This window comes from Ixodes scapularis, unplaced genomic scaffold, assembly GCF_016920785.2.
Source record: "Ixodes scapularis isolate PalLabHiFi unplaced genomic scaffold, ASM1692078v2 PGA_scaffold3__209_contigs__length_174095766, whole genome shotgun sequence".
Lineage (NCBI taxonomy): Eukaryota > Metazoa > Arthropoda > Arachnida > Ixodida > Ixodidae > Ixodes > Ixodes scapularis.
In genome coordinates, this window is record NW_024609868.1 from 56,353,607 (window position 1) to 56,497,785 (window position 144,179).

Genomic DNA, 144,179 nt, shown 5'->3' on the forward strand with positions numbered 1-144,179 from the left:
GTTTTCACGGTGCTATTTTCCACAGTCGTCATTTTCTCATCGAAGCATTCACGTCATCATAACTTTTTAATACAACTTACAGAAGATATACAACACATACACAAAAAAATTTGAAATATCAATAAAATAATTTTTATGTAAACAAAATTATCAAACATGGCATAAAAACGCGTTTTAGAGGCATATTCAAAATTGCTTTGTGCAACTAAACCGTCTTTTATAATACTTCACAAAACATATCAAAAAGCGCGCCTTTAAATATTATTTACGAATATATTAAGTTAATATGGCCAGCCTCAATTTTCTTTTTGTTGTTAACGCGGAAATGCAGCTAATTTCTCAAGATATGGCAAAATTGGGCATCGATACTTGAAAAAAAAAAAACTTTTATTTTTTTTAAACTACCCTTGGCACTTTGCACTGACTTGGAGCGCTGCAGATGTAGATGCGCTTAAGGTCGTCTTCAGTAGATGTCTTCCTTGGGGCATTTGTTATTGCCGTTAAAAGCAACTGAAAATTGACTGAACAAGTGCACGCGGACACCTCGTGCTTGGGACTCTTTTTTACCCGTTTTGGTTGTAGGGAACAAAATTTGGAGATGCCTAGTTCTCGATAGAGATGGTCCTTTCTAAACAGCTAGCTTCCTTAATAGACAGGGTCATAAACCTTTTCACGACTTTGGTCTTATCGTTGATTATGGCTTTGACGACGTCCTTTTTGGTGGGACTTTGAACAGAGCATAAGAGGTCGTCGCGTGCGTTGTACTCAAGTGCAACCCTCACGTCTCCGGCATTCGCCTCTTTCCCGTACCCTTTTTCCCCATGTGGGGTTCAGGGGTTGCCCATGCACTTCCTTTACGCTTCAGTTTTCTTGTTTGATCAATTCTGTTGGCAGTCGCTTCCGGCACCAGACGCGATATTTCTTTCTTCGAGATGCTCGGTAACAGAAGCGTGTACAATCGCTTGCGTTCCTAGCGAAAACTGCATCCCTTCAGCGCTTCGCGGAACGCGTCAAACCACTCCATGCAGTGCTCACAACTGTCTCCGCCGGTTTTCACGTCATAAACGCTTGACAGCTTTCTTCTAATCGAAGAACTCACTTGAGCTTGTTTTTTCTTCAAATACGCTTCGCGCCTTTTTTTTTTATGGTTCTTCGTGGTTTCAAAAGGTGGTTTCAGCACACAAGTCTTGACTCATTTCAGCCAGAATTTCATCAGAGTCCCAAAAAGAAGAGTTTGATGTACTCACGTTGTGAAAAGAAGCCATCTCATTCTTTAGGTATTTTTAGCAATGTAGGCATAAAAGGTAAGATCCGTTCATTCTTCGTGGAGCCAGTAGCTTTTCCTACCGCACTTCGTTGAGTGTGGTTGGAAAAACATGGCCACTATCGCAACTGAGAGTTTTAAGCTTATGTATGCATAGATTGCGAATTTGGAGAGTGGTGCCGTTTCGTTTTCGTGAATTGTAAGGTAATTAATGGTATTCCAGCTCAAAGTCCCTTTTTTCTGTCATTTATACTTACCCCTCTTGAAAAAAAGAATTTGAAAAATATAATATACATGCCGTAACTAACACTTAAAATTTTTGGTGCTGTGCGGCAAAGCCGCTGTGACGAAGACGTCCGCTCGCTCCGAGTGAAGGTTTGTCGTAGCTTTTCCAGTTCGGAGGTCATATGTTACTCAATGTTTTACCATCACAGGTTAGTTCAAATCACTGCAAAGTGCCAAGTGAAGCTTAAAAAATTAAATAAAAGATGGAGTTTTTCTAAATATCCACGCCCAATCTTGTCACATTTGGAAAAATCAACTGCATTTCCGCGTTAATAACAAAAAGACAATTAAGGGTGGCCACATAATTTTTACATATGCGTAAAGAATATTTAAGGATGCGCATTTTGATATGTTTTGTGAAGTCTTATAAAAGATGGTTTATTTGCAAAAAAAATATTGTGAATATGTCTCTTTTATGTCATGTTTGATTTTTTGTTTATATAAAAACTTTTATTGATATTTTAAATTTTTTGTGTATGTATTGTGTGTCTTGTAAAATGTATTAAAAAGTTATAGTGACGTGAAATCTGCGATGAAAAAATGATGACCGTGCAAAGTAGCATCGTGAAATCTTCTCAATTTCCACGCCTCGAGCTTCTGTATTTTTTATCTTAGCGATAAAAAAAAAATGTTACGGCGTTCATATACAGCTGAATGTTTCTCCCAAGAACATGGATTTCATATATATTTTTAACAAAATGATTTAAATTATGACCCGGACCATCATTGCATGAAATGACGTGGAATCACCCTCTAGAGCTTTGTTTACACAGGACGATGACGCACCAGAGGTACCGACATTTACAAAGACATTATTGAACGCATTTGCCATGTTCACCTCTGTTACTTTAACGGTGTTTATGCTTATTTCATGGAGCACGTTTTGAAGTGGCTTATTATTCAGCACTGATCGTATACCCTCTTCCACATAACGTCAGGTTTCTTCGATCGAAACGATTATGTAGTAGTCACGCTTAGCATTTCTTAATATACTTCTCAGTTTGTTGCGGTACTATTATTTAAAGGTTTCAAGCTTGCTAATCATTTTTGTTCCTAGAATTTTTTTATATAAATTATTCTTAACCCGTATCACTAAGAGTAGCTTTGGCGTGAAGGGCCCCCCACGTCTGGGGGGCGGGGGGGGGGGGGGGTCCGGTTTTCCTGCCCCCCTCCCCCGCTCACACTCAAAAGCAAGTTGATACGCTACTGAGTTGAAGTTGCTTAAGCGCTTGTCAACTTTTTTTAATTTTATCAGTGCCCGATTCGGGTGTTTTTCTGCAAAGTAAGAGAGAAAATAACAAGGTACAGACCTTTCAGGTGATGTTTTGCTGCAGCTTTGTGCATATTAAGATGGCGCCAGCCGTTTGAGCTTATCGGGACCGCTAAGTGGTACTGCCGATGTCCGCGTCTATGCCCCGCCTTTCCGAAGCGGCCAAATGTATGGGATCTTTCGTTCTAGACCATTATATTAACTCTATAATATAAACAGAAAACCTTCGTACCCCAACTAAGGATTTGTGGACTGCCCTTCGTGTAAGGTGAGAAAACTCTTAGCGAATGACTAGGAAAATAAAATATTCTGAAATATGGTTATACAAATATGGCTCAATGATGCTACTGCACTACTCCTGGCGCACTAAGACGCCGAATGCTTCCAACATTGCGCCGAGGCGCTGATAGCAAAAGACAATGTTGGCTTCGATTTCGAGTCTAACCGGGAGTGACGTCGATTTGCAAGAAGTCTATGGACTAAACGTAACTTATTAATCTTGTTGTTAATGTCTGTTTTTTTTATGCACTTAAAACGAAGTTTAATAAGTAACTTTTAGACTCCCTATCAAGCTCTCGAAAGAGCGCAAGCACCACGTGACCACAGCGAACCGTCACGTGACGATAGCGGCCACTTTTCCGAGGGCACCCGCGAGCGCCAACTTGAAATTCGTTTCGCGCCTAACAATGGCTTTAAAGATTTTTCGTTGTAAATTTATTTTGCGACATTCTCTTTCACAAGGCTGTTAAAAAAATGGTTCTTGTTTCCTTTGTTTATGTTTTTTAAACCGACTACAGTTCAGCTTTGGCGTGCCTCTTGACAACTTGACAACGAACACACACGCACACACACACACGCACACACACGCGCGCGCGCGCACACACATATGCCCACGCGCGCGAGCACACACAAACGCACCCACACACACACACACACACGCACGCACGCACAAGAAGGTCTGGAGAGTGTTTTTTTTTCATGTAATCGAACGGTTCAATGGTTTAAAAGTCTAAGACCTTTATTGAAGACAACCGAGCACAGAATCAGTCTTTTTTTTTTTTTCCGCATTTGTTGGAACGTTGTTATGCCGACTCATAAGGTGTCGTACCCTGTACATGTTCGATACTTCAACTACGTGCTGACTTGTGATGGAATAAAGTATAGTACCACATTTTAAAATTTGATATAGAAAGTTGTAGCAATTTTTAAATAGAAGAGAACCATTCGTTCATTTTTTTCCTCGCTCATGCATTTTTAAACCCTTATCAGCATGGACGAGTGCGAGCTGGCTTGCGATCGAATCGGCATTATGGTGGACGGCCAGCTGCAGTGTCTGGGAACGCTACAACACCTCAAAGAGAAGTTTGGCAGAGGCTACACGCTCATGATCTCCCTCAAGGACGGCCAAGGAACGGACCCGGCCGCCGTCAAGTCTGCCGTCGAAGAAGCCTTCCCTGGCATACGACTGAGGGACCAACGCGAGGTGAGCAGATTGCATGACTACCGATGACTTCGGAACTCCAAAACGAGAGCGCCTCTCAGTATCGCCGCATTGTCAATTGACAGTTCATGAGGCTACGGCCAACTACAGTCGCTGACAAGATGATAACGGCAGGGCGTGTCTTTCGAACGCCCGGCCTTCAGCAATCGCTCCATGCCTTCCGCTCTGCTTGGGCTGCACACTCGCGTTCGAGGTGCACGAAACGCCGAAGCATTGTCGAAGGTAGGACCAAAGTTGATAAGACGCTCAGGCTGGAGGTGGGACAACTGAAGCTGTCGTTCTCACTTTGGAAGTGATTACACAAAATTACACTCCATCTGCAAGTGCTTAAACGTTTCTATTCAAAAAAGTCTCCATACTAGTTTCTCACTCTCTCAAACAAAATACCTTGAATATGCCGTTGGGTATCTTCCATACATATCTTTGCCACCGTTGCCGCAAGCAGGACGTTTATACAATGCGAATTTCCACTGAAATAATTTTAGAAGGCTGTTACGCTCAAATGGGTGCCAGCACCCTTTTTGCTTTCCACTTTTCGTTCGCAGGGTACCCTCAACTTCCACATGACGGACAAGCTCGCGTGGAGCGAACTTTTCACCAGAATCGAGGCATTTGAACAAAGATTTAAGTTTGCGCATGCCTTCGTGTCAGATAGCACATTGGAGCAGATCTTCGTTGATTTTGCCCAGAAGGCGGATAGGAAGTCAAACATTCCTGTTGCGGGCCAACGGACCTCCCAGCCGCGAAAGTAGCCGAAGGCGCCTCATGGAGGGCATTCCATCATTATTCAAAGCACAAGTCATAAAACAAAATCTTCCTCTATATATGCAAAACTTTCAACCTAACCGTTTTAGCCTAAATAAAGCTCTGCTGAGCGCAAGTTCGTCTCCTTCTTTGAAGGGGTTGTGATGACATCAGAAAGCCGAGCTCTTTTTGGCTGATTGAAAAAAAAAAAAATGATGGCTGGACCCCAAGGTGTTTAGCATTGAGGTCTACCCTCTATCCTTTCAATCAAAGCCAATCAGAGCTCGGCGTCGTTCTGACGTCACCGAAACTAGTGTACTAAGCAGACGACTTTCTCTCCGCATAGCAAATAACCTGCCCAAACAACAATGAACTCTATCACGGCCTGTGCGGATTAAACCGATCTCACTAAGCGTTCGGCGCATGCGTGACGCCGCCAACTTTAGTTCACAAAAGGCAGACGGCAGTGCACGAGAGGACTTGTGCCATGTCGTGCTCTACACGCGCAGAGCTCCAGCGAGGTTGTCGCACGTGCAGGAAGACTAAAGTTCCCTAGATATATTGTGGCAGCGGTGGTATAGTCAAACTGGCTGGTGAGATTGGTCTATTGTGCACGGTGCTCAACGAAACAAAACAGAGCAGCGGAGCGCGTGACCTTGCCCAATAGTACTACATAGAAGACAAGGCCTGCGCATGACGTCATCTCCAGTGGATCCCGACCCGCCAAAAGTGGCAATCAGGCTAAAGCTCATCGGGAGTCGCCGCAAAGTGGCAGACGCGTCCGTCTTGGCGACGCCATGTGCTAGCGTCGCGCTTGTTGTGAGGCGCTGCGAGTCGCGTTGGTTGCGATGCTGACGCCAGGTAGGCAGCGCCCGATGGATCCACTAGTGATGGCGTCCACCGGGGGAGGGGGGGGGGGGGGTGCACAGAATTTTCTTTTTTTATACTCGTTTTCACCTGAAAAATTGTAATAATAAGAGTCCCGCTCCTCACGAGTCATTACCAATTTCCCTCTTCATAAAGATAATTCAGATACGTGTAGGTGCATTTTAGATTACATATAGGTTATGCTATCCAGACGAACACGTTTCAAACGGGAAAATTGTTTTTTTTTTGTCGACAACCAAATATTTTAAGGAGTTCTTCGCGCGGCGTATGAACAATGCACAAAACTTCCTTTTTTCTTGAGGTGAAAAAAGGTATAGGTCGTAGTGTCATGCTAGAGTAACTGCATACGCCCTGTGCTATGCTCTCTGATGGGTCAATTCTTATTACCGTATATTGAGCACAGGCATAAGTTTGCTCTCAATAATTATTGATACTTCGTCCAACCTTATTCCCAAATGGATCGTTGTGACATCGGCATGAATAGGGTGCGCACATATTAAAGGGGCGGTGCAACGATATTCAATTGGAACGTTTTTCACTTTACACGAGCTGACTGGCACTAATGGGACTCAAGGATAGTCGAACGCAACGCCACTGGCCCAGAAACTGTTTTGTTGCTGTGTAACTTCAAAGACAAAAGCTAGCGTTTTCTTTCAATCTCTCATGCGCAAAACTTGATGACGTAGCTGGGGGATCGCAGCTGGGGGATCGTGACAATATTTGAATGCGGCTCATAGATTGAACCCGAGCATTTGCCTGAGCACTTGATTAGGGTTCGGTATAATCAATAGCTCGAGAAGCATTTGCGTAGTGGCACGTGTCCAATCGCTGCAATGACGACAATAGCCGAACCATAACAATGTCTGGAACTCAGCGCGTGTCCTGTGCCTTGCCAACCCCAGCGCGTGGCTATGATCCAAATTGGCGGCATATAATCGGCTCCAGATCACGTGGCCACTTGTTCTTCCTGCGAGTTGAGGGGGTGAACGCTGCTCGTTTTTCTTTGATTTTTTTCTGGGACTTCGATTGCGTGTGGTGAAAAGCGAACGACTCTCTCACATGTCATTAACGTCAGGGATCCGTTCGAAGCGGTATTTGTGCAAAGTACAAAAAACGTTGCTTGGCCCCTTTAAGCCACCCTAGACTGAGGATTTGGAACGTGATACCAATAAGGAGACACAGACACCCACGAAAATATTTTAATTTTTTGCCCGGCGATTTAAATGGAGTCGGAAGAATAGCCAGTCTATATTTTGCTACAGCGTAACGCATATTTATAATAAAGTAAAAAAAAAACGCAACTGCTCGAAACCGTAACTGGACTTGGCAGGAAGAAGAAATATAGAGCAGGCGAGCGTTACCGGAAATCACGTGACAGTGCAACCTTTTTTTTTCAATTAACGTATTTATATTTTTTTATGAAGTCCCTACAAATAGGTACTATAGTTCATTTTCCATTTTTAAAATATAGTTGTGCCTTCGATGACTTACGACTCTGATTATATTTGGTGGTGGTGTTTACGCCACAGAATACGGCACGTGACCACGGAGAAGAGAATGCGCGAGACTCAAACCGGTCAGTTCTCAATCGGCGGTTTTCGGGAAGAAAGAAAACAAATTTCGCGCCGCAAACTGTGTTCTGGGTTGTTGGGGTCTCATTCGTCATGCACAGATAAAAACCTTTGCGAGCATAAATTTCCTTTCAGTGTCCCTTTAAAGGCTCGTGTTAAGCCTCACGCTTCGTGCTTTTTATGAGTACAAATAATCAGTGTTGTGCAAACGCGCGAGCCGTGCCATGAACAAGTTTTGAAGGAAAAAACACGGCAAATTGATCGACGTTTTCAAAGATTCACACCCATTTCTTCCAAAATATGAACGATAATTTCGTTGTAAAAAAAGATGTTTTTTAAATACTAATTTTTTTCTCGTTCTGTTTATGAGTGGAATGAGTTGCCTCAAAATGTGTTGGCGATTGCTTCTACCGCTTTATTTGCAAGTGCAGTTGATGAACCTTTTTTTGTCACCAATGACTAACCTACTTGTTAATTGTTGTTGTTGTGTTTATTCGACTCATTGATTGTTTGTGATGTTGTCTTATTATGCCTTGGCCCTCAAAAGTTGGCCGGCAGTATTCTCAAGTAAATATATACGCGCCTCGTTCAGTGGTGCATTTTTTAGATGTATAAGATAAAAAAAAAACATCCAGAGGTTTTAAGTAATACCAAATGTTACAGAACAAGGTGGACGTGCAATTATAGAGGTCATGATTGAAACTCCAGTCCGTGAAAGTATTCATCGACTTACGCAGTGTTCCGACTGCGAACTCAAAAATCATATTTGTCCCATTCTTCATGATGCTATAATGCAAAGGTGCAGGCAAGCTGGACAAGAATGATGACAATAATTCGCGGAGAAGTAGAACAAGGCGGGACAAAGGACAGACACAAATCTCCGAAATCAGCTAGGTGACTGTTGCGCGACCGAAAAAATTCCTCCGGTCCAGGTATCGAACCGGGGACCTCCCCATTTCCAGTGGAGCGCTCTGTCAGACGCCATAGAGCAAACGGGGTTTATCAGCTTCCACCAGTCTAACACCAAGAAGGGTGAACAATCTGCATTTTAAGGTCACGATGATAATGAAATCAATGCAAGGTGCAAGCGAGCTGGACACGAATGGATGTCAGGGAAGGGAACGCGGTCAGTCCTTGATGGAACGTTTTTTTTCTTTGAGGCCATTGAAGACTCCTCGTCGTCCGAAACCACTACCTTCAAGGCAAAGTGTCAAGCGTATACGGGAAAATAATTTCGGGATTAAAAACTTCCACTTCAAACTTCAAGTTTCATCTCAGTTGGGGTCTTGAACAAATTTGAAAAATGTGTCGCAGTATCAGTATCTCTGTATTTATATTTCTGTCCTCCCTATAATGTATTCCTGTATTTGTATTTCCAGACACTTTTTGCCTCTATTTAAATTGTATTTCCGATACGCATCGCGATAACTTTCTACGGATATTGCTTAGTATCAGTATTTTACCTACTATTTTAATGTATCCCAGTATTTGTATTCTTAAATACATTTTTGAGTATTCCTTCCTAACCCTGCATTGCTCCCACCTTGTCGCGCATTGGCTAATACGTATCGGTCGAATTGTTAAACATTTCGACAAAAACCCCGAGACTGGGACAAAAAGGGACGGACAAACACAAAGTCTCAAACACAGCTGAATTTTATTTGACAAGGAAGGGTGCTTATATAGGCGTCAAATCCTACACAAATCAAAAGAGACGAAGGAAAGAGAGGGAGAAACCTTCACAAACAAAAGAGACGAAAAAAAAAAAGGAAGAAAAAAGAAAACCCGTGCCACAAGCAGTACAACAAAAAACAAGCATTACAATAGATCTGAAAAGTTTATACAAAAACAAAAGCTAAGTAGAAGGACTAAAGTGCATTAGTCCCCAAGAGACCCCAACACTACAACAGGTCGTTTATACAGAAACAAAAGCAAAGTAGAAGGACCAAAGTGCATTAGTCCTCAAAAAACCCCAACACTATAACAGGAAGGACGCAACGAACCAACGACCAGGAAACAACAAAGCGAAAAGACTTAAAATCGGACAAAGGCCTCAACACATCGATTGACAGGACGTGCAGACATCAAATTTGTAAAAACTTTCTTTGTTCTCTATCTATTGTGAGGGATGGCTTATTTACCGCATTCCCATGATTCATGATTGTTATAGATTCTTTTATCAAACGCTTCCGATCATCCTTTTCTGATAAGATGACTGTTGTTGAGTCCCAGTTAGGTAGACAATTATTGCATTCCACTACATGTTTTGATACTTCCGAATAAGGATCTTTGTTTTTGACACAACGTGTCTTATATATTATTCTTATATTATTTGACACAACGTGTCTTATATATTAGACTTATATTATTCGCTAGAACCTAAGATGTTACTTGAACGCGTAGGTCAGTTTCTTGAAAACAATCTTGTTAGATTCCAGTCACATTCTGGGATAGGGGTAGCCGACTTCCTTAGGATTCTAGAACTATATTTAAAAGCAACTGTTGTTCAACACAATAATCGAGATTTCATTCAGAAACGTGGAATATGCATAGGTTCGGCAGTTGCTCCAATTTTGTCAGAGATATATTTAAGTTATCTAGACCTAAAGCTCCATGACATCGTCCGGAACCGTTCTCCCAGCGACGTTCTTGTAAGGCGGTACGTCGACGACCTTTTGATATGCAGTACCGATCCTAATTTAGCGGCATCAATTGAAAAGGCTGCCCTTAACAGTTCTCCAGAATTAAAGTTTTCTGTAGATAGACCAGAGGGGGGTACCTTACAATTTTTAGATCTACAGCTGAAACATCCATCCAATTTGTGCTGGGAATACGGCAAGCCAAATGCAAAACCTCTCCTTCCATTTCACAGTTGTCACTCAAAACATGTAAAGGCTGGCTTAGTACGCAATTTGATCAACAGTGCTCTGAAAAAATCATGTTCCCACTTTATTGAGTCTGCTCTCAAGCGCCTGTTTGACCGTTTTAAAGCCGCTGGGTACCCTCAAGATTACGTGTTCAATCAGTTGTTGTTTCTCATCTCCCTCAAGAAAAAGTGCCAAAGTGTTCTTCAACCCACAAAGCGTGTAGTTCTTCCGTTTTTTCACCAGATTTCACATAATCTTAAATCTATTGGTAATAAGTATGGTATTAGCACGGTATTCAGCAATGATTACAAACTGAATCGTTTGACTCCGTTTGCTTCCGCCAGAGCAGGGTGCACTAAAAAACACAAGGAAAAAGAGGTCAGTTGTGTGTCAGGAGTAGTATACAGGATCCCGTTTGATTGCGGATTATGCTACATAGGACAAACCAAGCGCTGTATAAACGATCGTCTCACCGAACACAAACGTTGTGTCAAAAACAAAGATCCTTATTCGGAAGTATCAAAACATGTAGTGGAATGCAATAATTGTCTACCTAACTGGGACTCAACAACAGTCATCTTATCAGAAAAGGATGATCGGAAGCGTTTGATAAAAGAATCTATAACAATCATGAATCATGGGAATGCGGTAAATAAGCCATCCCTCACAATAGATAGAGAACAAAGAAAGTTTTTACAAATTTGATGTCTGCACGTCCTGTCAATCGATGTGCTGAGGCCTTTGTCCGATTTTAAGTCTTTTCGCTTTGTTGTTTCCTGGTCGTTGGTTCGTTGCGTCCTTCCTGTTATAGTGTTGGGGTTTTTTGAGGACTAATGCACTTTGGTCCTTCTACTTTGCTTTTGTTTCTGTATAAACGACCTGTTGTAGTGTTGGGGTCTCTTGGGGACTAATGCACTTTAGTCCTTCTACTTAGCTTTTGTTTTTGTATAAACTTTTCAGATCTATTGTAATGCTTGTTTTTTGTTGTACTGCTTGTGGCACGGGTTTTCTTTTTTCTTCCTTTTTTTTTTTCGTCTCTTTTGTTTGTGAAGGTTTCTCCCTCTCTTTCCTTCGTCTCTTTTGATTTGTGTAGGATTTGACGCCTATATAAGCACCCTTCCTTGTCAAATAAAATTCAGCTGTGTTTGAGACTTTGTGTTTGTCCGTCCCTTTTTGTCCCAGTCTCGGGGTTTTTGTCGAAATGTTTAACCACCACCAGCTCGTTTGCGCCCTTACCTTTTGTTCACGAATTGTTAACAGGCGTGAAATTTTGACGACCTTTTAACGCGCCTTGGCTCATGAGGGTTGCGGCAATTGCACACGTTTCGATTTTTCTGCTCTTAGTCTGCGCGAAATTGTTGCGCACGTTGCAGTTACGTTTGCCTGTGCTACGGAAGACCGGCGCGTTGCGTGCGATTGTAAACACAGCACTATAAAGTGCAACCGGGCCACCTTTGTGACTTTGTCTCACTAAAGATAAAACAGTGTGTGCCATTATTTCTCGAAATTTAATAGGAATCATTGCGTTTGTTGTATTTTTGTTAAAATCAAGAAACTAAACCTTCAATTCTAATGTGACGCGTCGCCACAATATGCATGCAAGCCTAAGCTTACCCTTGTCACGGGTGGTGACCAAAAAATGAAAACCGTTTACAACTCCCTGTAACACCGAATTAGAGCGCAGCTCTTGTGGAGGAGGAGGGAAGGGTACTGAAGGGGGGGGGGTCACGTGATCTCGGGGGGTCACGTGACCTTGACGATGACGATCCGATGACGTCATCAGACGTCACTGTTGACGTCATCAGTGATGATGACGATGACGATGCGGATGTCAATGACGTCATCAGTGATGAGGACAACGAGGTAGAGGGGCTTAGAGTGATAAACCGGAAGTTCGGAAGTGGCACCCCCCCGGTTGCCGCCATATTTTACGCAAATGTGACCACTCGTCACGTGACCTCCCAAGAGCCGTGACGTCACAGGTAAGATGGCAGCGCCCAGAGCTGGCGGATGCGAGTTAGTTCGGTGCGCGGTAGCCGTGATGTGCAGCTGCTTTCCGACGACTTCGGGCTTCTTCGTGCTCGCTGACGCAGGTATAATGTGAAAATATGAAGGAATGAGACTTTATACCGTTTTTGCGCAAGATCGCTCTGGATCATCTGGATATTAACGCCTGTGAGACAGCATCAGCTCTGTATCGCCGTACCGGTGCTTGGATTCCGGGATGTGTCCGAGGATCGATAGAACTTTGAGTGCTTTTAACATGAAATTTTCGCATTCTCTTAGCTTTGTTTGAACGTTGAAATATCTGAGAATCTACGCGAAATGTATACGTCGCGTTAGGGCCTAAGGGAAGTTGTTTCAGCCCTCCGTCACCTAACAACCATAGCAACTTTTAGCGAGGAAGCGCCTGCGATTTTAACCTTTTGTGCTAATCCACGATTCTACATTCGATCGCTTTTCTTCCTTTTTTTGTGTGTGTGTGTGTGTGAGTGCGAAGTGCACCCTTATTTTCAGCTACGTGGTTGGCGTTTTATTGAGTATGGGGAAGAATAAATCGTTGCAGGCACCTGCTTCAAAGCTATTCGACTTGCTATAAGAACAACTATTTTGGTGCATGCATAGGTTAACTGCGCATTTTTTCTGTTTTGTAGGATTTATTGCAGCTATACTCTTTTCCATCAAGAGTGCGTTGTATTAGTCGGTCAATTATTTAATTGTTCTAATTACCTGGATAAGATGATTCATATTTGTGTTCATCCCTTGCCGGGAGAGCAGTCTTGTTGAAAAATGTTGACTACCATTCGTTTCGGTCTCTTCAAAAGACTCTTTTTAAAAGTGTGGGCTGTCTATACTTCGCATCACCGTAACTTGGAAAAGGCCAACCGCCACAGCCCCCTCGAGCCAATCAGAGAGACGGAGCGAAGGCCAAACGCCACAGCCCCCTCGAGCCAATCAGAGACGGAGCGAAGGTGTGTGACAAATTTGTGCAGACGAGCACTCTGGTGATATGCTGTCATGTGCCTCTCTCCAATGTGTGTATTGACTCACCGAGACCGTAGCCTTTAAGCCGTCTGCCAAATTCTGATGAAACAAATTACAGTAGCTACTTCTGTAATTACCCCAGGCTTTCATACTTTGGGTATTTGTTCGACAAGGATGTTATGTCCGCCATCCCTGTGAATTCGGCTCAGCACCTATTGGACTCGAATGCTGCATTGGCGTTCGACGTAACCTGGGGCCCATTCGTGTGCTTAGCGCCGAAAAAAATGGTGACGGCTGTGTTGCTTGATAAGGTTCTGCAAAGGGTCTATTGTGTCATACATATAGGAAGTGTCATGCTATATAACAATGCATCAACACATACTATTAAACTATATGCTCAGATGTGTGTTTGTTTTTCCAATTAACAAGTTACAGCAGTGTGCTTTAATGCTATTATCATGTGTGTAGCTTTAAGTGTCCTCTCTGCAATGCTTACGAAGGCCCCTGGAAAGAATAAATTAATAAATAACATTTTCACATCACTGGAGTTGGTTTTTGGATGCACCACATGTTCAGGAAAGGTTGAACGAGTGCAGCCCCTTGCAAGAAGTCTGCCAGTCTGGTATGACCCCTTAATTAATATTGAAGGGTCAGAGAAGCGATGTCCTCGTAAGGTCCAGAGCGTGCAATGGACACAATTCTCGGTGTGTAGACTCTCAAGGCATGAAGGCAAGCGGAAATATGTTTATCTGGTTAGTGCATCAAATATGTTTATTTCCACTTGATTACATAATTATTGATTCTTAGTAAATAGTTCCATAACGAGTTCTTTCTGCGACAGTCTCCTGTCAGGCGTTCAGTCGTAGTACCTGTGGACCTTGTTGTCGGATGACGCTCCTGGCACGTCTGTGTTCAGTTTGGTCGAGCGGCAACTTTGAGCGACTGATGCTGTCTTGTAATCATATGTCATGTGCACTGAAGCTGCAGGGCTTGCTTCTAATCCAAAAATTTTCCTGGTAGTTTTCGGCATCAATGTAGCAAGCTCGGGCATGTATTGCTTACGTGACTGTGCCTTTTGCTGCACCGTTGACTTGAAAGCTGGCAACAATTTTTGTTTGCTATCCAAGTCTGGTGATTCTTGCAGTTCACTTTTGAGAGCAACCAACCATTCTATTCCTTCAAGTCACTCAGGGGCATTCTCCCTCAAAGTTGGAAATTGTGTGCTTCGTGGAGTGGACACAGAAAATTGGTGTCAGCAAATTTTTAGGTATAGTCCTTGGACTACAACCGACACCAAATCCACTGTCACTGCATCGCCGCTCACCTGCTTTGTCGTGCTTACCTCTTGTTGATGTGATGGACATGAGGAGCTTTGGGGTAATCAGGGATTCAGAATCTTCGATTCAGCACCTTCGGCATCAGGGACAAAGGTCGCCGAAGGTAATCCTTAATCTCCCGTGGTCGCTCCTCGAGACGTAACCGAAGGTCGTTTGGCACGAACCCTTGCCGACCAATTCATTGGTACGGGCTGCTTTGGTAGATATGGTCGGCTTCATGCAGTGGTAGCAAAGTGGTTTTCGGTCGCACATTCGCATCACCTACGTTTTCCTCGGTGTACTTTGTTGAGCGCAGTCCTACACACGATGTCGGGAATGCTTCGGCGTTAGAGTGTCTCATTGAATTGGCATTGAATACTAAGGGGCAGCCGGTGGCGGTCATCGTGCCATTGTGGCGTAAGTTGCCCTTGGTTTGTCAGATGCCGCTTCGCTCGCAGAAGTCTTGGTTGAAATACCTGTCAAACTTGTTCCGAAACAATCTCGGCAATCAAAATAAAAGCCGGGCAACTGATGGCAGGAAGTAGCTTCCTGATCTCCTCCCAGACAACGTCGTGGGTGATGTCGTGGATGCCTGGGAGGCTGGCGTCGAAGTAGTAGCTGGACAACTCGAGTGTCGAGACGCCGGGAAGTTGTTCATAGTGGCAGGCTCGGGCATGCAGTGCACATTCCATGTTGGAAGCCTCAGTGATATGAACACTTCGACTGTTGCTGGGGGGTTGCGGACAAAACTGCCGAAGGTGTTGTCCCTCACGTGAGGCGCATGGGATTCTTAGGTTCTTGTCTTCTGTAGCATCAAGGTCGGCGTGGGCGTGGGCGTGGGCGCTCGATCAAGCGCAAAACATCCTCCACGAGTTCGGTGGCGCTCTCATTGGGGCAGTGTCCTGGGCAGAATCAAGAATGCGGCTCTCTTTCGTTGATGTTGGCTGACGGATGCGCGCTTCCGCTTGATCTTCCAAACTTCCCATGGAGGATCCATGGTTCTCAAACCAGCGCCGGCAGTTGCTTCCATGAGAAGTATAGGTTCTGCAGGAGCTGGTTGTCTGTCCACCCAATGTGGCGGGCGACACTGTCATATTGTTCAATCCAGTCCTTGACGTCTTCATACAGCTTGCGTGAAAAAGCGTCGGAGTGTGATTTGCGACGGGCATGCAAACAATGGTGGGAGGGGACACGGTTTGCTGCTACAGGTTTGTCATTGTTGGCTTAGTCAGGTTCGGATTTTCTGACAGGAGACCGAATTCCGGTGGTTTTTCCTGGTAGCAGCCAACTGGCTCGGATTTCAGGTGCTTCGTGGTGTAGTTCCGAGGTTACTCCTTGTGGTACTCGGTCGTCTTGCGGTTGTTCTGCCAGGCTCGGGTCAGGACTTTGCCTACGGCTCGACAGGGGTATAAGACGCAGAATAGTCCGCCAGCCGTGTCCCATTATCGGGTAACTCGGCTGAAGAGCCGCCGGGTTCACACAGAGTGAAGGGCTACGGGTAAAGTGCCCAGCACCTCCACCTGAACATACGATTACAGCTGAGCATGACCTGCAGTGTCCCAGAATAGTGAATATTGATAGAAGATAGGACTGGAACAAGGATCCGTGACAGTATAGCAAAACTAGCAGAAGAGAATCTATCCTGACCACTGAAGAAGCTGTATTGCTTTAGTGGCATTCTGTCCGAATAAATCCTCTCCTTCGGGGTTTAGCGACTGTCGTGGACGAACTGAACTGAAATGGATGTGGGACCACTTTTCTGGTAATGAGCCACTGCAGACTGTTGCTACAAAGCGGCGTGAGCTGGGTACGTAACACGCTTGGTGAAATGTCCGGACAGCTTGCAATTCGCGTAACGAGTGTGGATGAAACGTTTGTGTTGACGAAACGTGCGACTGACCAGCGGGATCAATACCAACTGCAACACCTGTACTCCGTGAAAGTGCACATCTACGCCGGAACAATTTCGGAAGCAGCACAGCATCACCTAAAGCATGGCACAGGAACTACCAGCTTGAAGGCAGCTCTTCGGTGCGCCGCACACCTGTGCTCTGTGAAAGTGCACTTCTACGCCGGAACAATTTGTAAGCAGCACAGCATCATTCAGCACGGCACGGGAACTACCAGCTTCAAGGCAGCCTTCCGGTGCGCCGCACAACCGAAGTGAGCCCTCGGTCATTTGATCGAATCTGCACCGCGATTGCACACCGCCAGGCACGACTCACGCAATTTCCGTCGCTAAACTGTGTATCCAAATATATTGCACACACTTCACTGCAAAACCTCGAAGATTCCGATGGTCAACGAGAGCAGAGCAATGTCGCCTTAAATTTTATCCTAGCGGTATCCGAATCAATCCGAGGTCCGAGCAACGTAGGTCAGATTGTCTCTTCCGTGGCAATATCCCGGTCGGTCACCAGCGAAATGCACACCGTTTCTCCGTATTTTCACGTTATACCTACGTCAAACACCACGCTGAACTCTGAACTCGCTTTCGACCGGCCTCATATGACGGCTTCCGCGTCTGAAATCAACTCGCCGAGACGAACGACAACCAACAAAGCATCCGACAAGCTCCGGCCCAGCTGGGGCCAGCCGCTGCATGGGCGCTGCCATCTTTGCTGTGACGTCACGTATTTGGTTTGGTCATGTGACGTGTGGTCAAATTTGCGTACAATGGCAGCCTCCTTATGGGGGTCACTTTCGAGTGGAGACCGGAACCCCGGTTTATCGCTCTAAGCCCCTCTACCTCGTTGGATGAGGACGATGACGATACGGGTGCCGATGACGTCATCAGTGATGTCACTGATGACGTCATCAGTAATGATGACGATGCGGATGCCGATGATGTCATCAGGCATGCAATCAAGGTTGCATGCAACCTTGATTGCATGCAACAGGCTGCATACAACTCGTATGCCAGTTGCATGCAACAGGTTTCATGCTACAGGTTTCACACCAGCTGCATGCAACAAGTTACATAGAATAGGTTGCATGCAACCTGATGCATGTAACTTCCGAAGGAACCCGAGGTACCCCCGAGGTCCTCCCGAGGTCCTCCCGAAGAAATCCGAGGTCCTCCCGAGGTCCTCCCGAAGGGACCCGAGGTCATCCCGAAGGACCTCGGGTTCCTTCGGGACGACCTCGGGTTCCCTTGGGAGGACCTCGGGTCCCTTCGGAAAAATTTACCCATAATGCACCGCGCGATTACGCCGACGGCGACGACGACGCCGCTCAAGCCGGAAACGGGCGCCTAAAGGCACGACCACATTGGCGTCGCGGAGGCCTGCGGCTCGGCGGTCGGCGCTGCCGTTTGCCGACCCAAACCAGTTTTCGGCTTCAACGGCGCGACGTACGGCGCCGCAGAGTCAACCGCTCCGTGCGCGGTTCAAAGCCGGGCGCCGCACGCCGCAGAAGAGAGGAGCCAATGGGAAGTGGCGTAGATAGTGACGTCGCGATGCCATGGCAACGCTCAAGCCGGTCCTCGGCGCGTCTTTCACGTTCCGAAGGACGTGTTTCGGGTCGTCTGCTCTTCCTATTTTCCCCCGATGCCTTCCCCAACGGAGCGGTTCCTTGAAACTGTGCGACTGTTTCCCTTTTTATATGACAAGACGCAGCCAGACTACCTAGATAAGGACGCTAAGAACAACCGCTGGGAAATTATAGGAGAGGAATTCGGAATTACAAGTGAGTTTCTCCGTGGCACTTGTTGCATGTCGTCTGTGTTGTGACGGATGTCGTGTTGATTTGGTGACACTTTCGAAAGTAGCCTTCATCTCTGGCGCGCCGCCGGGGCAGCAAAGCCACGGCGGCGCGCCAGACCTGTCCTGTCCCGCGGTGTTTCGGTAGAACCAACTCGGCCGGACCCAAAACCTGCGCCTCCTTCCCTTCAGAGCGCGGCGACGTCGCAAGATCAACGAACAGGCTAGGATAATCACATTCACGCTGATCACCAGGTCATTATGGATCCCTACCATGTGTGGCAGCGAGTGCGGAACGGAAGAATGTAACGAAGAGCAGACGACGAAAGAGCGGGAAATCCGACGGGAGGCGCGATCGCGGGAACCAGTGCTGTCACGTGACACCTGCAAAACGGAGGCCAATGTGGACTTCTCGCGTTGGGACGCCGGACGGCGGTGCCGCCGGGCGGCGCCGCCCGGTGGCGCCGTTCACGCTAGTGTGGTCGGGCCTTAAGAGCTGCGCTCTAAAAACAGGAAATAAACAGGAAGAAATAAACGTTTAATGGTGGCGAACTTGTGCCAAAAATAAAATGGTACACAAGATAATAACAGAGCGTCGCGGGCGTCGAAGTCGGCGTAGCAGCACAGTCGAACGCCGGGGCGAAAACTGACCCCGCTCGCCTTGCGGAATCCCTTATGGATCGTTCGGCGTAGAAGGTTCGGCGCATAGAACATTCTAACCTTGAATCAGAAAGACGGTTCTCGAATTCACCAGCATCTCACATTACAGTGTCAACAAAAATATGTAGCCGCGGCCAGGAATCGAACCCTGGCCTTCTGCGTGACAGGCAAGCGCGATAACCGTTAGGCCACGCCGCCACGGGCGAGCTGTCTTTTCGGTCAGCCGCGCTTGCGGCACCCTTTCCCACAAATGCGCTTCTGCAAGCTGATATCCGGTGCGTTCGGTTCGGGCCTTTTTGGATCCCGCCGCTGGATTGCTTTTGTTGTAGGTTTAATTGGTTGCTGAGTTTGGTATGCAACGATTTCTTTATTTACTCTTCCACGCTCATCAACTGAGTTCATCACACACTTGATTGCTGCTATTATAAACGGTTACTACTTTATAGACGATTGCATTGTTTCATACAAGTAAATACCGACCTACGATGAAAACAGTCCAGCGGCGCAAACTTGCCACTTCGTCAAGCGGACAAAACACAAACCGGAAACACCATTGTGACATCTCTGAGGATCTTTAAATAGAAACACGTAAGATTAACTGACGTTGCCCAAAGACAAATCACCGCAGCACCCCTTAAAAGGTCCCTCAAAATAATTTTTTTTTAAAGTTTGGTTGGGACACGCGTGTCAAAAAAATTAATTTTACGCAAAAAAAAAAAAAAATAAATAAATAGAGCAATATGACGGCGCGAGGCGCGATTTAGTTGGTAGTCGCCTCCTTTCCACTTGTTTCTCTCTCGGCATTTCGGGCGTGTGGAGGAGAGGTTGGGCGAATGACCATTCTGTGACGTCATGGACTTTGCGCACAGAATTTCAAATTAATCTGTCGCCGTCAATATTGCTCTAGAAAGATTTTTTTTTTGCGTAAAATTTATTTCTTGATGCGCGGGTCTTAACCAAACTGTTTAAAAAAACGTTTTTTTCTTATTTATGTGCCCTTTAAAGGGGTACTGAACCAAGGAATTTAGTGTCCATAATAAGTGACGAACGTTCTTCCCACGAGCCAGCAGTCACCGGTGTGCGCGAGCACACGCAACAAAAATGACGTCAAAGACCTCCATTCGCGGTTAAGATGTCAGTGAAATGTATGGGCTTCGGGCCAAAGGAGAAGAAAGGCAAGTTTTTCATCTTCACCGTGGTGTCTGGTGTAAAAGGTAAGCGATTGATTGGTCTAACAAGCACGTAGCTTTCATTTGTAGAGATGAAAAGCCTATCTTTATACTCCTTTGGCCCAAAGCCCACGTATTTCACTGTCCTCTTAAGCGGGAATGGAGGTCTGTGACGTCATTTTTGTTGCGTGTGCTCGCGCACACCGGCGGCTGCTGGCTCGTGGAAAATCGTGCGTCACTTATTATGGACACTAAATTTTTTGGTTCAGTAACCCCTTAACAAAATTGCTGTCTTCATCCCGTAAGTGAACGTGGAATCAAACCTGATTACATCGGTTCCAGATTTGAAATAATAATAAAAAACACTTTGTTGAGAGCGACCACAATCTCTGTGTGAAGGCGCGTGCTAACATTTTTCTGCTCTCAGAATGATGCGCCATTCCTTTCAATTCAATTATATGTCTCTTTTTACACACCGGCAACACGTTTTATTTAATGTTGGTTTATATTTTTCCCACAAATTGATTATGTATTTTTTGTTCTTACTTTTTACCATTCTAATGAGTATTCTTATGGAATTTCGGAGTTCGTAAGCTGGTATGAATGTGTTGTTTTCTAGTAGCATCAAATAAATGCAGGATTTTTCAAGTCTCGCTTCGTGTTTGCAGGGCTCATTCGACTACCACATCGAGAAGAAAATGCCGTGGAGTGTGCTGTTTGAAAAAGTGAATGAGTTGGAGTCAAAGTTTCGCTTCGAGCACATCTTGGTGTCTGACAGCTCCTTGGAGCAGATTTTCCTCGAATTCGCCAGGAACATACCGTCAAAAGACATAAAAATTGCCCAAGAAGCCAGAGAAACCCAAACATCCCACATTGCCTCAGTTGAACAAAGTTCATCCTCTACAAACAAATATTCAACTACCAGCGGGAATTTCTCTTCTTCAAAAATACCGTCCGACAAAGATTCTTCGGAGCATTCAGCAACGGAGAACTCGTCTATGGCGGTGTCAGCCTAAACTCCAGTGGAGCGTTGACAAATCTAATTGAAAATAGTAATTCAGCTGTACTGCTGACGACAGAATATGTGCTTTCTGCTGGTTCACTTTTATTTGATCTTATAATGCTGACAACACTTGCTGTGTGAAGAGCCTTGTTTAACATATAAGAATAACTCACTGGAAACCACCAAACTTTGATCGAGATCACTAGTGGCGTTGAGACTATAAGAAAGAGCCCCTGTGAATAAAAAAAAGGGCAATTAATTTATTCATAAAAAAATTGCTGCACGTCTGTTTCTTGATTTGAAAAATGTCCAACACCTGTTGGACATTTTCCCACTTGCTTCACAAAAATGTGATGCCCTCTGTTCCTTGACCTGCAAAAATGGCATATATTAGGATTACACGTGCAGCTTTAAGTTCAGTGCCCAGCGAGTTAATCACAATACATGTTACAATAGTGATTAGGATGCTAAAAGAAGAACTAAATTCAATTTCCGCCCTTGCCCGTTTCGATCTGGATGAGCATCGTACCGGCGTGCGCGCGTGTATCACAAGTGCGGGGAGCACATTAAGGACACCAGGCTAGCGGTTGTACTACACTGGCTAAATTGCTCACCTACAGCTGAGAGGCAGTCGCCCGTTAAGGCAGACTTTTCAAACTGTATAAACACACACTTAAACAACACAGGAAAATAAAAACACTTAAAAATTTATTTTCTCGCACCACATTTATCGTGCATCTTGGGGTGTTTTTCGTGAATATTTGTTTGTTGCTTAATATCGTAGCTAAATAAAAAAAATAAACGAGCAAATACCCATTTGTCTAGTTGTATTCAATATAGAGCTCACTACCTATAAGGAAGGTGGTTCAGTTAAACGCTTTTAGGGGAAAGGAAAAGTATTCTATATATTGATAATAAGGTAAAGAATAAGATCGATCAGTCTCGTGCTCAAGCTGTTAGACCTACACTATATACTCCGTTCATTATACTCCGTTCGCTCTTGAGCTGATACTAGAAGCTCCGCCTTCAGTGCTAGCCCGCCGGCTTCCGCAGTGCTTTGGTTGCGCGTGCCTGCGCGTTCACGTTTCTGTTAGCAAGGACAGAAAGCTCGCGCTGAAGGCGGAGCTTCTATGCTTTGTTTCAGCTTCGGTCCGAGCGCGGCCGATGTTATTAGCCGAAGGGCCAATCAAGCAGCGGAAAAAGCGCAGCGTCATGGCGTGTTCTCTGCGCTTGATACGACTAGCCTGCGGAGGAGCGCGCACAGAGAGGCAACGAATACCTGCTGGTCCTATCAACTGCAGAGAGCACGCCATGACGTCGTGCCTCTTTCGCTGTTTGATTGGCCCTTCGGCTCATAACATCGGCCGCGCTCGGACCGAAGCTGAAACGAAGTATAGTCTCAGCTTCTAGACCTGTTCACACATGCAGCGGAACGCTACAAGCATAGCGCTGACTGCGCGCTGAGCACGCGTTGACGTCAGCATCCACCAGTTTTGTATCGCACCGCCAAAATTGTTTTTAATGACAGACGATAAGTAGCTGAAGAGACGTGAGCAGCGCTACATCATCACTTCGCTGCATGTGAGAACCAGCCTGGAGTTCAGCTCGCTTGTGACGGCACGCGCTCACAAAGAAAATGCTAATAAATAGCCAGAAACAGGATGCCGCCATAGCGCAATCAACGCTATAGACGCTTTACAGCAGCTGTGCAAGGGCGCCGCCATAACCCATCTTCAGTTTTTGTTTCCTCTTATATTTTTCACTTCGCTCCATCATTACCACAGGAGGACAGGTTACTGACATTTTAGATATGACGGTGTCTTTTTCCCCAGAATTCGCCTTTGTGGAGGCTCGCCAAATCCCGCTTCAGTGGTTTGATATCTCGGTAAGACAATAGAAGGTCGGCGAAGGCGTCTGTAATCTGGCGCGTGTGTAAAACGTCTATAGGAAGTATTCATTGGCGTCCATAGCTGTGAGCGCGAATTCTGAGCGCGTGCAGATGGCGAGCTTCCACAGTTCTTTTGCAACGTGCATTCCGCACCATCAAAAGTGCCGGTCTTAGCACCCTATAGACGCTTTGCAGCAGCTGTGCATGGACGCCGCCTTAAGTGACCTTCAGTTTTTGTTTCCTCTTATTCCGTTTATTTCACTTCATCATTACCATAGCAGGCCAGGTTATTGGCGTATTAGATTCAACTGTGTTCTTTTCTAAAGCATCGGTCTTTGTAGAGGATCGTCAACTACCGTTTCAGTTGCTCGGCATTTTGGTAAGACAAGAGAAGGTCAGCAATGGCGGCTGTAATTTGGCGCGTGTGTAAAGCGTCTATTGATGTAAGCTCGTTCTGAGCGTGCGCTTTAAACAGCACCCACAAATATGGCGTCCAGTGAATACTTCCTACAGTTTGTTGCACCTTATGTTGTACAGCAGCGAAAGCTAGAAGCGCGAGCTTATAGCGTTTTCAGCTGCTCTTAATTCACGAGAGCTTGTGCCGCCTAGATGTGTCCCCGAGCAAGGAGCTCGCGCTTGTAGCCTTTCCTGCGGTACATCATAATGTGAAACAGTATATAAGAACTCAAGACGCGAGACGCGCTTCCACGTGCTTTTGAGCGAAGGAAGCAAAGAAAAGAAGTGACTTGATGTAACCATCCAAAGAAAAGCGCAGATGAAGGCACCCCATAGTTCGATTACATTTGACTACGTTATCGTAGCCGCAATGAAAGAAATACCCTAAACTTTGAGACAATTGTTTCTGGCGATGAAGCGGCCCAACCTATGGGTATCCATCAGCTCACGCTCCTTGAGCACCGATCAAAACTGCGCACACGTGGTCTTCATTTCTAATATTACAGAAAAAGAGAAAAAAAAATTAAACCTGAGATGTTTAACATCTTGAACGTGCATCACGCAGTAGTGTTATAAGACCATGCCCCGGTACCACGCTTATCAAAATTGAAACGGGCGGAGGTGGTGGTAGTTACAATAAAATGAAAATGACCTTCAGCGTCCTTCGAGTAAGGAAAGAAAAAGAAGCCCTCGCCGGTCAGTGACCATCCTGCGAGCTCGGGGAGGCGCGAGTGGTGCAGAAGTGGTTCTGGAACTACGCCATGCTGGTCGTGATCTTGGTCAGGGTGGCCGCCCTGGTGGGAATGCTCCTCATGTGCCACTACCTCGGCGTCATCCTGCCAAGCAACAGACGGATCGCCCACTCCCCCGACGCCACTCCCGCGAACGACACCGCAATCCAACCAGGTACGTAGAAACGACGGAAATCTAAAAAGGGTGATTGCTATAGTGCACACCATGTTCTGTAAGCGCTGCCAATCTATGAACCTCGCTCTGGTATAAATTCGTACTACGAGCCAGTACAGAATACCCGGGCCGGTTTACTGGTGCACGCTGGTATCTCTGCCATCAGTTTAACTATCCTTGTGTGCGTTTTTGAAGTCACGAAGCCGCTTTCGTGGGAAAAAGTTTCTGGTGTTCCAGATGTAATCCATGCCTGTCGTTTTCTTTTATTTTTGTTAACACGATTTTTTACGGAAACAACTCACATAACGCTCCTGAAGTACACGAGTGCGATTTATTTCACTTGCATTTCAAGCCTGTTCGCCCTCTTGCTGCGCGCAAAATTGAACTTCAATAATCAAAGAGAGGACGAACGCTAGATACCTTTATAGCGTATTCGTCAGGTCGTTTTCGAGCGCTCCATTCCTTTGAATCGCATATGAGAGATTCGCGAGTGCCTCCAAATCCAAGCTGGAGTAGTCTTCTACACATTAAAAAAAAAAGAATAAAAAATTAAGCATTACAATTTCGATTACTCTTGGTAAATAACTATTCAGTTAGATTACTTGATTACCTGAGAAGAAAAGTAACTGGACATTACTGAAAAAAGGATCCGTTATTTTTTTTTTAGAATTTCGAGATTTTCAAGGCGGCATATGTTTCCGCCAGTGTCAAAAAACGTATCTTTCGTAATGTACAGTATTATAATCACCGAAATAAAAGCTGCTCATCTTCTATATACGCCAATTTATGTCGTTCAAACCCCTTGTCGAAGACTTGGTTTGAGCATTCCTTGGTAGCAAGGTTATGGAAACAAAGGGCGCCACTAGGAAGGGGAACAGGAAAAAATAGTAATGGCCACGAGTAATTTTATTACATTCAAAAGCAATCAGATAACTCTGATGATTACCCCCTAGCAAGGGTAAACGGGTGATTGCAAAAAAAGTTATTTCTGAAAGTAGTCGATTACAAAGTAATTTAATTACTTGTGATGGCGTGACCTTGTCAACATTTCCGAGCGGCCCGAGCTCCGACACGGAACCAGATACCGAGGGCAGGCTCCACAACCGCTCCGCTGCCGCAGGTAACCGCCCGATAAGAAGAGTTTAGCCAATACTATTCATTCAACCAGAGCCCTCGCCGTGTGTCCACATGCCCGCACGAAAAACGGGAGCCTTCGGTGCGGACGTGTGCTCTCGCCGCGGTCCCCCGTCAAGCCCCTCCTGTACCCACCCCCAAAGAACAGCGGAATCGGTGCAGTATCCAAACGCGGCGGCGCCCGGCGCTAGGGAGCTTAAGGCCACGGTCCCACTGAATGTGGCAGTTTAGGTACTTTTTGGCAGGTCATTACTCATCTCCTTTTAAATACTGTTTTGTGGGACTGATGTCATTCGAAAGGCAATTGCAATCCTCTTTCATTTGATATTATGTGTGTGTTGGTTTTTCCTGTTCATGTGCATTTATAGCGATGCGAATATGATGGCGCGGACCCTCACTTGCTCCGCTAGTTCATGTTTCATGAACCATCCATTAAAGATAACACGGTTCCAATATAGCAGTTTTGTTAAGCTGATGTCGGAGCAGAATTTAACGATACACTTTTTTGGTATCTGCACTACTTTGTTTTTTTTCATCCATCCAAATATTGCCCTAAAATTGACATTTTTCAGCACAAATATTCCTTTACTGACAAGCGCTAGGACAATGAAATTAGCTACAGATGTAGTGCTTATAATTGGTAATATGCAGAAAAAAAAATTAATGTTGTGTAAAATATTTTTGTTTAGATATTTTATATCAAACGTAGCACTTTTTTGTGCTTCGAGTCATGGTACTTCAAATGCCGCTGAGGAAATAATTAAACTATGATAAAATCTTCTATAACATTTAGAGCTACAATGGTTGCCCAAGAGGTGGACGATGGCTTTTTTTCATTTTCAAAGTCATAACGCTCCAGGAGCCCTTCAAACTTACCTGTTTTTGACGCATGTCTTTTTTGGACATCAAACAGATTTATTGGCATCTAATAACATTTATTGTTTGGAATAGATATACATTGCGATGTATTAAATCTTCACAGTTATCTTGCTTTGGTTTTTGAATAGGTGTGGAGCTTAGCTAAATTTAAAAACAATTAAAAACTGTTTGGGCGTTTTATTGCGCTACCTGGCGGATGGCAGACAAACTGCTGATTTCTAATGTTCAAAAAATTTCCGAGGGCGGCGTTGGCGTCTGTATCATCATCAATCTCCGTGTCTTTTTACCTTCACATTTAAAAAATATATTGGAAGATTTACTATCGATAAATGAACGGTTTAAGTACTGGGTCAGGTTAATAAATCTAAGACAAATAATTACACAAGCGTAGCGTGATATAATGTGTTCATTATTCGATATGATTGAAATCAATAAACAATGAAGACGAAGAGGAAAAGAATACACCCGAGTTCACTTCGTGCCTAGAGTCACTAAATGAGCTTTAAAGTATCGGCACTCCGTCCCCCGAAATTGTTTTGGGTGCCGCCATTTTGGGTCTTGTTCAGAGCAAACGCAACTGCCGATCATCATGATCCAAAAGTACGACTTCCTCAGCATTAGATGCGGTGCTAAGAAGCTGATGCAATATTGCAGTGCTCTGTCGCGGGTTGTTTAAACATTTCTGGAAGACGGAAAAGCGTTTCCTGTGATTTTAGATAAAGCTTCAGGTAACTGGCAACCATGATTTTAAGCCACAATATGGCCAACTGTCGTTACTCTGAACCGTAGCTAATTTACTGGCACAAGCGGGAACAATGAGGAAGAGGCAGGTACGTGTCAGAAGGTAGTGGCTTGTGGAATCCACGGGGCTTACGTCATGGCCCCTCCAGGTATTACAAGCCTCTTGAACAACAGCATGAATAGTGCCATTAAATAAGCTACGCTTCAGAGTAGCGACACTTGGCCATATTGTGGCTTAAAATCATGGTTGCCAGTTATTTGAAGCTTTATCTGAAATCACAAGAAACGCTTTTCCGTCCTCCACTTTTAACAGTGTGCGACAAAGCAAAGCAACCATACATGAGCTTCCTAACACCGAATCTAATGCTGAGGATGTCGCACTTTTGAATCATGACGATCGGCAGTTGCGCCTGCTCTGTACAAGCACCAAAATGGCGGCGTTCAGAACACTGTCGGGGAAGAGAGTGCCGATACTCTAAGCGCAGCTCATTTATTGGCTCTAGTTCCCGCGAAACTCCTTTTCCCTAACTGAAACTGAAAGTAAATATGAATAATACACCATTATTATAACTTATTTAGTTATGACCAACTACACATAATGAGAGGAGGAAGCGGCCGGGTAGGAGAAACGCGGGTTTTATGTGCGACCGTTCTAACCGTCTCAAAAGAGAGAACGCGCGAGCTTTCGCTGGTTTAAAAAAGGCATCCAAAGAAAAGAGGCGGCACGCTGTGTCCCTTGTTATTATGCGTCTAATTGCAAATTGTTGTGTGTATGTTTATAGAGCCGGAAGCTAGTCAGTGGGCGTCTGCTGCCTCAGCTGTAGATGAGAAATTTAGCCAGTGCGGTACAACCGCAAACCTGGGGTTTTAACGTGCACCACACAGTAGGGATACGCGACCGCACGCCGGTACGATGCTCTTCCAGTTCGAAACGGGCAGGGGCGGGGTGGGTTCTGCAGCGCGAGCTTTCGCTCGAAGTGCTCCAAGCTGGTGTGCGCTAGACCATGCACTCGGCCACGGACCCCCCCCCCCCCCCCCCCCTTTGTGCGTCTAATTTACATACAGGTATAAGTATTTGAAGATCAACGATGGGCGTTGATTGTCTCGAGGTAATGTAACGTAATAACATTATATAAATAACAAATTTGTTGAAGGACTGAACGACTCAATTTTTTCAATTCTTGGATTGTAATATGGCGGTAGCCTATTGTACTTACTGTTGATGAAGAGCAATATGAGGTGATGAGATAATGATTAAATGATGAGGCTTTATAAGGATGACGATATTAGTGGGTGTCGAACCACAACGTACCGTGCCAGACTTGTTTCAAGTATCGTGTACCCAAAGACTTTCTTCACCCGCAACAGAATATGGTAGAATCAATGAGGATGCTGCTTTACAACTGTACGTGGAACAGGAAAACTGCACTGTGCAGAAGTGCGGCTCATTTGTTAATATGAGGGACGGATTTCTAGCAGAATTTTCTGATTGACTACTTGGAACAAAGGGCCTCGTTGACGTAAAGTGTCCCCGTTCCAAAAGATTTTTGAAGCATACTTAAACCGCAAAGGAGTATGAGGCGAAAAATAAGAAAAAGAAGTTTGGTGTGAAAGGTCCAAATCACCACCATAGCTTCTATCAAATACAAGGGCAGTTACACAATACACAAAGAGAGTTTTGTGATTTAGTTATATCTACACTCAAAGGCGTTCGTATTCAGAGGGATGACACCTTCTGGTCAACCAACATAGAGCTTATTCTACTCAAGTTTTACATGGAAGACCGGTTTCCGCTGAAATTCCTCACGTAGAAGAGTTGTCCGACTGAATAAACTGCCATTACTCCCGATCTGGGAATCTCTCGATCTTCGTTCGTAGGCCATAGTATCATGAGATCGAGGGGTGTGGCTCTTCGTCCGCCGAATATTGCTTCGGCGGGTGCTTTTACCGTCTAATATGAGACAGTCGCGTGCTGCTGGAACAAGAACCTGGCAATTCTTCACTGAACTGCTTCTTCCGTAAGCTTCAATAGGGCATATTTTTGTTTCGCACACCATTTGTTCTGCTTGCCCGTTAGTTGCAGGATGGTATGGTGCACTAATGTGATGCCTGATGCCGGTTCTTTTTTTCTTCAAAAACTTGTTTATTTTATTTTAAGCAAGATTTGGCGCGTTATCAGAGAAAAGTATTTTCGGTAGGGCAAAAGTAGGTAAAAGAGACCGTAGAACGTTAATGACGTGTTCGGACGTTGTGGCAGGCATCGTGTAAACTTTCAGCCACTTAGAGTACGCATCGATCATGACTCCGCAGAGGCGGATACGTTTCGCCACCCACCGACTGAATAGTGTATCGTTTTCAGTTACTGTTCATGATGGCGTTGGACTCAAGGAAAACTTTGAGCCTTTCCAGAAAGTTTCTGGGAACCCCCCCTATAATGTAACAACCTTTACAACATCTTCCGGACCCCGTGAAACACAATATTTCGTGACGTTATTTTAGTCGTAATTAAAATGGTGAGGTAAGTACCGTAAATCGCGAAGCAGTTTACTTGACGTCCGCTTCCATTGGTGTCTTGGAAGATTGAGTCTACCGAGCGTGCATTCCTGCAGAAGAAATTTTCATCGATAGATTATTAACACGTCAATCAACATTTGATTCCTTCTTGGTAAGATTTATTGCGAAAGCCCGTTACAACCGCCGAACCGCATCTCCCTATATCAGAGAACAATTTATATCCAGCCTGACATTTTCGCATACATCCGTTTGCTGGGCCACGCTACTTGAGCTAGCTGAGCACAGCTGGCAGCGGCGCGAGCAAGGCCACGAGGGGAACGTGATGGTGCTCGAGCCATCCCACCGTGAACCAATGTTTCGGCCACCCCACGGGTGCGTGTCGCCATCTGTTGGTTGAACTAACGCCTTGTTCAAGATGGCTGCCGTGGGACTGCGGCCTTAAAGACCGACGACCAGTTCGCGCTTTCCACCTTTCGCCCTCTTGCTCCTCTCCCTCCTACCCTTTCCACCCACGCCCGCCCCTCTTGGTTCCTTCTTTCCATCCTTCGCTTCCCTCGCCCGAAGGCGTGGAGAGGAGGGTTTTCTGCCTTGCAGAATCTCGAGTCTGGTCGTCGGCCTTTAAGTACATCGTTTTCAAAGGCACGCTACCTGTACGGGCGCGCACTTTAGAGCGTGCATCGAACTGGCAGCGCAAGGTCCCGCTACAAATAGCGTTGCCTGAACACACGGTCTACTACTAAACCTCCCTGCTAAGCCTCTCGGCTCATCGACCTCTTCCTTTTTCAACTCAACAGTGGAAGTGTCTGGACCCGTCCTCTGACACGCGCTCCCGCCTGCTCCGAACTTCGAGGTCGGGCTAAAGTGCCTCGATAAAATTCACGCTTTCAAGTACCACCAAGCATTGTTCTGGAAGCGCACAAAACACGTGCCACGAGCGGGTGCTCCCGGCCATTCGCTTCCAAGGGCCGCTCATTTCAGTGCTGCGCCGCCTTTTGCTTCTAAGTGCCGCTCGAAACACGATTCGTCAACTATTTTTATTCATGACGAGATATTTCTAATGGACCTGCTACGATTCTATTGCACTCATACCGAAGGCGAGGACACACAGCATTCTCCAGACGAACAGTGTAGTATGCCGGGCACAGGCTATGCTGGGACAGACACTCATAGCTATAGAGGCTGTATAGATACAACTCAGCCCGCTTAACCAGTGCCGTCTATGGATTTGCATACGTGCACGCAGAACTTTTTTTTCTATTTTTATATTATATTAGAGCGCAGCGGACGCGACAAGCTAATAGTGCCTATCAAGCAGTGACAAAAGCGCAGCATGACGGTGTTCGCCATCTTTCTGGGCGGGCTATCAACGGCTTAACTAACAAGCTGCAGTGAATTCAACGCGACAAAGCACTTTTAGTGTGTGTTTTATGTATTTTCATGTATTCTAGCCTTGACTACGCTCTTACATATGGTCAAACAAAGTATAGTAGGACCAAAACATGGCGTAGTTTATAGCAGCATCCTTGGCAGTCTAACTTCGCCGCCAGTATTGCCACACCTGTTCTCATCTCTTGGCCGTAGGTGAGGCGGCAGATTTCATGAACAGCCACGTCAGTACTGTTCTGGCCATGATGGACCTGGATCGGTTCAGGACGGCTGCCGATGCTCTACGGGATGCAGCGAACGCTCTCATACCTGTCGAACCCTTGGAAGACAAGCTTTCCCCTGCGGCACTCCTGATTATTTTCCCGGTGGTACTGGCCGTTATATTTACGAGGTACGTTCTCATTGTATTAATTTTAAAGCTAAGAATGACTTTGTTTTGCACTTGAAAAATAGCTAATGCTGCGACGCCGACATTATCCAGATAAACAATTTAAGTATGTTGTAGACTTTATCTCCATAACCAGGCTTTGGTGACATCGACATTCTCAAAACGCATGCAAACAGCTAAGTTTTTTTTTTTTTTTTGTCTTGCATAAGAAAAGAGATAGAAATGAAATGGGGAAACTACCAACTCATATAAATATTACCGGTATTTTCAAAAAACACTTGAAGCCGTGCTTTATATCCGCTCGACAAATTTTATAAATAAATACAAGGTGATAACGGATTCTCAGTTTTGAACATGCAGACATTATTCAACAGAAGCTACATTACTTCAGACGGAAGAGATTGTCCTAAATATTTTGAAAAAAATGCTGTAGTGGAAATTTCTAGATTTCACTAAAGCGTTTGATTACCTTAATTATGAAATTTTACTTAAAAAGTCTTACGCCTATGACATTCAAGGACAGACATTACAAGTTTGTAGGTCATATATCTAGCATCGAGCGCCATGCGTTTACTTAAATGGGAATTATTCCTCTGTAAAACCTAAACATTGTGATGTTCCTCAGGGGAGCATATTAGGGCTTCTTCTTTTAGCCTATATGTAAATGACGTCATCAACATTAACCCAAATGTAAAATTTGTAAACTACGCCGACGATACAACTTTGCTTTTATCGGCAGAGGACTATGACGTGCCAGTGAACACGGCAAATTTGACGTCCAGATTAAAAACTTGGAGTCAAGCAAGCTCATTAGAAATTACGGTAAACAAAACGAAAGCAGTACTTTTCCGTACGAAACATAAACCGGCCTGAATAAGAAGATATATTACTCTTAATTCAACTCTAATTGAGATCATTTCAAAATTTTGGGAGTATTTTTATTTGTCCTGAAACGATCACGAAATTATATAATCACCTAATTATCTCGAATTCCCGGATACAGCCAATGGTCAATTTTGCGAATGAATGTAAACTTGCCCATTTATAATTGTGTTATTCATACTTAAATGATTGCCATCTCGTATGGCTCAACTACGTCATGAACGTGGAGAAAATATTTTATTACGAACAAGGATGTTGTGGTCTATCGGCGGCGTCAGGAAACTACCAAATCAGGCGATTTAAATCTATTAAATCAGGCGATTTAAATCTATTAAATCAGGCGATTTAATATGGCGTCAGGAAACTACCAAATCAATATGTTGCTACGAAGTCACGCATATTTTTAATAAAGCCAAAAAGTCCAACTGCTCGAAACCGAAGCAGAGACATGAGAGCAGAAGCTCATGGCCGCGACATGTGGACGATGTGTACCGAGGAGGAGGGAGAAATGTAGAGGAGGAGAATTGCCGGAAATCACGTCGCAAAACCCGCCCGAACTTTTTTTTTTTTTTTTTTTTTTTTACGTGTGAAACAGACGACGACGACGACGATTACGATGAAGTTGCGTGCACCGTTTCTCGTGCGAATGTTTCGCACTTTTATCCCATCCGCTCGATGTTCTACGCTTGAAGATCGATTGGCCGGTGCCACGAAGGACAGTTCCGAAGTATCGTCCCCACGTCCGTCGCAACTTTGGTCCATCGTGCGCCGCCATCGCGTCGTCCAGCCCGCGGTACGTCGCCATATTGGGAACGGCGTAGTACATATAAAGGGTGTCTCCCCAAATCATTTACAAGTAAGGGAGGAAGTGGCCGAGTGGGCTAACGCGTCTCAGCTCGGAGCGTGGAGCGAAAGCTTGCGCTGGGAACCTCCTGGGTTCGATCCCCGCCGCCCCCGCCCGTTTCGATCTGGATGAGTTTCGTACCGGCACGCGTTCGTGTGATCACTACTGCGTGATGCACGTTAAAAATCCCAGGTTAGCGGTTGTACCGCACTGGCTAAATTTCTCATCTACAGCTAAGAGACCGATTACCCGTTGAGGCGCATCTCCATCAAGGCTGCATAAACATAAAGAGCAAGCCAATTTTTTTTTTTCATTTACAAGTTTCTTTTTCTTTTTTACCGCAAAAACAAGTTACTTATTGCCGAACGCTTATTATTCGTCCAAAGTTAGGGCTAGTCAGAACCAGATACCAAAGTTTCAGCCCGAACCGATATCTGATTCAAAAGCTATACGTGATTTTCTCAAAATAAAATATCAATAGGAAAATGGGGCCCATTTTCGCCCGTTTTCGGTTTCTGGCGCCTTAGAGCTCCATCTATTCGACAGCTCCGTTGGCCGCCATTTTTCGATTAAAATTTTCAGAAAATAATTTATAACTTTTGAATAAGATATTAGTTCAGGCTGAAACTTTGGTGTCTGGTTCGGACCTCTAGCGCTACCTTTGGGCGGAAAATGAGCGTTCGGCAATGCCTGGTTTATTTTAGCAGTAAAAAGAGAAGAGGGGGGGGGGGGGGGGGCGAGGGAACCGCGTACGTCCTGTGATCTGCGCAATAATTTACTTTTCCACCAACATATAGACAGTTTCTTGGAGGCCATAAACATGAGGTATTCTTTTCTATTTTCAATGTTGAATGTCTGCCTTAGATGACCAGGGCTTGAATATATTTGTTACGCTATAGTTCCAAAGCGACGTGACCATTAAAAGCAAGTGGTTCCGACTCAAGCCGGTCAGTTTTCGACCGGATGCTTTCGAGTTGAAAGAAAAAAAAATTCGAGCCGCAAATTGTATTCTGGTTATAGCTGAACTCTTATAGGTCATGTACTATCGGGGAAAAATGAAATGCGAACAGAGGAGCGCGTGGCTCGCGGTACAGGCTGCGCCGCCTGGAAGTGAGCCTAGGAGCGAGGGTGCGTGGCCTACTTCGATGTGTTCACGCCTCTCGATTGGCGCTCCCCCAGCTTCGGCAGTGCGCCTCTCAGTGCGCTGAAAGCTGTCACCGCTATCTTTGCCTCCTCGGCGAGTGCGTCGAGCTTCTTTGCACTGCACGCGGCTGAGCCAGCAAAGATAGCGGTGATAGCTTTCAGCGCACTAAGAGGCGCACTGCTGAAGCTTGGGGAGCGCGGAGGGGGGGGGGGGGCGTAAACACATCAAAGTAGGCCACGCACCCTCGCCCCTAGGTTCACTTCCAGGCGGCGCAGCCTGTACCGCGAGCCACGCGCTCCTCTGTTCGCATTTCATTTTTCCCCGATAGTACAAAGAGAAACCTCGGCGAGCCTAAATATTCTTTCAGTGTCCCTTGAAGGATTTCCCATTCATTTAAACGCATAATTTGAACTATATAGTTATAAGAGAAAACAATAGGAATGCATGCTTCCTTCTAAATCTTGCACGTCTTTTTCTGAATGAACCAATTTACCCCACTCGTTATGCGGAACGCTGGGATATGGTAGCTCGGAAAACAAATTACGGCTCTCAAGTTATTAAATATACGCTGCCTAAATGACTTAACGATCAGATAATAATGATTAAGATTCAATTAAAATATCAAAACACAACTCAACGAATATTCCACAAATGTTGAAGGATAAAGTAGGAGTGCTTTTTGTCCTTCACTTTTTTTTTACTTCTTTTATTTATTTGTTCTTGTTTGCTTGGTATATGCAATCAACTCCTCCGGGTTTCTATGTCTACTGTTCTAATGCATTTGCTGTTAAGCCTATGTAGGGGTTGATAGTCTCGTCAAGTTGTATATTTACATATTTTGTTCTCGACCTTTACCATCAATGTTGATGGAAATGAACGAATTACTATAACGAACGTCCTACACCCAAAAATTTGTCGGTGCTTGCCTCTCCTGCTCTTGGTGGTGAGGTCCTCGTCTGCACGCTCCTTAGACCCCCCCCCCCCCCCTTTCCCTTAATCCAGCGATGACTACGGGTCACCAGAGCCAATTCATAGCTCGGAGCCTGTCACGTGACCTGCCGGTTGTGCGGAGCGATGCGGGGAGAGCGAAGTCACACGTCACGCGTGGAAAGTTTGATTTACTAAGATTTCTTTTCATGGCGTCCATTGCGATAGATCGAACGGTAAAGGTATGGTAGCTGAGAGGTGGTTGTGTAGAGCAGCGGGAGGCCCACTGCACCGTAAGAGAAATTTCACCAGGGGGCGCTTTAAATCCCTTGCAAAGATTTGGCTAGATAACGTAAGTCGCCGTCCGATTCAATGGGAACAGCCGCTGTGCATGCATCCATTCATTCATCCATCCATGCTGGCTGATATCTCCGTCGTCTGCGTTGGGCGTGGAACGGGCTGTGTGTACATGGTTTCTCGGTGCATTTTCGATTGCTTTCTTATACAGAATTAGCTAGCCCAGCGTATTGATAGTCTGACGTGCTGAGACGCGCTTCTGTGCACTTCTGCAGCTGGATCACCCCCTTTGTGGTGTATTCGTGCTCTTTCGGCCTTTCGATCTGCTCCTGATGAATGTGGAGAACTCTTTCGAATTATTCACCGAAGAAGTGTAACGCAAGGTTAACTCTCATCTTTTCAAAGCAATTTGGGAAAAGGTTTAAGTGAGTGATGTCTGGCGTTTTCTTTGGGGTCAGAGAGCTGGAATCGCATTCCCAGGCTTCAACAGTGGGCTTTTTTTTAGCCTGTAGACAGAATGAATTTCAGTCTCAAAATGCAATGATCGAATGAGAAAAACTCAACTGCTCAAAAACCTACTGTTAAAAGATAACTGCCTCACTAATCATTTATTTTCTATTTCAATGAAAGCAAAATCTACTGCCAACTTAAGACAATTGCGGTCTCGGGTGAAGTCGTTACGGCACCACACTTTAAAGTGTTTGGGCTCGAACAGGGCTTTGACAAGTTGCCTAACTGTCTCTCCTTCCTTGTTTGTTTCGATTTTAACAGGCGCTATCCTAGCATGCTTTCATGAATTACTACTGTGTGGCTCACGTTGAAGACCCTAGTTTAGTAGTCACGCGTTGCTGAATCTCAGACACAACTGTCTAGACTCCACATACACTCTGAGTTTTGTTTGCTTTGCAGACATAATAATTAGTGTAGCTATGTACATAATTTCAAAACTACGATACCCGAGCAATGTTTGATGTGTTCTTAACTTTTTGCTTTCAAAATGCAACTGCACCATTTTGTTGCTCTTCAGACAGAATATGAGCGTAGTATTTTCTATGACTAAATTAATTGGCTAACTTTTCAGATAATTTAAAAAAATATTAAGTTTTAAATATTAGTTATTAAGCACTAGTCCTTACATGGCCACGTGGTTTGCGGCATTCAGTCCTGGTGAACATGTTGCGACGTAGGCACGAGATGCCGAAAATCAGAACTAGATTGAAGTTATCTTCCTGGGCAAGCTGGGCGTTGTGTCTTGCAGGCGGTCTTTTTTCATAGACGCCTGAATATTTCAACATATTAAAAACAAGGCAATTTAAGTGAACGAACACTTGGTTTGACATAGGACACATTTAGTAATACTCTGATGCCAAATGGCATCTCCACTTTTCTGCTTCACGAAATTGTATCACAGCAGACGTAGTCGAGGAATGTTAAGGCCTCATCAGCAGGAAGTATAGTATCCACAATTATTTTGGAGGAGAGATCGGCTTGATGTTTCCGTGAAGTGCAAATACACCTGCGACATTTTAATTTTTTAGACATTACTAAGGTTTCAAAACATGTATGTGTCGGTTCCTATCAAGATGCTTTTGTCACGAGCCCGACATGTGTGTCCATTCGCCACAGAATGGCTGGAAGAGAAAAACCCGGTGTCTGCCAGCACTCCTTTGTGCTCTTCAGATGTGAAATGTCCCAGATCAATAAAGTCATCGGTTTTCGCAGACGCCCGGGCAGGAATATTCTTGGACAGTTTCATCGCGTCTAGCGACGGCCCCCTATGGTGTTGCGGTTCGTTAACGTCATTCGTTTTTCTTTCAATGCAATGAATGTTGCCGGATTAAATACAAATCCACTCTTTTACCGCTTCAGACACATTTTTAGTGTTATCCGTCCAGAAAAAGCAAGAACGCTGTGGTGCCGAAGGTACATCCGTGTATTCTTTTCGTTTCTGACAGTAAATTCCAAGCCAAAAAACTGAACTATAGAATAAAAACTAATTAAGCTTTGTAGCATGTGATGACACAAGCTGAGCAATACTTAAAAATTAAATCGCACTATTTAATGTCAGAACTTTAAAGAACAGGGTAGTACTGTGTTGGAATACATACTATGTTCACCCCTGGGCTGACAGTGCACTCAATTCCTTTCAACCGCCTACCCTTGATCACCTGACCCGATCTCAGTGCGCGGGTATAGACGTAAGTGTAATCGCGTAACAAAAAGAAAACAAAAAAAGAATATATATATATATATATATATATATATATATGCATGACTATAGTCCAACGAGCACGTAGCGTCCGCCGCCCTGTCAACTCAAGGGTTAATGGAGTATAGGAACAGACCTCTCTACTAGTTAAAAATTAAAAGCAAAATGGTCCAGCACAATTTTTGGCAATAAGCATTATTAAGTTTGGGTTGCAAAATGATGGCGATGCATTGTCCTTCCTTCGGTGTCAAGTGCTTTCCGGTATTTGCTTAAATTTCAATTCTGGCATTTCCCTTGTCGACCCTATAGTCCTTTTTACCTCCATGCACATATGTTTCCTTTGTTCTAATATATCCCAGTGGTCTTTCCTTTAATGCAGTTTGTAAAGGTTTTATCTCACTGAATAGGCAGTCTTGCTCTATTTATGGCCCTATTTAGTCAATTTTAGGGCGTGGAGGGTTTCTATACAAATACCTCATAATGAAGAACTCAAATATTCAATCCTGTTCACAGGCCATCCCTTTCAATGATTTTCTTCTTTTTTTGCGGCTTCGAGGCAGTGTATCAAACATAGCGGCTGTTTTGGTGGCAGACTCTTGATCTGTAATATATGTATAAAAAAACTTAAAAACCTTGTTTGTAACTATTCATGATTGTAGCTGCCATTGACTTCATATTAAACAGCACAATTCCTTTTCTTACAGCACTGAAGGTTCAATGGTGGCGGTTTGTTCTTTGAGTTGCTGCACACTCCATTAAGGGTTAGACCTTGTTTGCTCTTCCGTTCAATTGTTTCCGGATGCTCCTGACGTATAGGCGGACAGGTTTCATGGGGTGCATTGTCTTTCATCGCTTTGAACAGTCTAGCTTTTTCGGTCTTGCACTCTAAACAAAAAGTACCCAAAGGAAGAAAACAGTTGGATATTTTCGGTTTTTATTGTTCACCAAGTCTTTAGCAAACAGTTGAAACCCAAACATAATACGAGATAAACTCCGACGTACACTTCGTGCTTTCTACTTTTGACCACCTCCTTCTTTCCTGCGTCTCTTCTACTTTTTACTTTGCCCCAACTTTGCCCCCTCGCAGCCAAGAAGAGGGGAGCGCTATGAAGATTATCTTTTCTGCAGAAAACAAAGGTTGTACGTCGGCCTTTAAGCCCCAAGATTCACCATACAAACCAACAAACATCGCGAAACTAGTAAGCCAAATATTAAGTAAAAAATACATTTTCGATTGATTACGAGCAGTTTTATGAATGAATGTTTTGGGAAGCTTGCTCTAGCACCTGTGCAGCCGCACGAAACAAATGCTCGTTCTAGAGTCCTTGCTTTACTTGCAAGCTTTCCTGCCACTGATGTAACGCACTGAAAAGCACAAGCATATTTGGACTTCACGATAGTAAATCCAATTCCGGAAAGTGTAAAGAAGGCATTAAAAAAATTAAACACAAGTAGCGAAATAAAAAAAAAATGGTTGCTGACGATTTGCTTTTTAGCCGCTCGTATCAGTGATGTGAATTGCTGATACCAGTTCGAATCAAACCCAAGAACTCACTTTCAAAAACTCGGGTGGTTGCAACCAAGAGAATATGTGAAGCTGTTTCATCTCCTTATTAGTTAGTATGATTCGTACTTGTGAGTTTATGGCTTTAGAATAATTAGTTTTCCATCTCAACCTAAAACTATAAAGTAATGCTGTTACTCAATATTTTTGTTTAATTGTGCAAAAGAACTACATTTAAAGAATTATTACAAATCAGCAATATTTGTTGTTTTGTATGAATTCAGAAGACCATAATTACCACTATTGCAACTTCCAAGCTTCTAGGAAAAATTGTTCCGTCCGAGGTTAACCTTGCATACCACCAATTTTGTTTTGTGAATGTCATTGATTTTTTTTTTTTTTACATGCGTATCTGTCAGATAACTTACTGTCGAACTTTTTTAAGCTTAGTTAATAGCTAGCATTTCGATAGAAAATTGAATGCAGATTACAATTTGTTTTCATTGTCAGTGCAAACATAAGGTCTATGACACGTTTTATTTTTTTCTGTAGCTTTATTGAAAGGATGTTGCACACTGGCAAAGGAAGGAATTCTTCACACTTTCCTGCATCCACGCAAAATTCTAGCAGGTGTGGATCCTCCAGAAAATGCTGGAGCCCAGTGGTACTTGCCAGCTCCTCTTCTTTAAACAGGTTGCCATTCAACAGCAGCGTGTAGGTTATATTTCCTAAAGGCGTGTGGTGCTGTTAAAGAGAAACATCTCCGCGAATGTTGCTTCAATTTTGATAGTCAGTGATTTTATTGGCACTAATTTACATTAAAATTGGTACTTTACATTAGTACATAGTTCTGAACTAGTAATCGAAGTTACCCTACAAATTTTTTGTGTAAGTGATTAAATTTTAAGTTAGGTATGAGAGGCTTATAGGCTCTTGTAGTAACACTGTAAACGTGGTGTCAAATGTTCTAATATGGAGGCCGTATAGCTTGTTCCCGACGAGTTACACGAAGTTTGATCAAGGGAAAATAAAGTGAGGGAAGCTCACCCCAGCCAACCGAAAAAAGCTAGCAAAATACTGTTTTTTTTTTAGATTGCCTGCTCGACTCGCAAGTTATACAATGTATCACGTCTGCCCAGTGGAGAGCGCTGGTTGCTTTGGCTTTTTTTTTTAGATAGCTATTTTGAATTTAAAGATATAAATAGCATTCCGAGAAGAGTAGGATCTGGGTATTCTGAAAATGTGGTTAGTTTGCGTCGCTAACGAGAAACCACTGGAGCTTCCCTTCAAAAGAAATAAAAATAAATCGGTTGACCCAAACCTCAAGTTTTAAATGGGACTGTTTGTCACGTAGTCTCGCAATATTTCCGGATGTCGTCGCTCTCACAAATTTAACGAAGGGGTCGTGTGGTTCTTGTCGGTCGGTACTGGAACATCTGACAGCGATGTCAGTCACTCTTCTCCCACCGGAAGAAAGTCGTGTGGCTCGAGTGCACTTTGTGATTGGCTCCACAAAGTGACAGGTGATAACTCAGTGGTGTTATCTAAAGTAAGCTGTGGCAGGACACCTCTCATGGAACTTTGGAAAGCTTGCTTGAATTCCAAACCTTCGCATCATCGAGTATAAATGCGTTGCGCCCTCGACTATCCAATTTGTGTGTGTGTGTTTGTGTGTGAGTGAATATCGCAGTGCTTTTATTTTTTTTATTTTTGAGAGAGGGAGGAGGAGAGGAGAGGCGTGATATCCTGGGCAGCTTCACACTGACAAAGGTACCTGGCTGAAAGTCTGGCATGCGAGCGCCCAGCTTCTCGTCCACGTACTCTCGGGAGGGGCGCTATCGCTTCTTAAATTGTTATCTCAGCTCGCTTTTTGCGGCTCTTCGATCTGTGAAGAAGCTCTCTGATGTCCCTCTAACGATGTTCCAGAAAAGCTGGTTACACGCTCGTACTTGAGTGTGGCGTTGCATTGTATACACCGATGTACTTGGTAAACATCTCCTTGAGGTTTCGTTCTTCAAGAAGTGCCAGCTGAATGAACCCTTTCAAAACACGGAATGCATTTTTCGGTCATGCCTTTTGGCTGTGAGTATATATTGCACAGATGAGAAACTAACGAACGTCACGCTCATATAAGTAGTTTTCAAACTCTGCAAATATAGATGGGCTTCTTTGATCTGAGACGATCTCTGTATGACATTTTATATAATTTCTGGGGAGGAGGTAGCTCGTCAAGCTGATTTCTTCAGATTTTTCCCCCAACCTTCCACATCGCTCGGATGGAAAATAAAGGCATTAATAAATAGACAGCAGAAAGGTCGTCATTGTGCAAGAGGTGGCCGTATTGGCAAACAAATTTTCAGGCCAGAGGTTGTAATGTGATTACAAAGCGATGTTGCTGTGACTCTTTAAATTTGTCCCACAATGTCAGCCCCTAGTCTCTCCCAATGATATACAGAAAAGGGAATCGGATATAGCAGACCAGAAAAAGTATTTTCTGACATGTTTGGAAGGGAAGGTAACCACGAACAGCTCGTTCCAAAATATCATCCGTTGATGTCTACTAGTGCTACTGCCTCAGTCGTTGTTTGGTAGGGGTGATTCCCAACTATTAAACATATGCCAGAGCCAAAATAATTATAGTTTCAGAATCACCGATCTTTACCCTTTTTGGTATGTTATTTAACCTCGCAAAATTAAGAATTTTCATTAAGAAATCGGCAAGTGAAAATTAATCCAAAAACCGACATTCAAATAAACCCGCGCATTTCAGTGCCTCGACGTCAGGGAAAAGCAGACTTGCAAGTCGAGTGGGCAGTCTAAAAATGGAATATGCCGAGCATTTGTTCCGTGCTGCTGCGCAGGGGTAGAGCGAGCTTCCAATGATTTCATTTGACACCATGAAACTGCTTGATATCACTTGGGACAAAGTTTACAGTCCGAAAAATGAACCCCTGTCTCCGTTGACGTCGCTTTTTTATTGTGGCCCGTAAAGACTTTCACTTTTTGTTTTGTAATTACGTAAGTTTGTTATGCGGCATATATTTAAAAATAAAAGTGTGTTCCCGTTGACTGAAGGAGGTTCAGAACGGAACGGTGGTGCGGACCATGTCTCCAATGCTGAAAGTCTGCCGGTCCCGGTTGGGACGGAGGCCCTCCCGGCTAAAATGGCGCCGACGAGTCGCTTGAAGGCCCGGGCACGTCCAAAAAAAGTGTTCGAGATCCGCCTTCTTGACTGGGGAGGGACAAAAGGGACAGCAGGTCGATGTCGTGGTATGACTTCATCTGGCGCGGACAGCCGGTGGGATCGCTGTATACAACCGAACTCTTCGGAGCAGAACCTCTTCTATAGTGGGCATCCACGCTTTTGGCTTTTAGACATGCATTTCGTGCCCGAGCGCTCGTTCTGCGGAAGAACGCTTCAAAGCAGAGACCTTGAGCTCACGTATCTGCGGCATATGCTGCTTAAGGGTGAACGTAGTATAGAAGCTACACATCGACCTTTGACAGCTCGGATCTTACTTGATAGTATAAGATAAAAGTGCATCGCTTGTTGTTTTTGTTTTTTATGGCTTTGCAGCAACGAAAGTTCGAACCTTTGAAGTACTGCATCTGCGGATGTGTTAATCTACATGTCGTCCTTAAAGGCGGGTTGCTGGTTTTTGACGGCAATAGCTTCCTCGTCCAATGTATCAGGTGGCTTAAGAGGTAATTGCAGTCGGGAAAGCGCATCTTCGATAACGTTTCCTCACCTCTCTTGTAGCTTATTATGACGCTGTAGTTCAGTGGGAGCGCCGTCCATTGACCGATTTTGAGCGAATGGGGACCCATTCCTCCTGATCTCAGTAAGGTCGTTAGCGCTTGATGATCCGAGAAGAGGTCTTCTTTAGAAAGAGACAAGCTAATGTTTTAGTGCCCAAATGCACGCAAAAGCTTTTCGTTTCCCAGCAAGATATTTACGTTCCGTTGGCAAAAATGCTCTTGAAGCAAGCTTGTTTGAAGTTCGGATTCGTTTGCTTGTTGGAGGGGTGTGCCGATGCAGTATCCAAGTGCGTCTGTAGTAACAAGGCATGAAAATCCTAGGCTGAACATGGAGAGCCCTCTGCGGCTGGTAATTAGCGTCTAAATTTTTTCGAAGCACAGCTGAACTTCCTTTGTTATCATGAACTACCTCCCACCACGCAATAAGGTTCTTATAAGTTCAACTGCGTTCGAGTAGTTTCAAAGGAACGTAGCTATCATTAAACAAAAAACGCGAAAAGTGAGAGTCCTTTTGCATAGTTGCATATTGCATGGCTTTTACGTTCGCTAGCAGAGGAGTTACACTCTGGCGGTACCGTATGTTCAGCGAACGTCAATTCCGTTACTTCGAAGATATACTCGCCATTTAGCTTCAGAACAGTGTCTGAGATGCGCTGTAGAGCCTTCACAGGGTTCTTTGCATGCTCGTCTGCGTCAATATTGAAGATTTTGATGATGATATAGAGATATTAAAGGTCACGTATAAATGTTAGGACATGTAGAAATAGTTAGGCACCACGGCGCCAGCTAGCGGGTGTTGCGAATCCTAACAGCTGGGCCGCTATAGGACTTCAGTGGCCACTCTTTACGCATCACTATATTACTCTACGGAGCAGACGCCGCGTCTGCACAGAACGTAATGGCAGCATCGCCGTTCATGGTGCAGCCCAGGCGGATCGGCGCGTCCCCTTTAGGTGTCGCACGCTCCCTATTGGTGGAGTGCGCGACCAAAGCGTCGCTATGGTCGGCATTCAAGATTGGCGGCTATTCAAGATCAATTTTGCTTTCATTGACGGAAATGATAGTAATTTCAGGCTGTCAACTTTAATAATATCTGTTTTAGAAGGCAAGGACGCCGAGCTTCTGTTATCGTCCTTACACAAATCTCGAGCTTATCGTCCGCAACGATGATGAGTAGCCAGGATCACAAACCCTGACGTTACGGCGAGGTAATTCCTGGTAGTGACGTCAAGCAAGGAAACATTACGAGCGCGCCATCGAAACGTCTTGGCGCTAATAGACACGTTCTCGTCGAATGCAACAGCTCCTGCACCCGGAAAAGGACAGCGAGGGAACAAGAACCGTGGCTGCCCCCCACCACGTTGTTGCCACGAAGGAGGTCGGAGGCATCCGTGGGTTCCTGGATTCCAATACCGAGAGCGACCTCATCGGTTACACGAGCAGGTTAGCCGCGATTTTGTGCGTAACTGGCTCCCGTTCGGCACGTGACCCGAAGCCTTTTGGGGATAGTACCGAGGTTTAAAAAAAAAACAGTTATTTTTAAACAAAAATGTACTTTTTGTAGACATAAGTACTAGGTTATCTTGAGCAAGACTCGAACCTTTTTGACTGGCGTTGCATGGTAAGGCTATAGTCGGTGACAGGTTGAGAGTAAAGCGGAAGCTCCTCCTGCCACTTTCCACTTTAGCAAAGACAGCGCTAGAGGGAAGGCGATCTCCTCTCACGTTCTCTCTTCTAAAGTGCAGAGGGATGGGAGGAGCTTCCACTTCGCTCTTGACCCGTCACCGACCACATACTCACATACTCCGTTTTATGTTGAGGCTAACCCCAGCCAACGCTATGATCTAACGGAGTTTTGTGATTTTGCTATCACCAACTAAACCAATCAGGCACCGAAAAACTTGGAGGATCGTGGGGCATTTAGTGCGCGCGATTAGTGTAGCCGGGTGCAGCAAAAGCACGAAGACGACGAGCGTCATGACGTTGCACCTTGGGCACTGTTTGATTGGCTCCGTTGGATCGTAGCATCGGCTGCGCGCGTGGACAGAGCGAGTCAAAATACAGGGACATTATGAACTTCTTGCCGATGTAGGAGGTTCGACCGCTTTGCCAAACTTCGGAAACAGTCAGTTGAGTGCGACAAAGTTCCACTTTTGAACAAAGTTGTCCAACTGCGACCCAAGGTTTTTTGTGTTTTTTTTTTTTTATGAGGAATGTAAAATTTATACGACAGTTTATTTTTGACTCAATATAACGTAAAAGGAAACGTATCATTTTTTTTGTTATCTAGTTAGTTTGTCAACCTTCTTATCATAAGATGGCATCAGCTCGTTTCCAATATCCGCTCATGTGCACGAAACTCGAACTTCATTCCAACTTTGGTCGATCTTTCTTTTAAAATTTCGAAAAAGCTGAACTGTGCCGACTAGAAAATCGGCAGGGCCGCGACATTTTCAGTTAAATAATACATTCCCGAAAAGAAAAAAAGATCTTGCGCACCATGCATGGGCAATTGGACGCATACTAGAAGTATGTGCGCTTCCGCTAACAAAACGCTGAGATAAATAAAATAACTCCTGAGTGACTTGAGCGGCTCACGGCTTAATAACAATAAGTGATTCTCAAATTTTGTAAACTGGAAAAAATATTTTCCATTATCTGGAGTTTTAATCTTTACATTAATATAATCTACACTCTGACAAATTTTGATTCGAGACTATTTCAACAAAAATTAAGTTTGATTAGTCACTAGATTTTTTAATCAGCCACTTCTAATGCTTCTCATTATGGCTCAAACAATATTTCTTGTCTACAAAGAGATGATCATCGATGTACTGCGTTTAATACTAATATTCTTCTGTTAAGAGTTTGTATTTTCGTATAGGCTCAGTATCATCTTTGACGCGGTGATGTTTAGCAATTGTTGTACCTTTAGTTAAGGGAGCGGTGTCGCTCATTATTCTCTTATTTTAATTTTCCCGGGAACTCGACGAAACGCCGGATAAAGTTTGTAGGTGGATATATTTTGTTGAAATTACGGGAAACTAGAGAAACTCGATTATGAACAAATGAATCCTTAAAGCTCGGCAAAACCAGTGTCATATTTGAGATGTTGGAAAACCTGACTAACAGAATATTTTTTTTCATAACAATTATTTGTATCGCCAAACCTGCAGGGTGGTTAAGGTCTCGAACGAACAATTCCCCACGCTCACGCACACCCACGCTGAGGGATGTACTTCCTCCAAACTGCTGTGATTCGTCGACTACAGGTAAGACTCGCTTCCAGCCTCGCTCTTCTGCAATATGTAAACTGAGTTTCTTTCTACTTCCTGCCTCATTGTTTTTTCCTCAATGAAGTAATCAGCCGTCTCACATCAAGTCCGACCGCATCCGACGCTACAATTCGGTAGAGCCCACTAATGCAATCAGGGGCATCGAATGTCCCGCCATCCTGCGTTTCTTTCTGCGCATGTTTGGGATAGTCCTTGACAGCAAACACAAAAAGACAGAAAACGCCGTGACGAAGCACTTTTGGCGCTGCTCGGTGGACTTTAACATGGCGTAGCGTCGGCTGCAGTTAGACTTGTAGTAAAACGGAGTATAGACCTTTGGCGAAAAATCGCCTTCTGCGCGCTGCCATCTTTGCCTGCTGGGCTGTTGAACACCCTATGACCATGCGCTGTAGCTCTGTTGTGCTGTATAATCAGATGCTACGCATGCGTCCAGAGCTCAGTGACTCAGCATTTTTCGCCTAGTTGATAAGCGACGCAAAAGCCTATTGTATTTGCAATTTCTACGTGATACTTTATATATATATATATATATATATATATATATATATTGTTAAGAAGATTGACGTTCATACTTCGTCATCGTCTTCATTCGCAACCACCATGATCGTCATCGACTCACGCGGCGCACGCTGGCCGAATCAGTTGGAACCTAGTCCTCAACCCACTCGGTTATTCATTAAAAGCAACCTTCCATTATCTATCTAAGAAGTGGTGGAGGTGAGGGCTTTCGACGTCATCAAGCATCTTCGGCTCCGGTAACCAGATACCACCCTGGAACTCCGCAACCGCGTCCTAACCACTAGCATGGCGACCGGTTCAACGACCTCCGTCGGCAATTCCACCTCCGACCAACCACCCGACACCCCCACAACCATTGTCTGCGCTGGAGCACTCCGGCAACGCGACCCGAAATGGTTCTCTGGTGCGGGCGACGATGACGTAGAGGACTGGTTAGACTCCTACGACCGAGCCAGTCGACACAACAAATGGGATCCAGCTACCAAGTTAAACAACGCTGTCTTCTACCTTTCGGACATTGCTAACCTCTGGTTCAAGAACCACGAGGCCGTGCTCACCACCTGGGAGGAGTTTACGGCAAAAATCAAAGAGGTATTTGGAAGACCCGCCGTTCGAAAGCTCACCGCCGAAAGAAAACTTAACATCCGGGTCCAGCAACCAGAAGAAACCTTCACGGCATACATCGAAGAAGTTCTCCAGCTCTGCCGACGATCCAACCCGGACATGACCGAAAAACAAAAAGTAAACCATATCTTGAAGGGAATTGCTGAGGATGCATTCCAACTCCTCGCCACCCAAAGCGACCTCACGGTGAGCAAGCTTGTCGAGGCATGTCAGAATTATCAAGAAATTCGCCAACAACGCCTGACTGTCCCGCGCTTAACTACCGCAGTTCACACAATCGCGAGCCTTGCTCAAGCACCAGATGATCCGCCGTTTTCCCGCGAAAGCCTTCGCAGTTTTATCCGCGAGGCCGTTCGCGAAGAAGTCACGCGAATTCTGGGCACGAGCACATCCGCCCGTGTACCCCACGTACCATCCCCTCCGGTCGCGCCACCGGGCATTTGCAGTCTGATCCAAGAAGAAGTCGTCGCCGCCTTGGGGCCTGTACCACGTCCCCCTCCCCCTCCGATAACACCCACATACGCCGAAGTTGTTGCGCGACCAGTACTGCTGTCCCCGCACGTTCCCTCTCCGCGTGCCTCACTTCAGCCTCCAGTCAGCGTCCAACCAGGGTACTGGAGGGCTCAGGACGGTCGTCCGATTTGCTTCAACTGTGGCATTGCTGGACATATCGCCCGATATTGCCGCCGCCATTCTCCAGGATACCGTCCTTTGCACGTGAACTCAACAAGATATGAAGAACCCTACAACGGCCGATACCCTTCGATGGAACCCGAACGTCGCGACAACTACGAGATGTCCGCCCCTCGACACGAAAGAAACGATCGTCCCAGGATGACAAGCCGCTCCCCATCACCGCGCCGTCGATCTCCATCTCCCATGATCTCTCGCGGCAGCAATCCGACGCATGGGGGAAACTGCTAACTGCAACTCATGAGGCAAGAGTTGCAGCTGCATCACATCTCGGAAGCCCTCATAACCCGCGAAATCTGATTGATGTTAATGTGGAAGGTATATCGGTCAAGGCGTTGGTAGACACAGGAGCTGCAGTTTCAGTAGTACGGTCTGAACTCTGTCGACGGCTACGGAAAGTGACAACACCATTTTCGGGATATACCCTTCTGACAGCTGGTAAGCAGAATTTAATTCCGACGGCAAAATGTACTGCGCGTATTTGTATAGATCAGATAATTCATGTGGTTGAACTCGTCGTGCTTCCTTCCTGTTCACACGAAATTATACTTGGATGGGATTTTTTGACCCTTGCTGATGCGTGTATAGATTGCTCGTATGGCGAGGTTGAACTATCGGAAGTAGGTCCATCCGATATTTGTGAGCTCCCTGCAAAACTCTCCCTTTTTGAGGATACCGTAATCCCCCCATGCTCCTCTGTCATAATGAGTGTCACATCTCCCGACTGTGTTAATTGTACTGCCCTCATTAGTCCGTCGCAAGCAAACTTTGTCAAAAGTGGTATCGTGGTACCGCATTGTGTAACGACGTTCATCAACGGGTTTGCTTCTCTTGTTGGGACTAACCCATCTTCTACCTCTTTGTTTCTCCCTCAAGGCTCCACCCTAGGAATAGTCTCAGTATATGACGAATGTGAGCTTATGTCCCTCGATACGCCGAGCCCTAACCCCACTCAAATCACGTGCCGATCTCCTGGTCAGTCCCTTCACCCTCTCCTCGCTGACTCGCTCGATGCTAACCTCGAGGTATCAAAGAAAGAAAGCCTGTTGGCACTACTCCAACACTACGCACACTGTTTTGATGTTAATTCCCCTTCACTCGGTCGCGTGACATCTACAGAGCACAACATAAATGTTGGTGACTCTCTCCCTCTACGGCAACGACCTTACAGGGTGTCTTCAGCTGAACGAAATTTAATTGATGAGCAGGTAAATGAAATGCTTGAGAAAGGTGTTATACGTCCCTCTTGTAGCTCATGGGCTTCGCCAGTGGTGTTAGTAAAAAAGAAAGATGGCACAGTCCGTTTCTGTATAGATTTTCGTCGCCTAAACAAAATAACACAGAAAGATGTCTATCCAATGCCGCGTATCGACGATGCATTGGACTGTCTTCAGGGCTCGAACTACTTTTCCTCCATCGACCTTCGATCCGGGTACTGGCAGGTTCCCATGGCCGAATCTTCCAAAGATAAAACAGCATTTGCTACGCCAGACGGATTGTTTGAATATAATGTCATGCCTTTCGGATTATGCAATGCCCCCGCTACCTTCGAGCGCATGATGGATAATGTACTTCGTGGACTAAAATGGAAAGTTTGTTTGTGCTATCTAGATGATGTCGTAGTATTTTCTCAAACGTTTGAGGAACACCTCCGCCGTCTAGATAACATTCTTTCAGCTCTGTATAAAGCGGGATTGCAACTAAACACGAAGAAATGCCGCTTTGCGAGCAGATCCATTCGAGTTCTTGGTCACATCGTCTCCAAAGAAGGAATCCAACCAGATCCGGATAAAATCCGAGCAGTCTCACATTTCCCACATCCACAAAGTGTTAAAGACGTTCGTAGCTTTCTAGGACTTTGTTCATATTTTCAGAGGTATGTTCGCGGATTTGCCTGCCTCGCCGAACCCCTTTACCGCCTCCTTAACAAGAACACTACCTTTAGCTGGTCTTCAGAGTGCGAGCAATCTTTCGACAAACTAAAACATTTATTAACTTCTGACCCCATACTACGCCACTTCGATAGTTCCGCACCCATAGAGCTCCACACCGACGCTAGTGGATTCGGTTTGGGAGCTGTTCTCACTCAAAAGAAAGAAGGATACACCAGCTACGTCGTTGCATACGCCAGTCGTACGCTCACAAAAGCAGAAAGAAACTACTCCACAACAGAAAAAGAAGGTCTTGCCATCGTGTGGGCCATCGGGAAATTTAGACCATACTTGTACGGCCGCCATTTTGTCGTGGTCACCGATCACCATGCTCTTTGTTGGCTAGCGTCACTGAAACACCCATCTGGCCGTCTTGGACGGTGGACGCTACGTCTCCAAGAGTTCGATTACACAGTTCGCTACAAGTCCGGCAAGAAGCATGGTGACGCGGACGGCTTATCCCGTTGTCCTCTTCCCGAAGAGTCACCAAGCACCTTATTTGATGAAGATCCTCTTTGTCTTCAATCGTTAAGCCTAACAAATATGGCCCGCGATCAAGCGTCAGATCCCCGTATCACTCAAATTATCAATCACCTGAACGGATCTCAAATGTCTACGGACCGCGCGTTTTAAAGAAAAGTTCGGCATTTTTGTCTACGGGACAGTCTAGTATACCGACGGAGCTACCTGCCTCATGGCCAACGTTGGTTACTTTACATCCCCCAACACCTTCGCGGCGAAGTACTGAATTCCATGCATTCAGACGCAACATGTGGACATGCCGGCTTCGCAAAAACCTACACTCGAATCTCCCAGCGATACTTCTGGCCCGGACTCTATCGCAGCGTGCAGCGCTACGTGCAAGCATGCGCTGAGTGCCAAAGACGAAAGCGTCCCACGCAAGCGCCATCTGGACTATTACAGCCCTTACCCTGTCCCTCGCCACCCTTCGAACGAGTTGGAATTGACCTGATCGGACCTTTGCACACTTCATCTTCTGGAAATCGCTGGGTTGTAGTTGCAATCGACCATCTCACCCGATATGCTGAGACATCCGCCCTCCCAACTGCGACCGCAGAAGATGTGGCAACCTTCTTTCTAACCAATATACTGCTCCGCCATGGCGCACCACACACACTGCTCAGCGATCGCGGTCGGGTATTTCTTTCCGCTCTAGTTCAAGGACTTCTCGCAGCTTGCAATACCATTCATTCTACAACCACTGCATATCATCCCCAGACAAACGGGTTAACTGAAAGACTCAATAGAACCCTTCTCGACATGCTCGCCATGTATACCGACGCCAACCAAACCAATTGGGACAAGGTTCTGCCATTCATAACCTTCGCCTACAATACTAGCATCCAAGCCACCACCAACTTTTCACCATTTTTCCTCTTGTTCGGCAGGGAAGCCTCTGTTACCCTGGACACAATCTTACCATACCGTTCAGACGCAACTGAAAATCAGACACTTTCAGAAATGGCTTCCTATGCAGAAGAGTGCCGGCAAATCGCGCGTCTGCGAACCACCAACTCCCAGGTTGAACAAAAGCGCCGTTATGATTCTCGTCATCAGCCAAACAGATTTAATCCCGGAGACTTAGTGTGGCTCTGGATCCCACAACGCCAAGTAGGCCTCTCTGAAAAGCTCCTGTATAAATATGACGGACCTTATCGGGTGATATCCCAAACATCCCCAGTAAACTACGTCATAGAAGCTCTTGAGGTTCCCGTGGACCACCGCCATCGTTACCGTGACACCGTTCACGTCGCCAGACTTAAAAAGTACCACCCACCAATCGCAGCTCTGTGATACCCCTATGACGCCAATCTGCCGTCCTTCATATAGAGGGGGAAAATGTTAAGAAGATTGACGTTCATACTTCGTCATCGTCTTCATTCACAACCACCATGATCGTCATCGACTCACGCGGCGCACGCTGGCCGAATCAGTTGGAACCTAGTCCTCAACCCACTCGGTTATTCATTAAAAGCAACCTTCCATTATCCATCTAAGAATATATATATATATATATATATATATATGAACGAATATGTGCAGATGAATGAACCGTACTTAATCCAATAAATTAAAGAATCCAAGTTTTCAGGAACCCGCCGAAAGCCAAAAATTGGCGGAGCCAGGATTTGAACTCTGGGCCTCCCAATGTCCGGTCGGGTGTGCTAACCACTACACAACTCCACCTTGGCTTTCTGGCGTTTCCTACCTGTCTTATTAATGCACAAGAAACGAAATGTATCCAATCGGAGGTGTTCTGGAAACACACGCCGCCGCGTGGAACGCGGTACGACGCTTAGTGTCACGTGGTACGTGCTCGTTTGTGCTCCAGAAATCCTCCCACTGTTTGTCTCGCCCCGTGTACATGTAGTAGTATTCTTTGTTTATGAGCTTTAGAGACACGGTATCATCATCATCTGCGAGAATCAAGAGCCACGTTATTGAATATACAACACGGGCACTTCACGTCATCGTACGTGGTCTCCGAGGAGGATATGAACGAATATGTGCAGATGAATGAACCGTACTTAATCCAATGAATTAAAGAATCCAAGTTTTCAGGAACCCGCCGAAAGCCAAAAATTGGCGGAGCCAGGACTTGAACTCTGGGCCTCCCAATGTCCGGTCGGGTGTGCTAACCACTACACTGCTTGCAAACGTCTATACGTTATATCTTGCAATAGTCAATGATATCTGAAGAAACACGGGCGGGACGAGTCCCGACCGACTCAGCGGCCAATGATAATTGCGGCAGTATCCATTATGAACGCCGGAAAGCAAATCACGAAACAAGTAGCATGAACGTAGTAAGTCAGGACCTGCATTTCTTAAGCCGTCAGCGACTATACTATAGGGAGTATTCACTGGCGGTCATAACTGCGGGCTCTGTGGTCCTGCGCGTGGTAGGAGCGAGCGTTCACTAGATTCTTCTTGCACCGTTCAAACTTTTGTTCGAGGCAGACGATGAGTTTGCTTTACCCACAGCTTGTGCTGACGTTCGAATAATTCCGATAGGGAGTATTCACTGGACGCCATATTTGAGTGCGCAGTTCACAGACGGGCAATCTTGATGGTGGGATGCACATTGCAAAATAACTGCGGAAGCTCGCCCTCTCAGCTTCCGCTCAGCAGTCTTAGACCCAGATATGGCCGCCAGTGCATACTGCCTATTCACGACTCCAGCAAACGGACGGCACCTAGCGGGAAAATTCTGAACTTAACAGAACTGGACCTTCTGCGATTTCTGCTCGTCCCTTGTGGCTTCCGTCATTACATGTTGTCGGCGGTTGGCGCGATAGAACGGTTGTCCCGGTGACTCTGTTGGTACTGTCGTATCAGCGTGTTGCCCGGGTCACCCTGAACGCAACCTACGCTACCGGGTGAACCGGACATTGTGCATTTAGCAGGTTCATCACCACTACAGTCCTTCCGTTGCTTTTCCGAGAAAGGCCGAGCCTTTGGACCCCCGCTTGCGCCAACATATCGCCGCAGGTTTGAAACGTGGAGAATAAAAATCGGGGCAAACTATTTTCGGTCAGATGCTTGCCTGCTGAAACCCCGTCGTGCGTTGAGCTGTCAAATGGCACGGCACGACCTGTTTTAAACCGCCATACCGTCATACTTACCCGACAGTGGCGACCTCTATAAGTCGTTGGAGTCGCAAATAGTTTCTGAAGTAGGGTGGTGATTTGGGTCAGTTGGTAGCAGTTAAACATAATGGAAAACAGCCTCAGATAAACAGGGACGAAGAACGGGTAGAGAATACGACAGGACAACGACTGACTGAAGTAGGGTGGTGATTTGGGCAAATTGTCCTGCCTTCTTATTTGCCCGTTCTTCGTCCCTGTTTATCTGAGGCTGTTTTTTATCATGTTTAGTTGTTTCCTGTATGACCATTCTTCCCAAAGCTCCACATCTCGAGATACGCATCGAGGTGCACTATGCCCATTCGTTTTAGATTTCAAATAAAGACGGCTACGGTTCATCACAGCTTTTGAAAGGCATCTATTTTGTTTTGTTTCACAAGCAGCGGCAAGGACCCCAATACACTTTGCGCGCGCATATTTTCTGTGCTGCCGTTGCAAAAGCATCGCGGCGAAGAACTGACTATGAGAAATCTGAAGCTTCTGTCTACCTGAGAGCACTAAGGAGAGCCAATCGCTGCAATATCTACCTATACTCGGTGTCACATAAAAAAGGGGAACTTTAGCGCATTTTTCATTCCTTGTGCGAAAGGGTTCTTTCAAAATTTGGTTGTCGAAGGAAGAAACCTTGCTTTCGCCGTTTGAAACGTGTAAGTTAGATGTTAAAACAACACAAAGCTGATGTAAGCTGCTATATATGTATATATCTTAAGTCAACAAGTAAAGGAGCAATTATTAACATGCCGCTAGAAGCCGGACTTGTTTTACTACGGTTTTTGAAGAGAATTTGAGTCTACGGAACCCGGCGAACGAGGAAGCTCGAATATGTTTAGACCGAAAACGAAGTATTTGCGCAGTGACACTGGGCATGACGTTTCACCGTGGTCCTTGTCATATCGCAGACTGTTTTTCTTAGGTCTAGACACACATTCAGCATCCACATTTGCCGATCTTCTTTCGTGGATTGCAGCGCTTGGCTCTCAAATGTGCTTTGCGGAAAAGTACGCTCCAGATTTTTTTCTTGTGTAGAACATTAAAATACGTTATAATTTTGGGGCTTTTTTGTTTTTGTTATTAAGACTGGCGTATTATTGCTTTGCGTGCCTCATCCTTCAGCGCAGCAACGATGGTTGGTAGTTGCACGCAACAAAAGGCGTAACTATGCGCCTTGTGTTGCCCCCACCCCATCTTCCTGGGTTTACCATCAAAGCAGAGTGGTGCACAATAGAAATTAGTTTTTTTTTTTTTTATTTTTTTTTTATTTTCAACACACGAACTTTAACATTTCGGTTATTTAAGCCAAGAAACGACACCATATAGTTAAAACTCTAGTGCCAATGTAATCAAGGGGCGTTAGCAATAACGTAAGCAGCGGTCCACATAGCGTGATGGATGTTCTCTTCTACCGCGTGTCTCAAATAGGGGCCAGCCTCTTTAAATCGACAGCAAAAATCGGTTTCGTCACCTATCTCGTTACGAATTTGTGCAAAATCTTAACTCCTATGAAAACGCGGCAAAGCCACTGGTCTTCCAACCATAGGGCGCCCTATTGTTTGAAGACCGGTGGCTTCGCTGCGTTTTTATAGGGGTTAAGCGTCTTTCTTTTTTTACTTTTTCCTCAAGTAAGTTCGATCTTTGCAAATTCTACAGAAAAAATGCACCACCTTTGGGCAACGCCGTACAAAAACGTAGCGCGATGGGCTAAGAAACCGATTTTCGCGTTCGATTTAAAGGGCCTGGCCGCTATCTGAGACACCCGGTAGATTGTGACCAAACTCGTGTCTTTTTTTGTTTTTTTCTCTTTTGTTTGCGTGGTGAGTCTTCGCACGCCTCCTTTCTGCCACGGAGAAAACGTAATAGTTCGCGTGTTACTGCTTAGCGTATTCGATGCCCTGCATATTCTAAATTCCCCGTGTAGCACAAGAGCTGCGACCCAGATGGGCAATGGGGGCTTGGACAACGCCTACAAAACCCACGTTAATACCACGTGGGCGAAGCGTGGGCATGCCCAACATGGGCTGCCCACGCACAGCCGCGGTGGGTCTCACCTCAAATATGCGAGGGCCAATTCGGGCACAGTGTAGGCATGCCCGAATGGGGCTGCCCATGAAATACCCCGGTGGGTCACACCTCGGCTACGCAAGGGCATGCCCAATTTCGGCTGCACGTGCAATACCGCCGTGGGTCTGATTTCCGCTATGCGGGGGCGCAGAGTTAGCGAAGATAGTGGCAAAGCGTGGGCACGCACGAGTTGCGCTGCCCATGTAAGACCCTCGACGGTTCCACCTCGGCCTTGCGGGGGCCAATTTGCGATTATGTGGGCTCAACGGCGGTAAAGCGTTGGCAAGCCCGACTTAGGCTGCCTATGTAAGACCCCCGAGGATCCATTTCAACTCTACGAGGGCCAAAAGCGATATGAGGGCTCCACGGCGGCGAAGCGTGGGCGTGCCGGAGTTGGGCTACCCATGTAAAACCCTCCTCGGCTCTGGAGGGTCCAAGTTTACAAAGATATGGGCTCTACGGTGGCAAAGCGTGGGCGTGCCAACTGGGGTTTTCCATGTAAAGCCCTGGTGGAACCCACCTCGGCTTTACGGGGACCAAATGCAATGGTGTGAGCTCCACGGCTGCTAAGCGTGGGCGTGCCCGAGTTGGGCTGCCCATCCAAAACCCCCCTGGGTCCAACTTGGGCTCTCCGGGGGCCAAGCTAGCAATGGTGTGGGCCCCACGGTGGCAAAGCGTTGGCATGGTCAACGTGGGCTGCCCATTTAAAACCCCCGTTGGTCCCACCTCGGCTCTGCGGGTGTCAAGTTTGCAATGGTGTGGGTTCTACGGTGGCAAATCCTGGGCATGCCCAACTAAGGTGGCCCACGTAAAACACCCGTGGATCCTACCTCGGCTCTGCAAGGGCCTGGTTAGCAATGGTGTGGGCTCCACGGTGGCAAAGCTCGGGCATGCCCAACTTGGGCTGCCCATGTAAAACCCCCGTTGGTCCAACCTCGGCTCTGCGGTGGTCAAGTTAGCAATGGTGTGGGCTCTACGGCGGCAAAGCGTGGGCATGCCCAAATCCTCCTTAAGGGCAGCGCTCTAAGTTCGCATTACAGATATTTTTAAACGCCTTTAATGTTTGTTTCATTTTGTACACCTCAAATGCCCAATTTTTTATGGCCTTGCTCATAACGTTTTATTGATTTATCAAAATGCTAATGTTTCCAGTAGGGCCATGGGAAAACTGATGCATGCTCAATTTGGTATGCACCGCAATACCCCACACCGTAAAAAAATTATAAAATGACCCCGAACGAAATGAGGTTTCCGGGGTGACCCCACGTGGGCTGCCCTTGTAGGCCCGCTGTGGGTCCTCTGTGGGAAGCCTATGTGGGCTGTCCAAGTAAGCCCGCTGTGGGTCCCCTGAGAGACGCCCATGCAGGCTGCCTTATAAGGCCCGCTGTGGGTCCCCTAAGAGAAGCCCACATTGGCTGCCCAGTAGGCCCCTTGTAGGTCTCACGGGGGAAGCCAAGGTGGGTACCCCATCGGCCCCCCTTTTGAAGCCCACTTTGTGCTACTGGGGACACTCCGGCGTGATTTTTGTTAACACGCACTCCGGTACACAGTGGGACGATAAACCCACAAAGTGCTTGATTCAAGTAAGGATGCCCCAGTCAGTACGTGCGCGATATGTTGTGGCATTTATTGTGTTAGATCTTGTTTATTGGAAAATGAGAACTCGCCTTATTTATCTCAAGGTAGCCTTCGAAAGCGCTAATCGTGTTTATTTTATTTTAATAATGTAACTTTAAAACAATAAAGCTGCCCTTAATTGCAAGTTTCCCAATTATATGGCCTACACATTAAATCACGGTGCATATGGTCTCTAGATTCAAATGCCTTACGACCGCTTTGACTGAACAAACCCGTCCGTTATCATAACTGTTTTATTCCTCGTAGATTCCGATGAGTCACCCGAAAGACGTTCTCAAAGAAGCAAGATAGGCATTGACATAAACATCGCAGAATCTCCAGCACCAAACACGTCTTCTGGTATTTTCTGTAAGGCATCTTTAAGAAGTTCTTATGATATGATTATTTATGTCCTTTATGTTTATCTATCAATGTTTGGCAGACGATACAACTGTATCGAGGGACGCCAAGAGTGAACAAGTTTTGAAACGTCAAGTTGCTGACAATATTGTATCCCAAGAGTTGTTCTATATTTTGTGCAAGCCACCGGTGCGAACTCGGTGCTATCAAAGATTCTGTTCTGGCGCAAGTCGACAAAAACTTTTCCAGAGTTACACTCTCCCATATTTTCTATCATGTTATGAAACGCGCATCTTTGAGACAAAGAACATTTCTATGTAGTGCTGCGCATCAGTTACACTTTGAAATCAAAATCAACCGTCGTTTCGTAGCTTATTGAGCTCAGTGGCGATGCCACTTATCAATAGGCTTCGATAATTCAACAGATTTTCTTTTTCTCTTTCTTCATGTCGCTGTAAAGTAATGGACGTGAAAGCATTCAAGAAGGAGATCCATGCTGCACTGAAGATCCAGCGATGGTTCCGTTCTAAATTCTATTCCAAGACTGAGAGCCCTTCTGAGTCGACGGACGTCAATCAACGCCATGACGCGGACCGTTCTGAAGTAACCCATCCGTCTGAATACATCAGCTTCGGCAATCGGGGCCTTAGCGATGACGTCTTCTACACACCACTCAATCACCAAGCTCCGTGCCAGGAACGCGTCGGACCGAATCCAGGATACGGAGACGGCGGAAAAAATCTTCGGGGCTTCACCGACGTCCTGCACCCAGGTTAGGTCAGGCGGTATTATTTGCGACTCCAGCGAAAACGACGGCACCTAACGGCTAGAACAGAAAACTGGCGGTAGGTTCGCTCGCTAGCCTTCTCGCGTGAATCAGATATTCACAGCACCTGACTGTCTAAATAGGAAGCCGTGAATCTAGGTTTAAAACATCGTGGGAAAAATTGCCAGTAGTTGATGACAGGCTAAGAATGAAGTAGAAACACCGCCGTTAGCGTGATTTTTTTTTTCTACTTTTGATAACACGACCCGCACTGCTGCGAAAGCACGTAGTTTAGCCTTGAGTCTCAAACGGATGCGCTCTCGTTTGATTGAGTTGGAGCACTATTGAAGCTAAACGCTAGCCTTGCCAACGTAGCTCAAAGTAAATGACGCCAAGCGTAGGTATATGTCTGTATATTGCTCCTCCAAAGCACAGTTGTCTGAGAAATATTCTAGAATATATAATACATATTTGCACCTCTTCGCTCAAGTGGCCTAATTGAAGGCCAGTATGTGAAATACGCAAAAATCGCGATTTTCGGAGGCCCATCGGAGTCCCACAGTACCGACGTAGGATCGTTATGTGATCGCCAGATGGTACTAGTAGTTAGCGGTTTGAACTAGAGTCCGTATATATAGTTACTTTAGTTACGCGTTCGTGCGTCCCAGCTTACAGTGTCCGTGAGAGTAAATGCACTTTTGCAACGTTCATGCACTTGGAAGTGGCGCAAGAAATCGGTGTTCGATAAAAGTTCATAAATAAAGCTATCAAAAATATTCTTAAACAAATATCATTTCGTAGAACTAAAAAAAAAAACAGTGTGGTATGTCATAAACTTATACGCTCTACAATTAACTGATTTTATTAGGAACGTACCGAATTTTGATATTAAGATATTAAGAACCGTGTTGTATTGTGTAGAAACTTTTTGTTCTAACTCAAGGGCGAAAAAGTTAGTCGTTATACGTTATAAGTGCCGAACGCTCAACCTATATAACAATGTTTTTTTTTTTTTTGTTCGTTTCTTGCTGACAAATTTGAAAACTTACTTGAAACCTTTTTTTTTTTTTTTCAAAAATGCAGCCGCTTTTGCAATTTTTGAGCGCACGGCATTGTAATAATATTCTTTCGATCGAAAATTAACATCCATATTTACCTCCATAGTTAATGAGCTTTGACACGGAACTGTAACGGCAAAAAGCAACGAAAGCACAATACAGTGAAAATAGTCACAGCCCATTGTTCCTGAGTGCACAGATTACATTTTGAGACGAGTATATCAGTGAGATAGACAAAAAGTCGCCCTTTTTCTGTACTAGCGTGGCAAAGGCAGTTCTATTATAGAATGTGATGTTTTAGCGTATAGAAACTGTGTACACATGCAGACACTTGAAGGCACGAAGCGGCCCTGTGGCGTGCATGCAAGGCAAGCGCGTGAGCGCCCCGTGGATATCTTACTTGGGGGTGCCATTTTCTGCAGTTGCAGTGCTAATGCGACTATCACAGAGCCTGTGTGAGTGTTCGAGGCAGTAGGCAGAGCATGCGGAAAACAGAACAATTGAGCCCGTAAGTGTGTCGTCACTGCACCGTACAAACCGTTGCTAAAGGCGTTGCCATGGACCAATACGTGGGACTAGATTTCGCTTCGAGAGAACCACCATTCAAAAAATCGGACGTAGAAATTAGACGTCTAAAAATAATAGATATGGGAAGCCTAGATTTCACTTTTACCACGACAGTAGTTTGCTGAGAATCGCCTGTTTCTTAAATATTTGCGAGGGCAACTTCCGGCCCTCGAGAAGTTTTGAGATGCCTGCTGCAGACGACGAACGCGTGCGGAATGACCGAAGGATATGCCGCCTGCAACAGTTTGAATCGCTTGCATAAATATACGATTTTGATTTTGTATTGATTGGAAACATGGAAGGGGGTTGGAGAAAAACTCATCAGTTTTATAAAAACGAATTACACTGGCGTACGATACGGGACATACTCTCTGGTGAAAATCATTACAGATGTGGAGATGTGCTAAAAATACAACGAAAGAAATATCTGACTAGAAAATGATATCAAAGCAGCGTCAGGTACTCTCGATCTTGCACTTGGTGTGCATTGTAATAAAAGAGAAATTATTGTGACTTAATTTAACGTGATCGGTTCGAGACCCCAAACTTCGTTTTTCAGGCTCGTAATGTGGATATGTTTCGTTCGTGCTTGTAACCATAAAACTGAGCAACACTCCCGCTGATACTTCCGTTTAAACCCGAAATAGCGAAGGAGCTGGGTAAAAAATTGGCAACGAGCTTTATCTTCAAGGTCCTATGATGCATGTAATGCAGTGCTTAGAAAGTAATTCCTTTATTTGCTAAAAAGGCTATATAGAGTGTAGTATAAATCACATCACGTCGTGTCACGGGACATCAATTATCCGCTAAATTTAGCGGGGAAACTACATTGGTGTATAGTTCACGTGACGTTAAGTTACGTGACATCAGTTTCCCCAGCCAAATTTAGCGGGAAACTAATTAGTGTACAGGTCACGGGACGTCAGGTCCCGTGACCTGTACACTTCAAGTCCCGTGACATAAATTTTCCAGCAAGATGTAGCAAGGAAATTAAATTGCTGTATAGGTCATGTGACGTCTATTTTTCCGCTAAATTTAGCAGTGAAACTTAATTTGCCTGTAGGTCCCGGGACGTCAGGTCACGTGACATAAAATTCATCGCTTAATTTAACGGAGAAACTGAACTCGTGTATAGGTCACGTGACACCAATTTCCCAGCTACATTTAGCGGGAAATGCACAGACGAACGGACGGACAAAACTTTGGGATTATGGGTAGCGTTAAAAAGCCTTTCATACATTAGAACATCATGGAAGTTATAAATCTGTTACGGAGACTTGGCATGATCACACAAATGTGCACTGAAGCAACTTCCGTGCCATCAGAACTCCTTGAAACGTGTGCTGGCTTGCACTTCTTGATGAACTTCAAGTCGCCGTCATGCGGGATTCGGCTTTGCAGCGTTTTCACACTTTTCAAATATTTCGGAAGCCTCCAAGGGTAGCCGTTCTCGCGCACCTTGAGCGTCATTTCAGAACTGTTCACGGGCACCTTTCGCTTCCAAAATCCCAAATGAAGCTGACCCAGAGACTAGAAGTTTTGTCGAGGGAAGCTAAATACGTTCTTGAAAAACTAACTAGAGGTAAATTCTAGCGTATTTTGTGTCCTGTAAATTTGAATATCAGAATCATTTGACCCGAACGTATCAACGGACGCGAGAAAAACCAAAAAACCAACCGCTGGGTGTGACGTCATACCCGGAGGAATCAACGGCCTTGCGCTTGCCGCTTGTGCGGGTAAGCGTGCTGTGTTTTTGACAGCTCGGGTAAGACTTACGGAAGGTTCGGAAATGTCGAGATTTCTGTATAATATGTCACAATTCTTTCCTCTTTTTTTATTCCCCGAACGTGCCAGAAATGGGGGGCTTCAGCGCAATTTTTAATATGCTGTTGAGGCAATTTGGCGCATCAATCTGAAGTATAATTTTGATATTTATGTTCCCAGGGACCAAATGGAGACGATTTAATTGTATTTTACAAATACAAAACCACTTCAGTTTTTTTTTTTTTTTTTTTTAACTTAGGTTAGTTGCCGTAATCCCTCAGAACTAACCATGGAACCCGCAAAGCCATCGTGTCGTCTACTAGTAAGGCAACATCGGTTATGAAACATTATTACGTGCTTTTATGGCTAATTTATGACACTGAGATGATAGAAAAGTGTTCATGATTAGATACAGAGAAAACACAATCTTTACAAAAACATACCTTTATCGGGAAAATTCTAACCTCACGTCGAGCTCCTATTCATTTGTCCATAACATTGGCCCTAGCAACGATTTGTTTGAAGCATAACGCTATATTGTGACATCATCACCTACAGGTTCTATTGGAACGCGACAGTGACAAACAGGGCCCTGGCACCAGCGCGCGACAAAAGTCAACCAAACACTCGGAACGACCTCAACCCGTTGCGGCAAAAGTTTTTTTTTTTTTTTTCTTTTTGGCTTTGTCTTGCGCTCTATCTCTGGGGAAGACCGGAGCGCGCTCGTTTCGCGGAGTTCCCCTCGACGGACATAACACGGAGGTACCGAGAAAGAGGTACGGATGGCACTGGTGTACAATCAGTGAGGAGGTGAGCGCCGCCTCAGTGTTCGGCTGGCAGTCGGAGTGTCGATTTCTGTTGCTGGCACCTAACCGGATATAAGGATAAGGATAAAGTTCATTTTCAATCAAAAACCGGTAAACAATTCAGGCCGCTTAGGCGTAGAACGCTTGTATGCGGGAAATGGCAGTAATTATATTTATCTTGTAGACATAAATATAATTCACAATTAAATTAATCACAAACACATACGGCACTTAACATCCTATATGATTAGGATAAAAAAAGGAGAGAAAAGTACAAAAATAGTACAAGCAGCTACGAGAGTTCACGTGCTATTAACAAAATTGCCAGCCATATAACTCATTCTGTGTGAAACATAAAATGATCAATGTATGCCAGGCACGTAGCCAGGATTTTGTTTCGGTGTGGGGGGGGGGGGGGGGGGGGGGGGGGCACCCATGACAAAATGCTGTATGAGGGAGTGGTGGGAGAGGAAGTCCCAGCAAAATGGAGGATTTTTTTTTGGGGGGGGGGGGAGCCGGGCCCCATGCCCCCCCCCCCTCCCCCTGGCTTCGTGCGTGATGTATGCTTACACTCTGAAAAATCAGGAGTATCTACTTTCTCACAAAGCACGTGGAGAGCCGATCACTGCAATTTACTGAGGGAGCTAGGTAAACAAAGAGGCTGGATATATTGTTGCGGATGGAAAAGGGTCGACGGCTGTGAACCTGCAAATAAAGGTTTAATTGGCTAACTTATGCCAGAAACAAAAGAAAGAACGGGCGTTCATAAAGCAGCAGGAAGCGACGAAAGTGGCGACATCGAGCGTCAACGTGTCGGCGCGACAGCTGGATAGTGCGATGGTGCGATAATGAACCGTCGTCGGGAGAGTGAGTCGGCAAGGTCACGCTGGGCTCCTTATCTGCTGCACTCGATATCTCGAACATTCGTCCTAGAATGTTGGAGCGTCGGACACTCGTGAAACTGACTCGGCAAGGACCTCTTGACCTCCTTATCTACTCTCGGTATCAAAAGCATTCGGCCTAAAATGTTCGAGCGTCCAATATTTGGGGTAGAGTAAACGCGGCCATGCACGCGGCACTAACTTTCAACCCCAAAAAAACTGTCTGCGCGTTGACACTGATCCTAAAATCTTACCATGTGACACTACACAGATTGGTTTCTTAGATCTAAAACTATTTTCAACCTCGTCACTCGCCCTGCTTTCTCCGTCGATAGCATTGTTTTGCTCCCTTGAGTGCTTTGCGGGAATGTAGACGCAGTGATGTTTTAGAGTGTTATATAAAAATTGACCTTTCTACGGATCTCCGGAACAAAGTGGTGCTTACTTATGACTCTATTTCACGAGTAATGTTTAGAAGAACGCTATTCTTTGGTGTTGCAGTTGCGTCGGAACTGAACAGGAGCTCATCGTCAGACCAGAGTGCCTACGCACAACTGCCCAAGTTGGCACCGCCACAGGACGCCCTGGAAAGCCTCGTCGAGGACGCGCTGCAATCCGGCAGGCTTCAACCGGGTTCCTCGTCCAAGACGCTTTTCGGAGAGTTGCTGGGCATGTGCAGGCACCAAGCACCCGTCACATTTAGGGTTATGCTCAACGAACTGTGAGTGACTGCAAGCACGGTTTTGCATATGCAACATTCCAACCAAGGAGGTTATAATGGGCAGGATGTGGCGTCCGTGTCCTCCACATATGAAGCGAGGTATAACGGAAGTAGGTGCAGCGCAAGTTCGTTTTTCTCTTGTGTAAGAGTTGCAGTGACGTTAGGACGCGCCCAGCTCTGGTTGAATCTAATTGGAAAGATAATGGGTAGACTTCAATGCTATAGCTGCCTTGAGGTCTACCCACTATCCATTCAATCGGAGACAATCAGAGGCCGGCATTTTGACGTTACCGCAGCCCCTACCAAGAAGCAGACGAACTTGAGCTCCGCATGGGATTGGCCACAGTGTCCCCCCACTCTCTCAGCATTGTCCTACTGTTGTCTTTTTCTTCGATTTTAAAGCTTCTTAATTTTTCCGCACCACAGACTCCGATGTTATATTATAATTAATAATCACCAGCTCACCTGCACACTCACCGTTATTTAGGCATTTAAGTTAACAGGCGCCACCATGTAGATATGGGGCAACATGGCTGTTTTCCCTATATTTACATGGCGGTGCCCACTGAATCGTGTAACAGGTGAGATTTGGAGCCGAACTCTTGTCTGGCCAGTAGAAAGTCGGCGTGTGGCGGACACTCTAGACACCGCGCCTGGAGCGTGGCCTGGGGCGAGTCGTCATAGCGCGGCTTTAGAAAGCGAGCATATCAGGCGCCGTAGACGCGAACGCTGAAGATGGTTCCGGGATGAGAAAGCTGTAGAATCCCTGCTTCCAGCACGCTCTCGTTGCCTTACGTCGTGATGAGGTTGCGCGTGCGTATGTAGACTTTTTTTGTGCGCTGATCGTATTGAAAGTTAGCCGTGACAGCGAGCTGTCGAAGCAGAACACGGGCACGGTGCAGATGTAAACTAAGCCTAACGTGGCCGACGAAGAGACGAGCAGACGATAAGACTATAGCGTCGGTGCGCAAGGCAGTCTGAGATTGATTTCCTTTTCCGGCGTCGCCAAGCATGACGTCATGCCGGGTTCTGGGGTATGTAAACGTCCTTGATTTCAACGTTCACAAATTCACAGCACAGCGTGTGATCTTCAGAGCCCAGCTCGCGCGCGTTCGTCACTTTGAAAAACTGCCAAACCACGCACCATACGTACGAACGCTGAAAAGGGCCACGGCCAGAAGCTCGTCATTGGAACGGTTTATCAGCAATGTGCGCGACCAAAAGCGTCGCTGCGGTAGGCTTCCCGCGACTGACCGAACGACGGGCGGAACACCGTCAAACTCTAAAGTCCGACGGTGTTGTTTGAAGAACGCGATGGCTCCTATAGCTTCCTAAATCGTGTTTCATATACACACTACGAAACTTGTCGTAGCAACCGATGACACGTAGCCAGAATCACAACTTGTGACGTCACGGCAATGGGAATCCTAGTCGTGAAGTCACAGATGGAAACCAGAGAGTCGCGGTGTGTTTGTGGCGTGTTTCTTTCTTGCCCATAACGGTCCTGTATCATTACTCATAAAAAGCAGTCTGGGGGAGTTTCGGAATTAAGTATGACGCAAACGTTCTTCGAATATATGCATGGGGCATGCCCGTAAATAATTATGTCATCACGCCTGCAGCGAACACTTTGTCCTTTGTATACCATCCATGAGCAGCGTGACTCTCAGGGCTCATTTCGGCACTACGCCAAACAGAGCGAAAATGACGAGGAGGTGTTTCAGTTGTCCTGTTTCCAGCACCATCTTTTGTAGCTTGGATAACACTTGGGTAACAATGAGGGATTTTATCTATCCACCTTCCTTAAAAACAAATTATAAATAACACCGAACAGCCATATTTCCCGTAGTTTAACTGATCTGCAATTTATTTTTGTTTGTTTTTTGTCTTGTATAAGCTTAGCTTTTGTACGCTTAATATTTTCATGACCATCCAGTCTTCAATGACTTGGTCTATCGAGGAATTTAGCCGAAGCATTTCATATTATGGGCTCAAAACCACTCTTGGCTTAACCACCATCTTTTAAGTTTACGTCTGGGACGATCGTTTAGGCTGTCCGCATCCAGCACAACCGGGATTTGTATACCTGAAAATGTTTGATTGGACATTCTTTACAAAGAAAATATTCGTGAGCTGTTCACAACCATAGGCGAAATTCCGTCTTTTTATATCTTAATTTTGAATATCGGTTTCATCCATAAAGACCGACGAAACGAATCGGCCTCCAGATATGGCGAATCAACGGCATTAAAGCTCTACTTACTGTCTGTGTATTTATATACTCTCCAATACAGAGGAATCGACGGCTGCATAAAGCTGCGGGAGAGTTGCCACTCTGAAGTTTTCCGCATCAGTGGCATCCGGGGCACCGCAGTTCTGAAGGTCGTTCACATCGAATACATAGTCCGACACCTTCAGCATTTGGTCAGCGAGGTGAAAGTCGGTCTGTAAGTGCCGTTTAATTGTTTAACATCGTAAGATCATTAAAGTTTGCCACCTTATTTGTTTTGTTTACCCATTTAGGCTGGTACGGCCTAAAATTCCACCCATATCGAGAAGGGATTCGACACAACGCATCCTGAATTTAAACGACCCTCTAGGTAACCCCAGTTTTAGGCCGTGTTGTCTCATTGTGTTCCCTATGTGGCATACAGGGGGATAAACAAACAACATTTAACTTGAGGCCGCCCAAGTGTTAGCTTAGAGATAAGGCTTAGGCTGGTCTTGGGATTAGCAGGGTCGGCTTGACAACATTAATACACTGACTATGAGCCGACTGAAGGTAGGAAACGCAATGAAGGCTCCAATCCACGCTGTGAAGGTGGTCTGACAGCGAAGCTGTGGTATCCCCTGCACCGATTTCTCACTGCACTATAGACCCTTTTTAAGGCAAACGCCACCAGGTGGTGCTATAGACTTTGACATCCCAGAGCCGTATATTGGGAGAGTTTGGACAATGGGCGGAGCAAAAACCGCCACCAGCGCCGAAAACTGCCCCCGCAGTTAGAACGTAAACTAAAGGTACGACACAGCGTCAACCAATCAGGAGACCGCGACGTTACAATATTGCAAACGGCATTTAAAGCGTGAAATAGAAGCGTTCAATATCGGCCTCTCTACTCCATCTCACAAATGTCTTCAGTAAAGACAAAGGCACAGGCGCGTCAGCCTAGCTCAGCGAAATGCTTTTGTTTGTACGAGAACTCATGCATAGGAGGCACTTTCCGAAACCACGCGCTCGTGCCCATGGCTTTGTCTGAACTGCTGATGTTTGTGTAGATGGAGTATCGGTGACATTTTGCTCTGGGCCGGCCTGCTAGAACAGCGTCTAAGCTGACACTGGCTGAAAAAAAACAGTGCAAATGGTGGGGCGCGCGAGCGTCTCGAGGCGCGGAGTCCCGCTCGGCTCGTGCGCTGGCTTTGGTAGTGTTTTTTTTTCCCCCTTCTCAGGTGAGACGCTGTTTCTATACTTCGTTTCACCTTATGTGCGAGCAAAGGCAAAGCTGGAAGCGTGAGCACGAAAGCTCCGTGCGTTCGGGCTTCGCTCGAGCGCGCGGTCTGGGCAGAACCGCTGGTCTCGCGCTTCTAGCTTTGGCTTCGCTCTCAGATACAGTGAAACGAAGTATAGCAAGTCTGCCCTGGTTTGGAGCGCACGTTCGTTTATTCTACACTTGAATATTGGCGTGACGAAAACCTCACACGCGCAAAGTTTTCAGTCACCGAGAGCTAAACTTTTTCACTCTAGCGACGCTAAACGGCTTGAATTAGTCGTGTCACATATTTAGAACACACGATCACCACTAGGGGCAGTTTCGCGGCCCGTAGTTGGCCCCGAGATGCTCGCCTATTCAAACCAATGTATGGCCAAACTCTCAATAAACGGCTCTGCGACATCCCAGAGAACTTCCGGTTTATAAAAGAATGAACGACGAGTTGCCATAGCAACGAGGTCACCTTAACCAATACCCCTTAACTCCGCTGCTTGAAATGTAGATGAAACGTTTAACCAGCAATTCTCCAGGTGAACGCCAAAAGAACAAAAGAGTCCGAGACCTGTTAAAAGGTTTCGAGCATTCTTGTAAACCAACTTGCCTCCTCAATAATGTAATATTGTACAGCCGAAGGCCCTCGTTAAATCTCCAACTTTGTTGTCCGTGTAGCATTTATGGTCTCTATCACTGTTGGCATAAGCGAACTCAACAGGCTTGCAAAGACGCTGCGACCGGAAGTCGCTTGGGACGCAAGGGGCAGTTTGTTTGTAAACAGAAAAAGGGTCTCTACAAAATGATTAACGAAAGAAAAGTAAATGGACTGTACCAAAACTTTTTTTATATGAAAGGTTTCGTACGCTGTCGTTGCCGCAGCAGCTTATGCAGCCGCAATCTTTACCGAGAAAAACATCCGGGGGGCGCTACGTGCGTCGCATTGTTAGCGGGGCTAGTGACGTCACTCCCCACTTAGTACTCTGCCGTGGCCACGGCAGCTTATGCAACCGCAATTTTCACCGCGAAACGCATGCGGAAAGCGCCACGTTCTTATTATCTATCACGTGGGTTTGTTATTGAAACAAGTTTGAAAATCACATGGTAAGAGATAAGGCGCGCGTGGATGGCGATAAGGCGTGCGCGTGGATTTTCTGTCGACCACTTTATCTGTCGACTATTGTTCTGTCGTCGGACAGAAAAGAGCTCAACGAACAAGTCATACACAGCTTCGCTGTAAAATAAACGTCTCAGTCGAGAGAGAAACCACTGTCCACAGCTATCAGCTTTCCTTAAAAATTTATAATTTACTCGTAATGGAACCTGCGGGCATCTCTCCATGACGGGCCACATAGGCTCTAGTGTGCATATGACGATGTGTTTAGTTTATAGGGCGATTAACTGATTGCACCAGCATGGGCTTGAGAATCGTTCCCTTCTGACTAAGATAAATTCGGCAAGATATCACATATGCTTTCCGCTCTTCCGTTTGGTTGTCAAAATTCTGGCTTAGAAAGGGTTTTCATCGCTTTGATAGGCGTTTAGTGTTCTCAGGCTTACGGACGGGTGCCCATGCGGAGCGCAATTTAGTTTGCTTTTTGCACAGGGGTTGCGATGTTGTCAGAACGCCGAGCTCTTATTGGCTGATTGGAAGTCAATAGTTGATAGACCTCGAGGCATCTAGCATTGAGGTCTATACCCACTATCCTTTAAATCAAAGCCAATCAGGGCTCGGCGTCGTTCTGACGTCACCGCAAGCCCTGCGCCGCGTTACTAGATTACCTCAGTTGTGGAACTCCCGCGGAAGGGGGACCCCCCCCTCAGTCACTTCAGACCACCTCCCGTCGTTTGAAGCGTCATCTAGATTTTCGTTTCATAACTGTGTGTTCCACAAGGCACGAAGAGCTGGAACGCCATCTAGACGCTGTGCTTCGAAACGTACGTATTCCATAGAATAAACTGCAGTTACCATAGCGGCCGTCCGGCACGTCGAATGACGCGAGGTGGGCGAGTCGTGGTGAGTGAGAAGGGGAGGAGGGGGGGGGGGGGTACTATTCGTGCATGCAGCGTCTATGAACAGTTCTGTAACTGAGCTAATCTAATAACGTTGGCCCTGCGAAAGAAGCAGGCGACTTGCTCTCCGCTTAGCTCTGGCGGCACTGCCCCAGAAAGTTGCCTTCAAGCAACGGAATTTCGCCAAATTCCGCGCGGGAGAGCGGCGAATCAGCTCGCGATGCTGACTTGTCCATCTCCATTTGGTATGCGCTGGTCCGCCGAGTCTTTCTTCGTCCCCAACTAGGTTCGGTCTGAATGCCCCTCAATGTGTGACCGGGTTCTTAAATTGAGCTGGAAAACACAACCTTCGGTAGATTAAATACAGTTGTCGAGAATTCGACGAACACCATTGACTTTCGCGTGTATCGAGTTGAGCCGCCCTAAAAATAATGTCATTGCATCGCACTTCTTACGACTACTAGCAGTTCCGAGCGTGGCCTCTGGCACAGCGAAAAAACCTACGCAGCTGAGTACGCCTTCTTGTTTTCACACATGATGGTAAAGTAGGTCACGAACTAGAATAAAGTGTGCTCTTGCGTTCTGCAAAACTATGCTACATCATACATGAGTGACGGTCTTGAGTTCGTAAGAGACCGTGGAGAGTGCCGAGAAGTTTTGTATCCCTACATTACCTTCAAATACTGTTTATTCTAAAAAACAGTGTTTGAAACGTCGGTGCCTACATGGATGCGACTTTTGCTAATTTGGTAAACAAGTGCAGAACTTTCTTATGCCACCAATGCGTTGTTGTAGGTTCCTGAAGGACCTGAGAGGGAATCCCGATAACCGGACGGCGGGATTTTCCGAACTTCGCGAGTGAGTTTTTAGGCATAAACAAACTAACTTAACAAATGACGTGTTTGAAAACAACTAGAAAAGAAACGCATGACGCTGATTTGTTTCTTTTACAGTACGTACTGCATCTGGGACAAGTATCCAAGCGTCCTGGACCACGCCTGCATGGTGTATCATAGCAAGAAAAACTTCTCGCTTTTCGGAGAAGGTACACTGTGATTATAGTCCACTAACAATTTGCCAAGCAACCAATTATTTCAGTACCTAACAACAACAAAAAAAAAGCAGGGTGTGGCGGTCCTCTTGCATCTTATTATCGCTCCGCAGAACACAATAAATTGGCAGATACCTTTACCATCATATTCCGTTAATACATGATATGCAATATATGGAATGGGTGTATCACGCGACGTATATTTTCTCGCTAAATTTATCGGGGAAACTGAAATGTTGTATAGGTCACGGGATGTCATGTCGCGTGACGTCGATTTATCCCGCTATATTTAGCGGGGAAACTGGATTGGTGTCTCCGTCATTAGACGTGAATTTTTCCGCTGAATTTAGCGAGTGACTGATTCGGCGTATCGGTAACGTGACGTCAGGTCACGTGACATCAATTTTCCTGCCATATTTAGCTGAGAAACTGAATTCGTGTGTAGGTCTCGTGATACCAAGTTTCACGCTAAATTTAGCAGGGAATGCATAAACAGACGGATGGACACATTTTTGGGATTGGGGGTAGCGTTAGAAAGCAATTTCTGCTTTAATAAGCAACGCTCTGCATCGCTTATTGGGTTGTGCACCGCCTATTGTGTTGTGTGTCACTTAGTGTGTTAGGCGTCGCTTATTGTTGCGCCCCGAGTTTCTTAAGCCATCAATAACTATACTCCGCGACAACTTTTCTTGGCAGTGCAGTGGAAGGTACAGGCCCGCGTCCCCTCTCCCATCTTGAGTGTGCGCAGGCTCTCCTCCTCCCCCATTTCCGGGGAGAGGAGAGCCTGCGTACACTCAAAATGGGAGAGGGAACGCGGGCCTGTACCTTCCACTGCATTGCCAAGAAAAGTTGTCGCGAAATAGGTTTTTTTTTTTTGTTTTTTTTTCTTTTGCATACAAGGAACTGTACTTGTAATATTATTTCAGATATCAGAGATCTACACCGGCCTTATTTTGTCATGTGCATGTCTTATGCTGGGCAGCCTCTCGTCAAGGCACAGGTGAGTTAACTTTATGATCAGTTTAGTGATGGGACGTAATGTCATTATTTGCACGTGAAATAAGCACGTTTTTATTTTCGATTGCTCCGAGGAGTGCATACTTTAAAATATGTAGGAATAAAATATCTACGCTTTTACTTATTGCCGTCGGAACAAAAAAAGAAAAAACAGAATAACACGTGGCGCGTGTTTGATAATTTCCTAAGCAGTTGATGCCCTGGAACACGAAAAGAAAGAGTTTTTGTGACTGGAATCAAAAAATAAATTGAGCACGCGTACATGAAAAACTTAATCCCTCCTCACAATATGCAGATTTAAATAAATGTATTGAACTGTCTCAACGAATCTAGATATATATATAGAAAGAGTGACACCCAGCGCAGTGTTTGAGAGCCATTGAAACAAATAAAGGCACAATCGCAGCTCTATGTTTTGCCTGAGCAAAACGCACCTTATATATATGAATCCTCACAAAAACATGGATAGTCCTTAACTTCATATATATTTGATACTTTGATTTTGCTCAAAATGTAGAGGTGCGGTAAAATAATAAGAGAAAAATAATAAAAATAAACTATAGGGACGGTCATCAACTGCATCGTTGCGCTCAGTTTTAAAGTTAATTGTTAATATTGCTAATATAAAAAAGTTGTATTTATAAAAGCTACTACCTCAAGTTGAAGTATCTGCAACAAACCTTCTGCATTTAAATACCTATTTTTTAATTGTTCACTTTTGATAAAATGTGTTGTGACCAGTGCTCGGCAATGCTTATTTCCTGAGCTATATGCTTCTCCACAATCCGTAACATAAATATGAAAAATACCTGGAACACTTTTGACAATTCCAGTTCGACAATTCTCTTCAAGTTCGTTCTGTCATCGAGCAAGTGGCCATGGCACTGGCCGTGGGCGAAACCGCCGTCCAGTTTGAACACCGTGGACTCACCACCGATCACATTCTAGTGAAACCGAGCCACGACCAGCGCACCCAGTACTGCCTCATGAGCAACAGCGTCTTTATCGACATGCACGGTGTTGAGGCCAGCATTGTGGACTTCTCAATGTCCCGTATGTGTCTCACACCCGGTAAGGCCTCACCGTTTTTTTTGTTTTTTTTTAATTTTATTTTTATTTTTGCCTTACGTTATTTTTACTGTATTTTGAGAGGTTAACCTGTATATACAGCGAGGCAGACGTCATCATGTGTTTCACCACTACTCAACAAACTGCTATACAGTGTGTCTTTATTGTTAGTAAACCCAGAATTGAAAAAAATAAGAGCTTGCGATGGGGACTTTAGGCCTGGAACAAAGCTTGTGGTCATGGAGCTTACTAGAAATAGAAAAGCGAACTGGGTCAATACATAGCCGATTCACTAAAAAGCTTCGAGCAACATTGTGATTTCCATTTCGGGGGTAGTTCAAGTACTGACGCTGGAGTTCAATAGGGTTTTACCGTGGCTGTGAAATCTTGGTAAAAAGTCATAGTGGGCCCCATGGAGCAAGATATATCACCCTTGTACATGGCCTCGGACCGAAACCAATCGCATAAAACGCTCCAGGACCAGAAGAACTAATTAATAAACGAAGTCACTTTCCGAAACTACCACGGAACTCAAGGCTAAAATCAGTCAAAAAAGGTGCGACATTTGATTGTGTGAGCCCCCTCAAAACGCACAAGTAAAAGTAAATGTGAACATAAAACAATTGTCTGCGACCTTTATTTCTCAAGTCCTATGATGCATAAAATGCAATATTTAAGGTCCGATCGTTTACAGTTATTTAGAGGATATTTTTCCGTCGTTTCGAGGGGTGACTGAAAACTTTTATTTTTTATCGATTTCCACGGTACATTGAGCGAAAAAAGTGGTGCATAGGGCGTCAATTTCCCCACGAAATTTAGCAAGGGTATTACATTGGTGCATAGGTCACGTAATGTCAGGTCACGTGACATCACATTTACCATTTAATTAAGAGGGGAAGTGACTGGGTGTAAAGGTGACGTGACGTCAAGCCACGTTACGTCAACCCTCCCGCCAAATTTAGCGGGGAAACTGAATTCGTCTATAGGCCACATGACGTCATGTCACATGACATCAATTGACGTCCCGTGAACTAAGCATTTAGTTCCCCTTCTAAATTTAGCGGGAAATACAAGAAGGACGGACGGACCGACGGACGGACCGACGGGCGACCATTTTGGGATGGGAAGTTCAGATAAAATGCATTTCCTACTTTAAAAAAAGTAATCGGGTCAGCTGCCCTTTTATTTGTCCATAGAAAATAGAATCAGGAAGAAGAGGGAAAAAATATGTGGCTGTAGGCTCCGCATAATCATCAATACTTGAAAATAAAAAGAAACGCTTCATCCAGCCTCTTTTTATTTTATTTTTTTATTGACAGTGTTGTTGGTTACAGATGCCCAACCGCTGTACTCCGACCTTCACAGGGTGGCAGATGACAAAAGATGCACTGAGGGCGAATGTTTCCTCAAGATATATGACCTTGTGCGGTGAGTGGTTCTATCAGAGAGGGTCTTGACAGAGATGAGTCTATAGTGACACAGACAGATGCGCTAGGCTCGCAATGCTGGTTCTCACGAGCGCCAGCCTCTGCCAGCGCTCGTGGCTTGGGAGCCAGGAAAATAAAGAGAAAGAAGTTGACTCTAGCCAAAGCTCTGGTTCGGACGCCTGCATTTTTCCTCCGGCGTTTATAGAACACCGCCGACAAATTGGTGACCCGGACGTCCGACCAACATGAACCAGAGTGCTGGTGGCGGCTCTGCCAACGGCGACGGAGCTTTCTCCACCGTCCAACTCCGCCTTCCAGCCTTCTGGGCGAAAAACCCTCGGGCCTGGTTTTCCCAAGTGGAAGCGCAATTCCACCTGCGGCACATCACAAGCCAGAGCGCCCGCTACTACCATGTGGTTTCTGCTCTTCCCCCAGAGGTGGCTGATGAGCTGGACGACGTACTGGCGTCTCCCCCTCCCGACGACACCATCACGGTCAACATCAACGGACGTCACGATGTGGTCACGCTGGACCGCGTGAAACCTGCCTATTTAGCTTCCTCCGTGACAAATCCTGTCGTTTTCCCGCTTGAACTGTCCAGAACAACTACCCAAGTAACCAACACCCCCCAACCACCTGGTTCCAAAAAGATCGTTACGTGGAGCACAACCACAACTAGTCTATACCTTCAACATTCCCTGGAGGAAGATTAAGGCAGGTTCGCACACTGGTGGCAACCGAGTGGGTTTTTCAGCATTGTGCAGCCTTCCGACCAAAGAACACAGACACACGCTGGCTTCATCTATTAAATAGGCATTGAACTGCAATTAACTAGAGGGAATGTTTTCCAATATCTGCGGGATCAAACGTACCTGCTATGTACGAGGAATGGTCGCTTATAGCACTAAAAAAGGTCTTCAAGCTTACAAGAAAAAATAATGCACAAAAAAAAAAAAAAAGAAATATATGCCAATGAATAATGTTCCAGGGCTACCCGATAGATGGCTATAGACGCTTTACAGCAGCTGTGCATGGGCGCCGCCATAACTGACCTTCAGTTTTTGTTCCCTCTTATTCCGTTCGCTTCACTTCATCATTACCACAGCAGGACAGGTTATTGCCATTTTAGATGCTACTGTGTTCTTGTGCCCAGCATAGGCCCTTGTGAAGACCCGTCAACGCCCGCTTCAGTGGCTCGGCATCTCGGTAAGACAGGAGAAGGGCGGCTATGGCGGCTCAATCTGGCGCGTGTGTAAAGCGTCTATACTCGTTTTCACCCCAAGAAAAAAAATTTTCGCATTGTCCATACTCCGCACAAAGTAGTTCTAACAAGATTTGCTTGTCAGAGGAAAAAGCGGTGCTCTTTTGGCCTTTGAAATATATACGTCTTGATAAGGCAACATATCTAACCTAAAATGCACAGAGATATGTTTTAGTTCTCCACATAAAGAGTGAAATTAGTAATGCTCCACGAGGAGCCGGACTTTTTTTACTGCAATTCTTGAGGTGAAAACAACCATAATGTATTTTCTCGTCGTGAGTGCAGGGCTCCATAAGGCTCCACAACACACTCCGCTGCAATCAAACCAAGTCTAAAGAAAGAAGCAACCGGTGAAACGTTACCTATCGGTCACTTTTTTTCAGGAGTCGAAGGCTAAGTTACCGTTGGATATTTTATCTACTGGATCAGAAGCCTCATATGATCTCGTGACAATTTGGCTCGCTAAAGTACGGCTGTTTGCGAAAGAAGCCACGCTACACACTGTGGACACTGGATTGGTGCGGATGACGCGTAGCCTTGGCATCCAACTTTGTGGATTTGTTCTGATGTTTAGAAAACCAATCGCGTTACAAATAAAGAGCCGCAGTTAAGGCTATAAGAACGGCACTTGTAAGTGTCGGATGCTTATGTGAACAATTTGTTTCCTCTTATCTCGAACTTTAGTTTCTGGAAGTTTGCGGTAATAAAACATAAAATCTAATTGCGACATCTCTGCTTCATTATCAAGCGAAAATAGATCGGGGAGCGCGTGGCAGGTACAGATAAATGACGGTCAATGAGGAGCTGAAAGACCGGGTGCTACTGATACAAGCGGCGTATGCAGACCAAGTGTTCCTAGCTGACAGCTTGGCTTCTGTGTGTATATCTGTCCGCAAATGGAAAAAGTTGCGTAAAACTAACAAATGAACACTAGTGGCGAACGTTTCTACCATATCCGCAAAAACGATGACATATGGAGATTCCAGAAAGGCAAAGACGCAAGCGTTTTTTTTTTTTTGTTTTTTTGTATACCCTTTATAGAAGCTATAAATATTTTAAGAAAGTTTCAAAAAATATATTCTAGCGAGAGTTCGTTTTAGTTATCCTCCACGTCAGCGTTAATTGAAAATTAGCTAACCGAAGCTCGAGTTTTCAGTCTTCCAGATTACCAAAGACCCATCCACAGAGGCAGTTTATGGGGCGGGACTAAGGACACGGTCGCCAGAGGCATTTTATTTTTAGAGAGAGAGTGAATTAAAAAATATTTCTTCAATTTCTTTGTCTCCGAGCAAATCCTGTACAGCCGCCTGAATCTTCCTCGTCCAATGGGTCTTTCATATCGTTGGAGGCTGTATATCCAAAGTGCTTTCGCCATCGTTCACAAAAACAAAACACACTTCTAAGTCGCTTTTATTATTTTTTTTATGCGTTCATTGCATCATTAATGTAGATCTAGTTATAAATTTTCAGTGGGCTTCATGGTGCCGATTGGTCTGCAGGGATGACCTGTCCAAGTTCCGCCCGTGGACGAACGTCATTTTCCTCAGCGACGCGGTCAAGCAACTTCGTCTGATGTACCAAGACTGCTTCTGCCATCCGAAGTCCGAAGCCGAGTCCCACGCGTGGCGAGACGTGTGCTTGTGGGCCGAGGAACTGCTGAGCTTTAGCAGCGTCACCGGCTTCGTCCTCGCACGGGTGATTCCGAAGGCACACTCTTCGAGCGAGAAATCTCGTATGGACTTCTATGGGATGTAGAGCTCACTCGCCCCATAAATAATAAAAAACAGTAATACAAGGGTTTCGCGGATGAAACACGTGCATATCTCAAATGCTAGTTATTAAGTGACTGTGGGTGTGAATACCATTGAAGCCGCCACCGATAACGTAGCCAGGACTTCTTTCTTAGGAAGTTGGAAAGTGGAGTTGGGGGGGGGGGGGGGGGGGGAGGATGGCTGATAACTCCATATGATTTAGGTATTGCGGTGGGAGGGGGGGGGGGGGGGGGGGGGCTAACGGCGGGGCCTGGTTACGCCCCAGCCGCTCCGTACCCTTTCGACACAAGTGTACACCGTTCCAACTTGGAACGGTGTATATTGCATCGACCTACTTGGAACTTCCAAGTAGAACGGGAAAACCACTCTCGAACCAGAGCGCCGCGCCAACGCTCCGCTTACCCTTTCCCTCGAAAGCTTGTCTGCTTCACGAAGTGGACTGTTAGAAAGCACGTGCGCAGTGTACGCAGGCAAGTTGCTTCGATAATGTTAGGCGCCGCTTTGATATTATGGCGTGTTTTTGCGCGTGACATGGCCTATGCAAGAAAAGAATCGACCGGGCAGCACTGTGCTGTAATTGGTTGTACGAATAACCAAAAAAAAAAAAAAAAAACGTAAAATAAACGCCGGTTCAGTGCGCGAGACCCACGCTGTCAAACAGGATGAATGTGGGTGCGGCATGTTTATGCTGCACCGGTTCCCCGCTGCTCTGGACCTACGACGCCGGTGGCTGGCGAATTTAAACAGGAAAGACTTCTTGCCATCGAAGAGCAGTCGTGTGTGCTCCGACCATTTCTTGGACGGTCGGCGAACTGTGGAGAACCCCGTGCCGTTCCTTCGCCTGGGCTACGACCGAAAAGTAAGCGGGGCGGCTTAGACATTGGAAAGAAAAAACAGTTGCGTGACTCCTGGTCTACTGATTTAATAGTACACGCCGCGACACAGTTTGCGCACAAATAATTCTCACGCGAGGCGATTACAGAGAGGCACATAAAAATGTGCCAGTATTGTGACAGCGGATTCCAAATCGTAAAAAGAAACCGGATCCGTCGCACTTGATATATGTACTCGGTATTTATATATCGATTCATAATTAAATTTGAGTTTTCTATGATTTCAATTAAAGCAGACGAGGCAGCGCAGGTCTGAGCCGCTAACCGCGCAGTCAGTTCAAATGTTCGCGGAGCCCCCAAGTTGCGACAACTCGAGTTTAGCGCAAATTCACATGCCGTAATTCGTGCCATCCTGGCTTCGTTCAATCCTCAATTTCACTAGCGATCCTCAGTTTCACTAGCGATCCCCAATTTCGCTAGGCGATCGAAACGGCGAGTTCGGTTTGGGAGTGACAACTGCCCGCGCTAAAATTCACCCACAAAAAGATGCCAGGAAATCAGGACGTATTTTCCCCATGCCTAACATACAAATTAGGATAGTGCTTTCCTACATAGATGAAGACGATGAGCCGCGGACGCCGAATACGGCAGCCGTGCCGGCAGAAGCAGCTGCGATCGGTGTGACTCGGTGAGCAAGGTAACAGTCCAGTAATGGCGGTCGGTCATTCGGGCGGGCTCAGATTCTTCCAAATGCCCGGATGAGGGTAGGCGGCGCTACACTCGTTAAAATGGCGCCGGCTAGGAAGCCCAGCTTGGAACGGTGTATAGTCATCGATAATTTAAGGAACGTAAGGAGTGACGAGTCCCCCGCAGCCAAGGAAGCAACAAGTGTGATCATAATAGGCCCCACGCCCCGTGTTTCTTAAGCTCTCGGTAACTATAGTTATAAATACAAGATTAAAAAAAAACGTGTATGTCGGGCCCATCGGCGTGCGTTAGTTCACGCAGCGGACGCTGGCGAGATCTAAGTTAGCTTTAGTTGGAATGCAATCCTGCAGTAAAAAATCTGGCGAAGCTTTTCTTTATCGTTTCATCTAATTTAACTGAAATATAAGACTTCATTCGCGTATAGTATCTATAACTGTGTCGTGCATAACTGATATTAGCTAGCTGCCGAGACTGTGTTTCTTGTCTTTGGGTGCGGGATTCTCGTGTAGTTTCCACCAATACGAAGGTCCATCCAACGAGGCGGTTTCATGTGGCTGTGCTGGATTCCGTTTGTCCAGGCCCTCATTTCTCGCGGTAAGGAGATAAACGTTTGTCCTATTGTCCCTCTAAAAATATAGCTACTCTGGTCAAAGTGTGCTGAGCACGGCCGCATAAACTGCATCGACAAATGGGTTTTTCCCATTGTGCGAGACTTTACATGCACTCCACTCCATGATGATTGTTCTTGGAAGATGAAAAGTCCAAAGTTTGCTTCAAATACACGTGGAGCAGTAGAAGGCTGGACTATACTGCCGCCATTTAAATTGAACCATTACTAAGTCGGTCAGTAGATAAATGTAGGTACGTTTCAGGCCTTCAACGTGAGCCTTCTGAAGTTTTTGAAGTATTTCTAGATGCTTATTTTTCTCCGAATAAACTCTCCTCGCAAAACGCATGTGCAGTTACACCCTGGATTAAAAAAATAATATTGAAACATTTGGCACAAGCTCCGAGTAGTCGTTGAACTGGAATTAGCTTTTCTTTATTTCTTTTTATTATCACGCTCAGATAGTAACAGTGTTTTCAGCAAAATCCATTATTTGCACTAAGAAACATGGAATTTCTTGTGGATTCTGAAAAACAAGAAACGGCGCTGTGTAAACATGGCATCTGGAACACGCAGGAAAGTATGGAACATAATAATTGACACAAATCATCTTTTATTTTGATCGTTGAAATATTATATTACGCCATGTCGATACCTTGGAGGCCATGGTAAAATTTTCGAGACAGTTTAGAAATACATGCTTTGTCGATTTCTTTGTTATACGTAGTGCTTTCACGTGCTTCTAAAAAACGTGTGTAATGTCTGCAGTTATGGTGCAGTGAAAAAGCCGGGAAGGGTTTTATTTTGGCTAAGTAGTTTTTAATTTTAAAAGTAAACGAGTATACGCAACTCCTATTACAAGAGTAAGTCAAGTTAAAAAAAAAAAAGTTCTCTTTGCGCATATTGTATTAAAAACAAGTTGTACAGATCTGTAATATTTTTTATTACAGTCTCCTTTCCGCCGAATGCAGGTCTTTTGTAGTTTATGACAAGTGAGTAGATTCCTGCTGATGAGTGTCTTCCGCTTGTGTGCCTAGTCACTCATGCACCGCCTAAGCACCCGTTCATCGGGCCGACAATTTCATCCCATTGCCCCCTCAGTGGTCCAGAAATGTGCAAATCACTTGATGCGAAAACTGACTGACTTCGACAAATACACCTATTTCATCCACAGTCACTCGGCGATCTTTTATTATAATGAATTGAACCGCTGCTGCAATGGGCTTTGGTGTTATACATCGGTGTGCCTTATTCGGACCCCGAGAAAAGTCTAAAAAACCTCACGCTGTTTTGAAACTTTCTAGTCCATTCGTTCATGGAGCGACAGACGAGCGTCACCATACTACTACTTCGCTTGACGATAAATTTCAATATCTTTCACTCTTTCACTGCCTAAAAAAACACGACGAAACGCCGCTCTTCTTTGGAGCATGGCTCAAGTAACGTACGTAGTCATTTTTGCGCTACTACTCTTGACGTAATGATGGGTGTTTGCACTGTGCTGCCACTTGTTGGCCACTCTTAATTATTGGTAAGAATGCTTCCAACCTACTGGGCAATGGCACGATATTTCAAAATGTTATGTAAATAATGTTTTAATTTGACTCACTCCCGTATGAAGGGTGAGTCAAATCACCCATCGCAAGTTCTAAAACCAATAAAAGTCCAGTCTAACTCAAGAATACTATAAGCAGTGTTTACCTGATAAACAACAATCGAATCGTTCCACCGCACCTCTTGATGTAGTCGACGGCCTCCTTCGCTGTGCAACCGAGTAAGCTATAGTCGTTTACCTGAAACATGATAACGCAGCATATTTATAATGTCACGAGTGTGTACTGTTAAGGAAACATTTGCTTTGTTTCCCAAGAAAATAAACGTTGAGAATAAGGTACAAGCACAAGTTATATCTTCCAGCTTTATGTCTGCCGGTTTTGGTATAATTTACTAACACCGTTAGTTTCTTGAAGACTACACTGTCATTCGAAAAACGTTTCGATGACACCGCTTGCACACAGAAGCCATTGATCCTTGAGTATGTGATTGCGGGAAATGCTCACCTCTCAGGACCAAGACGAGCGGATAACTATAGGACTAACTATATTCGCTAAAAAGTTCACTATAATCGGTGACAAGTCAAGAACCCAGCAGATGCTCCGCCTCGAGCACAAGTTCCCAGCAAATGACAACGCTTCACTGTGTACCACTGATAAAACCCGGTACAATTCCAGCCTGCCTTTATAACTTTGAAAAATGTCCACTGCGAGGGATGCACGAACTGACCTGAATGAGAAAGTCGTCCGGGAGGATGCGACCATCTTTGGAAGCCAGGCTGCCCGGATGTACCGCCTTGACGACCGGTGACATTGGGGAGCCATGAGCATGGGGGTTGCAATTCCTCAGGCTAAAACCGAGCTTGGTGTGCCATCCGCGCTGCAGTTGCACACACACGCATTCAACCTGAAAATAACGTGTCGCCGGAATACACACGTTAAAACAAAAAAGTGCCCCGCAGCTCGTTTTGAACACCGGCCACCACTGCATTCCGGAGTTCGCACTGCCATCCTTTTCGAAACACTTCTTTCTATCACGCAAGTTCTGAAAACCGCAGGGGGGCGAGCGCGTGGCTTCGATAAGGATTCAAACTGCAGGAATGAACATCGTGTAACCATATTATTTTCTCTGGCTACGATTATAGCATTTTTTTTTTAATTTTATAACGTCATTTATAACTTGTGAGGGTACCAGCTGACGCACACACGCTTTCAGCATGGTAATGACAACCCAGTATTTTTACCATCCGATCATTTTTGTGTGATCTTTCGTCTGGGTGCGTAGCGCAGTTCGTAGTTACCACTTCAAGCGTTTGAAAAGACGTCACCATAGCCGTCTTTTTTACGTAGTATTCAGCTTTTCCCTTAGTTGCAAGGTTACTGTTTTGAGCGCTTATGTTGTGCAAACTTTCGAAAAGACAACGTGTGATTGTCAGCATAATAACGGCGGGCCTAGTATGTGTTTTTTTCTGCACTACCAAAATTGTCTTTAGCCGAAGTCATTCAGACACAGTAGACAATTGTTCAGTTTTAATTCCAGAGCAAGACAAAAATGTTAGGTCGCGGTCGCACTGTTGTTATATTATACAAAATACAGTCTGCAGAAACTGTTTGCAACCTTTCTTCCTTTTACGACTGGTCTGTCACTTTGGAATTACAAAACATGTCCGCAGCCATGTTTGAAGCAAATATGAAGCAAACATACTTCGAAGTTGCTTCAAGCGTGTCCTTAGATAATTTTGCCATCATGTCTGCAGCGAGCACCGTGATTGATTGATTGATTATTAAGTGTTTAATGGTGTAAAAAACAACACAGGCCACACTGCGCCAAAGAAATGGTTAAAAGACCGCGAACACCATGTATCTACGATGTATCAATGTCGGAGCGGCTTTGGAATTTCATCGGGCGTGCGTTCCTGTTCTCAGAGGCATTTTTACTTCGGGACAACACACTATCGCTTAAAAGGAAAACCAATTTATCATTTTCAGTAACGAACTCGAAGTTATTTATGCGCTTCTTTCACTTCGAAAACGCCATACGAAGTTGTCCCTCAGTGAAGTTGGAGCCTGCACTCGCAATGTGCGAGCGCGAGTGTAGCACTTGACATAATATCCCATCAGAAGAGCGCTCGTGCAGTATTTGTATGTGTTCAAGCCAAAAGCCCCCAAACGAGGAGTTAGAAAACAGTACAAGCGCGAGCACGCTGCATGCAGGCTTGCATCAACTACGCAAAACCGTCAAACAAAAACCTGCCAAAAAGGCGAATGCACATTATGTGAGCACACCGAACAAAAATGACGTCTTTAGATGCTTGCGATATTAGTGACTGCAGCTGGGTAATAAATAATTGTTTCCAGAAAGAACAAAAAAAAAATCACATCTTTGCGTAATAATAAAATTAATTTTTTGGTGATAAGAGCGATCCTACTAGCGCAGTGTTTTCTCACACTAGTAGTATGCCATAGAATTGCTTTCAATCATGTACAAAGTGTCCACAAAAAAAAAAGTACGTTATTTTTTTATTTTGCAACAAATTTTCTACGCATCGCGGAACGCCCAATCTCCGCTATAGCAGTCCGAACGAGATGCCAAGGTTTCAGATGTAATCGTAATCTTATTGAAAATTTAAGAGCGATTTTCTAAAATTGTGAATGGGAAACTAGGTACCTTTCACACTGTAACTGACGCCATTCCGTTCTATGTATTCGTATACTCCGTCGGTCACCATTTTTTCTATTCAAATGTTTAACAAAAATTGTTTATAAATAATCTTTTAATAAGATAATGGTCAGTTTTACATGCTGACATCTTACGTTTGGGAGGAGATTGAGCGTTCGGCGATGCGTAGTTTATAATTTCGGGGAAAGAAACACTTTTTTTTTCGGTATACACGCTGTAGATTCCCATTTTACCATTACACTTTGAGAGGAACAGGAAAACCTGTTAAAAGATCCGTTTTTACCTTAGTTACATGACTTTCTTTTTATCGTGTGGTCTGATGGGTGCCAATAACAAATATACGTGTTGATGCGCTCGCACTCCCTGGCTTCCCTATCCTGTTTATCACTTTTGCAGTCTTCATAAAATCAACGAATCAGAATTACGTAATTACCTCTAAAGGGGAAGCAGAGGTAGACTCGGGGGCTGCTTCTTTCTTCGCGATGTCCTTGCGACCCTCTATGGACTCGTCCGCATCCTCGGAAAGCACTGTGCCTCGCCACTTCGTCAAACCTGGTCCAGCAGGTTCGTCCCCGAACACAACGCCGTTGCAACAACTGCGCACCATGTCACTCGCGTGCCGCTCTAACCAGCATCTCGCAGTCGTGTCCCCTAACAAGTCGTTGCTCTCTTTCGATTTGAACACGTCTACCGACTTGTGGCGCCTGCAGCACTCCGGGCCTCCCGCGTTGCCGCTTGCGTGGGAACAATCGCTACCGGGATCTCGGAAGACTTCAGAGTCCCTGGCCAAACTATCTAACGCACTCAGGTCTGAGACCAGGTGGTCGCTGTCGCTGCTCCCGACATCACTCGTCGTCGATGATGATCCTGGAGGGAACCTTGTCTCCGGAGCGTTGACCTCCTGAAGCCTGAGTGAGCAGGCTGAACCTGACGACTCGAGGTCACTGTGATTATCGTCTTGCTTGTCCTGCTGGTGGAAACTAAGCGGAGCGCAGGTGGATTCCGACATAGCCGTGTCGAGACTTTCCAGGTACTTGGACGAGTCCTCGGAACAGTCTTCGACATTTTCAGTCTTCACGCTGTCCTGTGTGGAAGCATCGAGCTTGAACTTTACAATAACTCGACTTAAATGGCCTGACTTGGATTAGGATGTAAAGGCCTGATCACACAATTTCAGCACAATAGAGCAACAATAACGGTCCCCATTACTTTGAGCATTACTTTGACTTCAAAGCGAGCGATCTGACCCTCGTCCTCGCCAAACGGTGACGCAGCACTTGCATGCCTTAGGTTCTCCGATCGCACGCCCCAAAATATGACGACTTCGAATTATTGTCGTCGCAGGCGCGCACTTTTCAAAAAAACAATATCTGGGTTATAGTGATTAAATTTCATGTAAATGGCATTAGAAGAGAGAAACAAGAAATATTCCGTGTCTTCATTGATTCCTGTAAGCCCTTCCGCGTGATGTGCTTTCAACCAGTGACGTCGCAACGCCTGGCTACATTATAATATGATTATTAGATTACTCGTCTTGTAAATCCAAACCAAGCAGTAGCCTTTTTGTCCATTAGAGTTTTAGCGTACTCTGAGGATCCCACCGCCCAGACCCCGGCTGGACTCTCGATGCTTAAATAACTGTGAAAAGCTTAGCTGCTCCAACAGTGCCGAGTGATGGAAAGAAAATAAACACCTTACAGGCAGTTATTTTGTACAGTCATTTTACTCTTGCAGACAGATATTACTTGTCTTGTAACATGTGATTTCCAATTGAGATTTCGACCGCTTCCACTGGGAATCCTGAGAGCGATAAAACGATGCAAGCAAACAAGACAAGAACGAATTTTGACGACTCGAGCGATCTTCAACAAATTCGCTTGTTCTAAAGTGCGTTTGGTTTATGGCCATAGAGTGGCATTCAAGATTAAAAAAAAAAAAAAAAGATAATTCTATCATTATGTGTTTAACGTGCCTGCTCGCTGTGCTTCCTACCATGAATTAAGTGCACTACAACCTAATTCAAAAGGATTAGCACAAAAACGACGAAGCTGGCTTATCGCTAAAGCGCTTCATGTCTTGTGTAAGAAAAATGTGAGGGCTTTTTAAGTAATAAACCAGTTTCCTGTATGTGCGTATTAAACGCTGTGCGAAACAGCTTGTATGAACGCAACATTCACGCTTTTTGTGAGTTTTATATTGGCGGGTACTGTGTTTACCTCTTAGTTTAATGCCGCAAATGATACCTCCCACCGCAATTGTACTTTATAAAAAGAGAAACAAAAAGAAACTGGTGATTGCTCGTTCCCTCTAACAGTGCGGCACTACACGTATAAGATCTACACACATTCCAATTAGGTAAACAAAAAGTAGGCAAATCAGTTTTACTTACATTCTGTGCTGCATTAGGGTCAACTAAAGGCCTGTAGATGGTGAGTTTCACCAAGCCTGACGTAGCTCGAAGAATTTCGAGTGCTTGCTGAAAATGGAAAAAAAAGGAAGCACGCCCGCCACGGTAAAATATCGTAAATAAAAAAAATGAGAAAACATGCAAGCTTTAAACTTTATTCAGAAACAAAATAACCTAAATGTCTCTCGAATTTTATGTCTCCGTTCTAAGAGTACAAGTAATTTAGCAAAAAAGGCAAATAGGCAAACTTCGCATTTTAATATCAGGAAGACCTTTTATGCTATTCAAAATGCGGCACGAGAAAACAATTACGTCAATGCAAACCATTCATTTTAAATCATTTCTCTAGTGTGTTCCAATGCCGAGAAATAATTACAAATTGTCACCCACATTTGAGACCACGAACCACTCAAGTGTTTCCTTCACGCAAGTTTGCTCAAACGCGAAATGTGCAAGGATTCCACAATTAATTGTTTTATTTATACTCAGTCTGACAGTAGAGGTTTCGCTAAGAGATTCAGCCTGTTCGGAACCAAGCTTCTTAGCAAAACTTAGGTCGCCCATCGAAGCTTCCAGCAGGCGCATCACCAACTTTAACCTAATTTGTTCTTCTGTATTTCTCAAGCGTATGTATACTGCACGGCACTGCTTGCGCGAATACGTCATCGGCCCGTTTTCACATTTTACTTCGAAATGATTGGTGGGCAAGGTATTGCACTTAGTTTAATTTTTTTTTTTTTTTTTTTTAGAAGACAAACAGAACAAAAAGTTTGCAGTTGCTTGTTCGCGTTATGACGTGGAACGCTAAAGTTTAGCGCTCGGGTTCCAACGCGTTCGACGAGTACAGTGGTGACAAAGGCAGCTAGCTAGCTTTAGATCTACCCACTAATCCTTCGAACCAGAGCTCGGCGTTCTGAAGTTCCCGCGCGCTTTCTTCCACTCCCTCACTTTCTCGCCGCATAGTCACAGACGGAATGAGAACGAAACGGCGCGTTTTTCGAACACCCGGCCTCCAGCAGAGGCTTCGTGCCTTCCACTGGGACTGGGCAGCACGGCCGCGCTCGAGGAAAACAAGACGCCGAAGAGTTAATTGTCGAAGAGAGGAGAGTAGAAATCTCGCGCTGGAGGCGGGACAACCGAAGCTTCTCCCTGCCGTTTTCACCTTGTCAGGGACTATTGCGGAATCAAATGTGTTGTGGATAAATTCAATTTCGCATGTTTGCAGCATGGTTCCGAATACGTCCTCGAATATTCTAAGAATAATAATCTTCCCTCTTCCGTGCTTGTGTGGAACACTCAAATATTGGCAGTTGTATTTCGGTCTATCGATCAAATTGTAATGTGTAATCGAGTTTTAAGGCTGGTTAGTTAACGGAGCACCGTTTTCTTACCTTACGTATAAGTCACCGAAACATTCGTGCCTAGATTGTCCAGTGTTCAGCTATTTCCTTGAACTGGTAGCCACGCTTCATATGAAGGCACAGATGTCCAGGTGACTTGTACGCTATCTTTTGTAACGTTTAACGTCAGAAAACGGGGCTGTGTGAACCAGTTCTTACGAGGAACGGAGCGGACACCGACTCCAACCTACACCGTGCTTCAGTCCCCTTTGTTTTTACAAGTTTCTAGCAAATAAATCATCGAACCAAGTATCCGAGAGGAGGGTACGTAACCAAAATTGGTGAATTAAGAATGTAACTAGCTTATAATTTGGGGAATTAATTCAACAAAGAACAGTACGAAAGATCAGTTTTCAAACCGGCAAAAAATCCGTCGTTCAGAAACATTGAAGTAATCGAAAACGTAAAGGTTACTTTTTCGAGCAACGGTCAATTACGTTTCTTTTCTTAAGTAATCACGTACTCTCATTGAATAATCTTAACAAATAGTAACTTTAATTGTAATCGATTACTTTTTTTTAAGTAACTTGTACAAGACAAACGTTCTTCCGGAGAACGAGCGCTCGCGCTGGATATCCAAGTACGTCTCAAATCCAGGAGCGCGGGCAATACTCCGTTCACGCTTAAGCTGAGACTAGAAGCTCCACCTTCAGCGTTAGTTCGCTGGCTTCCGTAGCGCTTTGGTTGCGCGTGCCTGCGTGTTAGCAAGGGTAGAAAAGCTCGCGCTGAAGGCGGAGCTTCTAGTCTCAGCTTAAGGGCAAACGGAGAATAGCTTGCGCTTCTATCCTTCGCTGCAGCCACAGCCAAAGCTACAGTTTCAGCCAAGCAAAGTAGATTTTCAGATCCTCTTTTTACAGAGCAAACTCGACCTATCCGCCCTAAGCATCATAAAAAGCAAATTCTGGCACGCTTCACTTCAGCTTCATGAATGTAATTTTACGCTAAAAATAGAAAGGGCTCCAAAGAAGGCAAGCTGCGACTCACCAGCGGACTTTTCCCGAAAAGCCGCACGCCGTTGACCTTGAGAATGACGTCTCCAATCTGCAGCTGACCACTTAACTGGGCCGGCTGCTGCGGGTACAGCTCGTGAATCCGAACAAAGCAGGAGGCTTTTTCTCCGTTGGAATTTGAGCCGACTCTGAGGATCCCAATGCCCAGACCTCGGCTGGACTTCCGAAGTTCAACTGTAAAGATCCTGGCTGCGCCATCATTGGGGAGTGATGTAAATAAAATGAGCACCTTCCAGGCAGTAATTTAGTACAGCCATTTGAAATTTGCAGGCAGTTATTTAACCTTGCAGCCAGTCATTTGATACAATCACCCAGTACAGTAATTTTGGCCTTGCAGGCAGTCATGAAGAATTATTTTAATCCAGGACAGTAAAGCGTGAAACGCGTGAGAAATTAGCGCATCTCATCGCACTCCTAAGCGGCGCAACCATAGTTACTACCACTGATCTCAATGACAATTGCTGGATCGCGTTTGACCGCTCTGCGAATGCGGCCACTGGCGGCCATTTTTAGGTAGAGTTATATTACCTCTAGCCAAGGTACAGCTCCTGCAGCCACTGTCATCCATCCATGGCAGTCAGCGTTTTGGCAGGTGTGGTGGCAGGCTGCCGTCAAAATAGGGTGGATGATATTTCGTGCTTGATTGAAATTGTTTGACGAAACATGTTTTTGAAACCCAGCGTGAACGGTAGCCCGATCTTTGAGGACCCGGTGAAAGTTTCACTAAATCGCAGCACCGGGGGAAAAGCTGTACAGCTCGCATCGAAAGTCGCATCAAAATTAGCATCGAAAGCAGACGCCGGTACGGAGTTTGCTTTTGATGCGAGCTGCGCTGTTTTCCCCCGGTGCTGCGCTTTCGTAGAACTTTCTCCGGGCCCTCAAAGATGAGGCTACCGTTCACGCCGGGTTTCAAGAATCTGCGTCGTCGAACAACTTTAATCAAGCACGAAATATCTCCCACGGTACAGTGTACTAGATCCACGGCTATTTTATGGCACCCTGCCGCCATTGCGCTGTCCGCCATATTACTATGATGGCTAGAGATGATATAACTCTACCTAAAGATGGCCGCCAGTGACCGCATTCCGGTCCATAGGCGGAGCTGGTCAAACGCGATCCAGCAAATAGACATAGAGATCAGTGGTTACTACTACTGACGCATTGACCTGGTGGCGCGGGAGTCGGCCACGTCAATCGCATCAGCGGCGGTTAGTGTGGTTACGCCGCTCGGCAAGCGGCGCGACTCGATTTTTGCTTAAACACTTTGCACCCTCAAATACATTTCCAAACAAAGCTGCGCTCCGATATGCGCGTCGCGTTGTTCCCTCATGTTCCCACTGTCCATGACAAAACTCAGTTTTACACCAACAAAAAATAAAACTATTTCAATTATGCACATATAATAATATTCTAAATTCGTGTTCCAGAATACTCTGAGTACGTGTCTAAAAATAACGTAATGCGCATTAAAAAGACAAACGGTTCGTGCTTGCAGTGGAATAACACCCTCGTCAGCGTTCTTATTTTATCTCTCTATGTGGTAAATCAATATGCATGTATGCATATTAAAAATCAGTTGCTTGATATTTTAACGCGACAGCGTTAACCCCTTGCCTACTCATTTTTGTTTTCTTCAAGAAACATACAGCAAAACTTAATTTTAGAAAGTCGATTTGCCCCAAATGAGACAAAAACATCTCGTTGATTATCAGGTGTGGTAACTTGCCCCAAATCAGGACTTCTGATCTTCTAGTCATCTTCAGCAGTTCTTCACAGTGTGATAGCGCTGAAAGCGTTCAGTAGGATGGAGTGATGAAAACGATTGTCATCGTTTTCATCCCTCCCTTCAGTGTTCATCCAACTATCTGATTAAAGGTTGCACGAGTGACACGTGTTACTAGTAGGCAATGGGTTAAAAGGATGCTGAACCGAAATTTTGATTTCAGATAACATCGCAGAAACGCTAGGCGGGACGCCACAAACTCGAAAGCATCTCTCGTGAAGCGGTATCTCAACGGATAGTCGTATTTTTGCGAAAGAAGAGCGCACTTAAAAACGGCCGAAAAGGCCCGAAACGTCGTGATTCTCGTTTCCTCCTCTTCTCGCTTTGACTCCACGAGGTCGCGAAGAGGGAGAGAAGCAAGGCCTTTTCCCCTCCTCCTAAACTATTCTGCAGGAAACGCGACGTCGCGATTCTCACTCCATTGCATCCTTATTTTACAAAAATCCATCCGTTCAAGATATCGCTTTATGAGTGAGGTTTTGGGGTTCGTGGCGCCCCGTTGAACACTCCTGCTGCCTTATTTTTGTGAGATCCAAATTTTGATTAAGCACCCCTAACACCCCAAAAATCGCTTTTTTTTGTTTTGTTTTAAACGATGCAAATTTTAGTCATAGAAGCAAAAAAAAATACCGTATCAAAAAAAAAAAAAAAAACGTTTACGGTCGCGCGCGCCTTTTTGTTTTTAGCGTTTTTCTCTCCCGCTCCTTGCCTCCTCGTTTCTTTTGATTTCTGACGTCAAAAATAATGAAATATAGAAGCTCTGTAGGCGACATTTCTACAACATTTAATAACGGCAATTGTGAAACATGTTTTTTAACGCAATTTCTCAGCGGGATAACTTCTTCACCTTTCTAATAAACCAATTTCTCTATCTCTCTTAACGCAATTGCGGACGCACTACGGCCCTTCTTTTTGAAACACCGAAAATCGGAGTCCGATGTGATGTCGCCTCCTGGATTTCTCTCCTCCCTCGGAAAACATGCCGCCTGGGCAGGCGGCACCGCTCGCACGGAATAAAACCGGTTTTTCCCGGTCCGCCGGCGCCCTTATCTCCCGCTCCCCACCTCCTCACTTCGGGTCGCGGTGGCAACCGCGGTTTGGAGCGCGGAGTCGTGAAAGAAAGTCGACTCGCACGACTCCGCAATATTTGGAGTCTTATTTTTTTACTTTGCAAATACTAAATTCCCAAGTTTTGAATTTTGAGGGAAATGTCCCGGCATCGTTTTCAATCGTTTCGGATAATAAAAAAAATATATATAATTTTGATGTGTCAGTGCCTCTTTAAGGAGCTCGTGGCGCGCATGCCACGGTGGCGTGCAAGAAAAGGCGCGCCGGCCTCAGTGCCGTGCCGGAAAAGCCGGCGTGACGCGAAAACTCGATATCGTTTAGAGGGTGATTTCAGATAAGATCGACCAAAGGATGGCTAGTCGACATTTTCAAATCAACTGATGTTTTTATATGTTATTGTCTAGTGTCTGGTATGAACGAATCCAAACTTAGTTTTGACTAGAAAAAATAGTTGGGGACAGGAAAAATCGTAATGCATGAGGTGGTGGACAGTTGCATTAACGCGCACTGATGGAGGGGGCCCGTTTGAGAGCGAATAACTAAAGCGATAACGTTAGGAGAAATCTAATACGTCTTAGGCGCAAACTATGGGTATAGCTTGCTTGTAATATAAAGTAATCATATTTATTTAAAATTTATTTATTTTTCTAAAAATTGACAAACATGCCTGCTCGAACGACAAATGGCAAATTTTGGAGGTCTGTATCTCATGAAATAATTTAATCATTATGATATAATTTGCAGATATTATTCTACTAATATATAGCTAATATTTCAAAAATAACTAAGGTATCTGTGTGATACAATAGTTAGGATATATTTAGTCAAACATGGAAAAAAAAATCAAACAAAAAAAAATTCCGATGCGAATAAAAAAAAAACACCACCCTCGATTTTTTTTTAAATTTAGGTAACCTGTTATACTCTATTTCGGCATTCATTTCCATTAAAAACATGTTGCATCATTTTATTGAGAAAGAAGATACAACTCCCCAAAGTAGGGTCCTTTTTCAAAGCCTACACTTAGCAGTGTTTTATACAAGAACTGACTCTGAGTTCAAGTTTCATGAAACCAACACACATCTTTTATATATTTTTATTCAGATGAGGCCAATGATAACTAAAGAAATCGTTCACACACTTAAATTAAGGAGAAACTATTGTGTACAAAGAGGTATCATATTACGGACTAGTGATCCGAGAAAAGATCATGCAGCCATCGGCCACTAGGAACTTTGTTTACTTTATTCTCCTGCGACACTATATGCTATTCCCTCTTCCGCTCTACCTTCATCTCTCTCTCTCTCTCTCTCATATATATCCCTGATATATATCCAGAACAAAAACATGTTCAAGCATCCCCTTCCTGCGTGGTAGTGTTCTGTGGCTAGCAAAAATCATTTCCTCGCTAAGCTCACGATTATGGCAAAATAGTTGCCGGAAACCGCAGACGACACTCGTCGCTAGTTCTGGCAAAACGGCCGATACAATCTTTTTTTCGCATTTCCCCGCTCGCTGTCAAGGACAAGGGGGTTCGCTTCAACCAGCAAAACATGGCCGCCGACGCCTGTTTACTGAGCAGTCATGCCTGTCGGCATCTCACTCGCTAGCGTCACGGGCGATATCAGGCACAAAGGGGCACACCAACCGGCAGCATTATCCCCAAATACTCGAGCCTCGCGTAAATACATAGAGTGTAAACGCTGTCGCCATGTTATCGTAGTAAGACCGCCCCCCCCCCCCCTCCCCCAACGGGGGACTGCAATACGCGACGGCGTACTAACACAACGGCGACGATATCGACATCGCGGGCTCCGAATTTTCCCATAGTTCTACTCCACGGGCATTTCTCGAAACGCTTGATATTGTGTACGCCCGCCTGGAAGGATTTCAGGCGCGTAGTTAAGATAAGGCGGTTCTCCGCGGCAAAAGAAAGCAATTTCACAAAAGCTTAAAAGCGGCGGCGACGCGTGTGCGGTGAACGCTTGTAGTTTTGGTGTAGACAGGGTGTGTGTGTTCTCGTTGTTGACACCAGCCGGCGATAAGGCACTGCAGGCGGTAGCTCAGTACAGCAAGGGCTAATCCGAGTGACCATCAACGTAACCCCACCGCCAACCCCTCGCGAACCGGTCGCCGACATGGCTCAGGCTGTGTCATCAACCACGTGGTAGAAGCTCGGGTGCTTTCATATCAGCGCGTGGAGGGACGACAGTGCGATTCCGGAAAGTCTTTTTCGAAGGCCGCTGACCACAATTTTTTGTCTGGAGACTTTCCCTCTTTCTTCCTTTGACGTGGATCAAGCTTTGCCGACAGCCTCAGTTGTGACCTCTCTTTTCAAATGTACGTTTGCAGTGAGTGAGCTCCTCAGCCTCGGACTTGTCACTTGTGCAGCCAGTAGTTCTTTCACTTGGCAATTATATGCCATCAGTTGGGGTTTAATTTCTATTATTTATGTATACATTATGAAGACGTCCTGGAGCTCCGAACGAGTGTTTTGTGCAGATTACTTTTGCAAACACAAAAAGACTATACCAAAGCAGCGGAATTTTCGAAGTGTTGGCGAGTTGGACCTTAACTCGTTGAAGCAAATTCTTCCGCCTGACTGTTCCACCAAAGTGAGTGCGACGGACTACCTGTGCTACCATTGCTTCATGCACATCACTAAGGAGATCTCGATGCGAAGCTCAGAACAGTGCCCTGACATATTTGTGCCAGCTGAAGAAGCAATTGAAGATCTAAATCGCAGCATACTACCTACAGATGTGTCGCCGCTGAGACAACCAAGCGTCGTAAGAAGTCGGGACAGGCCTGCCTATGTCAAGAGAAAGCAGACAGAACTGGAGCAGGTTGCTGTCAAGAATATACGCTCAAGGCTACGTATTGCGTACGACAGGGACGCACGATCGGGGTCGTCCGAACCAACATGCTCCACATGCACTGAGTGGGTGGACAACTTTCGGCAGGCCTTTGAAACCGCCACCTCTCTCCGGGAACGTTGTCAACTGCTTACACTCCTGCCGTCAACACTGACGAAGAATGAGGTTCAAAAGATGATTCCACAGGCCTCAATGTACCTCATCAGTAAATCCCGAAAACTCAAGGAAAAGCATGGCGTGTGGTATGAGCCGGATCCTTACACGAGGTGCAAGGTGAGCCCTGAGAACCTGTCTGCTGCCCTAGAGTACTTCACGAAAGACGAGCTACAATGTTCGCGCCAAAGTCCCAACCAGAAGGACGTCATCTCTGTCATGCTCAACGGAGAGAAAACGTTCGTGCCAAAGCGCTTCATGACACGCTCAATACGAGAGGCCTTCCGTATATACAAAGACAAGCATCCCGATTCCGGCGTTGGGCTAACGAAATTTTATTCGTTGCGCCCTAGATGGGTCCAATGTATTCCACACCAGGAAGTGTGCGTTTGTGTGCGCTGCGCCAATTATTATCTTTGTATTGCCGCTCTAGAGAACGTTACAGGCTCAACATTCAACACTGGTGAAATGAACTCGGCATTTCTGTGCGACCCAGCAACAGAACTGTGCCTTCAAGGATACTGTGATCACTGCCCAAAAGGCCAGTTTCTTACACTCCAGGAACTTGATATCCCGGAGGATGAAGAGATTGTGCTTGCAACATGGGAGTCCGGCGACATTGTGAAAAAAACTTTGGAACCTGAGACTTTCCTAAAAGTCATCCAAGTGACGGTTGGAAGTTGGGTACTTCACAACCATATCCGGCAAACGCAAGGTAAAGCGATCTACGATGAAAAACAGTGCATGCAACGCTGGAGCATTGTCTTTCATTTTGACTTTGCTGAAAACTGGACCATCGTGCTTCCTGACGAAGTGCAAGCATATCACTGGAAAAAAAAACAAGTTTCGATATTTACATGTGTGGTGACGACAAGAAAATCTACAAGCAGCTTTGCCATCATCAGTGAGGACCTGTGTCACGACGCCGCTCACGCTTGCTTGGCTCTAGAAAAAGTGAAGGAGTGGGTTGAAGACAACGTTGCGGTATACTCGTACGTGACGTACGTAAGTGACGGCGCCGCCAGTCATTTCAAGAATCGCTACCAACTTCACCAATTTGCAAAGGACGATTGCCCACAAGCCCAGTGGTTATTTTCTGCATCTGGACATGGGAAAAATGCATATGACGGAGTTGGCGGACTCGTGAAGCACCAGGCCACGCTGAACAACCTGAGAGAACGTTCAGTAAGCGCAATTCAGACGGCCAGGACAATGGTGAGCGTTCTATCAAAGAAACTGAAAGGCCTGCATCTTGTATATCTGGACGAAAATGAGGTTGTTCGGTATCGTGAACAAAAAAAAGAAGAGTGGCTGACGGTGCGCGCCTTCCCTGGCATTCAGTCTTGGCACGCGTGGCGGCTCAGCAAGTCATCAACAGAAGGGACCTGTGACGTATATGTAGCACGGACAGTCGGATCTGCTTGGAAGCAACTTTATTAAATGGGTACAGCGAGGAAAACCTTAGCGTAAAGTGCCGAATTTGATTTCCCAAGGACTGCTCATTTTGAATGCAGGGACATCTTATTTATCACATTTTTCTTCACGGGGTATTTAACCTACTGTTTTTGTTGGTGGTTACTAATAATTTTTATCTGATCACTATAAAAAAAATCCCAAAATGTTATCCTCGAGCAGGATAAAATATATCGGCTTGCCACGATTCATTCATACACCGAGAGCATCGAAGCTGCTCCAGTTAGGCACTATGGCATCCGTCACCTGAAATTGTTTGTAATCGTAAATACACAGCCAACCTAAATATCTTACTATTATATCTTTGTTTTTGTGTGTGGAAGTAAAGTTATTTATTTTCCTCTAGATGTAAAATATACCGGAAGGTACAACTTCACACTGCATCATCTTTTCTCAAATCATTAGTCTCTAATATGATACCACTTTGTACGCTTATGTAAAATGCTGTATATAGTTTCTCCTCCCTTTTACTGTGTGACCGATCGCTCTTTTTATCAATGACCTCATCTGAATAAATGTATATAAAAGATTTGTGCAAGTTTCATGAAACTGGAACTCAGAGTCACTTCTTGTATAGGACACTGCTAAGTGTAGGCTTTGAAAAAGGACCCTACTTTGGGGAGTTGTTTCTTCTTTCACAGTGCAATGATGCAACATGTTTTTAATAGAAATGAATGCCGAAATAGAGTATAACAGGGTACCAAAATTTGAAAAAATCGAAGGTGGTGTTTTTTTTTTTTATTCGCATTGGAATTTTTCTTTGTTTGATTTTTTTCCCATGTTTGCCTAAATATATTGTAACTATTGTGTCAATCAGATACCTTATTTATTTTTTCAATAATAGCCATATATTAGTAAAATAATGTCTGCAAGTTATGTAATAATGATTAAATTATTTCATGAGATACAGATTTCCAAAGTTTGCCATTTGTCGTTCGAGCAGGCATGTTCGGCAATTTTTAGAAAACTAAATAAATTTTTAATAAATATTATTACTTTATATTACAAGCAAGTTGTACCCATAGTTTGTTTGTAAAAAGTTTTAAAATTCTCCTAATTTTATTGTTTTAATTATTCACTTTCAAACTTGCCCCCTCCATCAGTGCGCGTTATTGCAACTGTCCACCTCTCCCTGCCTTACGATTTTTCTTGTCTCCAAATTTTTTTTCTGGTCAAAACTAAGTGTGGATTCGTTTATACCAGACACTAGACAATGTCATATAAAAACATCAGTTTATTTAAAAATGTCGACCAGCCACCCTTTGGTCGATCTTATCTGAAATCACCCTAGAAGCTCGTGTCGCGCCAGCCTCGGTGCCGTGCCAGAAAAGCCCACGCGACGCGAAAATCCTGATTGGTCGATAGGGTCACGACGTCTCGGCTGTCTGGAGGAGCGTTGCCAGGTTGGCAACGCTCCTCTGGAGGAGGGTTGCCAGGTTGGGCTATAAATAGCCAAATTGGGCTATTTTTATTTGCAGTTGGCGGGAAAAGGTGGTAGTTGGCTATTTGGCTAGTATTGGGCTATTTCTGACCCGTGCTGGGCACACCAAAATGCCTCAAAGCACTTGAGTTTATAGGTTTAAAAATGGTGTTTTTAGAGTAAGTTACGCAAACTCCCGCCAAAACTTAAAATGAAATAAATTACTGGTATCGCTGAACTGACACAAAATACGACCCCAGCCAAAATGTTACGCCCGTGGGACGCCACATTCTCAACTAATGCCGGTCATAAAAATGCGACCCGCCGCGAGCCGCTGCTCCTTAGCGGGCGGCCAGCGGGTTGCCGATGGCTAAAGCGACATTGAGCCGTGACGTCAGTATCGTTTTTTTTTTTTTTTTTTTTTCCTGCGGTCCGGACGTTTGTTTGAGCTGCTGCCACCTCTACTTCGAGTTGTGATTGGCGTGTTAAGTCGTTGTTTTTATCTGTAGCCCGTGTAGCTTCGGTTTAGCCTTTTGTTTATTTGCTTGTGAGGACACCAAGACTCGTTTTAGCGAGCAACTCGGTGCGCCCAAGACTGCCCAGCTGTTTTTCGAAAGATGCCTAATACAGCTTGTAGCGCTGTGGGCTCCCGTACGAAAATCTCAGATCGGAGCAGTTCCAGTTCGGTTCCGCGGGATTCTAAACTTGTGGACGGTTCCGATCCGCGCGATTCTGGGAGTAACCAGTCGGATCCAGGGAGACGCAACGCGCTGGAATCGCACGGTGTTCGGTGGATCCGATCCGCTCCCCCTTGTTCCAGTAGAGTCTGCTCCCAACCAGCGGGCGCGCACATGCGTGACTGGAGGAGGGGAGGGAGGTGTGGGGTGGAAGGGGGGGGGGGGGGGAAGGGGGGTGTCGGCGGAGAATTTCTGCGGTTTCTCGCAGGCCACGTGTTAGCGACAGGCGCATCCGCTAAGCAGGCGCTGCGAGCGGGCGTTCTCCGCGCGCGCGCCTGGCTTTGTTGTCCGTTGCAGTCGGCGGCAGCGCAGCGCCGAAAGGTTAGTCAGTTTAGTTCTGTTCTTCGCTCTTGTCGGACTGTTAGTCAGCGCTCGCCCGGCTGCGACGTTCGCGCTGCGGGCGCACGGATACTGACGTGCCCATCGTTGCCCTGGATGAATACCCACTTACCTCGACTTTGAATCTTTATATAGTGTGAAGCTGCCGACCCATTGCAGTTTGGCCCGGCACCTGCATGCGCTGGTGTGCTTGGTGACAATACTTGGACAACTCGGATACCGCTTGCGCGCCGGAACTTCCCGATGCACTCAACACTGGATAATGTGCTTGTGCGTGCTGTGTGTTCCATGCACCGTGTTTAATGACGACGCCTGGACGACCGTGTGCGCCGCCGGAATTACCGCTGCACTCACCACTGGACTCTACAAAAGTCTTTCGCGCGATGCCCTTAGCCGTTACAAGCGAGAGCTCATCGCGATTTCAAACCCAGTCCACCTAGGTCTGAAATCGCGACGATCTCTCGCTTGTAACGGCTAAGGGCATAACACGAAATTCGTTTGTAGAGTCCAGTGATGAGCGCAGCGGGAATTCCGGCGGTGCACCGCCTGGGTTTAAAATTGGAGCTGGAAATGCGCGGTTCCAGGCTGGATACAAACTGGTGCTCCAATTTTGGGTCTAGGCGGAACCGGCATTTTTCATTCCGACCTGAATCTGACATTTTCGTACGGGCTGCTCAAACAACCCGCTGTGCAACCCGGAGGTGCTTTTTCAAAAGTTTCCAACGGACCGGAAATTGGAGGTGTGGGTGAACGCTGTTCGACGAGTGACTTTGGACTTTGACTTTTACGCGCCCGAGGAAAAAAGAACGAAAAAACAGACGTGTACAGCACAGCACACGTGTGTTGGGGAGCCGCGGCCCACGCCGGGGAGCCTCAAAGCTTCGTGTCTGGGACTTACCCGCAGCGCGAAAGGGAGAGGGCCCCCAGTACTGTACATACGCCGCTCGATCCAAGGAGCCCCGATGACAATTTAGGCCTAGCGACGATTACGGAAGGCCGCACACACGGCGACAGCCGCCGAGTACGGCACCGAACGACTTCAGTCGTTTTCCAGTAGCTAGCTTTTGGGTATACACGCGACGAGTACAGCATAGCGCACGCACGGCGGCGGCCGCCGACTACGGCACCGTACGAGTTCACGGGTTTTCCAGTCGCTAGCTTTTGGGTATACGCACTAACTCTTGCTACATATGCTGAATACCTACCACGTATACATAATTAAAACGGAATCAGCTTACCTTCTATCTTTAGACGGCTAGCGAAACAGGGGTATGTACCGGTCGGCCTGCGTACTCGTTGAACGAGAACGATCCTGACGTCATCATTCACATAGCGCCTGATTTTCAGTGTTGCCGGGGCCTCGAGCGGCTAATTTCGGTTTTGTTGGCCACGCCCCAAAACAAAACTTTGAGGTGCCGATATCTTTAAGATTACGCAAAATAACGAGAAAACAATTACAGCTTGCGATTCAGGGACGCTGACTGCACTAAAAACTGCCATAATCCCAAAATCGTAAGTATGGACCGGAGTTGCCCTTAAGCTGAGACTAAAAGCTCCGCCTTCAGCGCTCGCTTTCTGCCCTTGCTAACACAAGTGTGAACGCGTAGGCACGTGCAACAAAAGCACTACGGAAGCCAGCGAGCTCGTGAAGGCGACGCTTCTAGTCCCAGCTTAAGGGTGAACGGGGGTATAGTCAGAGATCGTGACGTCACTTCGAATTCAAAGTGCTAAATTCATGCTTAAGCATGAATTGAGCACAAGCCTGCTGGGCGCGTTTTCCGCAGCATACGATATATTACAGAATTTTAGTAGCTCGTGGTTTCAGTCACGAAGAAGGAAACAGCGCCAAAAGTACGGAGGACAAAGAACGATGAAAACACAGACGTTTGGCGCTATTTCCCTCTTCGTATAACTATGCATAACCAACTCGACCGATTTTCAAGAGCGTGTGGTTTCAGACCACACTATTGGTGGCGGGTGCTCGCGCTGCCACTTCGGTGCATGTTCTAAAGCGCCCGCCCGTAGCGATAGCGGGCCCTGGACAACGATCAACTAAAACTTCCTTTTTAGTCGTACGCACGGTCGTACGCTAGGGCTTCGTATTGCTAGCGGCAGCTCGTGCTCTCACTTCAAAACATGGATTGAGCACGCGCCCGCTAGGCCCAAAATCTGCATTGGATTTTCTGCGAAAACTCTACTCTCTCAAACACCACCAATTGAGGAGTTTTAGCGAATATAGGGGGCGCTCCGATCGATCCAACATGGCGGACAAGAGGGGGATAGATTTGCGACGCCCATAGACCGGTAGCGTATAAATTAAACAAAGCGTGTCGTTCTCTGTTTGTTGCCGTGTGCGAGACGATCATCGCTTCAACAAAGACCTACCGTGATACTACAAATGAAGTGGTCAAGCCAGTCAAAGTCAAGAAATCTTGCCATAGTCAAGATATGTGTGCAAGTGTTCGACGTGAGCTCTCACGCTGGCGCAGCTGTCATCAAGTTGAACCGAGTGTACGCGGGTCTAAAGAAAAGTACATATCAACAATGTTCGCGCGTTGAAACTATGACGCGTATTTTATCTAAAACGAAACTTATCGGTCTGCGGCTACAAACATTTTCGTTGAAGTTGCATTGATGATGTAACTATGGTGTACTAGAACTGGGCAGTGTGTCGTCCGCGCCGAGAAGCAACGGAGGGAGGAGGTTGGCGCAGCGATGACGGCGCGCAAGGACGCCAGGGGGCGCTGCGGGTAACAGGCGTGCTCCTTCCCGCTCGGATTGCCGTGTGGTCGTACTGCTTGTGATCGCGTGGTTCGCGTCGTCGCCTTGTTTTGCTGCAGTTTCTTTTTTTTTTAATGGTTGAGTGAAATGGATTGGTGATCGGTGCCGTTCAGTGGGATGTAGACAACGCGTGCAATGACGGAAAAACGGCGGGACAAGAGAGACGGGACGTGTTTTGTGTCGGAGCAGTGATTTCCCTACACCCCTCTACGAGGGTGTACTCCCCCCTTGTTTTTCCGAAAGCACCCCTTTAATTCGCAACGACTCTTATATTCTCAATGCCCCCCCCCCCCCCCTCCCTAACCTCAATTCCTGGGGCCAGTGCCGGGTTGCAACAGTGGCTACCGGTCCTGCAAAGAAGCCCGTTCCCTTTTTCGGGCCCCTCTCGAGTTCGATCGGCGTCAGTCGTCGTCCCGCAACATTAAAAGGAGTGACAGGGAGACTCTGCTTCATGTAATTCAGGCAGTCGTGACAATCGTCCTCTACGTTTTTTTTTGTTTTTTTTTTTTCTGACTTTTTGCATTCTAAAGTATCTGCTAAATCGGTTTTATAGACACTGGTCTGGACACACCGAAGGGTCCTGTGCACGCTGACTGCATTAGAAAGGCTTGGAGAAGTGACTGAAAATATGACATTAAAGGTTATGGCCTCACATCAGCAATTTTTTTTTCCTAACGGCTTTAAAAAGATGAGGGTTGGCCCAGCACTCCGTCTCTTCAAGGAGGAGGTGCTAAGAGGCCTCTTTTTTTAACCGCAAGAAAATTGAAAGGTCATATGGCCCAGCGGAATATACTAATGTCATTTATCCTGAAGATGTCGAAGCTCATCAAGATCATGACCTCACGTTGGAGAATGTAGAGGTACAAAACGCCATAGGCGCCGACTACGGGGAAGCTCGGGAGCCCCCCTCTCCCGAGCTCTTGGGAAAACCAAGTACCATCGCCTCCGGAATCTTTGGGTACACCTCATTAATCTCATCTGTGCGCTAACGCCCAGTGTATAATTAAAAATTTATCTGTGTGCCCTTATGCCTACACATATCAATATAGCTGGTGCTCAATGGATAAATAAGAATTTATACACTGTGGTTACTACCAGAGCTGGCGAGTGGATACATTTCCCTAACTATTCGCACAGTCCTGTTTGAAGACCCTACGTAGTAACAAAAAAATACGATAAAGGCTAGTGCTGGAAATTCCTTCGAAAGCCGGGGAAGTAGTTGCGAAAGTCGACAGTGGCACCTCCATGCAGCCTACGGAAGTAGACGATATAATCCGTTTTGTAAGCCCCATTTTGTTTTCTTAAACGTTGAAACAATTCATTAGGGTAGTGCGCTTCAACCACGGATTTCATTGATCACAACTACAGTGACAGCGAAATTATGGGGTCACAAAAGCAGACATTTATTTAGGCATCATGCCATCAGCATGCTTATCGTACGTTATCCAGGGGATTACACACGCTTGGGACGTCTCTTTCAAGAGACTTCCCGAACGTTTCCCTGGGGGATGGATTTCCCGCAGCTATTCAGAACGCAACATTGTTAGCGCGAACAAGCGATCGCCGGTTTTTCTATGAGAAACCAAAGGATCTCAACAAAGTTCTAATTGCTGGAAAAAAAGCTCATTCGGCTCTATAATGCAGGTGATAAAAGTTCGTCCTCACTAATACTCTTTCGAAGTAAATGCGAGAAAGCGCCATGTCTTGTTCGCGCTAGCAGTGTCGCGATGTGTACTGTGGCGTCCTGCCCGAAGATGCACGTCTCGGGCAAAGCATTTGGCAACGAATTAGTGTGATAAATAATATGTGAAACAGCAGAAATAAAGAATACCGTAAAGAGTCAGCCAAACAATACGAAACAATCGAACCCGTGCGGAACGCCAAGCCAGCCAAGCGCTACAGCTGCCTGTGCTCCGCACTCCGGCAGCACGCCTACTACACGTTGCGCCCTCTCGCGGCCACCGATCCGGTCATCGCTGAAAGAGCCCGCCCTCCGCCGGCGCTCGCTACACTGCCCAGTCTTCTAGTACACCATAATGTAACCATTCAGGCCTCGCATTAAAAGGTGTTGCGAACTCTTCGGTTGTTCTAGTTAATTGTGCTAAAAAGCGGTTGGATGGAAAGTATGACAACTACAGCATATACAAGGGACGATTGAGGTCTTTATCCTGCGTTCTATGTGTCGAAACATCGGTATCCTTGGTGTTATATTGTGATCAGCTGGTCGCCGATCGTCCTGTTTTTATGCATAATGTAAACAAGCCCCGGAAGCGCCAATCTCATTTCGATGTGCTTGTGCACCCCTACAAGCCTCGTTTTGGCTCTTGTGGAAAGCTTCATTGTAATAGCAATAGTCTCATCGGTCATTCGAGTTGTATGTGCCATGGTGATATCTGCTGACAAACAAGTCTGTATTAAATGCGAGGAGAACGAAGGTAAAGCTTTTTTAACTGTTTTCTTTTTACAGAATAGGGCAAAGCTTCTGAAACAAGAGCAACCTAAGCTGATATTTGAGTGTGCTCAGGAATGAATGGCAAAAGGTGCTTATGCTAAGTGGTAGATGTACGCAGTTGATTTTCTGTTTGCATCTGCATTGTAAATTAGAAGATATGTATCAGCAGAAGACACGTGTCCTTTTGAAAATGTTGTTTATTATGGCAAAAATAGGTTTTCATACACAACCGAAGAGTTCGCAACACCATTTAATGCGAGGCCTGAATGGTTACATCACCTAAGCAACGTCAACAAAAATGTTTGTAGCGTAGACCGAGAAATCTAGGTTTAGATAATTATGCGTCATAGTTTCAGCCTCAAACACGCAATATTGTTGATATGTACCTATCTTGATGTCAACTGTACCAACGTGAGAGAGCCCACGTCGTCGAACACTTGCACACATATCTTGACTATGGTATGGCAAGATTTCTTGCTTCAAGTGAAGATCATCTCGCTACGACTAGCTATGACCACCCACCGCAGCGATGCAGGCGTCGAAGGGGCGCAACGCAGTCAGTCGCTGTCACCCGATGCTGCTCGTTTGGCATTCACGTCTTTCCGCCAGGTGCTTCGTTTGTACTTGGCACCGAGTGTTATTTTCTGTGTTTGTGTGTGCTCAGTGGCTGGATATGGGCCTCAAGAGCAGTTCTTCAGGCTCAATAGCGTTCGCCGAAGAACTTCTGAAGAAAATGCCACCCACGAAAAAAAGCACAAAGACGCAACGCACCAGCTGGGCGGACTATGCACTGGGTGCGGAGATCGGGCCCTGCGGATTATAGACCAAATGCAATCTATCTAAACAAAACAAAAACAATTTTAGGCTCAAATTGGCCTCTGAGGACTATACGCCTGGAAACTGGTGCCTGTTATTATGCATTGTATATTCACTGCTGTTTGTTGTGGCTTGAGACTGCCTTCCTGTAATGATGCAGAGGGGTCCATTGAACCTTGAAATAAAGATATTCAAGCACATCTAGATGCAATGTCCCTTGAACCCTGATGGTCCTGGAAAAGGTGTGCCATTACCTAATTCGCCAACAGCACACCAATGGTCACGATCAAAACTCACCGAGTCAATGGGCAGTTTTCCACCACAATATTTATTGCCGTGTAATCACCAATTTGGTCTATTAAAAATCTTGAGGCTGTAGCCTATAGCATATCCATTCTGGATCTGCAAAGCTTATGCTGTAGACATGAATCATCACACGGGCACGTTTCTTATCAATCTTAAACGTAAAACGCTAGTTATGAGACGAAATTGCCATATCATCACATTTTTAGCAAATCGAATGGTCCGACCTGTCACACTGTTAGCTTTGGAAGTAAACCAATTCACAATACCACCAGTGGCATACATCGTGCCAAGCATTAGTGCCACATGTGGCACAAAAATGTCCTAACTAGGGAAGGAAGCTTAATCGATCGTGTTGATTAAAGCACTAAAGTACGGGAGAAGTCATCAATCAAGGAAGGTCACTCGAAAGGAAAATTCTGTCGCTGAACGAATATGACTTTTTATTAGGCGTTCCACAATGTAAGGCAACTCCGTGATCGGTATACAAGCATTTGCTTAGCAGTCGGTCGTGCGTGCTAAAAACAACAACAAAAACAAAGGTGGATTGAAAACGCGATAGATTCGCCTTTGAGCTGAGTACTTACACTCAAAATCGTGTCAACATAAAGCGACTATGGCCCACCTTGCTAGCAGCAATCTTAAAATTTATCCGTGTAGTCGTCGCACCAGGTGGTTCCCGTTTCGACCCATTCCCAAAACAACCGTCCCGTTTGTTCCTTCCCGTTTCGACCCGTCTCAAAACAACCTTCCCGTTTCATCCTTTCCCATTTCGCCCTTTCCCGAAACAACCTTCCCGCTTCGGCCGTCGTTTGGTTAGTTTGTATTGCTCGTTAACAGTTGATTAGGTTCAAGTGTCCAGTGTCTGTTCTCCTTGCTCACAACACAACACGATCTTGGCAATCGCCAAGATCGTGTTCGTGGTAACGTTGTCGCGCAGTGTACATAGTCCATTTTGTAATTACACATTTTGGGGACCATCTTGAAAGAAACATTTTAAGTGGTTCAAGTAGAAATATATTTTCTTGAAGCTTGTCTGAAAGTATTGCGTATTTCAATAATACGTTTACAAGCAAAAATATATCACAACATAACTGAATTGCTCGCTTGCACCTTTGTATTAATTGCATTAACATGATTTCGGGACATATTCTTAAGCAGAAAAACTGCGCAAACCAAGGTTAGAACGATGGACACTTTTTGCGAAGAGGTTGAGATGCGCGGGGTTTTATACCAATTAACGGTTTCAAACGGGACGAATTCAAACGTAAAATGTCTTGGCTACTACAGGTTCAAAGTTGAAGGCGGTTCGGGAACGGATTGAAACGGGACAGGTTCAAACGGGAAGGTTGTTTCGGGAATGGGTCGAAACGGGACGGATTCAAACGGGAAGGTCGTTTCGGGAATGGGTCAAAACGGGACGGGTTCAAACGGGAATGGGTTGTTTCGGGCTACACCCGTCGCACCCGTGCACCAACCGAAAGCGTTGCTGCAAGCCCCTCCGCCGTAAACTTTGAGTCGATGTTGAGTCTGAAGAACTACTCTATGAGGTCCATATCTAGCCACTGAGCACATACACAAGCACAGGAAATAATACTCGGTTCCAAGTACAAGTGAAGAACCCGGGGCGGAAAGCCCCGAGTGCCAAACGAGCTGCGTCGGGCGATGGCGACTGACTGCGTAGTACACAGGTTGCTCTACTTCGACGCCTGCATCGCTGCGGCGGGTGGTCGCAGCTAGTCGTAGCAGATCGTGTCACCTCTGTTGCTCGTACCGGAACACTAGAGCCGCGTAATATTCTTGCTGCCGAAGTTTATAAGCCTACGTTCGCGGCCAACGAATTTACACAAAAACCAACGCCCAGCGAACCTATCCCCTTCGTTCTCTTTCGGCGACCGGCCGCCAGGGCGGTGACACCGTCGCTGGAACTCCTCATTGGCTCACGAGAGGTAGTAACAATAAGCAGAGTCCGACCGTCCCACAAGGTGGGAGAACCGGTAAAACAATCGAGTTTAGAAAGTTTGTTTTTGTATTAACGCCAGGGAAGCACAGCAAGGCAGTGTGTACTCACATTTTGCGTTTTCCAAACCACACGGCAGCTGTGACGAACGCCGCTTACGCATGTCCATTTCAGCGTCGGGCGACGACGATCCCTTCAAGAAGTGATCACCGAACGTTCCAGCACAACTCCGTCTGTCCCGCCTCGCTTCACCTTGCCATTCTTGTGGCTTCGTGCTACACCGATTTCCGGCCTAGAAAAAACGATGTGTGAATGATAAGAAATCTATATTATCCTGTAAAAGGGTATCAGTTTCTCTAACAAAAAAAAACACACACACACAAAAAGAGACTGAATCAATACGGTGTGCAATTTCGTATGCTCCTTGCGCACGTCCAAGCGTTTGCTTACCCCCCCCCCCCCCCAACCCTCCCCCCTCCCCCCCCCCCCCCCCAAAAAAAAAAAAGAAAATTAGAAGAATCCGCCCCCGTGCGTGTGTTGTTTTTTTTTCGACCTCAACCGATGACGGCGCGAGCTTGGCTGCTTCGTCATCGCGCGCTTTCTCCGTGTTTTTGATGCTTCCCCTTCATTTGCGTGCCCCTCTTTGCATTTCAATACGTCAAAAACGCGTTTTAGAACGCTTGCTCGCCGTATAGCTCCGACAATCGGATAAACCATTCCCAATACTATATATGGGCTACAAAAGCTCAGAAAGATGTTGCGCTTTTAACGAAGATGGCGGGACTAAAGGCCCTTTCAGTCGTCTTGATTTAATATTTGTTCTGGATATTAGAAATAAAAAAACGATGAAAATCTTATTGCAGGTATAATGTTATAATGTTTTCTTCCTTTTTTTTTTTCTCCCAGGTGATCCAGTAAAACGATTTATCGCTACATTTAACCATGAATTTCGTGATATGCGGAACACGTAAAAGAAAAATTCCGCTTAAAGTTCGAACGAAAACCAATAACTGATATAGATTTAGTGGTACTCGTGCATATATTGTTATTACAAAAATGTCACGCCAAAAGGGTGCCGTATATCTGTGCATGAACCTGCAGTACATATTCTCTCATCGGCTCCTTAGCAAGCCTTCAGAGGGTCGGCTGCTATGGAAGTAACTCCGAGTAAAGTTCTTTAATATCCGTACAGTCGGTATTTTGTTTGACTTGTTCGTTTTTCTATCCTTCGGTTTTGATCAACAATATTTGGGACATTAATCATAACACTCGTAGTTTAAATGCACGTTACTCAACTGCCTTCTAATTAATCAAACAAAAGACTATGCAAGCACATCAGTGATTTCGTGAAATCATCTTAATTAATAAATGTTGGCAAGGTAAGATTACATTGATGCGTTCACAATTTAGTGCATAATAATTTTGGTTGGAGACGAAACCGCGAGATCTTCGAATGATAAAAGTTCAAGAAGTATCTGGGTGATCAAGTGACCATACAATGCATCTATACACTACATAGAGCATACTTTCTAAAACACTTACTACGGATCCCCAGGTGGCGGGTTCGAATCCCGACCGAGGTGCCCGCAATCTGACGGAGGCTCATTGCGGAGGAGGCGCCGTGTAACCGAGCTTTCGGTTGCACGTCAAAAGATCCCCAGGTGGTCGAAATTAATCCTCAGTCCTCCGCTGGAGCGTGCCAGATGCCCGTCGTAGGTTTGGCACGTAAATCACCCAAAATTTTTGTCTAAAACACTTAGCCTGGAGGCTGGTGAAATATATAAGTATAGTGACCGTGATCTCCCGTCACATGTGTGATTCAGCAAGAAAATTGTAGCAAAATATGGTACGTCTAATCTTAACTCTGAATAAATTTAAACACAGTACCCCTGTTTTACGGGCATCTAGACGGCCTTTAAAGCAAACCCTTTCAAATGATAGGTGAATCAACTCCCGACCGCGACCAAGCACGTGCCCATTTGCGTTTGTTGGCTCACCGAATTTTGAAGGAGTTTGCACTGAAAGCACTTAAAGTGCCCGTAAGCCTGAAAGTTCGTTTCATTGCGGTTAATAAGCACAAGAGCTCGGTCTGTATGATTGACTCGTCAAACACATTAACATGTAATTCTCAAAGCATTACAAATGTTGCATTTCTGTACGTTAATTAGTCTCAAATTCATCGACGCGTACTTATACATTTGTTTCACATTCAAAAATATGTATCTTAATTTTTTTTTAAGTCCTTACGGTAGAGAAGCGCACACCCTTTTTGTCTCTGATGTCTACCAAGCGCATCAAATAGAATAGGCGTGTTTTAAACCCACTACAATACATAACATGACGAAAAATCAAGGTTGCTCCATCGCGCAGTCCGGTCAAGAAATTTGACTGGACGCACCTGCATGACATTAGGCGTGACCACCCAAAGTTACTGATTTCGTGGGAATTCGTGGGAACGAAAACCCGTTCCTTGGTTCCTTGTCTCTATGGGAACGAAAGAGTTGCAGTGCAAAGTTTAATAAGTGTGAAGGAACGTTTACCGTTGCAGTTTCAAAGAATGTGAAGTATTCTCATTATTAAGCCTCCCCCCCCCCCCCCCCCCCCCATCTCCAACAATGCCTTCAAACGGTTTATCTCGTGATAGAATAAGTCTAATCCAGACAAAACAAGATGCACGTACCCTCATACCGGGAAAACTACCAACACTAAGCACTTCTATCCCAGAAAGACCAACAAAGCAAGCAAAGCTGCCGCCGAAATTGAACATTTTCTGAATACTCGCTATACCGGAATGATAAATATCGCTGAACGTGCGTACTCGTTTCACCATAAGTGCAAGCGCAGTCAACGATTAACAGACATACAACACACACACACACTCACACAACAAAATAAAAGGTCAAGGCGTATGCACTGTTCTTGACTGGCTCGACCGCACACATACAAAAAGGCGACAACGGCGTGACATGGCGTTTTTCGCACTGCTCCATTGGCCCCATTTGTGCGTAGGTTCGGCGGCGCTCAGACTTCTGTTCTGCATGGTGAAACCAAATATATATATGTAAATGTTTTTGGCTTCGACTCTTACAAAATTCATATCACGTGTTGTAGCACAATCACTGAATATGAACAATCAGTAAAAAACTTTACTTTCGTTATAAAAGTTCAACCATTAAACCAGAGTATATTTCTTTTCTCTTGTAGCTTTCTAACTTTTCCGGGTTCGGTCACGTTCCCGAACGGTAACAAAATATCGCCAACCGAATTCGCTTCATGAATAACACGAGCACTGCGTCGTCGATCCGATCGATGGCATTGAAAAAGCTGGAAAATATTCATTTTCATGTTGTGGATCAATCAGGGCAGTTAAGAAAGTGGAATCCCCCCTAACACTGTCTGGAGAGTAGTACGCTAATTCATGCGCGTGGCATGTGATGAACACTGGCGGCACAAACCGGCAACAGGTATTGCTTACAACCTTCAGTGGCAAACCAAAAGAGGTGCAGAGAATACGTGCATAGACTTGATCGACCCTTTAAAAACATCAGCATCTGAATCGGGAAACGAAAAACTTTACAATCGATGAACGCATGATCATTTAAGGGCCGTTTACAGAGTGTAGCGTTTGACTGACCACGTTCCGGGTTCATATGTCAAGAGTTACCGTGAAATGTGTGCTTTGAATTTCATGAATGTAGATTGGTACGCGGCGTTAGGGCGCGCGAATGTGTCTTTGTTTCTCAATGTAACGTATGCCAACGTAGTCAAACACGGCTGTGCATATGAACCTTAATTTTCGTGGTCTCCAGGAACCAGTATCGATATTTGAACAAAAAAAAAACGTAAAGAATTCCCGATCTGGTACCGCCAATGAGACATTACGGATGCATTTTTTTTGTTCCATCATAAAGGAACGCATTCCCTAAAACAGCGTTCCGTGACAACAGTGCTCGTCAGAGCTGTACTTGCCTTTTTGGGACGTATCCGGGTCCCGGCCCTCGACTGGAACGGCCGTTGAAGGCAGCGCTGCCGATATGCCTCACCTGCAAACCGCAGGCCCCTGCTCACAGGACACAGTCGCCGATAAGATAAAAAGCACGACGGCGCGGTCGTTTCCGATATCGCTCGCTTGATGTCAACATTGGGAGTAACCGATGTCGTGGCGTATCCAGCGTGCACTTGGCATCAGTGGTGTTTTTCTGGCTCTTGCTCGAATTTCTTTCGAACACAACGGAGGAACAAAGGAAGTGTTTTGGGGTTTCCCATTGAAGCAAGACGTATAATAGTTCAAGTCGTCAAGGTCTTAGCATGTTACCTAAACCAAGGGGTTGAAACATCTACCTTTCACTTGACAAGGATGGTACTGTGTTTCTTTTGACGTGGCAAAGTCTTGCCCGAAGGGGTCCTTGTACAAAACGTAATGCAGAATTGTTTTATTGACACATGTACATTTGTGCTGTGGCACGTTGGCCAGATATAAAAAACAGTTAATTTTTGTCACCGAAAAAAAGTTGTTGGACGCAACAAGAATTGGTCACCACGCTCAATGATGACACGGGACTGCCGCCATTTGAGACATTCTTGTTCTCCAAGTTACCACACTCGAACAAAATGTGGTCGTATACGAACTCTTAGGAGTTTTTCGGCTTGTCCATATTTTACACCCTACAAAAGGTCTTTCACGAAGAACCCTAAAAGGGTTCTTCGTGAAAGCCTGTAAGTGGTTCTTTTAAGCACCTTTCGATGCGAAAAAGCTCTTCATCGCCCAGTTGCCTTTTAATTGCTCCAGGTGGTGATAGTGCTTGAACCGAAACCGTTCTTCTTGAGCTGAAAGGGTTCTTGGGCCGCCGAAGAAGCTTTTAAGAACGGAATTTCTTTAGAGTGGAAAGCTGGTTCTCAAGGTGGCCCGCAACCTTTTCTCGCAACGTTCTCAGCATCGGGAAAATGACCCTGGGGCGCCATGCTGAAAAACCGCTCTGTTCCAGTACTCCTGTTCCTCCACACCCGAGGTACTTTGTGTCCCTCTCTATAGCGCTTGTCCCGTTTACTTCGTGTCTCTGTCTTTTTTACGCTATTTTCTATGTTTAACCTTTAAAATGAAATCAGAGTCTCCGGGGATCAAATTAATTACACCCTCTATAAAAGAATCGGGCAAAAAAAACGGAGTTCCGAAAAGTATTGATAAACACGACGAGAAAATCGCCTAGAACCTCCCAAAACTTGTAACAATACTCTGTTGGCAAGCCGTCAGGGCCGGGGGGAGAGCCGGTCGTCTTTGAACGCAAAATGTCCGAGACCTCCTGGCGGGTCGCCGGGCACAAAAGTTTGCTGCTCTTCTAGGGTGGGACGCCGGAGAGATCACCACAGAAATGCCTCATGGCAGAAGCTGACGTGGGTCGAGGCCCTGCCTCTCGCCCAAGACGCGCGGAGGTACCGCAGCACCTCGGGTTCATGCACGGTATTGCCCTCCGAAACTGGACGCCGGTGGTTCGCAGATCGATTCATTCCAAAAATACCAGCTTGCAACACTGCGAGCGTTGCCATATGGAACCTCTTTGGCAATGGAGAGGAGTGGCATGGTTATGATTTCGATTGCCCCGTTGACGAAGTATAGTGCATATCAGCACTGCATGAAAATAAAGTCAACGCTCACTCGCATTGCACCCATTCATCTTCGTGAGAGCCCCCGTTAAAACACGGACCTCCAGCTACCGTAAGGACCTGCCTAGAGTTAGCGAGGAGTTGTAGTACGGCCGGCTGCGTCCCATGCCTTTCTGGTAGCCTGGCTACAACTTCGAGAAGACATTGAGACGATGGAACAGCACTATCGGCCCAGTGCTCTTCTTCTTTCTGTTTTTAACTGCGCAAAAACTGAGGTACGTCGAATGCCCCGAAAATAAACATGACCCAGCATTCTTTCCGTCTTGGTAGGCAACACCCACAGTAGTATAAATTTAAGGAAAGTCACACATTCGAAATGCATGCACTGTATTTGCTCGTGACGGGATGTCGTGACTTGAGGTTGACAAATCAAAACCGAAACCGTGACCAATGGGCTCCTATAGGTGCTTTGTGCGACACTACACCACTAGGATCCCCTCGAATTTGCAAGAGGCATGCGGCTTTAGCGCGCACCGAATACCGCAATGTACTTCTGCATGAGCATCGCCTCGGTCCCGCCGCGCTGCACGATGCGCATTCGGTGGATGACGTTATTTAGCGGCTCGGTTTGTATCACCTAACGACGCCTGCTAGCAGAAGCCAGCAGTCCCTGCTGGTTTCTGCTGGCTTCTGGAAATAGCCAGCCGGTAACAGCCAGGCGGCGCCGGCAGAGTGAGAGCCCACGGTTAACCCCGTCTTGTTGTAACTTGGCAAAGGGTGAGCGATAAGCCCCAGATTGCGTGCCGACGGCTTCGAAATGCACGACGTATACCAAGCGTAACGCACACATTCTGGAGCATTGGAGCATGACGCTGCGAAAAGCTTGATTATTATTCGCAGCAAAAGCGCACTCCGGCGACACGTAGTCACCTGCCGATTGGCCCCTCAGGGCCCGTAGCTTCCGCCGTACTGGCATTTTACGCGATCACGGCTTCCTAGGATACCCAGTATTTCTTGCTTCAGACACTAGGCTAAGCGGCGCCACCAGAGTAAATGCTCACGTTTGAAGAATGCAGCCGCCACTCCCAGGCATACCCAATGTTTGTTGCTTCAATCGCTAGATAGCGCCAAACCAAACAGCATTGCAGGTTGCCTATAGGCTGGAGAGGCAAGGCTACAGTTTCAGCCTCTCGCAAAAAGCGCACGTCCATCTTGGCATGCAGCTCTGGAACCGCCAGTGTTACAGTGAGGGTGCGGTGGTTTTAAATGAACCGCACGCCCATCGGCAGAGGCAGAATCTCGCAAAGAAATATCGCGGGTGGGAAATGGGCGGGGAATTGTCCAGACGGCTGAAAATGCCTCGCGTTCCACGTAGATCCGCCCCAATCCGACCCCTGAACGTCGGCGCGTGAGTCTACCAAACACTTAAAATCACCAAGAAAGAAACAATTGGTAGTCAAGAATACGCGTCTAACGACCGAATTAAAGAGTTGGAAAGCCCCGGTTGTGGCGGCGAGAACACATTTATCGCACGAACGCGCACCCTAGATTAAAATCGAACGCGATGATTCAACCGTCGAGGTCGAAAGTACAAAAACCGCCAGATAGCAAGCACGGGCGAAAAATGATAACGCCCACGCCCGTACAGCAGAATGAGCTATCATAAAAAAAAAAAAAAAAAAAAAAACTAAAAAGCATGGTGCCGAAAACAGCGTTTGGAAAGCATATATGTACATCGCGTGCACAATAAAAATTAGTTTCCTGAACAGAAAGCAAATCGTAGCCCGACCTTCGGGCAAAAGGAAAAAATCTCGCGTTGCCTATCTTCGCTACCCAAACCCGCAGTAACTTCCGCTGTTCACGTTAATGCAGACGTATTTCATTTTTGATGTTTTCATTTTTATTTTTAGAGCGCAGCTCTTAGGCGCCCGTTTCCGGCTTGAGCGGCGTCGCCGTCGCCATCGCCGTCGGCGTAACCGCGCGGTGCATTATGGGTAAATTTCCCCGCTAAATTTAGCGGAAAATTTTCCCCGCTAGATCTAGCGGAAAAATTTCTCCGCCGAATCTAGCGGAAAATTTATCTGCTAAATTTAGCGGAAAATTTCCCCCTAAATATAGCGGAAAATTTTCCCCGCTAAATCTAACGGAAATATTTTGCCGCTAAATTTAGCGGAACATTTTTTTCGCTAAATTTTTTCCGCTAAAAAAAAACGTGAAAAAGCACCGATATCATGTTCGCGCTAAATGTACGAACTTACTTGTAGATCTCGTGTAAGCTGCAGTAAGATCGTTGCTCGAAGTACTCACCCTTCCACAGAAGGCATATAGCTGTAAATGACGGTTTATTACGATAGGCGTGGAATAGACACTTATTAAAATACGACGACCCAACAATCCCTAAATCAGGGGCCCAACGTTTCGAAACCTGTTCGGTGTGGAATAGACACTTATTAAAAAACGACGACCAGCCAATCCTAAGAAAGAGGCCCAACGTTTCGAAACCTCCAGGGGCGCGACTATGGAGGAAAAGAGCCGCACTCTCCTTTTTCCTCTATGGCGGAGGCAAATGTGCACGATTTCTTCCTCTCTGAGCGTTTTTTGACGACACGTGGTGCAGCCCGTTCACATACATAGATGGCAGTGCGCCAAGAGATCTGTTAATGTTTGTTGGCGTGGTCTGAATCTGCCAAGATTTAAGGAAGATCCTCCGGCGAGAGTTAGTTCCGATATCCAAGATCCGCGTGTTTCGAAATTCAATATTTTTCTTTCACAGTATTCAGCAACCGCGCTGCGCTCTTCATCGAAATTGTGCACATCAGCCTTGTGTTTAGGAACCCGTTTATGATAGAAGGAGGGCATTCAGATAGCCCACAAGCCAATTTCAACCATTTGACGCTTTATGCCACGACCAAAAGATCGGCCCCCTAAAAAGAAAGCACAAGGTATGGTGTACGAGATTCCCTGCGCGGAGTGCCCGTCCTCGTACGTCGTCGAAACAAAGAACTATCATGAACGGATTTGTCAACGCAGGGCTGATGTGCGCAACTTCGATCAAGAGCACTGAGCGGTTTCTGAACACTGTGAAAAGAAATGACCACCGCATTGACTTTCTAAACACGCGCATCCTGGACATCGAAACTAACCCTCGCCGGAGGCTCTTCCTTGAATCTTGGCACATGCATACCACGCCACGAACATTAACAGATCTCTCGGCGCACTGCCATCCGTGTATATGAACGGGCTTCAAAACGCGTCGTCGAAAAACGGCCTAAGAGGAAGAAGAAGGGATCGTGCGCATTTGCCTCCGCCATAGAAGAAAAAGAAGATTTTGGCTCCTCTCCTCCATAGTCGCCCCTGGAGAAGAAGCCGAACACAGGTTTCGAAACGTTGGGCCCCTGATTTAGGGATTGGTTGGTCGTCGTATTTTAATGAGTGTCTATTCCACACCTATCGTAATAAACCGTCACCTACAGATATACGCCAGGCGCTTTAATTTGACCGCAAAATTCGGTTGCTTAACCTATCGCGCTACGACTTTGTGCAGCGTTGCCCACAGATGGTGCATGTTTTTCGTAAAATTTGTAAAGAGCGAACTTACGTGAGGAAAAAGTAAAGAAAGAAAAAGGCTTAGCTCCCATTAGAGTTCCTGTATAGGCTCCCGTAGGGAGCCTATACAGGAACTCTAGCTCCTATGGAAACGCAGCGACGCCACCGGACTTCAAACAACACTGCGCCGTTTCGCATGGGAGACAAGAGATGGCGCAACGAACGCCGCCAACGAACGAGCATACGGCGCCGAGAGCCGGCGTCTTAGCAGACGATCTTTTTGACTCAAACGCGGCGCGCGTTCCGCAGGCGGCGACATTCGCAGAAACAAAAACAGGCGCGGTAACAACAAGGAACTGCAGTTCATTGTCTGCTAAAGACGCCGGCTCTCGGCGTCGTATGTTCGTTCGTTGGCGGCAGTTGGCGTTGCGACTGCTTGCGCCATCTCCTGTCTCCCGTGCGAAACGGCGCCGACGTTGTTTGAAGACCGGTGGCTTCGCTGCGTTTCCATAGGAGCTAAGCCTTTTTCTTTCTTTACTTTTTCCTCAGGTAAGTTCGCTCTTTGCAAATTTTACAAAAAAAAAAAAAAAAAATGCACCATCTGTGGGCAACGCTGCACGAAGTCGTAGCACGATAGGTTAAGAAACCGAATTTTGCAGTCGATTTAAAGATGCTGGCGTCTCCTTGAATCACCCTGCACAAGCAAGTTCGTACACTTAGCGCGAAAACGATATCGGTGCTTTTTCGTGTTTTACTTCGAGAAGGTACCGGCGGATATCACGATTTACCACTTAAGCAAGTACCCCCATTGAGCACATTCAACCAATATAGCAGTTATGATGACATTCCATGAACCCATTGAGAAAAAAAAAAGAGTAAACCGGCGATGTCTTTTGTCGCGCTCATGTAGTGTCGCGGATTGTAGACCTAATTTAAACGAGACCTATGGTCTGTAGGGGTAACTTCTTCCACATCTTCCTACTTTAGCACAGCGAGCGCTGGAAACGAGGCGACCTCCTCCCTGCAGTTCGCTCTGCTAAACTGGAAAGAAGTGGGAGCAGTTTCTTCCGAACTTTTAACCTGTCACCGACTAAAGAGAGGCTTCGAATCGCTGCGGGAAAGGCGCGCTCACAATGAACAGAGGCTCACGTCGCCCATTCGGCCATACGGAGCGAGTACATTGCCGCTCCAACTATTTTTTCAAAGTTTATAAAGCATCGCTTCATGATACAAATTTTGCGGTGCTGTACTTCCCTCGGTAGCTATAGCTAGCTAAAGACGATTTTTAAAGGTAAGTTTATGTGTACCTTTCCGTGCAAAGCACTTGAGCAAAAAGGCACGTTTTCAAAATGTACTCGATTCACTGATTTATGTACAAGGTACTTTAGGTGCCTCCCAAGACAAAATCTTTTACAGCCAACGCAGCTTTAAATTAAGTGACAATGCTTATGCGTTTCTAATATTTTCTGGTTAATTGACAGATTTATGACAAAATAATGACTTACTTGGTTGAGAAATGTATTCCCGTAGGTGCTCTTTTGTTGTTTTGCGTGAAGCCTCCTACGATCACACAACAAAGTCTTGTGGAAAAATACTTATATGGCTATATAGTATATATAACGGTTTATATGACTATCACTATTATGCTACATGAAGAACTCAAAGGACGTGGACTGTGGCAAGGCTGAAATGAGCTTCCCCGTCATCCTATCGAGTCAGTCACACACAAAAAAAAAAAAAAAATATCTAGAACATGAATGAGTATAAAAACATTTCCTGGGAAACTAGTCATACATCATACAAAAGACAGTCAGTAAAAACGAGTCAACACAATATTCGTGGTTCGAATGCCGCGAGTCGAGTTTTCTCCTTGAACGCATTGCTATGCTGCATTTGAAACACGAATCTCGCTGTGACTCGCAATCGAATCTGTATGCAGACTCTCTTTTGCATGAGGTATAAGCAGTGTTACCCCTGCTTTTACGAGAAAAGCGTCATACACTACCTCAATAAAACCTCTTGTACCGCTCGTAGAAAGATGGGCTTAGAAACTGTAGAATCCAAAGGAAATACAGGGTCGACATCATGACCAAGACTATCCACTTAAGCGTATGGAACAGATCCATGCTGAGACAGCGGAAGGCTTTCCCTGCAACGTTCAACACAAATTAGTCTAAACCGTCTGCCTTCGTCGCACACCAGAAGCCCCGGAAGCGAGCACTAATCCCGCCAAAAATCCATAATCATTAGTTTCTAACCGCGAAGGACGAGAAACTCGGATACATTATGCGGCCGCAAACTGAACATTATGTAGAAAAAGACGGCCGGCTGCGAGCAAGACACGTTGCTACCTACTCAGCACGCCAACAGAGAAAGACTTCATACGCCGGCTTTTCCCTTTTATAACCTCTTCCACCATTCTGCGAGCCCTTACAATTCCAGGGAAGCCAGACGGAGACCTCAGGAGCCCAAAAGGATTAACGTGACTTGCGTCGTCAGGAAGGCCCGCCAGTGTGGCTGCCAATATGCGAAACCCATCATGCGGACAAACGTCTGTCGGATTTAAACCCAGGGCAGATGTAGGCTTTGTTTCGGAATAATCGATATCGTTCGCCATGGGACGAGACAACCAATTCTCTTTGCAGGTGCAGTTGCGTAGGTGAATGCACTCTGTAGTAAAAGCTTTAAGTTCTGTCGACGGCCAACTGTTACGAACTCTCGCCCACCAGGCTACTCTCACCATACAGAACATTTTTTGTAAATATATTGTTTATTTAGCCATTATTGAGCTACCCTAATTGTTGTGTAACATGTTTCTATTCATGAATGAGGTACACTGATAGTATCCCACCAGCGGTAACCAAATCACCAGACATATATATATATATATATATATATATATATATGAACGAATATGTGCAGATGAATGAACCGTACTTAATCCAATGAATCAAAGAATCAAAGTTTCCAGGAACCAGGAATCCTGGCTCCGCCAATTTTTGGCTTTCGGCGGGTTCCTGGAAACTTTGATTCTTTGATTCATTGGATTAAGTACGGTTCATTCATCTGCACATATTCGTTCATATCCTCCTCGGAGACCACGTACGATGGTGTGAAGTGCCCGTGTTGTATATATATATATATATATATATATATATATATATATATATATATATATATATATATATATATATATATATATATATGTATAATAGTACGAAGTCCGGGGCTTGGCTGCCGAGAGTTTGTAGAGAATAAAGAGTCACTTCAAAAACTTAACTCCTTTACTTAGACGTTTTGACCCGAGGCGGGTCTTATAAATATATATTATATGGGTGTTTTCATATCAAATCGTGCAGGCAAAAAGGGTCGAATTTTTAATTTCGCTGAAAAAAAAAATTATGTTCTGGCGTCGTCTCTAAAAACGCAGTAGCCACAAACCGCAAGTTCGTCGGATTTTTTGTTCTCGACTTAACGAATTTTAAAAAAAAACGCGGCGGAAAGCAGAGTTTTTCACATCCGTCGTGGGTCGGATGTTTCGCTCGATCTCCCGCCGTGGATTTTTAGTCCACATTATATTAACTTTTTTTAAAACACTCTGTGAGCACAGGTAAAAGGCTCTAATATCATAAAATAATTTTAGGCGTTTTGCTTTTTTTCTGTAAAAATGTCAAAAAACGCCCCCTCGGTTATTGTTGACGAACTTTGACAATTAAATACTGGCGATCTACTTGGGCTAGGTCGATACTTTTTATGTATATGGAGAGCCCAAAACACGCTATTCACATACATTATAAAATCTCTTAGGTGTATAAAGTTTTATTTGCGGTACGTTTACGTTAATGTTATGCGAAAACCAAAAAGTACCAATTTTGAAATCGATTTTCTCAAAAATCCCATTTTTATTTTTTTCTATTTTTGTTAAAATGTATATATGATAGTTGTCTACCCAAAAGTCAAGTCGAGAAAGTGTGTATTCGTCTATGTTTTGCAAGACCTAAGTCAGACATAGCGACCCGTGCGGTTCTATGAATTGTGAAAAAGTTTTCTTGAATTTTTGTTTGCGTTTTGTAATCGATTATAAACGTATTTTCTGGTATTGAATAGTTATTTATGTTTTGATAAGAGCGGGAAACCACGAGAAACATATCTAGTCAAATCAGGAGGTCGAGGAGACCTTCAATATCGAAGAGGCAGAGACGTTGTATTGTTTCTTTCACTGTAAACTAGCATGACTAGCTATTAGCTGTCATATTACTAAGACGTAGAAAGTCACCACATCATCGACATATTATATACAATTCTTTCCGAAACCAAACGCTAGGGTTTGTTCACCGCACATCGCACAGATCACCGGGGAATGGCCTTTCACTTCCGTAATACACAAAAGTGAAGACACAGAAACGGTCCGAAACACACAGAGAGATTGTCACGGAGAGGGGTTAGGGAATAAAAATAAATAAATAAGAATGATATTACCCAACTCCGATGTTAATAAAAATTGCGTTAAAAAAAATAAAAGATTTAGGTTCGAGCGGTGGCAAGGCGATAGGCCCACGCCTGGTGGAGAGTCAGACAAAGAAGTCGACGGCACGTAAAGGTAAAATAAAAAATTTAAACCAGACGGAAAAACTCAGCCGCACACGGCAAGAACAAAAACTGACGCCTCCGGGCATTCCCTAAACGGGACACAACTAATCGCGTGCGAAGACGCTCTCTACGGCACCGTCAGGCCTCTACGCCATAACGAAGTAAACCCTACAACTAAACAATGCCCAATGCTAACAAACACATAGGAAGAAAACATTAAAAAAAAAAAAAGAACGTTCAGCAGAACCGCACCCGAGAAACAAAGTTCAGCGGGGCGAAGAAACACACACGAGTCGGTCCCACGACATTGAAGTCTGGCAGGATGACGGCGTCCAGATGATGCTCGAATCTGTTCCTCCCTCTATTACGCACATCCACGACGGCTGTGCGGAACAGTGGCTGTACGAAAGAAAGTGAAGAATAGATTCGAGCAGGCGATGCGCGAGAAGGTAACCGAGACTATGCTTCAAGCTGCATATCGGAAGAGGAGCTTTCGAGGTAGTTACTGCAGTTACTCAAACTTTCTCTTTCCCCTTCCCTTTTTCAAAAGAACACGTCAGTTAGCGCTAACTTTTCATCTCGGGAGAAGACCACTCTTCACAAACGGTTATAGTTGACAAGGAGGCTGACTTCGATCCAGTCTCCGGGCAAAATAAACGCAAGTATATTTACCAACATGGTCGTTTTTAATGTCAGTCTCCGGGCTTTGCTGTTTCCAGAAGAGATAACCTTTCGGTGCTATCGGATTTCCAAATAGACAGATAGATCACGGCCGTTTCAAGGATAGGGCGCTCGAAGTTTGGGCAAGTATCGTTTCACGCATGCACGAACGGCTGGTTTCAAAATTTCCCCACATCACTAACGAAACCGGCCCATCTCCGTGTGTGCGTCTGCGGGATTTTTGTCCCGCGCCGCCGGTTTTAGCGCGCACGCGGCGTTGTTTTGGCCGGCAGAACTATTGTTGACCGTCGATATTGTAAGGTCGTGGTGTCCTCATCCTCCCAGGCAACAGTTTCTTTCGACCGACTGACTACTCTAGGGTGGCCGTCACTGTTCGCCGTGTCAACGACACATTTCTACCATTTCACTCCTCGTGACACAGGGTGCGCTGCTCGCCTTAGTGTCACGGGTTGTCCTATCTAAGACAACGAGCGCGAAAGGTCGTGGTCATCTGCTGGTTCCGAAAGGGCGGGACGTTCATATAGGCCAATAAAGGCCCCGAATCAATACGACGTCTGCCGATTTCTACACATTAAAAATTTACGACGCCTGCTGGTCTCTTTAGTAGTGTTGCTTTCTCTTTTGAACTCCTCCCAATGTAGCTTGCCGCCCATAATAATATTTAAATGATCAATAAATAAAACAGGGTGAAATTACTGTATTTCAGTTTTATGTGGGAACGTTGAAAAAAGGCAAAAGTATTTCCAAGTTTGTGAAGACGCGCAATTCGCAAGTCCGTTTCATGCCGTAAAAACACGTTTCTGTACGATATTGATGCTTAAATACAGAACATACAAACAAAATACACACTTTCTCGACTAGCTTATCGAGTAGACAACTATCATGTCTACATTTTAACAAAAAATAAAAAAATAAAAAATAATTTTTTTTTAGATAATCGATTTCAAATTTTTTTACTTTTTGGTTTTCGCATAATATTAACGCAAACGTACCGCAAAGGATATTTAATACAGGTAAGTGATTTTATAATATATATGAAGAGCGTGTTTTGGGCGCTCCCTAAACATAAAAAGTATCCGCCTAACCCAAGTAGATCGCCAGTATTTAATTGTCAAAGTTTGTCAACAATTAACCGAGGGGGCTTTTTTGACATTTTTACAGAAAAAAAAAAAGAAAAAACGCCTAAAATTATTTTATGACATTAGAGCCTTTTACCTGTGCTCGCAGAGTGCATGAAAAAAGTTAACACAATGTGGGCTGAAAATCCATGGCGGGAGATCGAGCGAAACATCCGACCAACGACGATGTGAAAAACACTGCTTTCCGCCGCGACCTCATTCAAATTAGTAAGTCGAGAACGAAAAATCCGACGAACTTGCGGTTTGTGGCTACTGCGTTTTTAGAGACGACGCGATAACATATATTTTTTTCAGCGAAATTAAAAATTCGACCTTTTTTGCCTGCGCGGTTTGAGATGAAATCAGCCATATATATACATATATATATATATATATATATATATATATATATATATATATATATATATATATATATATATATATATATATATATATATATATCGTGTTTTTTTATTATTACAGATTTGTTAAAAAAAAACATGAAAGCTACACTTATGCGTTTTGTGCGAGTGAGTTATGCGGCCAGCGGGACATTATGTAGGTGGTTAATCTTTGGGATAAGTGGGCTAATAATTAGAATTCATTAAGTAACTATTTAAATGATGGAAACAGACATATGGTTCCAATTAAAGACTTGCTGGGCGTCATCGAAAACCCCTAAATCAGTCATTTTCAGAAAGACTTTGAGCGCGTGAGAAGCGCAGTAGGCACTAAATTTACTACTCGTGGAGCAAGTACAAAGCTAGCGGTGGCGGTAAGGCGCCCGCGCGATTTTTCTGGCTCTTATCTAGCCCGAGCCTTGTACCTGCTCCACGAGTCGTAACTTTAGTACACTACTACGCTCAGGCACGTAGCCAGGATTTTGTTCCGGGGGGGGGGGGGGGGGGGGGGGGGGGGGGGGGGGGGGGGGGGGGGGCATGACAAAGTGCTTTTTGAGGGGGAGGGGTGAGTGGAGGCCCCAGCAAAATGGTGCCTGACTACGCTTCTCACGCGCTTAAAGTCCTTCTGAAAATTACTAAATCAGTGGTTTTCGATGACGCTGAGCAAGTTTCTAATTGAAATCATATGTATATTTATATTATTTATAAAGTTAATTAACAAATTTTAATTAATTATCCGATTAATCGCTACGATTAGCCCCCTATACTCTGTCCCCCTGGCCGTATAACTCACTCGCACAAACCGCATAAGTATAGCCTTCATGTCTTCTTTTAAACAAATATGTAAAGAGCAGATAACTTTCACCAAACATTAAAAATAAACGGAACGCTTTACGAGTGGAAAACCAACTGTAAATTGTTAGAAAGCATTTCAGGAAAGTGCACTTTTTTTCTCCGCGTTTAATTAGTTAGTTTGTGAAAACTAATGACCCTTTTTTTAATTTTTTGTTTATTAGCAGAGGTGTGAATTGGGAAGTTCTGGGGCGAATTGAGAAACGCTCAATTAAGGTGCTTCCTGCAAGATATGCTTTTCGCGCTTTTTTTTATTTGCCTAAAAAGAAAGCGCACACATTATAAAAAAGGCCACGCGACAACGCCCCCGGGCGTCGCGCTTGCAGCTCTCTCAGAGGTGTTCGAAAGGAACGAAGTCTTTATCACTGGCGCGCTGTTCGAGACAGGGCTTCTTGTTTGGGGTAATCGCCGAAGGTAAGCGCGAGCACCCGCTGCTGCAAAGTCCTGTTATAGCCCTGTCTCGGACTTCGTTCCTTCATAGCACGACTGGAAGCGCTGGGGCGCGTTGTCACGTGGTCTTTTTGTTGTTGTTGTTGTTTTTTTTAATTCCCGCGCTTCGTTTGTAGGCAAATATAAATAAGCGCGCAATGCGTATCATGTAAGACACACCTTAACTGGACGTTTCTAGATGCGCTCTATAACTTTCCAACTCACACCTCGTCTCTTAATCAAATACTTTTGAAATAGCTAATTTGTCTTAATTATCCAATAAAGTATGCGCGCTGAAACAAAAATTGTACACTCTCCCAAGACGCTTTCTAACAACATACAGTTCGTTTCATACTCGCAAATCCCTCCGTTTTTTTTGTTTGTTTTTTTTTTTTGTTTTTTTTTTAAAGTGCTGAAACAAAAATTGTACACTTTCCCAAGACGCTTTCTAACAACATACAGTTCGTTTCATACTCGCAAATCCCTCCGTTTTTTTTTTTTTGTTTTTTTTTTTTTGTTTTAAGTTTGGTGTAAGTTATCTGGGACACCCTGTGTATATACAGGGTGTTTCAGAGAACGCAGGCCAAATCGCTCCTGCAAAAACTACTTATCACAACGAAAAAAGGCTTGTGGCATTTTGGTCCTGGGCTAGGGGTCCATTTAAGAAAATTATTAAAGTCCGGGATAATTAACTTGTTAATTATTTTTGCCTAATTAACTTTTTTATTATTGTGTTTAAGGGCATGGTTTAAATTAGAACATTTCTCAGCATCATCGAAAACCACTAAACTAACAAATTGCAGAACGATAGAAGGCACGCGAAGCATTTTACGGCTTTCTGAAAAACCGCACAAATTCGACGGGTGTTTTAAGTTTCGATTTGTTATCGGAGCGCATGTCGGCCCCGACGGCACCGCGCCCCGAGAAGAGGCAGTGCAACCAACCTTTGCTGCGCTGTCATCGCGCGACGCAGCAGAGTCTGGTTGCACTATCTCTCCACGGGGCGCGGTGTTGCCGGGGCCCAGATGCGCTCCGATAACAAACCGAAACTTAAAACACCCGTCGAATTTGTGCGGTTTTTCAGAAAGCCGTAAAATGCTTCGCGTGCCTTCTATCGTTCTGCAATGTGTTGGTTTAGTGGTTTTCGACGATGCTGAGAAATTTTCTAATTTAAACCATGCCCTTAAACACAATATTAAAAAAGTTAATTACGCAAAAATAATTAGCAACTTAATTATCTTGGACTTTAATAATTTTCTTAAATGGGCCCGTGGCCCAGGACCAAAACGCCACAAGCCTTTTTTCGTTGTGATAAGTAGTTTTTGCAGGAGCGATTTGGCCTGCGTTCTCCGAAACACCCTGTATAAATATATATATATATATATATATATATGTTATCTTGAGGCAGATTTAGACATGACGAGAAATTCTGGAAAATGCGTTGCTGCGAAGCGCACCGAAAAATATTGTGCACTTTCGTAAGTCGCTTTCTAAGAACCAACGTTGCTAACAACATACAGTTGCTTTGACACCCGTAAAACGCAACTTTTTTTTTTTTTTTGTAAAGTTTGGTGGAAGTTTTTTGGGACACCTTGTATATACATATATATGTAACTAGATATATAAATATGGTATCTTGAGGAAGACTTAGAGCCACGACAAAAATTGTGCACTTTCCTAAGTCGCTTTTTAAGCCCCAACGTTGCTAAAAACATACAGTTGCTTTAACTCCCGCAAAACGCTACGTTGTTTTTTTTTTTTGTGTGTGTGTGTTGTGCAAGTTTGGAACATTTTTTATTTGGGGTTTTTCGTTTCCGGGTTTTACTTTTTTTTTTATTATTTTTTTTTTTGCAGTAAAAAGGTTGTGCTATTTTTTGTGCTCAATATAAAAAATAACTCAGGTGTGGTCTTTTTTAAATCTTCAAATTCGTTTTTTTGGGGGGGTTATATTTATAAATATATCAATAAAATAAAGACCATAGATCAGTTTACTACACGGAATCTCTTTAAGCCGAGGTCACACAGACTGTCTTAGGTACATCGTACCTAAGACAGTCTGCATACAGATTCGAACGCGAGTCACCGCGAGATCCGTGCTTCGAATGCCGCATGGCAATGAGTGCACGGAGAAACTTGGCACGGGGCATTCGAACCACGGATATTGCGGTGACTCGTGTCTGCAGACTGTCGTTTGTATGATGAATGAGCAGTGTGACCCAGGCTTTATTTACACAAGGAACACAGAGAATAGCAATGCAACATATGGTACACGAGCTTTTCTATTTTTCACAAATCTTTGTTCGCATGCTTCATTATATGCATGTGCAGCCTGTCAGTCTTCCTTTGTGGGAGCAGTCCGCTCCACCTGATTAGGCCCTATGGTCGCGGGAAAAGCACTCCGAGCTGCCCAACTGTCAGCCGGAGCGCCCCGTTTCGTGCCTCGGAGGAGCAACCATCTTGCCTGCTTACCTTCGCGTCGCATGCCTACTCCCCCAACCTTGCGGGGACGCGCGAAACGTCCCCCTGGCGGTTGGACCTTTTTGGGTACGAGGCTGAGGCCGCCAAAAGAGAGAGGGGGGGCCTTGCGCCCCGCTCGAGGGGACTGCTCGTGGGGACATCCAACTGTTCGGACGTGTGGCCCGGCCCTCCCTGACGGCCCACCTCCGAGCCCGCCCTCGGGAAGGCACGACAAGGTGAGGTCTGTTCCTTCCTTGTCGCCTTTAGCGTGTTTCTTACCTGTATATGATTAACACGTAAAAAAGACACCCGATCATCCCTGGCCTTCGGCGTGTCCGTGTGCTCCCTTTTGAGAGTCCCGGCTAACGGTTGCAGCCGACAGTTGAACCCGCCGCAGCGCTTAGCATTATACGCTGCGGAGTGGTACGTTGAGCGGTTGGCCTCCTTGACGGACGGCGTCACCCCTTTGAGACCTCCACACCTTCTAGGCATGTTCGGTCTTTGTACATATCTTTAAGGTCGGTTCTCACATGCAGCGAAGCGCTGATGTAGCGCTCCTCATGTGCCGTCAGCTACTTATCGTCTGCCATGACCAACAGTTTTGACGGTGCGATACAAAGCAGGTGAACGCTCCCGTCAGCACGCGCTTCGCGCGAGGAAAGCGCTATGCTTGTAGCGCTCCGCTGCATGTGTGAACAGGCCTTAATTCAGAAACCTTTCTTTTAACATCACAGCTGCCGTTTCCTGCGCACAACAGTGTTAGCGCGGAATTTCCTAGCTTGGTTTAGCGTATACCGTGGCATCATACCAATACACCAGAAGGTTGACACTCCTGTTGTGGGGGCTCGCTTCCAACTGGTACTGTTTAAACTCGTCGTCGAGTGAATCAACGTCGCCAGTCATGCCAATAAACAGAGGTATGTAGTCATCGAAGGATTGGCTAAGCGGACGCTTCTAAAACGTGTCCAGAATTGATCCCAATGCCCAAAGCGTCAGCTGGCTCTCATTTTTGTCAGAGACTTATGTTGAAGTGTGCAGTGCCATTTTGTGGTGATTTTTTTGCAAACACTTTAACAGCATGCTTTCACTATAAGTTTGCCGTGACTTTTGGTAACATTGTCCAGACAGTTCTTGTCTGATCACCCTTCCCAATCATCGTGGAAAGTCAACTGGCAGTCTGTTGCATCTTGACATTCACAAGGTGATCAAAGCTTGGTATGAGAAGTTTTCCACTTTCAGGTGTTTTCTGAGCATCTAAAAGTGACTGAAGTGAACCTCTCAGCAAAATTGCTTTGGCGAAAACAATATAATTGTGGTTGTGGGGACATTTAGACAGCTTGTAGTTGGTCAGCCATTTCGAAGATGCGACCAGTCACTCGCTGTAGATGAGAAATTTAGCCAGCGCAGTACAACCGCTAGGTCTTTAGCGTGCACCACGCAGCACTGGTAAACGACCGCACGCCGGTACGATGCTTATCTAGATCAAAAGGGGCAGGCGTTGAACCCAGGATCTCTATATTCCGTTTCACCCACGGTGGTTTCACCTTATGTTGTACCGCAGCGAACGCTAGGAGCGCGAGCTCAAAGCGTTGGCAGCCGTTAATGCACGAGAACTTCTGCCGCAGAGATATGTCCCAGAGCAAGGAGCTCGCGCTTGTAGCCTTTCCTGCGGAATAAGGTGAAATAGGGCATAGATTTTGCAGCACGAGCTTTCGCTCCTCGTGCTCCGAGCAGTTGCGCGCTATACTTCGTTTCAGCTTCGGTCCAGACGCAGCCGAAGCTACAAACGCGAGCTCCGGGCTTTCAGCATCCCTGCCAAGCACGCGCGCTCGTGCAGTGCAAGCACTGTTCTGGGCCACATGCTCGCGCTTGTAGCATCGGCTGCGTCTGCACCGAAGCTGAAACGAAGTATAGCCCACTCGGCCACCGGTCCCCACGGATTGGCGAAAACGAAGTCGCGACAACACTGCAACGGGTGCACAAAATAATCCTTCCTTTTCTTTTTTTTTTTTTCTCCCGTGCGACCCCGCGCAGATTGCACGTTTTCACGTTCTGGCATCATTCGGTCCGCCTGCAAATATCGGACAGCACTTCGTGCAATCGGACTTCGACAGACAGGACTCCATCTGAACGCGTGAACCGTCAACCGTGTCATCCAAGGACCGACGAAGGAGACGACTGCGCCTTGGAGGGCCAACCGGCGCATGCCATGGACGCCGGAAGACCCTCCTACGGGGTCAAGACCCATCAGCTACTAACGTTGACAGCTCTCCTGGTTGGCAAAAACGCCATTTTCAAGTTACCCTACCTACTCTTCGCCTATGGAGCAGGTAAGCTTTAACGTACGCCCAGCCCTGCCCGGTTCGATCTGGATGAGCATCGTACCCGCGTGCGGTCGTGTATCACTACTGCGTGATGCACGATAAAGACCCTAGGGGTGCTATGTTGCGCTTTTTGGACTCCCAGGAGACTAGGGAGAAGGAAGTGACGTCAACGACACAGCAAACGCAGATTGGGTGTTGATTTCGTTTTCTTCTGTCAACACCCAATCTGCGTTTGCTGTGTCGTTGACGTCACTTCCCTCTTCCTAGTCTCCAGCGAGTCCAAAAAGCTCAACATAGCACCCCAGGCTAGCGGTTGTACTGCACTGGCTAAATTTCTCATCTACAGCTGGGAGACTTGTCGCCCGTTGAGGCGGAACAAGTTCTAGCCTGTATAAAAATAAACATAGCCCAATTCTTTTCGTTAAAGCACACAGGGGCATCCAACATAAAGCAACTAATTTTCGCAGTTATCATTCTGTTCTCTTTTTTTAACAAATATAGTAAGGTTGTGCGAATATTCGAAATTTCGAATAGTAGTTCCGAAGAATACACTATTCGATATTCGCTTCGAAAAGAACTGCACTATTCGCGTTATTCAAGGTGTTGATTACGGCGTGTTGGCCCCGTTGAGTGCGCTTCTTACCAAGCACCGGTGCGCTGCGGAGAAGCAAACCCCTCGGAAGTGAGCTCCGCGGGTGTTGCTTCTCCGCATTACATCGGTGCTCGCTAACCCGCCGCGATAAACAATATCGTAATTGCGTGCTCAAGAAAAGCATACATTCAAAGCGGGATGGTGCACCCGTGCCGACTGTATTTGAAAATAAATGTAAACTTTGTGAATGTGTATATCTACATTGTAGTAAAAGTTTGAAAATTAAACTTTTATTGAAGAGTATACTATGTTAGGCAGAGATGCTTTTACAACCTGTGTTCATCATGCGTGACTCATTCTTTTTTAACTTGAGATTAAAGAAAGAATATTTTATATAACAAGATTTGTAAATTCACTCAATTGGTATAGTTGGCCATCTCTATAGGATTCATTTTATATCGGATCCGTCGTTTACTGGCCATCCCGAGACACCAGACCTTCTGAGATCACAGTTCATAAATATAGATAGAATAAGCTTAGCTTATGAATGAAAAAGTGGAATAACCTTTACAGGTTTAGCTGATTTTTTTTTTTTCTAAGCATTATGCAATGGTAGTGAAAGGCGTGGAAAAACTATTCGATATTCGAATCGAAAATATTCGGCCAAAACCACTATTCGCTTCGAATTCGCTTCGGACTCAAAATCCACTATTCGCACAAGACTAAAATATAGCACAAATATTTGCGTCACTTCACCGGGAACTGCAGCGTCCTCACTTTATTTACTGACCTTTTAATATATCGAAGAATATACTACTTCTTGAAAATCATAAGAAGAGACACTAGAGGGGACAGTTCTTAGCGCAACATGTAAGTGTATGATGGAGAAGGAAAACAATGTCCGGCATTTGGAGAGATTCCACTACAGCTTACTAAAAGAAAATAACACATGATCTAACTATTCATATCTTCAAACATTCCCCTTTTTGTGTAAACTAGTGTCAAAAATACTTCGGGAAACAACCCAGCTTTGACGGTATCTTTTGTGTACGTCATTGTGCAACGTCATTATGCGGGTGTCTCGAAGATTTCGACATACGGCCAACGTTACTACATGGCTTCCACGTGACATCATCGAATCATTCTGGTGATCAATTCTACTTGTTCCTGACGAGCAAATCAATTGCAGCAAGGTTACCATGACGGCCTCTGGTGTGCGTTGAGAGCAGACTTTCAAAAGGGTCTGTTCTACCGTGGCCTTTAAATAGGGCATTATTTAGAAACTTAATTTTTGGGGGTCCTCAACAAACGCTTGATTCATTTTATACAGGCGCGATAATCATCTAAAAACTGATTAATTTTTTAGGGGAATATATGCCCCAACGTCAGTGGGTCAGGTATAATTTTCATTATTGGGAATGGCGTGTACATTCTTCGCCAGCTCGAACACTGTGACCCTGCTGAGGTGGCAAATATCACTGCTGACTATTTTCGCAAATGTTACTGTTACGAACACCGACCTTTTCCGGACTCAGGTCGATTAGATTTGCTATCGTTACTTTTTGAGTACTGGTGAAATGGCCGAAGCGATACGTAAAATGAAACTGAAATCGAAGAAAAACAACACAATTCAGACCTAAGTTCACTCGTTTGTGCTCGTCATAGAACTCAACGGAACCTGTATGGGAGAACATTGAGCTGCCATGCTGTTTTAAAAAAATTACGCAGCTCGCCTTGTGCGTTCTTCTGCCACTTGTGAAGAGAAATACATAAAAGGGCATTGCTACAAACTGGAAGTTGGTTAACATTGCTTTGAAAAAAAAAATAGTGCCTTGTCATCGAAATCGTCAATATATATACTGCAAAAAAAGGCAACATTTAATAGCTTTTTCTCTCACTGTGAAGTCTATGAATTATGCGGCACTATTCAATTCGAATCTTCATTCCCTCACCCCTACAGTAAATTCCCTAAATGAAACCTGTGACTACGTCCAAGTGTACGGCCAAAGAACAGGACAAGTTTCAATATAGAAAGCTATTCAGCGAAGGTATCGTGAGAGCTATTGAACAAAACCCCACAGCCTATGCTGGCCAACGCACGGAGCCGTCAATTTTGGTTCCAAAAGCGCATGCCTGGAGACGCGAATTGTGCCGTCACACCTTGGTTCATCCTCTGGGTTGAACAAAAGCAAACGTGCTCCTCTTATGCCTGCTTAGCATAATGCGATTTCGCTTGCGATTCAACAACGCAAAAGCCGCTCGTGCGGCAAAAAAAAAAAAAAAACGTATAAAATCTTGCGGTGCTTGATGTCTCACCTTCCAAATCGAAAGCAAAATTGCATCATGTAAACCGGGCTTTAATGCGCGTTCACAATTGCGACTCAGGACAGTCGCGCAAGCGACTAGCGACATGCAACAAGTTACCGCCGACGGTCACGCTGCGGGCGATCAGCGAGTCGATACTGCAGGTATTGCTTTCTATTCATGGCCGCTACCGGCGAGTCGCTTCTCGAAAGCTCGTCGTTACCATATGAAAAGGACTCGCTACGTTGGCCTGAGTCCTTCAGAACAGTACAATGAAGCGCAATCGTTACATCGGCGTGCACTCGCTCGTGCTGCCGCGTCGCCGTAGGTACCTGTCAAGCCAAAAGTTGGACGGACTTGCTGCCAGGCCGAGTTCTTTTTCGAGTGCTCGTTCAAATCGGGGTGCTGCTTTAATAAAGAGATTAGTATTCTTTAATATCGACGACCAGAGCCGCAGCAGCGACCTCCGTGACTTTGTATTCATGGCCGCTACCGGGAACCGAGGCGTTGGACGGACCATGTTTGTTCCTTCTCACACAAAAGTTGGGCGTGCAGGATGTATACAAACACGAGGCGCCCCACACGTCACTTCCGAGGCGCCGCTGATTGGTTCAGCCACCGGGTGACTCGGCGACCAATCGCAAAAATCTACCTGGAAGCGACTGTTTCAAATTGGTCGCTTTTCAAACTTGCGACTGTCGCTTTTGCGACAAAAGTTGTCGCGCGACAGCCGGGACTTGCCAGCGTGAACGCGCCCTTAAAGGGGCGGTGCAACGATATTCGCTTGGTAAGTTTCTCAATTTACACGAGCTTACTGGCACTATTGGGATCCAAGTATACTCGCACGCAGTATAGTATACACCGCAACCGAGAAACTCCCTGGTTGCGGTGTAATTTCAAGGACATAAGTGAGCGCTTCAATCTCTCGTTCGCAAAACTTTAGGACGTAGCGGGGGGTCGCCGTATCCCCCAATGAAAATATTTGAAGGCGGCTCATACATTAGACCCAAGCATAGCGTGAGCACTCGATTCGGGCTCGTGATAATCGGAGAAGCATTCGGGCAGTGGCCCCTGCCATTGCCCGTGTCCAGTCGCTGCAATGGCAACAATAGCCGAACCATATCAAAGCCTGGAACTCAGCGCGCGTCCTGTACTTCGCCAACCACAGCGTGTGGCTATGAACAACATTGACGGCCTATAATCGGCTCCAGATCAGGTGGCCGCTTGTTCTGGCTGCGAGTTGAGGCTGTGAACGCTGCCCATTTTTCTTAATTTCTTCTGCGACCTCCATCGCATGTGGTGAAAAACGATCGCGTGTTGCATATGTCATTAGCGTCAGGGATTCGTTCTAAGCGGGTATTTGGGCAAAGTACAAAAAAATATGTTGCATCGCCCCTTTAATCAGTCGCATGTGTAACAATGACGACTCCCGCAACGAAAAATTAACACCGCATAACGTATACCCCGTTGCAGTGATTACAAAATCACAACCCAGCTTGCGATCTTCACAGCCCAGCGTGCGCATTTTCGCCGCTTCTAGAAGCGAGCAAAACACACACCATTCGCACGAACGCTGAAAAGGATACCAGCCAGAAGCATTTTTGGAATGGTTCATTAGCGCCGAGATGTTTCGGTGGCGCGATCCAATGGCTTCTATCCGTGACGTCACGGCCAAGATTCGCTTCGCCGTGATGTTACGAATTGGGATCTTGGCTTCTTATTATTTACGAGTGACAAGTATACGGACGATCAGAGCTCACAAGGCGCTTGGCTGATCGGTTCAGTTGCCATGGCAATCACCATTTCGGTTCATTTAACTATTCGAAGATTCGAAAGGATCGTTCTGAACCAATCGCGCCAAGATCGCTAGGGAGCATTATCGTACAGAATGATTTCCTCGCTAATATAAGCGTCTTTGGCACTGTGCTTGCAATGCACTTATCAGTTATGCTTATCTCTATAGATCTCTTACAATAGGGAGTTTTAGAATAACGTACGCAATTTTAGCGCACGCTAGCGCTAAATTTAGCACTTGTATTAGCGCACGCGACGCAGGAGAGTTTTAGAATAGCGTTTCTCCGCCGCGACGCAAAAGCCCAAGCATCTCGCGCTTGCGACGCCACCAAGATACAGTAAAAAATTTTATTTCACACACGAAATGGTGTAACTTTAGAAAAAAAAACGAGTTTTTTGGTCCAGAGTAGCATTTTAATTTGTTTAAACATGAGAACGCGACGCGAGCGGTTGACCAGTCGTGTCCGCTTGCGTCGCCTCGGCAAGAGAGGTCTCGTGTACTGACTGACCTTCGCACATCGTTCGTTCGCCGTGAAATGTTCGCGCGTCGCAAGCATCAAGTTGCCGGTGATCGCTGCCAAACCGAGTACAATGTCGTCCCGTATTGAAAATTGCAGTCGCGAGGATGCCGCCGACGTCGAACTCACGACGCCGCCAAAACAGCCGCCGACATAATCCTGGAAGCCGCCATTTTTTTTAACTGTGCTCGTCTCGGCTTTAGCCAACTTCTCATCACGAATCCTCCTTGGAGAAGCGCAAAGACTCTTTGCGTACGCACGCTATTTCTGAGAAATAGCGCGCGCTAAAATTGCGCACGCAAAGCGCAAAAGCTGGTTTGCGTTCGGAGCATGCGCAGTGGCGACGACGCTATTCTTTGCGTACGCAAAGCTTTAGCATGCGCTATTCTAAAACTCCCTAATGATATTGTTGTTCTTGCGTATTTTAAGAAAATTATTTTGCAATGCCGCCAAGCTCCGACGCCGCATGTGGTGGCGTTGCGAAGACGTGGGCTCGTTTCGCCGGTGTTTGGATAGCAAACTGTCGGTATAGAACAAACGTCTCTATAAAACTATACCGTCATTAGCGCATTTAGATCAGCTTAACAAGAATGGAGAGGTCAAGAAGTAGCGACCATTTTGTAAATGTTTTGTTGAAAGTCGAAAGCCTGTGTTGTCTGTTTGTCTACAATGTCCCTCTTTCGTTATCGTAAAGGTATATCGTATCGTATCGTATAGCTTGGCTCTAGTTTCCCAGGACCCAGTGACATCATAATGTACCAAGCGGGATTAATGCGAGTCATACATAATCAAAATTTCTCAAAAGTTACGTGTCTTAATTTTCGTTATTTGTTTTTCTTTGCGGCTTCAGTTCCGTTTTTCTTCGCGTACACCACGTTCACAGTCAGCGTGGTGATTCCCATCATGCACCTGGAAAACACACTGGGTCAATTCTCGGGCTCCGGAAACCTCGGAATCTTCGATGCATCGCCAGTCTTAAGAGGTACGTAGTTGCATCATCCTTTGAACTACAAAGTGATTATCGAGTTGAGCGCGTGATGTTCGCTATGTACTACGTGCAAACACATGTTCCACCCAGTTCGAAAACGATTGGCTGTTATTCTGGACGGCGAACTACTCGACTCGTGCAGTATTCATCGCTTAAAGACTGTTACTGGCCACAAATGACAAATAATAATCACTTTTTGTAACACCAACGGAACCAAACTAACAACAAAAGTATCTCACTTTTTTTTATGAACAACTTTTTTTTTTTTTGTATGCTACTATTATACGACAGCCTTTCAGATTGTACCAAGGCTTTCTGCCTTTTTGTTTCCAATTGCTTTGTGCGAACGTATTTCCTTCAGGCCTGCTATGGCCACGTGTAAGCTGTTTTTTTTTTTGTTTTTTTTTCAGCAAAAGCATTGCCGAGTTTCCGCTGGAGGATTACAATGATTGTTACTGTTCGTGATTTTGGTAACTCTTCCAATGCGGAGAGCAAGTCGTCTGCTTTCTGCAGAGGGGTTGCGGTGACGCCAGAACGACGCCGAGCTCTGATTGGATATATGATTAGAAATATAGTGGGTAGACCTCAATGCTCGATGCCTTAAGGTCTAGCCACTATTTTTTTTTTTTTTTTTCAATCAACCAATAAGAGCTCTGCGTTCTGAAATCATCACAACTCCCGTGCAAGAAGCAGACGAACTTTCACTCCGCAGTCACAATTATTTAGGTTTACCGAATGGTAAACTTTCAGTTGAAACCCGTCTTTGCTGTTATTTGGCCAATGGCTTTATAAGTTTATTCACGGTGCCCATGGCCTATGTAACAAATGAAAAGGGGGCAATTAATGGTATTAAAGCACTACACGCATACAAAGTACACGGGAAAGTCTACACACGTACCCTCCTAGACTAGAAAGTTGATTCTACCGCACGAGACGTGCTATACAATATGATTATGAACAGGCATTAAATATGAGCACCTTGCGAGGCTTTAACCTCACTCTTGTCCCATTCGCTTTGTTGCCTATAATGTAAAAGGAAAAAAAAAAAAAACAGTCTCACTCTCTACTTTGTTCACCCTTAAAGGGCAACTAAGCTCAATTCCGAAGATTTCGGGATAATGAGTGATTTCGAATTAAAAAGCCCTAGTAAAAAACACTACGTCGTTTGCTTTGCGAAAAATGGGATATATATTTTAAAATCTAATTTTAAACACGAGCGGATATCGAAACCGAAACTTCGGCTCCGTCCGGCAACATTGGCCTCGGGCCGCCAAGTACATGGCCATGACGTGGTACGAGATGTCACGTGATCCTCGGCCCAACGACGGGCGGGATGGGGGCGGGCGTGCCACAGGCGCGAGTGTCGTCTGCACCGCACTCTTCGCCACGTTTTGGTTAGGGTGACCACCTTCCTGCTAGCGAAATGCGGGACACGCGGGGCAAGGGGGGGGGGGGGGGGGGGGGGGGGGGGGGTTTGTAGAGGAAATTTGTTAACACGCACAACACGAACCGAGGCTCTGTAAAAACAGATTTAATACCCTGTGCTGTTTATACAGCTGCAAATAGTATATCACCAATCAAGTTCAAATAATTTTCACTCCCAGTGTTATATTTTTAATGCTAAATTTGCTATTAGATGTGACGAAGTTGAAAGCATAAAAATGGTCTGCAGCAGCACTCGATGCATCAATTGCAAATAAGAAACAGCAAATCTTTTTTGGGTTATTTCGTGTCAACGCTTACTTTTATCAACATGGTCATACACAAATTTTTAACATTATGTTCTTTTCGACCTTTCTGACTTGCAGGCTTTTTGTCTTATGTGGCTGTCTTCCCTAAAATAAATTCACAACAACCCTTTCGCATTGACACAGCGATATGAAAATAATTACAATAATTTACATTTAAACTTTTGGCGAGCAATATTCTCTTACAATTTTTTGCCACCAAGGGGAGAGGCACAACGGCGCATGCGCGTCGGTTCTCTTGCAAGAACGACGGTCCTTTCCCGCAATGCTTGTATTGAAGCTGGCGTACCATTGCGATTCCCACGATTACCAGCAACCTTCGCGCTTCCCCGTGCCCCGTTGTTCGGCAGCCCCATGAGTTGCAGAGTAAATTTTAATGACAGTGTGAAATGCGGGACATTTTGAAGATTCAAGAATTTCTCGCGGGACGCGAGCCCTCAACGCGGGACAGTCCCGCGAGTCGCGGGACGGGTGGTCACCCTAGTTTTGGTGTCTACGGCATTCGACGACGTCTGCACAACTGCGGCGGCATAAGTCTGCGACTCTGCGCACGTGGTGTCCATAGTGTGGACGAAACTCCGAGAGGCAATAATCACAAACGGTGAGACGACGACGGTGGTTGTGACGCGGAAGATGGCGGTAACGGCGCGACCACGGCGGGCGGTTGATCTGCTCCCAAGAAGCGCGCTGCGCAGGCGCGTGCGCCAATCACGCGGACACCGCTGAGCGCCGAGAGGCAACGTTGCTGACGTCATGCGCTACGCTCGATCGAAGAAGTAAAAACAAGCAAAAGGGGGCCATGATAATGACGTTTAGCTCAATGTTGGCTCCGCCCATGCCGTAGCCTTGACTGGGCTGTTGGTTGCGCCTGAATTCGCCCGCTCAAGTCAGCCGATTTCGGCAACTTGGCGAGTTGCAAAGTTTGCCGGACCGTTTAAGAAACATTTAGACAGAACTGAGTCGTAATATTTGACGTGTGGTCTTCCTAAGCGATACTGAAGAGGACTGCATTGTTTTTCCAAAACCAAAAATGAAGCGGAATTGCCCTTTAAGCTGAGACTAGCCAATGCGACAGGCACGAAAGCTCGATGTCATTGCTTTGAAGCGTTCTTCCGCAGAACGAGCGCTCGCGCGAGGAATGCACGTTTCAAAGCCATAAGCGCGGGCAAGCTCGCACTTGTAGCTTTGGCTGCAGTTTCAGCTTAAGGGTAAACGAAGTATCGTAAGTGTCATGACAAATTGTTCAATTTGTAACTCGCCATTGGCGACCTCTACAAGCTCGACCCCACCTTTGGTCGCCGATAGGATAAAAAACGACAGCACGTCTCTTTCGAATGGTCGGCCTGCAGCGCGCGCTCGTTGCCTTCTTATCGTGAATTGGCTGCGAGTGTATACGCATCAAGCTCACGGGGCACCGAAGCGTTATCGAAGGTAGAGAAGCCGCACTGGAGGCCGAGACAACTGAAAGACGTCCCTGCCGTTCCCCTGTCGGTGACCATAGTGGTGAGAGGCGCACAGCGAAACGTTCTGACGTCACGTCACTCGCCAAAAGTGATTAATAACCGCTCGCTGGTTAGGAGATATTGGGAGATAAAGATTGGGGATGCGGAAGATGAAAACACGCGCTGTAAAGATGACCAACGGTGCTTTCCGCTTGAGCGGTCAGAAGGTCCGATTTTTTACCGCATCACCATATTCCTTGACTGCAGTGTGTGAGTGTCAATCGTATACTCGAGCTGCGGGGCACCATTTGAGCGACCATCCGACTGAGACACGGAACGCAGTATGCGCTTTGGGTAGCAACACCCCATTCACCGATTCTATGTTGGACACCGCCATCTTGTTCCCTAGGTGCAGCTTCATACACAGCGTAAGTAAGCTCAGGCGATATTATGAAATTTTAGAATAGCGTAAAGACCCTCGCGTTAGCACGCTAGCTCTCAGCAGAAGGCTGTGGAGCACGTCAAACCAGCGCTTTAGTACGGCGGAACGCAAACGCATGCGTAAGCAGTTGCAGCGCCATGTGCTCATGCAGACCGTTTCGAGCAATCTAGCGCCGGTAATTGGTCACGTCAAGCTGAGTCTCGCGCATTCCCGCGCGCGACGAAAGCAACGAGAAGGAAACGCGGAGGACCGCTGCATACGCACGCAAAAATCGATAGCGAACGTACGTACGCAAAAGCTCACGGCGTTGCGTACGTGTGGAGCATGCGCAGTGTGGCGGGTCCAATGCTAACCTAAATACACGGTGCTCGCGTTTGCTCGCCTACGCAATACTAAAACTCTCTATTCTTCATTTCGGTCGCGCACTGTTTTAACACTTCTGATGGACAGAAAAGCGTTTCCCGCATTTTCAACCAAAGATTCAGATAACTGCCTATAAGCAATGAGGCAATTGAAGTGTCCTTATTTCGAAACATGGCTTGTTTAGTGCCTGTGTAAACGAAACAGCTAAGTATCGAATTTTGTTTCTTTATTTCTCAAAGCTTGGCACTATCGAGATTCAAGTATATCACGATAGTATATTAGAGAGAGCATTTTAATTCGTCAGCATTAGAACGCTCGTTTTCACGAAAGCCCGCCAGAGTCAGTCCGTGCCTCCGATTGTCACTGCCATGCATGACGTCGCTAAGAGTGTGGGGTGGTGAAGGGGTATCGTGTTTACAGATCCAATGTCTCTCCACGCCGGCGGGGAGAGAGGGAGAGGGTCACGCGTGCTGACGTCAACACTTCGGACGCGGGTTGTGCGAATAGTGGTTCGAATCGAATAGCGCAGCGACATTCCTAGCTTCTGCACTGTTGAAAGAACCGGTCGTCTTGACCTTCCCTTACACTGTGAAGGCTATGAATGATGCAGCGCTATTCGATTTGAACCACTATTCGCACAACCCTACTTCGGACCAATACGAGTGTCGCACAGCTGGCGCGGAGCCAGCGACGAGCAGGCGCCGCGCCGCTTTGGAATGCCGCCAAACTCAGTTACCGCTCCGGCGGTGGATGTGGTTCTTTCCACGAGTGATATGGCAAACCGTATCCAAGAGCGATGACGGAAGAAAGCCGAGGCCACGCGTTGGCGACGTCAGATCGAGACCGAGAAAGAGCGTAAGCGTCGTATGGGGTGGTTGCCGCCGCAGAGGCTAAGTGACGGAAGCGTGCAGCGGGAAGCGAAGAGGAAGGGCATTAATAAACAATGGGAAAGTGGTGATAAACGAATAGCAAGGACTCCTAAACAAATGGAAAGTCGTGAAAAAAGGTGAGAAAGAACCAATGCTAACGCATTTCCATTGGATGAGTTCATTGATCGTCGAAGAATGTCTTAGTATTTGTATATCTGTGTCGAGAGATCCTTTTGAAAACAGTATTTGTATATCACTATGGTAAAAGACGTTATTTGTTGACGATATTTACCTGCTGTGTTTCTGTCAACAACAAAAAAAAAAAGATAATTTGTGCAAGTGCTAAGCTAAGAGTCCGAGTATTTAGTTAAAAAAACCGAGACGTGGGAAAACTTCTTAGATATAATAGTGCTGGATTTCCCGCGTCAGCTTCTAGAGGTCAGCACGGGGCACCAATCAAAGACGAGTGCCGCGGCAGCGTTTGGCCCAGACTCGCGTTTAGTCGGTAAAAAAAGTCCCCGCCAAATAATAACGCAGCCATGCAAGCAGGACCGGATGTAGGGATTCCCTTAATTCGGGGTGTGCGAACACTGAGAACACTTGAACTCTGCAAAGAGAGCCGGTATGTCTTGCGATTTCCCGGCCCTGCGAAGGCTATTATTGGCACGTGTGTTGCATTCGAACCGCTACTCGCACACATGACAAACGCTGTAATAAACGACATTAAACTTTTGCGTAAGAAAAAAAAAAGAAGTGTATTTTGCTAGCTTTTTACTGAGGTCAAACCGTCGCTGCCTTGAAGACATTCTCTTTGAGAAGGTCAAGTGTAATTAATTTAATGAATTTGTTTTTGCAAAATGCTTGTTGTGAATAGAGATGTATGTTTTTTTCTGAGAATGCAGTCACGGATTGCCTCTATGTTTCGCGTCGTTTTTAGAACCTGCGTTATTAAACAGTTTAGATAAGGAAGGTAATTTAGTGCACGTATTTCAGCATCCCTATTACTGAACGTGTATTATCTGGAGCCCCGGTATCACCCTTGCATCAGCTGTCGAATCTATTCAGAACCGTTCTGCCCGTTTCATACGCTCGAACTATCATCGTACAGCCAGTGTAACTTCCATGAAATCGTCCCTCTCCTTTTCTGATCTCTCTCTCCGAAGAAAAATATCTCGTCTATGTTTATTTCACAAGATTTATTACTCTAACCCCGCTCTCCGTCAAGCATTGTTTTTAGAACCATCGTACATATCATCACGTGTAGACCATGACTTAAAGGTAGGGATTCCCCATTGTAGCACATCCACTTTTAATGCTTCTTTTCTACCCAAACCTCCATTGATTGGAATCGCCTTCCCGCACATATAGTCTCAATAACTAACACTGTTGATTTTAAAAATGTTATTAACAACTTTTTAACAGATGATGCGTAGCGCGTGTTTTTTTGCTGTGTGTGTGTGTGTGTGTTTTATTTATTTATTTATTTATTTTTTTGCCTCGTTCAACTATGTTACTTTTATGTGTCGACCGCCCACTCCCCTCTGTAATGCCTTCGGGCCCTGAGGGAATAATAAATGAAATGAAATATATTACTTTTTTGTTCCTATTAAAAAAAAAATATCTTTGAAAGATCCTGACATCCTAAAACAATCTCATTGTCCATATTTTAGTTTTCCACTAGTTATTATTTTTTTGTATTTGTATTCCACAGCAGTCTTATTATGTCTTCCCAGACAAGTGTCGGATAAAATTTCATTTTCCCCTGCCTATGCGCAGGTATGGGCTACACTATGACCTTCTACTTCACCCTGGGCATGGTCGTGTTCTGCACGGAGTGCTCCTACTCGACGGTGTTCCTCGTGAACTGGTTCCAGAATCCTCTTCCGTGGGCTGACTGCGACCAGGATTGGATGCCCGATAAAGAGTCCTGCTACGTTCAAACGTCCGACATGGTAGGCCCTCGATCGACGCGAAACGCCGTTGCTTCGATTGCCCTCGAAAGCCGGCACTAAGAGTTCTTTCCTTTGTTAACTATATTCCACACATAAAGTATTTCATGACCTTTAAAACATTACGCTCCAGATTGTACTGAATTAGCGTTTAGCGGTATCTAATCGAATTAACATTTACCGGTATCCAAGGGACGCTAGCGGTGTTATGCGCGTTTATTATTGTTTATAGTTTGCTGCTCATTTCTATCATTGTATAATATCTTAGGAACTGGTAGTATTCTGAAATAAATAAATATATGAATGAATCAATGGATTAATTGATGTACGGGAAACTGAACTTTATAATCCCTAAAAACGTTCAAAAACAATAATGTCCCAGTAAAACATAAGAAACAGCCCGTAAAATTAATAGTTAGCAAAATAGGTTCAGATTCTTCTTTTATACACATGCAGTGAAGAGATAGAAGTGTAGCTTTCAGTATTTAAAAACAAAAGTAAGACTTTGTTGTTGTTGTGTTTGTTTGTTTGTTTTCTGCTAGCAGAGTCTCTGTAAGACAGAACGCCAGCACATCGTAGACCAATACGAGAACTCCGGCGCGTTGGAGGGAATTCCGGTTTCCGACGGCATCGTGACCGTCTTTGTGCCCAAACCCGAGTATGCCAACATGACCCAGCTGCTAAACTGCATCGGCGGTTCTGTCAGCGCCACGGAGTCTTTCTTCGAGTGCGTCTTTTTCCTCTCCATTCTCACGAGACAAGCTCTCGTCAAACTGCAATGCGTGTATGCTATTACCCGACGTTATATGATCCAGTTGAGCCGATCAAGCAGCGTTAAAAAGTGCACCGTCATGACACTCGTCGTTTTTGTCCGTTTGCCATCACCGGCTCAACCAATCACGCGCATCGAATCCGCCGCAATCGTTTACTGATTTCTGCGGGTGACTGGTTTAGCCAGTGATAGGAAGCGCAATGATGATGATGATGAACTTTTGGGCTGCTTGATTGACTCAATCGGATTGTCACGTCGGCTGCGTTCGGACCTAGAATGACACGGAGTATTGCAACGGCAAAACTTCACTCTGCTATGCGGGCAGTAACTGAGGGAGAGGAGGAGAAGGGGGAGCGGGCGGTGACGTCACAACGTCGAGCTCTGGTTGGAATGATTAGTGGGGAGGCGCAAAGCTAGCTGCCTTCGTCTACACTGCACTCGTCGAACACATTCGAACGCGGAACTCTGGTGCTTGGCGTTCGCGTTCGAACGCGTTCGGGCACTGTAGTGGAAACAAATGCAGCCAGTTTTGAGTCTACCCACAAATCATTGCCACCAGAGCTCGGTGTCCTCACGACCCCTTGCGCTCTCCTCTCCTCCTCTCTCTCATGTTCTGCCCGCATATAATTGACGTGCGCGACTGTACGAGTGGCTGCAGAGGTGCTGATCGCGTTTCCATCCGCCGGTGATTCACCTTCGGTTTCGCTTCGCTGCCAGTTTACGTCACATCCCATTCAACGCTCTCCACGAAACGTGCACCGGTAATTTACATACATAGTGCATAAATATAATTATATTAACGTAACATAGCGAAACGTAACGTAGTGTAACGTAATGTAGCGTAACGTTGCTTAACGCAACGTAGCGTGACCTCAAAACTCTATAAGACCAAGACATTAATGCATTCCACGTTAGCAAGCTTGAATGTCGACTGAATTCGATGTCGTATATTGCAAACAATTTTACAAAAGATTTCGTATCTTCACATTATGCAGTGATGTGGTTGATACGCCATTTGCGAGTATCAACATACTGACATTTCAGCGAAATGTGAGAAATTCGCTTCAACACTGTGCCAAAAGTTAATTTCCTTGTCTCAAAACTGAAAATAATAGCTGAGACGCCGTCACACTCCCCGATTGGTACGGGACGCTTGTGCAACATTTTCAAAACTTTCGATTGTCGCCTAGAATAAGTGAATATATTTGAGTTTCGGATGAAGCATTCACTATACCTAGGAGTTCTGTCATATTTGTCATGATTCATTGCCTGTTCGGGCGGGTTATTTAGCTTAGTTGAATGCCCTTCTTTCCGCTCACTGGTGAACTGCGGGGTCGCGACACCCATAATGCGACCATAGCGATTTTGCATTTCCTGCTTCAGCGCAGCACAGCCGCGAGCTGGGCGAAGCACACTTCTCGAGAGCGGTATGGTGCAAGCAAACAAATGAATTAATAAAAAAAAGAAAAAAAGACATCTTGAAAACATTTTTGTGACAACTTCTCTTACGGTTAAATTTCCAGAACAAAACCACAGCC

General features: G+C 45.4%; 3 protein-coding genes across 3 annotated transcripts in view; 2 read left to right on the forward strand and 1 right to left on the reverse strand.

Moving 5' to 3' along the window:
- Positions 1-4,089: 4,089 nt before the first annotated feature.
- LOC8035262 lies at positions 4,090-77,485 on the forward strand. Its single transcript, XM_040212927.1, has 10 exons — positions 4,090-4,302; positions 24,294-24,474; positions 64,192-64,411; positions 66,640-66,858; positions 70,702-70,764; positions 70,860-70,951; positions 71,884-71,957; positions 72,808-73,045; positions 74,377-74,470; positions 77,230-77,485. Exons 1-10 carry the CDS (start codon positions 4,090-4,092, stop codon positions 77,483-77,485), a joined length of 1,650 nt encoding a protein of 549 aa, XP_040068861.1.
- Positions 77,486-80,060: 2,575 nt separating this feature from the next.
- On the reverse strand, positions 80,061-107,147 carry LOC8035261 (multiple PDZ domain protein). The gene is made up of 7 exons (XM_040212926.3): positions 106,973-107,147; positions 88,675-88,889; positions 86,273-86,359; positions 84,317-84,967; positions 81,934-82,110; positions 81,352-81,443; positions 80,061-80,176 (listed from the first exon to the last, which is right to left on the reverse strand). Exons 1-7 carry the CDS (start codon positions 107,028-107,030, stop codon positions 80,149-80,151), a joined length of 1,308 nt encoding a protein of 435 aa, XP_040068860.2. The 5' UTR covers positions 107,031-107,147; the 3' UTR covers positions 80,061-80,148.
- A 21,598-nt stretch (positions 107,148-128,745) lies between these two features.
- Positions 128,746-144,179, forward strand: part of LOC120841939 (creatine transporter-like) — a 16,871-nt gene continuing 1,437 nt past the window's right edge. Inside the window, exons 1-2 of the mRNA XM_040212925.1 lie at positions 128,746-128,866; positions 141,697-141,872. Coding sequence (XP_040068859.1) covers positions 128,746-128,866; positions 141,697-141,872 — 297 coding nt within the window. The remainder of the gene's footprint in view (positions 128,867-141,696; positions 141,873-144,179) is intronic.

Bases quoted from the DNA above. Each gene is read 5' to 3' on its own strand.
- LOC8035262 (XM_040212927.1), top strand. From the start codon at position 4,090: ATGGACGAGTGCGAGCTGGCTTGCGATCGAATCGGCATTATGGTGGAC. The intron at 70,952-71,883 runs GTACACTGTGAT...ATATTATTTCAG, and splicing joins CTTCTCGCTTTTCGGAGAAG to ATATCAGAGATCTACACCGG. The intron at 71,958-72,807 runs GTGAGTTAACTT...TGACAATTCCAG, and splicing joins AGCCTCTCGTCAAGGCACAG to TTCGACAATTCTCTTCAAGT.
- LOC8035261 (XM_040212926.3), bottom strand. From the start codon at position 107,030: ATGGACATGCGTAAGCGGCGTTCGTCACAGCTGCCGTGTGGTTTGGAA. The intron at 88,890-106,972 runs GTGAGTACACAC...ATGATGGCGCAG, and splicing joins TGGTTTGGAAAACGCAAAAT to CCAGGATCTTTACAGTTGAA. The intron at 81,444-81,933 runs GTCAGTTCGTGC...ATCATGTTTCAG, and splicing joins CGGACGACTTTCTCATTCAG to GTAAACGACTATAGCTTACT.